General features: G+C 40.9%; 1 protein-coding gene across 1 annotated transcript; it reads left to right on the forward strand.

Moving 5' to 3' along the window:
* Window positions 1-45,486: 45,486 nt before the first annotated feature.
* On the forward strand, window positions 45,487-121,548 carry fam20ca (FAM20C golgi associated secretory pathway kinase a). The gene is made up of 10 exons (XM_074697531.1): window positions 45,487-46,853; window positions 47,417-47,601; window positions 54,376-54,454; window positions 102,847-102,939; window positions 112,959-113,074; window positions 113,442-113,622; window positions 113,706-113,815; window positions 116,636-116,717; window positions 116,819-116,878; window positions 119,854-121,548. The coding sequence occupies exons 1-10, from the start codon at window positions 46,306-46,308 to the stop codon at window positions 120,110-120,112; spliced, it is 1,713 nt and encodes a 570-aa protein (XP_074553632.1). The 5' UTR covers window positions 45,487-46,305; the 3' UTR covers window positions 120,113-121,548.
* The last annotated feature ends 348 nt before the right edge of the window (window positions 121,549-121,896 follow it).

Below are 121,896 nucleotides of genomic sequence, written 5' to 3' on the forward strand. Positions count from 1 at the left end.
GCTACCGTCAAATGTGCAAGAGATCCTCCAAGCAGCAGAATGGAAGTCGGACATGAGAGAGTTAACCAAGACAAAGCCGAGTGTGGGGGAGTGAAGCAGCACAGGAGCCAGATAGAGTCAAACAGAAAGCAGCCTCAGAGAGTTAAGACAGACTGAGCAGTGGAGGAGAGCAGATGGTGGGGTAATACCGCTCTGCTCTCATTACTTCTCCTTCCCCGACATTATTGTTTGGGAAATGGATATTACAGTGGACATAATAGCCTTTATCGTCAATTTCCCCCTGTTTATAATTCCCTTGGTTCTGCTCCTCAGAAGGCAGATGAAGCGCTTACTGGATGAGGGGAGAATCAGCACTATGGAGCAGAGACCTACTTCACTGGCGTGGACAGAGTGTAGTTCATTCCAGCCGGCTTCGGTGCAAAGCATACAGAATCAATAGAGTGGTTTAAAAATCCATGAGGGGTAAAACGCTTCCAATAAGCTCCCATCTGGCTGTATTCTTTACCCGGCTGTTTGGGCCCATAAATATAAATCCTGCAGTGCTTCAGTTGCCATCAGTCACTGGACTGTTTTTGTCTGAGAAACAATATCTTTCAGAAAACTTTCACCAAACTGCATAATGATTACCTGAAAGCTTTATCTCTGCATATGCATATGATAATTGAGCAAAGTGACCACCTATTGTGCAACTTTTCAAACATCTTTTTCTAAACAATAATCAAACAATGGATATTTTCTGTTTCATACTTCTGCAAAAACAACCAGAGCCCGTCTTCAAACAGTCTGATGAATATGTATATTGTCCAAGTGCATTGAGTTTCTGAGGGGAGGCTGATAGGCTTGGTAAGTTCTTTCATCAGCAGATTGGTAGGACCAGAACAGCGCTGCAGGCCTAATTGGAATAATTTAACTTGGTACTTTGAAGTGTAAAATAGGTGTGCTGGAGAAGAGGTTTGTGAAAGGTCAGTGCTCGAGGCGAAACATGTCGCCGCTTTGAGCTGCAGATTGGCACAGAGATGATATCATTATTTGGACGGCTCTTTGATTACACATGCAGCTGCAATTCTTTGCATTTTCGACCTTGGGTGGTAATATTTGTGTTACAAATACGCAATTATAGTCTGAGGTGCATAAATGAACCAGCATCAAGATTTAAACCTTTGATGTTTGGATGCCTTCTCCTTTAGGTGTCATGATGTTACCTTTTCAATATAAACCTAATCGTGTCTGTTCTGCTTTATGGAATTAAATCAACACTCCATCTGAACTTTACAAATCTGAACACACACATAAAGATGCAAATATAGATTGCAAATGCAAACTCAGATGTGCAAATGGGATCAGAGAAATGTAAACTCAAGGCGCTGGTTCATTTTGATCATCGCCGGCCCTGTAGTGGCTGCAGTGTTGTTGACTCTCTTCAATACGTCTTTTCTGCACAACATAAATAAACAGGACAGCAAGAAGAGACCAAAGAATGCTGGAACCTTCGCCTGGTAGGGGGTTAGGTCTGAGGCTCCATATTTGCACATCACAGTGAAGTATATGCAGTCGTTTCAAAACACGAGTAGACCACCGCTGGTGTAAACACCAAAGAAAACAGCCTACCACTTTTTAATATCTTCATCTCAATTAATTCAGTATATAGCTCGTGCTTTTATCTTAGTGTGGACTACATGCTACAATCTCCTCATATCGTCAGATGTGAAGCCAAAACACCCCTCATGGATGCTGGCGTATGAAGCTGAACACGCAGAGTGTGTGAGTTGACAGATGATGCCAGATACACACAAGATCTGTGTCCAGTGTGCTGACTGCGCTCTCTCATCCATCAACTATCACCGGCAGTGTGTTCAGTCCGGCACAAAGCAGAACAGCCAGACAGCCAAAGTCAAAAGATGAAGGAGTTCCTGCTTCCCCCGCTAACGATGAACTGCTCCTCATTCATGTTGGGCTGTAAAACTTCAACTCTGTTGACTCCTGGCCTGGCTCCGCTCATTATGTTGTTTTGTTGTTGAAGTCAAGCTTAATATGATCTGATGTCAACACTGTTTGTTTTATTTTATATCTCACCAGATGTTTTGATGTAGTTTCAGTCCATGACTTTCTGTCCTGCTTGATGTACTTCGTACAAATTGACGGACTGTTGCTCCCACAACTTGCAAGAAAGAGCACACAGTCAAAACGCAGTGGTGTAGAGACGGAGCGAAAATATATCTATTATGAGTCTGATGTAAGGAGCAACAGTTTTCTCTTGAAAAAAAGATAAATAAAGCACAAGGCATTCCATGTTCACTGATTAAGGAACTTTACCTTAAAGTGATACTCCGGGATGGAACAAGTTGGGTCCTATCACAAGGTTTACGGCAGAAATTACCCCTACAGCAGTGTTTTTGTGCAGCAGAAGCCCAGGGCGCACGCACCAAACACCCCCTCCCTGCTCCTCTGCAGGTTTCCTCTGCACTCAGACGGGGCCATATTTTACTTGTCCAAAAACACAAATAAATGGACTCCCACTGAAAAATATGATATCGGTCTGCATTCATGCTTTATTTAGAGAATTTTCAGTGCGTTACTTTCACACAAAAACACAGTTAAAGAAGGATCTAGTTCTCATCGTGTCCCTCGTCCTGGCAGACTACCTGCATTTGTTTATATCTGGCACGCCGCGCGCACGGACTGATACACTAAGCGGTGAGCGCCTCGTAGCCAGCTGTGGCTCTGCAGCAGAGGTAGCGCCGTTTTATGACACGATGAGAACTAGAGCCTTATTTAGCGGTGTTTTTGTGTAAAAGTAACGCGCTGAAAATTCTCTAAATAAAGCATGAATGCAGACCGATATTAGATTTTTTCGGTGGGAGTCCGTTTATTTGTGTTTTTGGTCAAGTAAAAAATGGCCCCGTCTGAGTGCAGAGGAAACCAGCAGAGGAGCAGGGAGGGGGTGTTTGGTGCGAGCGCCCTGGGCTTCTGCTGCACAAAAACACTGCTGTAGGGGTAATTTCGGCCCTAAACCTTGTGATAGGACCCAACTTGTTCCATCCCAGAGGATCACTTTAAAGGTAGGGTCTGTAGGATTTTCCTAAAAAAATAAAATGTGAACTTTTACAGGAAAAATCCTGCTCAATCGTCTCCTTTGGGCCTCTATACATGTGTCAGTGTCTGTGTCTGCCTCAACCCCCTCCACTGCTTGTATGTTGATGTTTTGGCTCTATCAGGGCGTTTCTGGGCAAAGACTAAGCGTGGTTACATCAACCACCCACAGCACATCCTATGCACAAGTGACTTTGCGTGTTGATGATAGGGAGTGGAAGAAGCTAATCTGAGCTGCTAGAATAAAGCATGTAGAACTGAGGAAGAAAAATCACAACCAAAGCGAAACAAAACACAAAACAGATAAAGCTTAAATGAGTGTGAAGATTTTCACTCGCTTTCAAGAACTTGGAGAGCAGCTCGGGACGAAGAGTGACACAAGTTGGCTGTCTGCTAACCAGGTATGTGTCAAATACCTGTGATTAGCTTGTGGTAACATGCCAAGTCATGTGCACGGCTCTTGAGTATCTCCCACATAGAAACACAATGCTGCAGAAGGTTGCTGGGCTACTGAGTGTGTTCACGTAGATAATACACATAACTTTATCACAATCACAGAAAAATACCTAAAAACATTTTGAATCTAAGCTCAATCTTTGTAACATTCAATGACTCCTGTTTTTCTCCACAAAGACTGTGTGAAAATCTTAAATACAAATAAAAATGCACTGTACAGACTGTACAAATGCGGAAGTCAATCTTGCAGTTTTACAAATCCCCATGTCTGCTACTGAAAAGTCCTCTTTCCTCTGTCCTTCAGGTAGCATTGAAATGCCGGTCACACCGCCGAGCAGATCCTCTGAATATTCTGTTGCCCCACTTCTTCTGCACTGTTTGTCAGCCTGAGTGCCATTCCTTCCAATATGACCCATTAATTTATGTAAATCATGTTTTATGAAGTGATTGTTGCACAGATGTTTGGATCTTCCTTAATATCTGCGTTCTGAGGCTGTGCCCTCTAAATGCTGCTGTAAGCTCCTGTGTGGACATCACTGAAGGTGTTCAGGCTGAGGCCATGTTTGTTTCTGTGCGTGTGTCCTGATTGGGTTGTACAGCGAGGGAAATACAGCAGGGGTTCTGACTCACAGACTGCCTCATCTAAAAATACTTTTTGTGTTGATGACGTTCATGTATATTCATGTCTATAGTCAGTGTGTGATTTATGACAGCAAACAAAGGGTGGAGGAGTTTGGAACATTTTTATTCATGAACCAAATCTGCCCTATCATAAAATGATGAGCTTGAATAAAGTTAGAAACAAAGTTTTTTTCCCCCTTGGCAGCAATATCAAGATCCATTAAAAACTGAACTTTCCAAGAACAATATTTTCACTTTCTTTCCTGAAGTGGACACAAAGGACCTGGAAACTAACAATTAAAACTATGAGTACATTATGATTTATCTTAAAACAAAAGAATAAGGCACATTAACAGCAATAACACAAGGTGTATCAGAACCTTTAATGTTCATTTAGATTGTCACTTCCACAGATGGTAATCATAAGGTATTATGTCAAAGGCCCAATTGTGTAGAGAGACTACTACACAAAAACGGTACAATACAGTTGATATGAACATAGAAGGGCAACAGTGTGGGCCTACCACTTAGGAAACAGTGAATGATGTAAGCTAAGATGAAGGCTGAGTCTGATTCCTTTGCCTACATCATCTATTATCATCTATGGTAAAGGTAATTCATAATTATTTAAAAAATGAGTCAGTGAAATATTATCATGAACTATAAAATGAAGGCTTTTACTTAAAAGGTCCCATATTATGCTCCTTTTCTGCAGTTTAATATGGATCATAGATGTCCCCATGAAATGGTAGTAACATGTTTTGGTCCAAAAAGCCAATAAATGGAGCACAGCAGCATTGTTTCCAGGCTCTCATAGGCCCTCTGTTCAGAATTGTCTGATTTAGTGGGCGTGGCCTTCATATGTAAATGAGCCACCGGTGATACCACCCCCACTTTTCCGCATCACTAAGAGCGGGGTCATGTAACCATGACTACCAAACTCTGAGTGCACAATGTTTAGAAAACAGCGAAGCTCATTTATCGTAACATAACAGGCTAACCGCAGCTAAAGTTAGCATCCTGAAGCTAACACAGAGACAGGTTCAGGTTCAGACAGGATAAAGCTATTTAATTTAGGGTGTGTTCACACCTGCCTTACTCTGAAGGCAGGGGAGTTTCCTTATCTTCATTCATTCATTCATTCAGGTTCTTAATCACTTTCCACTGGGAGGAACAACAGTCATGGAGTTTCAGCATCAGCAGCACATGTGAAGCTATTTTATGGTTACAGCATTCATCTGGCTAATGTACCAGTGTTCGCTACATCATCAAAACATGCATTTTTTCAAGAGTTCCTCTTCAACTCGTTCTTGTTGTTGTGACTGAACGGTTGGCACCCAGGCACTGTACTGCCCCCACTACTACAGTGTGAACCACAGTTATGAGTCAGCTGTCCCCGTTGCTGAGGTGATTGTGTTCTCACTGCAAAGGAACCGCAACAGGGCTCAAATAGAAGTCATCTCAACCTGCTTCTTTTTAATCCTGCGTCTAAGTGCGATTGCTGTGTTCATATATGCCCAAACGAACCAGACTTTTGGGGGAGCTCACTGTCTAAGAACAACTGTCCCAAATGATGCAGGTGTAAATACACCCTCAGACATGCATCTGTATGGGGCACAGATGGCCTCGCAGTCTAAGTTGTACCCTATGAAGTTTGCCCTCGAGTGGGTGTCCCGGGTTTGATTCCAGCCTGTGGACTCTTTCCTGAATATCATTCCTCCACTCTTGCCCTTTTTCCTACTCCATACACTGTCCTCTCCTAAGACAAAGCCCCAAAAAATAACTGAAAAAAAGAAGAAGTGTGTTTGTACGTGCATAATTTTGTTATGCCCATAAGGAGAGGCTGTACTTCCTGCCTGGGTTGCATTGTCATGGTAAAAAGATGTGTGAGAAATCAAGTTAAAGAAAAGCTTTTGCCTTCACTCACTGCTCACCTGAGAGTCTGCTCTCCTCTCTTCCAGAATTTGGAAATTTCTGTTTCTTTTGCTTTGTCTGACCCTCAGTACATTCAAGACTCTCAAGGTTATAGAGCGCTCTGTCCACTGACTGTACTGTGTGCTCTGTAGTTTGAAGTTCTTTAAAGAGGGGGTATCATGCTTCCCCATATTTTAAACATGGATATTAACTGAGAATGCAGGATTTTTTCTCCTGAATGTGAGCAAATTATCACACCACTACGTGTTCATATGTTATAGAAATCCCTGAATCTGTCCGTGAAATGCTCAGAATGGTCTGTTTGAAAAAATAGTGCATGGCTTTCATGAGACCCACTGAAACAAGGAAGTCTTAGTATGAGGATCTCCTAACTAGCTCATGTTAACTTGGAGAACCAAGGTCTGCCCATAGCTCTGCCCCCAACATGCCTCTAGAAGGCTGGCCAATCAGATGGAAGGGGGAAGCCTTAAAGAGACAGCAGCCCTAAAATAAAGTGCTTTAGACGGAGGATGGAAGAAGGGTTTTCTAAAATGCTAGTGTAAGGAAAAATATGGTTCTTTTGAGGTGAAAACATGGAAAACCACTACAGGGGCCCCAGAGGGACAATATAAAGCTTACAAAAAAAGCACTATACCCCCTCTTTAAAGCCTCCAACAACAACATGTGTCAGCTGCTGACCATAATATCTCCGTCTGTTTCAGCTGGATCCAAAGCTGAATTTTTTTACATTGCATTCTTCATACACAAGCAGTAGAAAGAATTTAACACCAACCAGGAAAGAATGATCGGATCAAGTATTTACTAATCAAATATCAAAGAGCAAACACCACCATCTCAATCTGATGACAAATCTTTCTGTGTGGATGATTAGACCAGTTTCTCCTTCTGATCTGGACATTCTCATTATGATGAAGCTTGTATCTAATGACATTTAGAATAGAATAGAATAGAATAGAAAATACTTTATTTATCCCCGAGGGGAAATTCAGGAGTCACCGCAGCATTTAAGAAAACAAAAGTAAGAAAGAGTATAGAAAGTGCAAAAATGTCCATAAGAAATCAGATGACGACATCCCGTCCACCACTCGTCCACCACTCTCCAGCCCAGCCAGTCTCCACCTCCACAGGGTCCAGGACTGAGCCTCCCCAGCAGTCTGTTCAGTCTCTGTCTCCTGGATCCTGTCTGCTCACAGCAGGCGAAGCTCCTCCGATGTGTCGCGGCGTCCAATGTCAGCTCCGTCAGCCACGTCCGTGAACAGCACGATGCCGCTGGGTTAGCACAGCTAGCTCATCCATCCCCCGGGGCTAGATCCCACGTTCCCAACAACGATGGACATAAGGACAGGTCCACGTCGTCACCTCCCAGCTCACATCCGAGAACCAGCACGTCGTCCTCACCTCCTTCTCCTCAGCTCGAGGGAAATCATCAAGCCCTACACTAGTTAGCATTTACATGCTACAGGCTGCTAACAGCTAATTTCGCATGTAAACAATGCAGCCATGGTTACATGTAGGATCTCCAGACAAACACAGGAGAAAAGTAGTAAAAAATATCGCTGAAGCCACAAAAAGTTTGGTGTCCATGACCAACAATGAACCATACAAAGTAATGATCCACTCCAAATACAAAGATGACGAAAAAGAGACGAAAAAATTACAAGAAACGGACAAAGACGAGAGAGCTGCTGCAACAGGCAGCTACTTGGGCAGCGCCTAGCACTATTTCTTATATATTTGAACTTTATTTAACTCCACCAAAGTTCCTTTCTTGAAATAAATTACTTCTGCGCCGAAAAAGAAATAAAGTTGTGTTAAAAGTGTTCCACTTTTTCCTCCCAGCATTAGCCTCTATTTTGTTGTCAACCAGAAGTTAAACCTTTGATTTAGGTTCCAAATGATCTCATAAATTTCCTTTTTTCTGCACTTTAAACACTCTCTAGGTAATTCTGAAGTCTTCTCCCAAAGACACTGTAAAGAGTATCAGTTGGCATCATCTTGTTTTGTATTCATAAAACATTATCAGCCCAGCCTTGAGGTGTTGGGAAACTTTATGTAGAGATGGTGGAACAATACAGAGTGATGACTGGAATTAGAATCACTTTTTAAACTCCACACCAGAACAAAAACAAACAACCTGCACGAGAAGTTCACTGCTTTATAAATATGTAATGTAGGACGCTTATTCAGCTGCACATGAACTGCTGACGAAAAACCCAAGACTTTGTTTTAAATAGAGACATAAAAAGAGAGAAATATGTGGAACTGTCACAGAGGTTTTGTGTTTCACAGTAACAGAGGAATGTCTTTATGAGTGTGTGTGTCTTTCAGTTACAGTGGGGTGAAGATACAGGCTGTTCTGACATCTGATTTAAAGCTGGTCATAAAAGCTATAAGGTATGTCTGAGTGTTAGAAAACACACAGACAAACCGTAAAGGGCTGCGCCAGAAAGGACAACACACACACATACACACAAGCGCAGAGTCATAAAATCTCTCCTCCTATCACATCCCAGCATTTCTCTGATCACACTGTCTGTCAGACAGCTCCTTGGATGGCAGATGTTTTATCTGTCTGACATTTGCAATGACTTTTTAGCCGCAAATATTCTGTGATCCTTAATGGCTGACAAATCTGTTCACTGAAAGCCTGGATGAGTTCAGTTTACTTAAACATTTTGAGGAAACCAGTTGCCCTTAAAAAAGAATTAAGTATTGTTTAATGAAAACTTGAGTGAATAAAACTGAGGTATTTATTTACAGCAAACTAAATGCCAAGTTCATTTAACGTAAAATCTTTTGCAAAGGCAATTTCTTTGCATAATTTTTAAACTTAGAATTTTAAGTCCATTGCACTAAATTACAAGTTGATTTAACTAAAATATTTCAAGATGCACTGAGGAGGATCTGTTTTCATTGGACTGCCTTGCCCCCTTTAGAGTCTCATGCACACTGTTGTACAATTGTGACTTTTAACCAGGCATGTGGAACATTTTATTTATTTATTTATTTATTTTTGTTCAAGTCAACTTTTTACCAGATACAACGCAAAGAGGTAATGTATTTATCAATACAGCTACATACATATAGCTCTATAGCACTGTTGTTTGAAACATGACAACAAGCAAATTTGTAAGTTTGTACCGTACATCAGTAGCTGACTATATGGAATGCTAATAGCAGCCTGGTGCAATAACCTATAGCCTACATAGGCTAGCATGAAAACAAGTTAAGTGTAAATTGGTACAGTAGTTTAGTTGCTGTTCACGCTGGCAGCCCGATGCAGTGAGACATGTCTGTAATGTGTAACATCAGTGAATCCTGGTTATGTCCTGCCTGTCATCTACCAATCAGAGCTAACGTAACCTCACTCTTAGCTCTCTTAGCACTCTCTCACTTTAGCCCATGTTTTAGCCACTCTCTCATGTTTAAGCCTTTAGCTCCTGTGCTAAAATTTAGCTTGTGCTCTATCTCTCTCCTGTTTATCTTTCTCTTTCTCTTTCTCCCTAAAAAATCAGTCAGACAGCTGCAGCTGGTTCAGAACGCTGCAGCTCGAGTCCTCACGAAGACCAAGAAAGTGGATCACATCAGTCCAGTTCTGAGGTCTTTACACTGGCTTCCTGTTTGTAAGAGGATAGAGTTAAAAACACTCATGTTGGTTTACAAAGCTCTGAATGGACTAGGGCCAAAATACATCAATGATCTTTTGATCCCGTATGAACCACCAAGACCACTTAGGTCTTCTGGATCAGGTCTGCTTTCAGTCCCCAGAGTCAGAACCAAACATGGAGAGGCAGCATTCAGCTTCTATGCTCTGAATATCTGGAACAAGCTGCCAGAAAATATCAGGTCTGCTGAAACTCTGAGCTCATTTAAATCCAGGTTGAAGACCCACCTTTTTACAGCTGCCTTTTATTACAGCATTTTAACAAATCATTTTAATATCTTCTCTTGAACTCTGCACTGCCACTCTTAACTTAAAATCTGTTTAAAAATCTGTTTTAAAATCTATTTTAATTTTTTTATTGTTTTATTGTATCTTTTTAATTAATCTCCTTTTTAATTGAATTTTGATTGTTTTCTATAATTTGTTCTGCCTGTAAAGCACTTTGAATTGCCATGCTGAAATGTGCTAAATAAATATACTTGACTTGCCTTGCCTTTCTTCTGCTCTTCTGTCCTTTTTCTGTCTTACAGTTAGGTTCCAGTGTCCACCATCACTATAAAATTAATCAGAGAAATCATTTTCAGCAGGGAAAAACACAGATCTCTCTCTTCTCTCGACTAAACTTCCTCAGCCACCGTGGTGTTGTCATGGAGACTTGTGCTGTAAATCAATCCAGTCTTGCTCGACCTGATTAGGAAGCTAATAAGTAGCATTTTGAAATAATTTACATTGGCACTGATAATGTAATTTTAAAGTGTGGATTCCAATGGGATATCTATTACAAAAAGATTCTGTTTCACTGTGGAAACAAATTGTTATTTGGGCTCTTTTTATGTAATATACTAAGGAAAAACAGTTTTTTTAAATAAATCTTTTTATTGTAAAAAAAAAAAAAAAAAAAAAAACTATGTTCATATATAAAAATTCTCTGGAAAAAAACTTACTTTTTTATTTTTTTTTACAGGGAATTGAAACAAAAAATATATATATTATTTTTTAACGTTGATCCAAAACTCCCCCTAGTGCCTGTTCAAATGTTGAACATGTGTGTTGTTTCTTTAACTCAAAAAAATTATAAATTATAATAAATAATAAAAATAATAGTAAAGAAAAATATTTTTTTTAAAACAAGGTTTTGCTTTGCGTGTTTGAAAAGTAATGTAAGCCTGACAGGTGAGGCGACACAGCATGATGTCGAAAATGACAAACAGGAAAAGCAGACAGTCTCATTTCAGTTTAGCCTTTATAGGCTGCAGACCGTGAATTGGGACATAGCTGTAGTCTGCAAATAAGTAGAGTTTACTTAGCATTTTAAAATAATGCAAAAAACTTAAATAGTTTAAGTTAAATCTTAAATCTTTTAATTAGATACAAAGTCTTGGTTTACACTGTTTGCGAGCAGAAATAAGCTCATCTGGAAATTATTTACCATTTGAGGAGAAGCTTTGTATTCAAAGAACAGCAGAGTTTGTACCTTTCATTCTGTTTTATGACTCAGATCATCTCCAAAAAGCAGAAAAACTCAGCTTACTGGTCTAAACTGTCAAGGAACAGGCATTGCAGGAGATTGAAAGTTATGAAGGTAAGATTTCGTACCTGATGCAATAACTTCTGGAGCTTTGGAAATGGAGCAATTTCAGAAATTTTGTTGAACCCACCAAAGCCCTTGTAGCCATTTTGGTTGTCAGTATTTTTTCAGTATCAACCCTTCACATAAAGTTATCTTTGGCATCAATCAACTTCACTATACCAATTTTTGTTCTTTCTTCCTCTTCTGTTTCTTTCCCCTCCGGTTTCATCAGCCAGCCTGTCAGTCATGCAACCGTTCAATAATTCAGAACTATATTTCTTTTTCTTTATCTGATAGAGAAACCACGGAAAGACCGGAGACCTGGCCGTGAAATTGGAGCGGCAGGCAGGCATTAACCTGGCTGGGTATGTACATATTAATATGCTCATTATCTGCAGCGTGGAGGGGGTTTGAGGCACACCGGTGACATTCAGAAGGGACACAATGCAAAGGCATGTCTGTTTGCTCTGGGAGATGTGTACGTGAATGTGGGCACAAAGCAAACCCTGACCCAGTCCACTCACACACACTCACACACAGACACACACACACACCTGTGCTCATTTTTACCACTTTTCTGTTAATTCCCTCAACAGAAGGTGTAGGACAGCATTATTAATCATGTGAAGCTGCCGACACAAACAGCAGCCAAACAACCCCGGGAAACAAACTGTAACTTGTTTACGCAGAAAATTAATTCTCTGTCATGCACATCTTGTTTAAGAATTAAAGAAATTAGCCCGGGGTGAAGACATATCCTGGGTGCGTGTTCGACCTTGTTCTCCGTGTTAGCTGCGCGAGGTGGGGAGAGAAGCTTGTTAGGTTGTGACAAACCAAAGCCTAAATGAATGTGCTGTATCACCAAAGGGTGGTAATTGTTGGAGGGACACAGTGGAGTGTGAATTAAGGTAACAGCAGAGAAGAAAACAAACAACAATCGAACACTCATTTATTAGTCATCTCACATTTCTTATACTGTGTTTATGCTGCGTGTTTTGTTCCCAAGCACAAGCCACGAGGGTTATCATCAATATAGATTAGTTTGTTTTAGAGTAGCACATTAACTTATAATTGCAGCCTGAGGTACATTTTTGATCAAATTTTAATTTTCGAACATGTTTTTCTCTTATAAGCTGCCCTTTCATCTCAGCGTTTAATGATTAGCTCTCTCCTCCTGCATGGCCGTACCTGGGCTCTGCTTGACCACCTGTTGTTTCCAGTCCAGCAGCAAAGACTTGTTGAGGTTTGGTCTGATTGAGGACGTGGTCATACTGGCCAATCGTGCCGTGCCTAAGCACGCTTCAGCCGTAAAGCACGCTTGGAATGGCCAGTGTGACCGCAACTGTACCGTGCTCAAGCATGATTCCCTTCCGTGCTTCGGCACGCTTCGAAGAGGTGGGCTTCGGCACGGTTTACTTCATGCACGAGCATAAGCATGCGGACAGTGTGTGCGATCCATTACGTATAATCACCGCGAGCGCATCTTTCGACAATCATTTTAAACAAAGGGGGGGTGTTAGAGGGCTGTGTCGGTCGAAAAAGACTTAATATAAGTCCAAAAGTCTCTAAAGTTGTAGCAGTGCTCTCTGTGTCTCATTGTGCTGACTCTGATGAGATCGTGCTTCATGTAAACAGACGCTTCACGATGACGTAGGCGGGCTGTGCGCGTGTCTGATACCTGCTAAAGTCTGGTTCATATTGGGGTAGTGTGACCGCCGGCCGTACTCTCCAGCTGGGGAGCAGCGCTGCAGGGGGGCAATCATGCTCAAGCACGGCACGTTTTGGATGGCCAGTGTGACCGCGTCCTAAGATGGACTTTCTCACTTGTTTACACCTAATATCTGCAACTTAAGGGCTGAGAAATGAGGCAAAACTCATCTGCCCAAAACTGCAATTCTTCTTGTGGCCACTCGGGCCTGCTCCAAAAATGAATCACAGCGTATTAGACTGCTGTATTGAAATGCCTGATTTTACAACACAATTAAAGAATTAATAGTCTTTCCTAAAAAGCAGCTGTGATCTTCAGAACTTAGTTTGTCATGACCAAATTTTTGTGCTTAATGCCACTTATTTCTAGGACTAAGCCTGCTTTGAGTGACAGATTGAAGTGGCCAGTTTGTCCCTTGGCTGATTGGCCTATGGCTAAGCCACGCCCCCTCCACTCACTCAAAAAATATTTAAAATTCAGCGACAGGCGATATGGCAGTTATCACAGAAGGAGACGTTTCTCAGGAGGCTTTTGATGTTTTTTGGAGACAGAAAGAAGACATATCATCTAGACGTCACAAATAGGGTCTAAACCGGGGGCCCGCAACCTGTGGCTTTGGAGCCTCTTTGACTTCTTTGCAGTGGTTCCTTGTAGCTTTGTGGTACAGCCACACGGGACACAAATTGGCGTCGAGATTACATACAAAGTCAATGCAAAGACGCGTTTGGACGCAGATTCGCCTCAGACGGCGCATTGGATGGATGTAGCGTCTGCGCATTTGGGGCTTCTCTACGCTCAAGTTGAAAATACTGAACTTTCTAAAATTTGTGTGAGGCTGTGCCGTGGCAGCCAATCAGCAGTGACTTTCCCCCCTGACGTCATTGATTTCTACATTCTTCATGTGGTATGTGCAAATTACAACACAGGGCATGCTAACAGCTAACAATGGCTAACTACAGGTAATAGTCATAGACTGTATATAGAGTGGAGAGTGTGGCTCCACCATTTATCATTGTACGGTTTTGAAGCCAAAATACCACCATCACAGGTGCAGCCATTGTAGCAGTTGTGCATCCAGAGTCTGCGCAGTAGAGACTGTGAGGGATTCTGGGAGAATCTGGGAGTGGAGCTGGGTGAGAAAAATAATATATATATTTTTTTCTTTCGAGAGTCTAATGACTACTTGACTCTACCTCCCGACATATTTTACAATTTCTGAAAAAAATACACGAGAACGGCAGCTGTCAATCATTGTTGAACTTTACGTAAAGTCTTGTTTTTAACCTCGTATAACTAATGAAAACAAAACTTTTCATGAAAAAGAGGACTTGAATACAAGACAGCCAAATGATATCTTCAAATCACCACAACAATCGGACGTGAGAAACATTTCTACAAGGAGTATTCATTTTTTAAAATTTGACCACGGCCCATCTGGAATGGCTGGAAAGCTGGATTTTTTAACCTATACTGCAGCCAGCCACCAGGGGGAGCAGTTTTTGTGGAGACCTCACTTCGAGCTGAGCAAGATGACATCCATTTTTTTTACAGTCTATGGTAATAGTGTAGTAGCTCAGCACCAGATGTGTTGTTGTAATTTCTTTACCGACTTGGCAACTGTAGCCCTTACAACTCAAAGATGACATCATTCCCTCTCTCCTCTTCCCAGCTCTGTTATAAATGGAATGCACCATTATTCATGGTAAAGAGATGCCTGTGTTTGAGCATAAGGACATGTGACCTGAGTCAGTGATAGCCATAAATGTATCTCAGCCAGGACCACTCTCACCAAAAGAATTCATTTTATGCAGAAAGTTAAATGTGTTGCTATGGGAGTTTCCTGCCCTCCTACATGCCTCTGTGGGATTTCTGAGGTGGGGATAGCACACTCTGAAGTTGGGGAATTGTTTTGTGAAATTGTTTTGAACCAGTGCAGTGTTAACTGGCTAAGATGTCCTCAATAGTTTTAGACAAAAGTTTGGCTTCCATGCCCCTCCTGCATACTGCACAGTAAACAACGTCTGCTCAAGCTAATATTTAGCCCCACCCCAAAAACAATCATGCACCACAAACATCTTTCATCCACACAGTGTATTCCCAGTTTAGAGGTTAGGTTTGGTTTTTCCTCTGTGATAAAAACAGCTGGACAAAGTGGTGGAACCAGTTATCAGTTATTTAAGCTGAACTGTTGTTCTCCACGAAGGGAACAAGTTCACCACTTTCCATTAGCCTCGTTAGCTTGTTTTGTCCATGTTTGCTAGCTTCTCAAATACAAACTCCAGTGGGAAACACATTGGTTAACCAGCTCTTGAACTAGTCTCAGTCAGCCTCTATAATTTGGCCTTTACCAACCTCTAAGTGTCACCAAGACTGTGGCACAAATGTAGTCACTTGTTTCTACCAAGCTGGTGGTAAAAATGCCAAACTCAAAGCTTCAGACAAACCAATGGGTGATGTCACAGCAGCCAACGCAGTCTCGGCTTGACTCCAGTATCATGACACACCTCTCATTGTGTGGCAGGGTTTTATAAATACACATTGAAGACACTCAGATTAGTTTAATAACCAGCTGCAGACTCTAAAAGCTGTAATTCAGTCCCTCAGTGAATCTAAAATGAAGATACTGTTTAAAAACACATCTTAAGGTCCCTTTCCCTCTGTGTTGGTGCAGACTGAGCTGAATGAATGAGGCCACACATTTTAAACTGGATACTTTTTATTAAGACCATGACTCTGCAGACTGTCCGTGGGATACTTTTCTAAAAATGTGAATCCATTAAAGATCTGTTTCTATTCTCAGAGTGGGCATAAACACATTTTGGCAAAGATTTACCCCTCGTCCAGTCTATCAGGTTCGCTCCCAGCGGACAGCAGAAACATTCACACAGCTCACTCAGCTTTGTGCCAGAGGCGACAGGACAGCAGGGATGAGACACGGAGCATAAGGACAGCCTGCGGCGCTGGTGAATAAAGGAAGTCAGGGCTACACTTATGTAGGACAACCTGGAGGCTGGTTGTTGGTTCAGGCTTTTTCCCACTTTGTCAGCAAGTTGCATAAAGATGTTTCAGAGAATCCACATTATACTGCCTAACTGAATGTGCACAATGAAATATGTATGATACGCAGTAATGTATGAAATATTAAACATGCTCATTATGAATAGCCTATATATCATGTCACAATAATACAGTGCTGCGGGTGATCACATAGTTTACTGCACTGCTGGCTCTCAGCCATTGGTGAGATCATTATTTGACCTTTACAGTTAACAAACCACAAAATGATTAACACACACACACACACACACACAGCATATATAACAACAGAAATCAGGACACATAACAATAGAATGTAACAAGTAAACCATAAAAGATTTCGTCAACATAAAACTGCACTTAAAGAACTTCATATGATCGCACGTTCAGATGATGTAAACAGACTGTGGATGATTTAAAGTTCTCCCACATGATTACATGTGTGGCTGTAATCACTCTTGAGAACAACATGATTTTGGTATCATAATGGTCTATTCATTGTATAATAATAATTGTTTTTCATAATTGTTATATATATATATATATATATATATATATATATATATATATATATATATATATATATATATATATATTATGAGATAAACCATGAGCTGCAGCCAGAGCTGGGCACAGCTTCGTAATTGTTATTTTTATCAGCATTACTTGTTTTATTATGAACTGAACATGGACATTGATTCTAAAAACAATATCAAAACCTTGCAACAACATTAATTTTAGTTTTCTAAAATGTAGTAATATCAGGTGAACTGACCTCACTGCCAGGAAAGCAGCACTGTGGCAGCAGACGGGAGAAGCCAATGTGTCGGTCATAAAAAATGTAGCTCCAAGAGCTGAGAGTGAAGGTTCTTGCACAAAAAAAGACGTTTGAACCCACATGTTTTTGAAGGGATTGGTACTGAATCAGTTACTTTTATAAATCTGTCTTTAGTACCGAGTAGAGCCCGACCAATTAATCAGTCAGGCCGATTAATCAGGCCGATTATAGCCTGTCACCGATAAAACAACATCAGCCAAAATGTAGCCGATTATAAAATTTTTTGCTCCGCACAGATTCTGTTGCTCCTGCTCCTGTGTGTCTGTGTGTTGGGCTGCATGCTGCCCGTGTGCCCGGTCCCTCCCCCTCACACACAGTCCATGCTCAGCAGCCCCTCCTGCACCTCACACTCAGGGGCCGTTTACACAACAACGGTTTTAGGGTAAAATGCAAAAGTTTTGTTGCCTTCCAGCTTCACGTCTACATGGAAATGGCGTTTCAGCCGACCTAAACGCAAACTTTTGAAAACGGCCTCCAGAGTGGGATTTTTCTGAAACACTCCCAACACCGTTGGCGTGTAAACACTAAGCCGGCGTTTTCAGTGGAAACGCTGACGTCACACTCTGCCAAGCGCGCGCGCATACAACAGGACAACAGTACCGTTGTTACAATAGTCGTGAACTAAAATGTTGTGCTTGTGCTGCTGAATCTGCTGAATCTGCTGACTGTCTTTCAACAAAATGTGCATCTTTTGCTCCACTTATTAACTAAGTATTCCCCAATACACCAGATGATCTGCTCAACTCTACTTAGGTAGAGCTCTCCCAAAAGCGGCTTCTGGACGAGACAGTTATAGCACCATCTACAGACCTGGCATGCTTACTACAGCATTTTCAGTCCATCAGTGTTTCCGTGTAAACACAGATTTTTTTTCACTGCATTTACACTACGTTTTAGTGTTTTCAGATGAAACGTTGTCGTATAAACAGGGCCTCAGTCGGCTACAGAAGAGGACGGCAACAATTTAAATTACTCCATCGTCAGCTGTGACTTTGCAAAACAATGTAACTCTACACTTAAGTGCTCATGACAAAAACACACTGTTAAGACATGCCAAGGAGAGCATTCGAGGTTTTTTCACGTAAGTTTTAAAGAGTGTGTAACAATGTTTATTGTCGTGTAAGTTTCACCTTTGTGAAATAAACAAAGATGTATGTAACAGTAAATTCACACGTCCACCATTATCTAATGTAAGACTATAGAACGACGTTTTAATGTTGCGAAAGTTGCTTTTTTGTGAGATAAACAGAGATAAATGCTCCTATTAATTCACGGATATCAGTCGATATATCGGATATCAGCTTTTTTTCGCCCCCAGTATCGGCATCGGCATCAGCCCCAAAAATCCCATATTGGTCCGGCTCTAGTACTGAGTACCAATCCACATGAAATCCAACAGTACAATGTTCTGGTACCTAAACACATCCTTGTGACTGTGGGGGAGTGGAAGAGTGGGCAATTTTCCATGCAGGACATGAACACAGCAATACAAATTTACATTTGAGAATAAATATGTTCAATTTAAAAACTTTGAGATTTCATTATTACACAAATTAATATTTATTTCCACATAAACACAAAAAAGAACCATAGACTGTATAAAACATGGACGTAGTCTCACCAACGCCACCCGTCTGTTTCTGAAACGGAAAATGTAGCACATCGGCTTTAGCGGCCATATTGGTAGTGGCAAGGGCTTCGCCTACAGCCATAGGGCGCCTGTCGGCTGTCATGTGACCCTCAGCTGTGCCTGTTATTGGGGGAGCTTGTGATCTTAATATCCTCTGAAAGGCCGAGTTAGAAAAAAATTCAAGTACAGTGGGTGCCGGTAGTAAAATTAGCGACTCAGACAGGAGACGTTTTTGAACCAGGCTGTAAATAGGTTAATTTCTGCTTTGAAAATGGCTTTTTTTGGCTTGGTGTGTATGTGACTTCCTGTACTCCTGGAGCCAGCCTCAAGCGACAACACGAGAAACAGCAGATTTTAGCACTTCGGCATTGTCTCATATTCTATCAGAGGTTGCCGCTTCAAAAAAAAAAAAAAAATTGGTACTGTTGTGTACCAATATTGATTGCCAGGTACCCGGAATCAGCACCCTGTTGTTTTTCAAACGTGGAAAGGTACCCATCCCAACGTTTTTGCCATCCAAGAGGGCAGTCTATCATATTTTGACGTGCCAAAGAAGCATCAGGCAACCAGGAGGGCACTTTAGCGCTAATTTTGAACCCCTAACAGCAACATTTTGGCTCACAAAAAGGCACTTTTGCGCATTTTGGCTCCAAAGAGAACATTTCAACAACTGCGCCACGAGGGGGAGCAAAGCCCCCCTCTGCCACCCTTTTGTGCACACCACTGAAACAGAGCCCAAATTCTCAGCAATGGGAGCACCTATAATGAGGTTGTTAATCTGAGAAGGAGGATCTAAACGTTGATCGTTACACTGTGGATTTCAGGCAACTTGAGCAAAAGCATGCAGCTTTTGTAGATTTAAAGTGACTCAATCTGAAATCGAAAAACTCCCCTGCCCTCGACATTTTCAGACTCTGCTTCTTATTGTCAGAAAATGAATAGTCGACAAATTCAGGGTTGCTACTTGACTTTTATTCCAGCCTTTCTGTAAGTTTAGAGGAACTTTTTCTTGTTGTAACTACAGTTCAGGGTACATTTCTAAAGCTGTATTCAAACTCTGAAAATAAAGTTCATGGCACCAAACAGGAGAGACCAGGAACTATTGTCTGTAAAGCACATTTTGTTTCAAAGGTTTGAAAAGGAGTTTGTTCTTGATCATTTTTACTTTTTTCTGCAAATATTTTGTCTTGCATTATAACTTTAATCATTCCAATATAATAAATTACTTATTTTCAGTAAATGAGAACATCTTTCTTGCTAAAATTGTTCAATGTTGTTCTAAAGACTGCTTCTTTGTTTTGAGAGAAAAACTTAAGAAAATGAAGTTTTATAATTTTCTTTCTTTTAACATTGTGAGACAATATTTTTTGTTGGCCTTTTTGGTACATTAACAGATAAGAAACACAAATGCTCAAACTCTTTCAGCCTCATCATTGCAAAAAACATAATAAAAAAGCCCAAAAACTATTTTCAGACTGTCTCCAGGACAAATTTTCGGAGGTTATTGCACCAGATGTCACAGTGACAAAAAATAAACAGAGATGTCACAGAGTGTGTGCTCCATTGGTAAAACCACACCAAGGCGACTCAGTTCATCAGGGCTGCATACAACGCTGTGACTCATCACTTACTATCATGGCTGACACGTAGCATTAGGAGTGTATCATGGGGTGAAATGTTCCTCTAAGAGCCAGGCACGTGTCATCGTTCCTGTCAGGTTTTTTTTACAAACAGATTGACATAATCTGAGATGATTACATTTGTTTGAGGACACCCATTATGCAAATCAGCCATCACACTGTAATTCCTGATGCTGGCAGTGTCATGCTTAAGCTGATTATATCAAAACCACTCTGTCTGTTTGCATTGAATGTTAATTTGGAGAGACCAAGCTCATTTTGTCCGTCCACCATTGTAACGTAGAAGCATGAATGTGCATGAAGGACGGTATGATACAGTAATTTCTTCTGACGGTATACTAAAGCCTGTCAGTGACTAAGAACTGATATTGATGAGATGCGTGTAAACAGCCCTCCCACCCCCAGCACATAAAGGCCTAAAGATTACATTCAGAAGTAAATATTTCACCCAAACACAGAATGCTAACATTCCTCCTCAGCTGACATATGAATCAACCCACATTCTGTAACAGAGCTGCAGGAGACAGCGAGCTACGGGCACATTGAAACTTTTTAAACTTCTTGGCACATGTAAAAACACACACATGCATACCAGTGCAAACACACGCCCTTGTATTGGCTGCTGTGAACCGCCCCTTGGACGTAAAACCACTTGTTTACTCAGCGATCTAGAGCTGGCTTCCAGACCACAATGACCTGGGAGCAGGGCAACTTTCTGTGGCCTTGCCTGCCCCATAGCCACTGTCCCTGGCTGTAGATCAAGGCTGTCTGGGTTTGCATAAAACACAAGCAGCCAGAGAGGAGGGAGGAAAGACTGCAGGAGAGAAAGGGAGGGACAAGAGATGCTCCTGACAGCAGAAGAAATAAGACACACCATGAAAACACATCTGCAGCTGTGCTTTAAAAGGTCCCTGCTCCATTATTTCTGATGAATTATACACTTGTTTTACCTTCCACTGAACTATACTGTCCTTTCCCCAGAGATATGTGTGTTTTATTGTTTTCTTCCCGCTGTGCTCCATTGTTATAATGAACACAGGGTGCTGTACCAGCAGTGATTCAGGTGTACTCTGTAAAACTGATTTGGACTTGGGTGATAAATATCATCAGCAACAGCAACATCAGCAGAACACACACTAGCCAATCGTACAAGTTAGCATAAGGTTTTGTTTGTATTCCTCAAGAGGAAGGTGAAAGATCGATGGACTGATGGTGCGAGGGCAGCTGCAGAGCCAGTCCTGACATTGCAGGCTCAAATACTTATTGACAGTCCCTCGAGGAGGCCAAGAGGTCACGAGGAGAAGTATTGATTACTTTGAAACTTGTGCCTAATGGTTTAGTAGTGGAAAATCTGGGGGAAGTTGGGCTGCATGGAGAACAACAGAGCAGTGTCATAGGGATAGCAGATTCTATAAACATTGAGTATTGACATGCACAGGGCTCCGGTTTCACTTACCACCAATGATACACAGGAAACCTCGAGGTCTGATAGGATCTTGAGGAAAACCATCTTCAGTTCAGTTCAAAAGTTAGGCTTTTGTAGCCTTCCCACTGCTCTATTTAGCTAAGATGTGAACAACTTCATTACTAGAATGATGAGGAGGTTGGGTTAAGTTTGGTTCAAAGTTTGCTTAAAGGTTTCAGGTTTTCGGGGCTTTCCGACTGTCCCCCATTCTTTCTTTTTTATTGTCATCCCTCTAACCAATCAGTTCGATTTGATCTGCCCATCCCTACTGACCCTTCATAAAACAAATTAACATGTCCACTCTTGCAGCACTTTTTGTTACTTTACATCTTTACACAAAATGCTTAAAGATGCTGTGAGGAGGATCTGTTTTAATTGGACTGCATTGCCACCTTCTGGACTGGAGGCTCACACACACACAGTTGTAAAAATATGACTTTTAACCAGGCGTGTGTTCGTTTTGGAACAAATTTTCTGTGCTCAAGTCAACTTTTTACAGGATAAAACAAGCAAACGTAAGTTTGTCCCATACATCAGTAGCCTTGCTTATGTAGTGCTAGCAGCCTGGTGCTATGACATATCAGAAGGCTAATATGATAACAAGTAAACTGTCAGTTCGTACAGTAGTTTAGCTGCCATCCATACCAGTGGTGATTGCTCTAAGTCTGCAAGAGAAGCTGAGCTTCCCCTAAAGTGTCCCCAAAAAGTAGTGATATGTTCTGCTGTGTGTACATTTCATTGACAAAATCTGCGCTAGAATTCTTCCATCTTTTGTTCAGAATCAGCTACCTATCACAGGTAACTGGCTCCACCTCCTTCTCATTCATCCCCGCAGCTCTTTAACACAGTCGGACGCTGAGCGTCTTCTGACTTCAGCGGGGAAGCGTAGAGTGGGTTGTTCTACTGTGGAAACTGGACGGTCATTGGATAAACGCTGGGCTTTGACTCGCTCATTCGGTGCTCAGCGTCTCTGGGGGTCTATGAGGCAGTGGGCTGGCCTGGACGCTGGGCTTCTGCATGATGATTGGATGATCTGTCTGAGGCCGAATCCCTTTTTGATTGACGGTGAAATGAGCCAGTCAGCGATCTTGAAGTATAACCCTTCACCAGAGCATCTTCTGAGTTGTTCTGGACTGATCTGAAGGCTTTATCGATCCCCAGCAAATTTACTGTCCTTAAAAACGACGAGCGTTGAGAGAATACTGGTAGAATCCCTGGAATAAAACACCTGACAGGGTCACAGATCATTTTCTTGAAAGAGAACGGAGGGTAGATTTTATGTTTACATAAATAAAGAAAGTTATGATGTAGGCTGGAAAAAATGAGTTTCCCCTCCTTGACTGACCAGCTGGCTCAACTGGTCCGTACGTAGTGCTGACAGCCTGATGCTGTGAGACGTGTCTGTAATGCGTCATGTTAGTACTAACATGAGCACTAGCAGAATATGACTGAATCCTGGTCATGTGGGTTGGAATGAACAATGTCACAAACAGTTCAGCCCTTTTAGCCTTTAGCTTTTGCTCTATCACTCTCTTGTTTGGCTTTCTTCTGCTCTTCTTCTGTCTGACAGTTAAGCGCCAGTGTCCACCATCACTACAAAATTAATCACAGAACTCATTTTCAGCAGAGAAAAACACGGATCTCTCTTTTCACCACTAGACTTTGTCAGCTGGCATGGTGTTGTAAATCATCTGGTCCCATTTGACCTGATTGTCAAGCCACAGAGCAGCATTTTGAAATAACCTACGCAGATGATCTCATTTTAAAGTGTGGGTTAGGATTAGGCACATATCTAGAAGGAAGACCTTTTCAAGATCACCTAGAAACTCCTCACTGACCCTTGAAAATACATTTGTTTTATGATAATTTCTCCTTCTACTTTTAGTTAATGACTTTTATTCACTTCCTTTCTTTTTTCTCCATTTCTTTTTTTTTTAAAATATGTTATTTAGACATCAGTTAAAATGTTACATGCGTGCTGCTTTTGTCAAGGACAGCCCTTTTTAACCTCAGAGACCTGCACCTGTACCACCTGTACATGGTGAAATAGGCAACTGAGGGAGTCATATATCCTCGTATTTTTGATAAGTATCTAGAACTGAGGTCTTGTGGTGTGGTGCAATTACTGTCTTGGCGGCAGCAGAGCAGGATGGTTGACATACAGCTGCTAATGGATTTTTACCAGCTGAGCTTTTCACTTAGGCCCTGTTTACATATTGTCAGTAAATTATGAACAGCTGTTGTGTTTGTTGTTAAATCAAACAGAAACTGTGTTTTTGGGGTTTGAAAACAAACTTCAGAAAACTGGTCTCGGTGGAATTTTTTTGGAGCTGTACCCCTTCCTTCCTTGTATAAACGAGTGATTATCTCTAGTCAAATAGCCATGCACAAGACAGAGAACAATAACAAATGCAGACTACTGGGCCATGTTTGTGATGATGACTTGACTGAGTTAATAACACTTCTAGAGTAGTTAACAGTCTTTGCTTTCACTCACTGTATTCCCCAATCTGTCAAAGAAAGGCTTCATGTGCAGGCCTTACATGTTTGATTTATGGGACCATTCTATGAAGACAAGGCTTGAATTTTTGTGGTCTTAATCATGTCTCATCTTTAAAGGTGCTGTGAGGAGTTTTTAAGTGATCTTGAAAAAGTGTCTAGATATATGCCAGATCGTAATCCACATTTAAAACTGAGATTATTAGCACTAATATAGGTTATTCCTAAATGCTACCTCTTAGCCCCCCTCTCAGGTCAATCAGGACTAGACTGATTTGTGGCTAAGCCTAAGTCTCTCCGACAACACCCCAGTGGTCAGACAAAGTTTAGTAACGAGAAGAGTTAAAAACACAGAGATCTGTGTTTTTGTCCGCTGAAAGTGATTTCTGTGATTAATGTTGTAGTGATGGTGGACACTGGAGCCTGACTGTCAGACAGAAAAGAGACAGAAGAGCAGAAGAAAGCTAAACAGGAGAGTGATTGAGCACAAGCTAAAGGCTAAAACCCGGGCTAAGCTGTTTGTGCTAACGTTCATTCCAACCCACAGTCAGCAGATATTCTGCAGTGGTCTGTCAAACTTGAGAGTCTATCAATAAAATGAAGAGTGAGGTTGCGTTAGCTCTGATTGGTAGATGACTGGCAGGACATAACCAGGATTAACTAACGTTACACATTACAGACATGTCTCAGTAGTGCTTTGAGTGGTCCGAGAGACCAGAAAAGCTCAATATAAGTACTGGTCCATTTACCACTTGCCCTTCCATTACCACCAGGCTGCCATTAGCTCTAAATATAGCCGACTACTACGCTACAGTACAAAATTGGTCTGCTTTTTGTTACATTTCAAGCAGCAGCACTGTGTAACTGTTGATAAATACCTTACATTGTCATATTGTATCCAGTTAAAAGTTGTCTTGAATAATTAAAACAAGATCCGATCTCCACGCATTGCCAAAACAAACTAATGCCCTGTTAAGAGCCACATTTTTACAACAGTGAGTGTGAGACTCCAGGCCAGAAGGTGTCACTGCAGTGTGATTAAAACAGATCCTCCTCGCAGCATCTTGAGTAGTTCAATGTTCATCTGATTAGTCATGATTCTTCTCTGTTATAACCATCAAAAAGCAGAAGGGGTGGGACTTAATAAAAAAGTTGCTCAGGTCCAAACAGAGGAGAAATTGACCACACATTCCCAGAGCTGCTGCTGCTATAAAGCGCATGATTGTCATTGGCTATTCATAAATTTTCTCTGTAAATTGAGACTGCATTGAAGTAAATGTATGGCATACTGAGCATTTTAAACAGACTAAACAATCACAACTAAGAGAGATTCCCAACAAGACAACTTTAGCAACTCTTTAACTGCATGTGTTGGCGGGAAACACTTAAAAATGGAGTTGCTAGAAACAAAAAGAGCTGTGATACCCCTTTTTCACCAAGCTGGTTCCAGGGCTGGTGCTCGTGCTGGTGCTAGAGCCAGTTCGCTGTTGGTTCAAGTGCGAACCAGTTAAGAACCATTTGCTTTTCCACAAACGGCCGGCTTATTAACTTATGTTCTTCCTCTGTTGTTTCACTTTCCCCAAACTCATCTATTTAAAAAGACATGATTTTACTTTGCTTTGGTTGGTCAGTAATCCCGCCCCCACCCCTGACGAAAGCCCATAGCCCCCGACATAACGTGGTTCTTCCTGCAGGCCCAGCAAAGAGTTGGTGTTTGCCAAGCACCAGTTTTGAGAGCCAGCAACTGGTGCTTAGTCTGTAGAAAACCAAAGAACTGGTGCTAAGTCTGGCTCTAGCTCCCAACCAGCCCTGGAACCACACAGGCCCTACATTTGGCGTTTGATTGAGTTTCATCCATATAATTATTTTGTTTTTGAGCCCATTTTGTCACGTTGTCATTCTTTAAACCAGGTTTTATTTTGGGTTTGTTGATCGTCATATCTTGTAAATTCATTGATTTATTTTGGAAATCTCTATGTACTAGTTTATTGGTCAATATGCTTTTGAATTGTGGTCTGAGTTATTACCTACTTATTCATATAAAGTTAGAATTTGGGGGTCTTAGTCTACCTGTGTCAAGTGTTTCCTCTCAATAGAGTGACCCATGACTTACAAATCACATAAGGTTATTAAAAGAGGTTACTTAGTAAAAAACATGTTGTGTTGCTTTTAGCTCTACACATACTGTGTTACACAAGTTAAAGGCCGAGTAATTTACTAAGAAAGCAATTTGGTGGAAAAACATTGGGCTGGATGAACACTCCTCTGGAAATGCTAAGCAACATAGAGATAATAGTAGCCAATCAGGTTTCAGACCTGACACACTGCGGCCTCATCATCAGCAACATGCCTCACCTCCCTCATCAATAGACAATTATTCTAATGCAATTAAACATGCCTCTTCTCCCCCTCTTCAAATCGATACCGATCATTTCCTGTAATCACAGGAAATGTGTCATCAAGGTCCAGCGGGGGTGTCACTGGTGTAATTAGGCCTCGGCATTCCTTGCTGTGGCAAACAAGCTGCCTGCTCCCCCTCTTTAACCTCATCCTTCCTGTGCCGTCTAATTATGGGCATCCAAGATGAGAAGTCAGGACCAAACACAAGAAGTAGGAGAGCCACTGTGTCTCACACACACTAAAATGCACACAAGCAAGGTAATGGAAAGAGAAAAGTCTACCTTTTGCTCACTTGATTGGCTAAGATGTGTGTGTTTGTATGCCTGTGTGTGTGTGTGTCATGTCTTTTAACATCTGAACGTTTGGAAGCTCAGCCAACGCCCTGCTATGACCTATGTGTCAACAAGCGAGTGGGAGCAGAACGGTAACAGGATGTGGCCCATGAGGGATGCAGTAGCAGAACTCGGCCTCGCCAAACTGTTGTGTAACAGCCGGCCAGTTAAATCAGCCAGAGCCAAGAGCAGGAAGTACGGCCCGGCGGCTGCCCTTTGCAGACAGATCCTGCTCACACAGTAAAATCAATGGAGAGGATTGCCACATCATCATACTGGCTGACTCTTGGACTGACTGTCCACTGACCTGAAAACGTGTCACGCTAACCTGGCACTGTGGGTGAAACCAGATCATCTCATCCCAACGGGAGACAGAGTGCACTGTACACATGAACCTCAAAGACAAACTGTGTAACCTGGTTGTATTTATTGATTTCTGCAATAACATGCAGTGTTTGACATCTGAGCAGCTAGTTTACAGTTTGGTCCTTCCATTTTCAAACCTTATTTTCAGGCCATTTTTTTTTTAAAGAACAAGCAAGTAAACCCAGTTCGGGGTCAATGGTCAAAAACAGTTCATACCAAAGGTAGCTGACACAGTTGCAGCAGATGGTTGTTCATCATGGGTGTAGTTGGGTTCCTGCTGAACGCTGCAATCGGCTTTACTCATGATGGATTAAAACATGAAGCCCTATTGAGTAATCATACCATCCCAAATATTAGTCTGAGGTGTTCCTTGAAGTATATCTAAAAAAGTGTGATCAGTTTATCCTTTTTATTATATGTAATATCTTTGGTGTCACAGTTAAGATCTGGTATTCTTCCTCATATTTTAGGCCTTAACCACACGTTTATGGATATATTCCTAAACGCACATTTTTCTGTCCAATTGGGTCTCTCAACCACAGGAACACGGCGATTTCACCCACATAAACGGAGATTTTTATTTTTGTTAAACGGAGCTGGTGTTGACACGATGATGTCAAGTGCATCCGCGTCGACTACTTCTTTTACCTGTGTTTGACTGCGCATGCTCATAGCGTTTTTTTTCTATGGTTTTCACATTTTGCTAACCTGCTACTTATCGGCCGGGCATGGCATTGCAGGCTTCAGAGGCGATCGTTTTCAGTTTGGCCTCTTCGTATGGACAGAGATATTTCTGTGGTGTGGACGGAGATTTTTTTTTAAACGAGGACAAAGATATCCGATCAAAAAATATCCATATACGTGTGATTCAGGCCTTAGAGTCTGGTTGATAGACAAGTATTCCAGAAGGAAAAAGACTTAGAAAGTCATGTGATCCGGGGGGGGGAGAAGACTGAGTCCCTGTACCCTTTGCACTATACAGCCTATGATGACATTAAAGAGTTATTGTTTCATGAAATCGCTTGTCAAATACCTGAAAAATTGTAGCCGGATGAGCAAAGACTACATTGTCTTGCTTCAAGTCATCAAATAAGTCATAAAACTATATCTATGACCCGACACTGAAATATACTCAAGGATTGGATGGCTCTTATTATGACTGAGCCGTGCGTCCAACCAATAAGTGCAGCGCCACAGAGATGAAAGTTGGAGAGACATGTTAACAGGGATGAAGTAGTTTAAGAGTAGAACAAGTTAACCAACAATTGAGCCAAAGTTATGATGCAGATTTTAAGGATCAGTGCTGCAGAGACAGTTGTCAAGCAGCCAAGAAAAGCCATGTCAGAGAGTGGAAATTCTGAAGATGTTTGACCCGAGAGATGCTCGTAGTCAGAGAAAATTTTGAATGGGATGAAGTTTCTCCTGAGTTTTCCAGCAGCTTAAAATTAATACTTATACAGTTTTAATGGTAAATACTGGCACAACAAGAGCCTCATTTACACAATTAAATGTTTCAATTTAGCTGAAATTTTTACTTCGATCTTGAAGTTGCTTACATACAATTTCAATTATAAAGACTGTGAGGAGTTTCGAAGTGATCTTGCAAAAGTCTCCTAAATATATGCCTGATCGTAATCCACACTTTAAAATGACATTAACAGCACTACAATAGGTTATTCCTAAATATTACTTCTTAGCTGCCAGATTGGGTCAAGCAGGACCGGACTGATCTACAACATTTCGTTGTCTCTATTTCTCACTTGTCCACCAAGCAGTCCGGTTCAGATCAGTACAGTTTAGTAAGGGTTGAATCTGTTAAGCCTGATCCTGTTTGAATTCCTTCAGCCAACCATGCCCCCTTGTGGTGGGTAAGCCAGATGCTGATAGCCATGTCAGTTACATAATAACGTGATGCCATAGTAGCGCAACACAGTGTATCCAATCAATAGATGCAACGAAGAAAAATAACGCGTCACAGTAAACAAAGAGCAATGATGGAAGACATCCAGCAATTTGTCTTCTCTGTGATTGGCATGTTGCTCTTTTTTACAAAGAGCAATCAAGCTTTGTTTCAGAGAAGGCTGTGTGCCTCAAGGAGACAGTGACAGAAGTGACAATTCTTTTGACCATTCAACTATTTGCAGTGTTGTAGCTCTATCTTCTGGGAATGGATCAGTTTAGTTTGGCACCCCAACAGGAGGGTCCCAAAAACTAAGATGACCTGTCTCAGTTATTTGGGGATCTGTCCCAGAATTAGTCAGTGAAAATGCCACAAAATGTTGCCTTACCAAGATGAACTGAACTGAACCACCTGGTGGAAACAGGGCTTAAGACAACACCACAACGGCTGATGAAGTTTAGCGGTGACAGAAGAGTAGAAGAAAGAGGAGAGTGATGGTGATAGTGCTAGAGCCCAAGCTACAGGCTAAAAGGGCTAAACTGTTTGTCCTAATGTTGATTCCAACCCACATGCAGCAGTTATTCTGCAGTGGTCTGTTCAAACTTGAGAGTCTATCAATAAAATGAAGAGTGAGGTTACGTTAGCTCTGCTAGGTAGATGACGGGCAGGACATGACCAGGATTCACTAACATCACTAGTTATGGTGACGTCTCAAAGCACTGGGCTTCCAGTAGTGCTGAACACAAGCTGACATATGGTGGGTTTACAAAGTTTGCTTGTTGTCATGTTGTCAACCCTAGCGCTGCGTAACTTTTGATAAATAAACTACCTCATCGCACTCTATTGGGTAAAAAGTTGTTTTGAACAAAGAAAAGTAGAGTTAGAGAGATGATCTGATCTTCATTCATTTTCAAGACAAACACATGCCTTGTTAAGAGTCACATCATTAGAGAGTGAGCTCAACTCTGACCAAAGAAGAATGTTTTTCAACAAAACTAGATCTTCATTATCATTGTCCTTATCCCAGATCATGCTTACACACCCTGAACAGATACTAATGTAGCACAGATTCTGTGTAATGACACTGTGAACAACTTTGCCTTTTTCCCCTGTGTACTGGATTTTATTTCCCCTGCATCCAAAGCCCAGGCAGAAAAGGCTAAAGACAGTATCCAGAGAATGCATTATTGGAAGTGACACCTCGCTAACAATATCATCATTATTCACTCATGCGCATTACTTTTGTTTGGTTGAGCAGAGTTCCAGCTTCAGCCTTGCTGGAGGAGATACAGACCATGATCTCCCTCTGAGGCATCACAATCTGACAGCCAGCGAGCTAATATGACAGCATATTACCGCTGCAACACAGCTAACCAATAACCTTGCTGAAATGTAAGACCCCGCTCTGCTACAGTGAGTGGTCGCAGGCCTGTCCTCGCTCAATGTTTGGCTGTTGTCGTTATGGTTGTGGACAAGGTGTTAATTTAACCTTCTGAGCCAGTGAATGTCGTTCCCAGCGATTGTTGTTTTCATGTTAACACTGCGCTCTGTGACTGAGGAGCAGGGAGTGCAGCAGCAATAAATCACTTTCTCCTTAGTCCTCAGGTTCAAAGTCATTAACACAGGTTCTGGTGATAAGCGTAATGAGTCATAAGTCAAATACAAATTAAAAACATATTCTTTTTTGCAAGCTGCTTAATTGAGGGCATAGGTTGTCTGCTCATAAACTCACCTCACTTTCCTTGTTTGGCTCTGGTTTTACACAGAATCTGTGTTTTTAGAAACTTACACATGTCACATGTTTGTGTTTTGTGAAGCTAACATGCTAAGTGTGTTTATTGAAGGCTGTAGAACAAGGGTCTGCAACCTTTTCTTTTGACATTTTGCCTCAGTTCACCTGGATTAAAGTCTTTCCAGAGCCACGAAATCTACTTTATCTTCATAAGACATAAAAAGTGTTAATAATTGTTGACATTTAAAGTTTTCTAAATAAGAAGTTTTTTTGTGGTCATGAAATTATAAATGCGATGTCTTAGTTTTTTTGTTTTTTTATAATAAGTTTGCAATCTTTTAAGAGAAAACATAATTTTTTTATAACAATAAAAAACTGCAAAATTTGAAATTCCAAACATTTGCCAAATTTTCTTAAATTTGACTAAAAAGAACTGAAGGTTCAGAATTTTGCCAAATTTTTAAACTGACAAAAATTGCAATTTAAAAAACATGGAATTTAAATAATTTGCAAAAATTTGCAGAAATAAAAAAAGAAAATAAATTGGCATGAATTAAAAAAAAAAAAGTTTCAAAATCTTCAAAAAAAATTGAATTTTTCCTAAATTTGAAAAAAATGTCAGAAAAATGAAATTCAATAAAAATGCTTAAGTTTTTATTTATTTATTTTTCAAAATCAGAATATATATTCAAATATATTCATATATATATATTATTTGCAAAAAGGTTTGCAAACTTTGTTTAACCAAATGTTGACACATGATTTTATGTATGGGCAGTGCCTTTAACCATCGATTTAATTGAAGAGTATCCCAAATTCTTCTTTCAACATTATTTCTAAAGCTATAAGGAGCTACTGCAAAGAAGTCAAAGAGCTGCATGAGGCTCCAGAGCCAGCAGGTAGCAGACTCTGGCTGTTGAACATTCATTTAGTATTTCCATTTATAGGCCTTCTTCAGTTTTCAGTGACATAAATGGCACCTTCATGCTGCTATTGTATTTCTTCAGTCAGAACTCTGTCTTCTAAGTATTATACTCCAATGCTGCTTAAAAAGTGACTGATTCATACCAGCATAGGCTCTGATTCCATGGGTGGTTTGGGGCCTGAGCACCCATGAAGAGTGCTGAGCACCGTGTGCCAATCGTGCCAATGCAGTGGTCATTACTTTTCTAGCGTGTGTCACTGTAAAAGCTAAACAGAACAGACAGATTGATTAGAATTAGTGAAAGCCATTGCAGATGCCGACAACCGACTGACTGGCACATCTTAATTTACAGCATTAACTTTCAGAACAGCATACAGCTCTTTTATGGCCTAAAGTACAGTTGTTAAAATATAAAGTCTCTGGGAGGTGGATTTTAGATTTGTAAAGCCTTTACTGCAGTCTTTCTGTCCACTACAGCCTGATGCATTGATTTAATAGCATTTGTAAGAACAAAAAATGTTGGTTTGTGAGATTACATGGTTGTATCCATTTGTAAATTTTTGTTGGTTGCTGCTGTATTGTCTGTGCGCTTGTGATGCTTTTGAATAACATAATGTGCTTAAACACCCAATGTAACTGCTTTATTGAAGTGGCAGCACAAACATAAATTGGTGCCCATGCATACAGGCGCCTCAGTTCTCAACCTGATTCTACATCCTCTTTAGGTATGTTAGCATCTAATACAGTAAATGCCTTTAGTCAGTGGGAAGACAATCTGTCAAACCCTCCAAACAACACTGAACAAGAGTCAGTGGCAGAGTTTGCTGCTTTGTATGAGAGAAGATTTTGCTAATTTTTCATGGGTTTAACCATAGGCTGTATAAAGAGTGGACAGCGTGGCTCTGCCTTTTATAACTGTATGGTTTTGAGGCCAGATTACCCCTGTTGCAGGCACTGCCATAGTGTAGTCAGAGTCTGCACAGTAGAAACTATGAGGGACTGAGAGAATCTGAGTGGAGTTTGGTGTCCATGACCAACAATAATCCATACAAAGAAATTATCCACTCCAAATACAAAGATGGCGAAAAAGAGACGAAAAAAATTACAAGAAACAGACAAAGACCTCAAGATACTGTCTCTTTTCAGGCTCAGCAGCTGGTTGTTTGTTTGGTTTTGTTGTTTATCACCTTGTTCTGGTTAAGGAGTAATCTTAAAAACTTGGCAATATACAGGTGGGAAATTTATTATATATATATATATATATATATATATATATATATATATATATATATATATATATATATATATATATATATATATATATATATATATCAAAAACACTAATAAAGAGTATAATTTAAAACTCAAGGGGAGCCATATACACTTACGTCTCCCTTTGGAAAAGTAAATGTGTTCTGCACAATATGGCAGCCAGACCATAATTCTGTTGTTGTGACGCTGGACAGGACAAGGTTAAAGAAAAAAAAAAAATAAGAAAAAAAAGTTTAGTACAGGGCCATGAGGTGGAGTTGAGGTGGGACACTAGCAGCTGCAGCACGCCCACCTGTCAGTCATATCAGCTGTGCCTCTAATTATGCAGCTTTATATACAACTTCTTTACAAACAACTCTTGGTTTGGATTCTCAATCTTTTTCCTTGAACTTAAAAACCAACAGAGAACGTGACATCTCGGAGAAAGAGCATACACAAAGTTGAGTAACCTGAGATCATCTTGTGTACCTTAGGATTTGTACTGCTTTAGGAAATGTTAGCTAAAGAGTAAGATTTAAAACATCTCTCAGAAAAGAAGTAATCTTTGGATCTGCACATGGGTTTTTTTTTTTTTTTGGTATCTTTCAGTTTGAGGCATTCTCTCAGCAGAGTCTGTAAACACAAGTGCACTCTGTGCTGCTCACCGATGTCAGCTTGCACCTTTTCCAGCCAAGTTCATTTCCACCATTTGTGGAGCAGAGGCAGTGGGGGATTGAAGCGCATCCTAGTAAGTCCTAGGTCACAGCGTAAGCCAACACTGATTCTGTTTCTTTGGAAACAGAATTTTTTTTCTCACAAATTCGACAACTTTTATGAGATTTTACCAATTAAATCACAATTTCTCATGCTCGAAGACGTTTATGTACACCAATGATGTTCAGACTCACAGTTAATCTTGGTTCATATTCTTCAGACTGTGGGAGGAAGAAAATCAACCATGAATCAAATACCATGCAGGACATCTGGACTGTACAGTATGCTTTTGCATGTAAAATGACAACATTTTCATCATCCATCATCCTTGAAACAGACCTCTGTGGTTTTGATGTGGAGTCTTGGTAAAAGGAAAGGCCAACATCTATCATCTGGCTTTTGATCGTGGTCTAAGTGGATCCTTGGGTGACAACGTGGTGTCAACTACACTGTCAGCAGATGATGGACAGCTGAGGGCTCATCCTGCGATGATAGATGCGCAGGCAGCAGCTCTGACACTGACATATGTGTTATAAGAGTAGTCCACTCATTCACACACATCAAATCACACAGAGCAAATATTGTCATCCTTTCTAGTCCCTAACTTCCAAGGTCACTGCCGACCATCCACTAATTTAAAATGACTCTTTGAGTCTTTGAGATGAAGAGATCATCACAGCGGGGACACTGTAGTGCTGAGCGCGACGCTGGCAGTCTCATTACTCTAATACTGTGTCATGCTGGGATTGGCACAGGGTCCAAATTAAAGACTAATATCATCTATAAGGCGGAACCATGCTTTACTTTGAAATTCATGTTGGACATAAAGAAACTGACACTGAAAAAATGAGATGATGTCAATAGAATAAAGCGGCTACACAGCTTGTTTTTCACGATGACCTGTGAATTCAAGAAGTGAGTTCAAAGTCAAGAAACATTGTCATTATTTCTGGTTAGAATTGCATCATCAAAAATCATTTAAACTCATAATTATAGTGTTGAGAGTATTAGTATTCAAGAGGCAACATCAAACATGTGTATATCCTAGTTCGTAAGTGGTAATGTGTATGTAGATGTGTCTCTGCTAGAATGCAAAGAGCCAGCCTCAGCTCCTCCTCAGGCTCCATCATCTTAAGGCTTCAAAACTTCTCTCAAGGAGCCAATCAGAATCAGAATCAGAATACTTTATTAATCCCTGAGGGGGAATTTAATTTTAGTTACATCCTTTTCAAGACATATAAGAAAACAAACATGGGAAAACACAGAAATGGGATGAACCTAGGCGCTCACCAGCTACCCAGCACCCCTTTGCAATAGATATGAAATAATAACATTGGGAGAAGAGAGGGGAAAAAAGTCAATTCCAGACTATTCCCACGGGGGGTGAAGTATGAGATCAAGAAAAAAACACCTCAGCATATAAGCTCATGATAGCAACAGCCAAAAACTCGAAGACTTGCACAAATGTGTGTGTGTGTATGTGTAAGCCCATGGACTACATCCCCGCCCAGACTCGACAATGTTTGTGCCATCTGATGGTGATAAGGCCACGGCTATTGCTGTTGAGACGACCTCAAAGAGTTCCGATCTAGACACAAGTTCACAGGACAAAGGTGCGGGATGGAAGGGGGGCAGGGCATCGGTCTGCATACCATCCAGGAGAGTAGAATGCTAATCAGCCTACCAAGGCAGACACACCAAGATTTTTCCGTCTGCCTTCAAGTCCAAACTGGTCAACTCTGTGGCGTGCCAATGACCTAATTCAATGGCCCATTACAGCCCGGCCTAACTGACAACTATCCTACTATGTTAGACAGTCTATAGTCCACACAGTAGGATGCTAATGCCTTGCCATTTGTAGCTGTAGTTGATTTACATGCATTGCATGCATACCCCTGAAACTTTCCCCTGCATTTGGGTTACAGAGTGTATAAAATCATGGACAGAGCAACAGCTATTCAGCATGAAGACAGAATTTTTAGAGCTCCCCCTGGTGAATACAACATGTGTCCAAATGGAACTTGGGTAAAATTAGAAAATTATACTTGTAAGAATTAAAGGTGCATAAGTCTTCTTCTTTCTTTCTACCTTTTTATCTATTTATTTATTTATTTATTATTTCTATTTATTGTTTTTATTTATTGTTTTTTTTATTTATATAGCAAAGTTTAGTTTCAGTTAGTTATTTGATATTCCAAAAAACGCCACATTTTCCCATCTGGGTAAGCAGACTGAAAATATTATTTTTGTGTTATATATTTGCTTTAATGCAGTGTTAAGCTTCTGTACTTTTTTTTTTTTTTTGCTATTTTTTTTCTACAATTTTTTTTTAAATGAGAAAGATTATTTCATGTTTTACATTTTACTTGTCTTTTTTTTTTATTGCCATCCAGTTTTGTATATGCCTTTGACTTTTTGTAGAGCTGACTCAAGTACAAACACACAAAAATTCCAATGCACCTGTACTGCCCCATACCGGTACAAATGGAAATAAATGTCTATTCTATTCTATTCTATTGTCATCAAACTTCAATAACTGTGAGTTTTAGCCTGAAATCATCACACAGACCTGTTCTGCTAGAAACTGTACTGCAGAAAATCCTGAATCAGAGGTTTCTTGGGAATCTGTTATCATCTGCTATGCTAAGGTCCAGCTGCTTTGGTGTGATGAGAATAATTGACCATGAAAGCATCAAGCATTAAAGATGATGATGACGATGGACTGAACCATTTCCAGGAACAGGAACTGGTTCTGATTCCAGTCCCTACATTAACCACAGTAAATGTTGACCTCAGTGAATCTTTTCACTGCTATATATTATGAATGTAACACTGAAACAACTGAGGAAATGAAATCGGTCATGGTCGTGTCATCAAACTGAGGAGCCCAACAATTCACTGTGTGTTACTGATGATGTGTATTTTATACGCTTTCTTTCTTCTATGTAACAGGATTAAGGAATCAGGTCAGCCAAGGTGATCAAAACACAAAACTAGAAGTGTCTAACCAACGTAACTTTGAAGGGAACTTAAATTTCAAATTTCTTTTCTTTTTCTTCATATCCGTCACTTCCTTCTGATGGTGGAGGAGTGCTTTCAAGAGAGTCATTTGTGCTTTGTAAAATACAATAAAAACTGTTTCCAGCTCAGACACTTACAGTTAGTGGTTGCTTCTTTTCATCCAGTATATGAAACATGTCTTCTACGAAGTCCATAATTCTACTTATCATCAGGCAAGTGAGCAACTGTGTCATTAAGACATTTTTTCTTTCTCTCCTTTACGTCTTCTGGCTCGTTCCTCTTCGCTCTACCACTTCCTTCTTTTTCCAACTGAAACATTAGTGCACGATGACAAGTCATTTGTCAAAATAACACTTTTATTGCTATTACTAAACCATATTATTCTCCAATTATAACTTCTATACTTGTGACATTTGCACTGCCATTTATCCTTCAGCTTGAAATTAGCTGTTAACAAATCAGCGGGCTCATAAAACTGCCTAACTGGGCTTGATGTGACTGAGCTTACGGCTTTTTATGTGACACAGCCATAAAAATGGATGTATATTTCTTATTGCTCCCCAGAGAGATGTTGCAAACATTTGATTGATTGGCTCCAGAAATACATTTTTGTCTTACTCTGCTGCTGTCTGCATTGTTATATAACCTGGCTTCTTACAGACAAGTTTGACATTGGTGAGGTCTGAGAGCTCGGGTTGAACTTTTTCAAAGTGCGCTGCCTACCTGAGGAACAGACGAGCCCTCGGGTCAGACACTCAGACACACAGACAGACACTAAAATATTCCTGAGTGGATTCCAATGGGCCGAGCAAGGCCAGAATCCAGAGTGTGCTTCGATTTTTTTCATGCAGTGGTTTAGTTCGTGTGTTTTTCCTCTATTCCCATCCCATCTTATTTTAAACACAGGGTGAGCCATCCTCTTTTTCCCAGGGCTAATGAAAATGGCATGAGACCAGCTCTAGCTCTGAAACGTTGAATGACTTTTGATCCTCAGGTCACTGTACTGCACCATCTCACCTCACTTATCCTTCTTTAGGCCAAAGGTTACTAAACTCTAGCTCCACTGAAGACCATCAGAGGGAAATTTGATGCAATGCAATTCCTCGGGGATTGGTGCTCTTGAACTAAGAATGCACGTAAAGCATTGTTCGATCTTTGTTCTCTTTAGTTAAAATGAATTCAACCACAAAACAAGATTTAAAGCTAAAAGAGCATTTTTGATCAATTATTTGTACAATGACTAACACCACTACAACCTTGTATTATGTTGAAAAAAATTATGTTGGTTATGCTGCAGGTCATTTTGACCTGCACTGTGTGAATCCACTTGAAACAGTCAAAGAACAGGTAAAACCAATTACACCTTTGTTTTAGATTACATTAACATTTAGAAAAGAGACAAACCAAACATTTTCAATCTCTAAACTATATTTAATAACTTTTTAACTTAAGTTTTCCCTCTTCAAAAACAAATTGTTTTTCATTTAGCTCACCCCGTTTACTTAAATTCTCCTTGTTCAACATTTTCAATGTTCTCCACATGTTAGATAAAATGTCCCTATGTTCTTTCTGTAATTTTATCATAGAATAGAATAGAATAGAATAGAATAGAATAGAATAGAATAGAAAATACTTTATTTATCCCCAAGGGGAAATTCAGGAGTCACAGCAGCATTTAAGAAAACAAAAGTAAGAAAGTGTATAGAAAGTGCAAAAAGGACCACAAGAAAATAGATGACGACAGCCCGTTCACCGCTCTCCAGCCCAGACAGTCTCCACCTCCACAGGGTCCAGGACTGAGCCTCCCCAGCAGTCTGTTCAGTCTCTGTCTCCTGGATCCTGTCTGCTCACAGCAGGCGAAGCTCCTCCAATGTGGCACCGGCATCTGATGTCAGCTCCATCAGCCACGTCCGTGAACAGCACAATGCCACTCTGCCCTCCGGCAGCCCCTCTACCGCTGGGCGAGCATGGCTAGCTCGTCCATCCCACCGGAGATAGATCCCACGTTCCCAACAACGATGGATGGAAGGACAGGTCCACGTCGTCACCTTCCAGCTCACACCAGAGAACCAGCACGTCGTCCTCACCTCCTCCTCCTCACCTCGAGGGAAATCATCAAGCCCTACACCAGTTAGCATTGACATGCTACAGGCTGCTAACAGCTAATTTCACATGTAAACAATGCATCCATGGTTACATGGAGGATCTCCAGACAAACACAGGAGAAAAGTAGTAAAAATATCGCTGAAGCCACAAAAAGTTTGGTGTCCATGACCAAAAATGAGCCATACAAAGTGATGATCCACTTTAAATACAAAGATTACAAAAAAGAGACTAAAAAGATACACGAAATGGACAAAGAAGAGAGAGCTGCTGCAACAGGCAGCTACTTGAGCAGCGCCTAGCAACGACAAAAAAAAATAAAAAAATTGTCAAGCCGTGTTTCCACCAGGCAGTCTGGTTCAGTTCAGTACGGTTAGGCAAGGTTTTTTACAGTCAAGACTGATCCTGTTTGCATTTCCACAGCAAACTGTGCCCTCTCGTGATAGGTGGTGTGTAAGCCGGATGCAAAAAGCCGCAGCTGTTAAAAAATAGCCTGACGCCATAGCAGCGCGACACAGTTTAGCCCACTAATAAATCCAACGAAGAAGAAAAATGCGACACAGTAAACAAAGAGAAATGATGGAAGACATGTAGCACTTAGTCCTCTTTGTGATTGGCATGTAGCACTTTCATACAAAGTGCAATCAAGCTTTATTTCAGAGAAGTCTGTGTGCCACCAGGAGAAATACAGCAACTGTATAGGTACGTGACGATTCTTTTGACCAACAAACGGTCTGCAGTGTGTTGCTCCACCTTCCGAGAGCGGATCTGTTAAGTCTGGCGCCCATACGAAAGGGTCCCAAAAAGTGGGACAGCTCGTCTCGGTTGTTTGGGGATCTGTATGAGGATAAGTCAGTGGAAACGCCACAAAATGTGCCCCTTACCGAGACTAACCGAATCGGTCTGCTTGGTGGTAACGCGACTTTACTGTCCTCTTGGAAAGGACAAACCAGGCAAAACACACTCTAAAGTGTTTTCTGTGGAGCCAAAACACACACTAAATGCTAGCTTTAGAACCAAAACATACACTAAAGTGCTTATTTTGGAGCCAAAACCTGTACTAAAATGCCCTCATGGTTTGTTAACACACAAAATTGCTCCCTTGGCTGGCAAAAACACAATAAACTGTCCTACTGCTGTGGACAAAAAATGTGTACTGAAGTACTCTCTCTTTTCTTTTTTTCTTTCTGGTCGTTTTTCATTTTGGGCCCTTCTCATCCAAAAGTCAGAGCACACCACTGGTGATGTTGACCATTTTATATTATCATCTTTCGATGCCCATGTCCTTCTAATGGGGAGACAATGGCAGAATTGTCCTCTGACTCCTCTTCCCTGTAGAAAAATTTACCATCTTGATCATTAATAACATTGTCCTCTGTTTCTGAACTCTTTCCTCTGCAATACTCTCCCAGTTCAAAATCTGTGGTGAAGCGTCTTCAGCTGGAAGCATACCTGAGCTAATTTTCCTAAATTACCGACCTGAACCGTGCCACTTTATGGTACCCTGGATGTCTGCCATCATTGCTTTTTCTTTACTTCTTCTTTACTTTACGTCTTTATTGTGTCGCATTTTTCTTCTTATTTGGTTTTATTAGCAGGCTTCACTGTGTCGCACTGCTATGGCATCGGGCTATAATCTAAATGAAGTGGCTATCATCATCTGGCTTACATGCCACCTGCCAAAAGGGAGCACAGTTGGCTGTGGAAACACAAACCGGATCAGGCTTTACCGATCCAACCCGTAACAACCTGTACTGATCCAGACTGGACTGCTTGCTGGAAACGGGGTTAATATTCCCTCTTTAAATGACATTTATAAAGACTCTGTGATGTCACCTGCAGCTCCAGCATGGTTTGGATACATGGATGGATGTTGTTTTACCTTGACTTGCTAATCCTCATGGATTTAAAGGAATTTGACCTGATTTATTTTTTTTTAGTTTTCCTTAGTTGCCTAAGACATTATGCTGTTTCATCTTCGCTAACAGATCTGTTTCTGAGCAGCTTTTTTTGCTATCATTGATAACGTTAAGTACACTCTACTGGAGATGCATTTTCCTCCCATTTATTGTAGACTGTGTGAATAGATCAGTGGTTTTGAGAGCAGACAGCTGCAGTTGCTTCTAGCAGACAATCACAAACATGTCTCATCAGCTGATAGAGGTTGTGTTTGGGTTCACTGCCAATGCACAGAGAGGGTTTTGTGCCAAAAGCAAGTATAGCATGCTAACAGGCTCAGACTGCTCCAACAAAATATGATTTATCTATTTATGTCGTACGCTATGGGCTGAAGAAAATTATATAATTCATATGTGGTATCAGTGGATTCTGACATGACTGCATGTGCCAATTTGTTTTGTACAGAGCATGCAATGAAATGGGACAGCAGGCTCGCCTTCGGGAGGACAATTTATGTGCTTGTTAGCTTTCAAATCCTGTTTTATTTAGATGCACAAATCTGGCAAAAGCATGAACTCAAACACAGAGCCTCTGGGAGGACGGGCCGGCGCCAAGTGAAACACTTCCAATCAGCTCTCCTGATGAGCCTTGCAAAACAAACACAAGACAAAAGCGTATGTGTAATTCACTTTTTGATTCCATTACTTGCTTTTGATTTGATAGCGTCCCTGACTGCTATGTGATGAAATGGTTAAATAGATTTTCTGAGCTGGTTTTGTATTTTTCATCTGCACGCGGCAGCTTGAATGAACTCAGCGGCACTTGAAATGTTTATATGCATTTCATTTGTGGAGTCTCAAAGAGAGCAAGGCCTGTTGTAAGTATCAGATGCAGTAATTGCTCCTGTGTTTTGTCCCCCCTGCAATTTAAATGAAAGGTGCATTTAACTTTATCAGTGAATAGAAAAAAAACAGCTTCAGAGCAGAGAGGCAGGTATGTATGGACTCCAAGATGTACCCAGAATAGGTTTTATTTATGTGAACGATAAAGAAATTGAAAAGAAACCCTTTGATTAAAAAATGAATCAGCTTCTGTGAATTGTAAATATCTCACTTCAGGTTCAAGGCTCAACAAAGCGTTAGCCAAGATGCCTGTATAAAAACATGCTTGGAACAAAAGATGGAAAGAATGCCACATTAGATAAATCACATACACGAGTGACGCACATAATGAGCCCTGCAGACACTCATCAACCCTGAAAATGAACCTGCAGACGGGCAAACAAGCACAGGCAAGCAAACTATAGTTTATATGTCTGCTCTGGAGAACATTAATCACTTACTTACAGGTGGGTACACACAACACCTCAAAAACTGAAACCTTACCAGGTGTTTTTGTCTTATTTTCAGTAGAAAATATCTTTTTAGATCTAATCTGAGCCCATTCATCTGACCAGTCCAGAAACATGTTTTGTTTCATGTTAATCAAAGACAAAAATGAGCTCTGAATTGCTAACTAAAAAAAAAACCGGCCAATGCAACAAGAGCAAGGTCACTTGTATTAAGACATTGTTTGAGTTTTTGTCTTTAAATAACTTGGAACAAGACAGTTTTCTGGACTGATCCGTTGAATGTGGCTCATTTCAATAACAGTAAGATATTTTTACTCAAAACCAGAAAAAACACTTGATAAGATTTCAGTTCTAGGGGCTAATTTTTGACCTGATCTCCTCTCTACGATCAAAGCCAGCAAAAGCCCAATTTTCTGATATTTGTAAGTGACATTGTGTCTGATTTTTCTATGGTGTGGGGTAGGTTAGGAGTGATTTTGTCTGGTCCAATCTGTTCAGACGGCCTCAGAAGGAGAGGTCAGTGATAATGAACATGATTAATTTTTGAGACTACAAATCCTATGGTGTGTGGGGTGCTCTGAGAGGAGCCAAGCAGTGTGTAATATGATGTGTACCAGAACAAGGGCCAATCAAGATGTTAGCTACTCTGATGGAATAAGTAAGAAAGGCAGGAAGCCTTGCTCTCAAGCTATCTGTAAAACCTGTGTCAGTTTAACTCACTTCCAACTTACACTATACTGCATACCAAACAATTGTTCAAGTCCCTCTGACCCGAGTGTCAAAAGAGTAGCAAGTCATTTAGTCCCGACTCAACCAAATCTCAAGTTTTTTCGGTTGTGGGCAAGTCAAGTCCAGTTGAGTCACAAGGTTTCAATTCAAGTAAACTCAAGTCACAAGGTTTTAAATTCAAGTCAACTCAAGTCATGGGTTTTTATTCAAATCGACTCAAGTTACAAGGTTGTCAATTCAAGTCAACTCAAGTTACAAAGTTTCAATTCAAGTCAACTCAAGTCATAAGTTCCAAATCAAGTTGACTCTAGTTACATGGTTTTGAGTCAAGTCGACTCAAGTCACAAGGTTTTAATTTAAGTCCACTTAAGTCACAAGGTTGTTGAGTCGAGTCAATGGTTATGGCTCAGGTTTATATCTTGAAGAGAGAAACCTCATCTTCTTTCAACAACATATCACCAACACACGCACATGCACACGCTCACACAATTCTAATAGCGTCAGCTCAGTTTCATTTCCTTAGCTCCGTGTGTAGTCTTTAAATGGCTGATTAAGTTGATTGTCCTTCCCTCTTTTTTCTTTATTTTAGTGTTTCATGTCTTGCATTGCGCGTTCCTCCTTTTTCCATTTGAGTGGAAGTTTTTAAATACAAACTGCTCTACTTTGGGAGCAGCAGAACTGGCTACAGGCTCTGGGACAGTCGCCATTATTAGTTAACAACCGTGCTGTGTGCCCATTGGCTGCTTGCATGCTTGTAATCTCGCTACACACCTGTCTTCAATCCACCCATCAGTAAAAGAACCTATAGTGTGTGTGGTGTGCTCTGTAGTGCTCACCAGAATAAGATTTTCTCTGAAGATGTGATGCCTTCTCAGCTGTACATCACACATCACTTTCCTCTTCTTCTTTGACTTCCTGCTCATTTTATCAACACTGAATACAACACATCCACAGTTCCCGAGCTGGAACCAACTTTTTAGGTCCCAAACCATTTTTTTTGGTTTGACTACGCTGGCTGGTTCAAAGTTAAACTAAGGGACCAGAAATTGCATGGAGCCATGCAGGTGTGAAAGTCCTTCACAGAAACCAAAGCCAGTTTCTGGATCAGTCACAAACATCCTTTTCATTTCGCTAAGTCTCTAAAATGTTCAAGAGAATATTTTAAAATCCATCCCTTTAAAGTGATACTCCGGGATGCAACAAGTTGGGTCCTATCACAAGGTTTAGGGCAGAAATTACCCCTACAGCAGTGTTTTTGTGCAGCAGAAGCCCAGGGCGCACGCACCAAACACCCCCTCCCTGCTCCTCTGCCGGTTTCCTCTGCACTCAGACGGGGCCATATTTTACTTGACCAAAAACACAAATAAACGGACTCCCACCCAAAAAATCTGATATCTGTCTGCATTCATGCTTTATTTAGAGAATTTTCAGCATGTTACTTTCACACAAAAACACTGCTAAATGAGGCTCTTTTACGACACGATGAGAACTAGAGCCTTATTTAGCGGTGTTTTTGTGTGAAAGTAACGCACTGAAAATTCTCTAAATAAATCGTGAATGCAGACCAATATCAGATTTTTTCGGTGGGAGTCCGTTAATTTGTGTTTTTGGTCAAGTAAAATATGGCCCAGTCTGAGTGCAGAGGAAACCGGCAGAGGAGCATGGAGGGGGTGTTTGGTGTGTGCGCCCTGGGCTTCTGCTGCACAAAAACACTGCTGTAGGGGTAATTTCTGCCCTAAACCTTGTGATAGGACCCAACTTGTTCCATCCCGGAGGATCACTTTGAGTTGGCTCCTTTAAGCTTAATTTTGTTCATGGTTTAGTTCTACATCTTTGCTCTGTTGTGCATTATTTTCATGTGTGAATCCAAATGGTTCATCTCATATTTCCAAAAATGTGTTTGTAAGTTTTAGTTTTTTATGTCAGAATTTTTTATTTTTTTTTTCGCAGAAGAACAAATTGAAATTTTCATGTGAGACCGGAAGGGAAGTTTGATGTTTCACTGAATTTCATACAGCATTCATTCATCTATATGTTAGTTTGATTAGTGTCTGAGACAGTAACATTAACAGTATCACTCATTATGTTAAATTTTGTGCACACACTGAAACTTTAAAGTCAGCAAATGATAAAATGTCGACAGTACATCATTATTTTTAATATAAAATGCAATGAAAGATCAGAATGGTTAAAAGAAACACCTGGTGAAATAACTAAACATTTCTCTCTTGTTTTAATTTTATAAATAAGGACAGATTTTGTGAAGAATCTTGCTGATCGTGAGCAGTAAATGCGATCTTTAATAATTTAACAATTTTACTTCACAAATTTGATCTGTTGGAGCTGTTTTCTGATAAAATTGACTGCACCCTGAAAAATGCTCTAGCGGTTGTTTTATCTCCTAACTCCTCCTCAAGGACCAATCAGATCCTCCAAAGTCCCCTCTAAGACCCTTACGCTTGCACTTGGAGGAGAGACGCACATTTGCTGTACACTGTCCTTCAGATCCTGTACACATGCAGCAGCACAGAGTATCTTAACAGGCTGTGCAGACGCCCTCTAGCTGCACACTGAGGGGATAACACCCTCGCTGGGTCTCAGTCCTCGCTGTAGCTCGCCTTTCATGTCACTAGTGCTGCTTGTATGTGCAGACGCAGCCAATCTCTTCCTCATGACGCCACCGAGGCTGGGCTCAGCGGGCTTCCATCATAATATTTAACACACACCCACCCTGGATGAGCACTTGGAAGGAAGACAAGGCAGCGTGAAGGGGGAAACAAATGACAACCGGGATCCCTGCACCTGCCGGCCAGTCTCTCATTTGACTCAACGAGGCTCGAAGCGGGACAGACAGCATCCGAGCATCTCTGCGGATCACCTGTTATTTTCACGGGATTTCCACCTCCCTCTTCAGCCATCGGTTCATATTAAACACTCAGAAGGCTGTGTGTGGACTACATCCATCTCTCCTGTTACTTTTTGCCCTGAAGATGGCTCATATGACATCTCACTCCGTGCGTGTTTAAGTAGGTCTGAGGAAGAATATACGCGCTTTTAAACACGACCACCCTCATCCTCCCTCCTTCCTGTTAACGATTTATTTAGTGCTCCGTCCTCCTGACACTGTATCCTATTCAACAAGGCAATGAATGAATGAAGAGAACAGCTTGAGCCGCTGCCAGGGAAGTGTCCACAATGTGTCGGTCCGTCCACCTGCCGGGGAACAAGGAACCGGGACCGTTTTAGAGAAAGATAACAACAGATCACCATGGAGTTTTTAACCTAAGCTGATACACATATCGTGCGCGATGATCACAGTAAATCTTCTAACTAACATCACTGCTTTGTCATCACATAACACTGCTGGACATCAATGTCGGTGGCGTAAGGTGCGCTGCGCTTAAAGCTAACTGTGTCACTGAGAAAAGAGATGATAAAGATGATACTGTTTCGTAAATTCCGGGTCTTGATACTCATGGTGTTCCTGGTGGCGTGCACCATGCACATCATGATAGACTTGTTACCGAAGCTGGAGAAGCGGGCAGCAGGAGCGGAGAGCGGGGACGGCGGCTGCCAGTGCGCTCACCACCCGGGCGGGGAGGCGCAGGGCTGGGGGAAGCAGCGCGCCAGGTCGGCGGCTGAAGCGGGCTGGCCTAACAAGCACACGCTGAGGATCCTGCAGGATTTCAGCAACGAGCCCAGCTCTAATCTCACATCACATTCTCTGGAGAAGAACACAGCAGCGGAGACGCTCCGGCGGGCTGGACTGCTGGCGGGGAAGGCGGGGGATCACAAGCCGCTCATCGGAGACGCGAGCGGGAGCAGGACCGTCCCAGCCCACGGTGTCTCCAGACTCTCTGCTCTGTTTGAGCATCCTTTGTACAAGGTTGATCTCCCTCCTCTTACGGATGATGACACTTTATTTAACGTCAACACAGACATCAGGTTTTATCCCAGAGCAACAGGGAACCAAGGATGGTAAGCTGCTGCAGATTTGTTCAACTTAAAGGGGGACAATTTGAAACATATTCCACTGTTCACAAGTTGCTATTAAGTAGATAAAATAGGTGTTAATACATGTTTTCACCTCTGGAACATGAAAGTGATGAATGTGTCATTTATTCAGAGAATTAATGGAAGTTATAAATAAATCCTGTTAATGTCTAATAATGATTTTCCAGTTTGCCACCAGCTCCTTCTGCCTTTCGTCCATGCATGCCAACAAATCATCCATGGATCTGTCTGTGTGTTTGTCTGTCTTTCTACTGGTCTGTCCATCTTGCATTCCTCCCCAGCTTTATGCATCTGCAGCGTCCCCACTTTCCATGCCACCTCACTTTTTAAGCTCCCAACACCTGTGATCATACCCCTGCTGGATTTCAAAAACAGATTGTCATTTTTAGATTCAGTCTTAATGGGTGGCAACACTGTAAATGATAACTAACAGACACTTCAGCAGTCTTTACAGGAATCTGCATGTTGCAAAACTTCTTTCCATTCCTCATCCACTCTCTTTTTCTTCCTCTCTTTCTCATTTTCAGGCACAATGAAGAAGGGAATGAAGAGGAGGAGGAGTTCACTCCAACCGGAGAGGTGACAGCAGAAGCTTACCCCAACTGGTTACGCTTCCACATCGGCATCAACCGCTATGAGCTGTACTCCAGACACAGTGCTGTGCTGGATGCGTTACTGAAGGACCTGATCACTCAGCGGATCACCAGTGTGGGTGAGTGTGCCACACATACGTCTCTATCCTTTGAAAGCCGACTCCAGTGCAACTCTTGAACACATGTTCCCAGCACTGAGGATGCATTTGCTATTGGAGCTCATGCATGAGACACCAAAGTTTGCAGAGAAAGGGTTGTGAGCGTGGAAGTGAGGTCTAAATCTGGAGATTTCCAAAGATCTCCATCCTGCTTGTTCTGACTTAATGCAAAACACATTTTGCTGTTCCACAAGCCAGCTAACTTCTAATGCAAATGCAGGTAATGTGACTCCTAAGATGTTAATTCAAAGAAATTAGGGTTTTATATTCCACTTTAAAGCAAGATCACTTAACTTCAGGTGAAAAGTAGCGATCAAAAACATGATAATCAGATGACATCCTGTCACTCCTGTTCGCTTCGACAGATCTGAAGGACTGCCTCGCAGTTGGGGCAAATAGTTTGAAGCCAAGCTTGGTAATTTGCTTAAATATATTAAAGCATTTGCGTATATTTAAAGCAAGTCTATGCTGGAAATGTCTGAACATATCTTGAGGACCCCAATACAGCTGTTCCTGCAGACAGTCATTGCACCTCAGAGTGATATGTATGCTTTACTTGTGTGCATTAACAAATGCATGTAATCAAGTTGGCCACTATCACACATTCTCCTCCCAACGTCTGCATTTCTGCTTGTGTGTGCAGCTTTATAAACCCATGTTCACCCAGCTCTCCTCATGGGAGCTCGATATAAACTGAAACAATCCATGTTTCTTAAATGATGCAGCTGTTTCAGCATGTGAGAGAGCTCATTTGTCTGTGGTGAATTGTTTAAGATGTGTGTTGTCTTAATGGATTTAATTAGATTAACAAGTCCTCGACAGTGCATAATGTGCAGCACTTCTTTTATTTAAACAGTCAACCTTTGATTCAGTTCATGCGCTAAGTGTTGGTAACTGTGCTGAAAAGAAGGGAAAGATGACAAAGAGAAGGGTGGAAAAGAAAGAAAACATACCTAAAAACCCAAACTGCTCTGTCACAAATTATTGTAAATTTACAAAGAAATTTCAATGGTAAAATCCTGTTGTTTTTAAATACAGCACTGTAAAAATACTGCCTGTATTTTACGGTTATTTTACAGCAAAGTAAGTTTTGTTGTGATGCCATTTTGTGACCGTGGGTGAGGAGATAATACAGTAGATATGATACCCTGCAGTACATTGATATGAACCTCTACAGGGGACACAAGCTATCTCTGCTACACATGGCTTGGACCGGCTGTCTGTGCTTCATATGAAAAGCACTTGCTGTCTGTGCTTCACTTGACATAACCCAGATGTCTGTGCTCTACTTGATACCAACCAGCTGTCTGTGCTCCACTGTGCAGAGACTTCTGTCTGTGCTCCTTGTGGCAGGAAACAGCTGTCTGTGCTCCATGTGGCAGGAAACAGCTGTCTGTGCTTCACATGGCATGTAACGACTGCCTGGGCTTCACATGACAAGCACTGGCTGTCTGTGTATCATAAGACAGGGACTGGCTATCTGTGCTTCACATTGCTTGGACCAGCCATCTGTGCTTCACATGAAAGTGACCATCTGTCTGTGCTCCACTGTGCAGAATGTCTGTCTGTGCTCCATGTGGCAGGAAACAGCTGTCTGTGCTTTACATGGCATGTAACAACTGTCTGTGCTTCACATGACAAGCACTGGCTGTCCATGCTCCACATGGCAAGGACCAGATGTGTATGCTCTCAATGATAAGCTCTGGCTGTCTGTGTATCATATGACAGGGACTGGCTATCTGTGCTCCACATGGCAGGGACCGTCTGTCTGTGCTCCACATTGCACAATGGCATAAAACAGCTGTCTGTACTTTACATGAGAAGCACCATCTATTTGTGCTCAGTGGTCTGGAATGGCTGTCTGTGTTTCACATGACAAGCACCAGTTGTCTGTGTTCATTGCGATGGATCGGGTGTTTGTGCTCCACATGGCACGGACCATCTATCTGTGCTCAATGACATGGACCGGCTGTCTGTACTCCACATGACAAGCACCAGCTGTCTCTGCTCCGCATGGCACAGAGCAGCTGTCTGTGATTCCCATGACAGGGACTGGCTGTCTCTGCTCCACATGGCATGGACCGGTTGTCTTTTTATAATGTAAAAATAAATTACATGTGTGAGTCGTCTGCATATACGTTGATTTCACATGAGTGGATACTTTCTGCACTGATGCTCTGATGCAGTGCTCTAAGAGATACCTTAAATGTGCCCTGTGGTGGTTAAAACATCTTCTTTTCATTCATGAAACAGATGCCATGTCAACAGTCTTAACCACAATTTAAAGAGTGATCATGTTTGCTTACATGGCTTCAAACAACTGCATTTGAAAGCCTTCCTAACCATGTCATATCTCTGGCTCTTTGTTCAAAGAAGAGCCACTGCGTCTCTTATTGACACTGTCTCCACTGTCTCATTGTTATTAGGCCCTCCATCTCTCACAATCATTCACTCAGCCGATGCTGGAGTACTTTCTGTGTTCCCGTCCCCTGTGTTTATAAGACATAAAGCATCAATCTGAGCCCAGACACACCTATAAAAACACAGTCTGTCTGCTGAAAAGAAATCCCATTTCAATGTGTGTGTGTGGCTCTAGAAGCATGCATTAAAGCTTCCGTGCCCTGTAATTGTTGCGCACACCTACCTCTTATCTGTCTCACTGAAATGACAAAACAAAGACAGCATTAGAAAGTTTCCCTGTTCAGCGTTTTCTTCACGGTAGCTCTCGTCTCTGTTTGCGTTTCCCTCTCTCTGCCGGAGCGGGCGGCATGCAGCCTCTTTTGTTCAGTCCTCAGCTGGACTCATAAATCATATGCACAGCACGGCGCTGTAGCACAGGTGAGAGCTGGGTGGATTAATCATCACAGCAGGGGACAGGAGGAGCAATCTGATGGCAGTGGGTGCGGCCTGGAGCTCTCTCTGAGACCGGGGAACACGAGGGTTTAGAAAGAGACGACACATGAATCGATTCATTTGTACACGCTTGGAGAAACGAAACACAAGATGTATTACCAGAGTAGAGAAATGAATTTCACTCACATGTACTGAGACAGATGGCCTTGAGGAGAAGAAAACAAATGTCTCCGTGAAGTCCGGTGTGGTTAAAGTCATGCAGATCAGCTGAGGATTATCTTTTGTAGTTTTTCAATTAAAAACAAAAATTTTATAAATGTCCAGCTGAGAATTAAGGTCAGTCCCTTTAGGATGGTGGATTATGGGTTCAAGTTCACCACATTAATACATGGTTCAGCATCAAAAACTCCCAGAGGTCTGTGTAGCCGCACCAAGTTTGAAGATTACTCCGGTGGGGGCAGCATCCACTCAACCTGGCTGCAGCAAATCTGCTTCATGAGCAGGCCCAGCGTTCTCTGTCTGTGACATCCACGTACTGTGGTACAGAAAATGCACAGAAGGAAAATTATTGTGCTGTTTCTTTTTTCTTTTCTTTTTTGCAACAGTGTAAGTCAAATACAAAAGCTTTTGAAAGTGAGTCACTGTAAATGGGGAGGCTTGCCAGCAGTGAGTAAGAAAAATGAGACAGACAGAGCATAGCAGAGATAATATGAGTAAGAGGATGACATATCCAAACAAGACAGAGGAACAAATTAAGAAGAAACAGTATGGAAGTCTGTAAACACAAAAGACAGCTCTGCTCAGAGAGGGGTGAAGTGCAGCCAGCTCCTCAGCCAGTAAGTGGGTCCACTACAGGGGGCTTATGTTGATATTGGGGTTATCCAGAAGCGCTGTGTTGTGTAATATGCTCAAGTTAATGCGCTGTAATAAATGGACAAATCCCCCAAAAGCCTGTCCATTATGACAGAAACACAAGGCATTATGACGGGCCTGGCGGTCCTTTTGTTTGATCGTGGAGCCCACAGTGAGTCTCCATCAGCCTCTGGAAGACACCGTGGACATGACGGATAGTCACATACATGTGCCCCTGGCTCTTCTCCCAGGGTGCAGGAGTATGGAGCCAGAGCAAGGTCAAAATTTGTGTGTGTGTGTAAATGCATCTACAAATGTGTTAGCAGATTTGCAAATGTGTTTAATATTTACAAATGTGAGTGCAAATGCACAAATGCACATGAAAGGATTCACAAATGTAAAAAAAAAAAAATCATTTGTCTGTTTAAGAGGCGGGGCCCCCAATTGGCTGTCTGTGTACATGTGATCTGCAACTGATCTGCAACTGTGTAGAAAAACATCGGTTGTGGGGGGGTTATGTTGCCCTGAGCTCAGGCTCTCAGGCCCAGAAGAGGCGTGTTAAATAATTATACAGCTTATGGACAGGTTCTAGTTTTGATTTCACTGCTAAGTTCATGCCGTTGTTAGTATTTCTGTATGTGCAGATGCTGCAACAGTGATTTCACTGAAATTAGTGCTGTCAGGTGATTAGCCCCTTACTGCCTGAATTAATTAACAATTATAAGAATAGATTGTTTTTATGTGGCTTTGCATTGTTACAGATGTTAAATTAAGTGGAGATTGTGCATTTGAGTATAGTTCACACAACAGTCATAACTAATCTATATTATAAATATTGACATGAGAAGCTCATCCCCTGACCAACATATTGTGACATAGAGGATCTGATATGATCTGTGGTATGTGTAGAATATGAATCAATGGGTAAAAATGAGATACAAAGGTCATTTCAGCTGCATCAAGACCTGACAGGGTATGTCGCAAATTTGCTACAACAGGCATCGAGGGGTTAAAAAAATTAATCGAATTAATTACAGGATTTGTAATTAATTACTTTAATTGATTACATTTCAATGCCATATCTGCTTAGGGTCCCCAAATAAAGAATTTGAAGTCCAGGACATTACTAAATTGTAGTGCATGACTAGGGATGGGTACCTTTCACATTTGAAACAATACGGTACCGATGCCCAGTACCTGACAATCAGTGTCAGTACTTAACGGTAACATTTTCCAGTACTTTTTTGTGTTGTGGCAAAATATATCAATTTGATAACATTTAATAATAATTTAACCTCAAATTTCTTTAATTTAACATATTTTTTTTCTTCAATATATGTTAAACTTGCAATGCTAGGTTCATGTCCAGCATGAAAAATCACCTACTCTTCCAGTCCCTGACAGTCACAAGGATGTGTTTAGGTATCTAAACATGGTACATTTTGATTTTATGTAGTTCTGTACCCGGTTCTTTTGACAGAATTTGGTTGGTACCTATAAAAGTACCTAATTTGGTACCCACCCCTTTGCTTGACTGATCAAATGACAACACAAAGGAGAAAAGGTTTCTGAATCCACATTTTTTTCAATTGGCCAATATTAAAATGTCTGTGTTCATTGTCATGATTCCATTGCAACCGTTTACTGTGTCTGTAGGGGTAAATTGTGTTTTGCAGCGGAGGGAGGCGAGGTCTGGTGGAGCTTGTCAATTGAAATTATGCTCGTAAACAACTGTGGGTGAGAGCTCAGCATGGATATGAGGAGAAGATGTGAGATAACAGAGGCATAGCGAGACGCTGCAAGTCAGAAAAGTTCAGGCAGCTCACGCCTCAACTGAGGATGTGTCGCAGTAGTTCAGAGAGAAAAAGCGACACGATCATGAGAGAAAGACAGAGATCATGGAGAGGATCAAAGGATAGAGCACCCGAGATATACACGATCCAAAAAGTACATTTTGTCTGTTATTTGATCAAAAACCGGAAGACGGACACAAAAGAAGAGAGTCCACTCTTCGTTGGTAGTTTTGGTGTTAAGATTGTTGAAGATGCTCTGAAGATGTCTGGCAGCCAGTTAGTTCATCTTGCGTTGATTTTTATAATGTGTTAATTTGCAGTGAAATTAGTTAATCTAACTAACACGTTAAAGTGACAGCCCTAATTAGAACACACCCTTGGATCTACTTGACAGTTATTGGCTGAAAAAGAGAAGGACACATCTGATTGGCTACAGACTTTCCCTGGTGGAAAAAAAAATGCATTTGTTGATCTAAGCACGTCAGGAAAATCTCAAATTTTTTTGAATTTTGCATTTGTCAATCCTTTTGTGTGCATTTGTGGATTTGTACACATTTGTAAATATTTTACACATTTGCAAACCTATTTACACATTTGTGGATGCATTTACACACACACAAATTTTGCATTTGTGAATTTCGAGACTGATCTTGATCCATACAGGAGGTCAGTGTGTGAGAGTTAGAGAAAAAGAGGGATGGGGGGGAGCCACAAGTGTACAAGCAATCAGTGAAAATGTGTACGAGCTGTGCAGCTTATAGTCAAACATCTGCTCAGAATCAGGTCTGTTGTGCAACATGTGCATACACGGATGGAACAGGACACTTTGGCTCAGCTCTTTAAAAGAGAGAAAGAGAGAACTGCAGTTTAATCTTACACTGCAGCAACTCCTCTCCTCTTCATGTGTCACATGTTTGGTGCAGAAACACCAGTCAGCAGTCGCATTGTGCAAACTTTCGTCAAACCCACGGCTAGCCCCGGTTCACAGCAGCTGCTTCTCATAATGCTTCACGCTCACCACCACACCCACCTCCTAACAGTGTCTGACAAATTGGTCAGCAGATGTGATGGCTCTATTATGCATTCACGCAAAATTGCATTCTCCAAATTGGTAAATAATAAAACATCTGTGCGCGTGTGCCTCTCCTTTGTTGTGTGTTCATGTCCATCTGTGTGCGTGTGCGTGTTTGATGATGCTTCAAACGCTGATCTAACATCTTGATTGCTTTCCTTCCAGCCATGAAATCAGGAGGCACCCAACTGAAGCTGATCATGACTTTCCAGAACTACGGACAAGCACTGTTCAAGCCTATGAAGTAAGTAACACTGCAGCTGACTGCAGAACATGCTTACATATCCTCCTTTGTGACATCTGGGTGTGTTTTTTTATCAACGTCTGAGAGCCCTGGTTGAAGCTTCTCAGCGGGGTTTCAGTGTCTCACACACATATCTGAGATTTCAGCAAATCTGCATTTTCCCCTTAAATAACCGGCATCAAAAATCTCTTTGATACACTCGGTTTGATGCGCCCACTTGGAATGCATACGTTTCAAGAGCGCTACAGAAAATCTCATCTGACTGAGCGCCAAGCACTGCCACAGCATCTTTCGGTGCGTTCAGATGCGCAGCCCTCGCCTCTGTGTGATCTTCGTTTGTCTGCTTTTTAATTAACATCAACAGGCTTATGTGTTAATTAAAATGAGCACTGAGCCATCGTGAAGACGTCTTCAGGGACGCATACATGCTGGCAAATGCGCAATGCACATGAAAAAGAAGTGCCCTCCCTTTCAGCTGCCTGAGTTTTCGCCCGATGAATTCCCACGCCGACGGGGATAAACAGTGTCCAGGCCAACTGCTGTGATCAGGAGTAATTGCTCAGGAGCTTGGTTTGATTGCTATGAAACATAGAATGGTTTTCTACTTGAAAGAGCCCATGGAGAGAATTAGATTCAGGGAAGGAAGAAGAGAGAGGGATGATGGCAGGGGGAAGGATAGGGAGGGTGAGGGACAGAGGATGTCTAACCTGAAACACGGTTAAATGTTGAGGTAAAACTCGAGGTCTGACATGATGACAACCTGCACAGGTGAAGAGTGTGATGATTCAAAGAAGAGCAAGCTTCAGAAGAGTAAGTAGAGCAGTGTACAAGCCTAAGCTACATTAGTGGTTACATAAAAGGCTCAGGCCTGTCAGGTCAAAATGAGCCTGATGTGTCTGTGAGGGTTGACTTATAGAAAAGCTGCAAAGTTTTGCCTAAAGTTTGTCTTAATGTCTGTCTTCTTTTTGACCCAAATGCTATTTTACTCTGTCTTAACATGCACAGAACAGAAGCATTCATTCAGAATTGCTCATGTTTGATTGAGTCATATTTAAATTTCTTAACTTGGGGTTTATCAGTCATATCAAGGTTAACCAGAGGCTGGATTTCAGAATAAGATGTTGGGAATTTTCTTTAAGAAGCTAGCAAGGATGGGATTCAAACAGCAGCAGCCTTCAGGCGTCACTGAACTAGTGATAACTGACGACTGAGATGAACCTGTTTGTCTGGTGTGTGTGACTGTTTTTTGATTGGACACTGGCCTAAAATCATTTGAGAAGTGTGTTTGTTTGGGAAGACGACAGCAGGATGGTAAATTTGCAGTTGGGTCCAATGTAATTGTAATACATTCTAGGTCTATAAACAAACAATTGATAAACAGAGACTGTTATTAGGAGGTTGGCCTGGAAATATCCAGAATTCTTTTATTTATTTATTTTATTTTATTTTTTATTCTTATAAAGTTATTTTTTTCTTTTTGCACATAAGTTGGAATTAATTAAAAAAATGATAAATTTCATTTTTAATTTTTAGTAGCTGCTGTACAAATTCATAAATCATGAATACAATTAAACATACAATTAAATTCTTTTCAAAATTAATAATCAATCAGAATCAACAATACTTTATTAATCATAGAGAATAGGATTAAAATAGAAAAGGGTAAATAGAGTAGGGAATGAATTGAAATAAAATGAAATGAGCAATAAATTGAGTAAAGTTTGCCATAAATACAACAATGATTGAGCAATGAAATTAGCAACAAGTACCAAGAAGGTGTATATATACAACAGGGATCTCAAATTTGTGCCGTGGAGGGCCAAGAGGCTGCAGGTTTTCTTTCCAACCAAAAACTCCACCAGCTGATTTCATTGATTAGTCCCTGCTCTCTGCTTTAAGGTGAGGTAATCAGTGAAATCAGCTGGTGGAGTTTTTGGTTGGAAAGAAAACCTGCAGCCTCTTGGCCCTCCATGGCCAAGTTTGAGATCCCTGATATACAAGGTAAAGCAATACTTGCACAATGAATGTGACAAGATGAGTTTATTTAAGATATTGCATATATATATATATATATATATATATATATATATATATATATATATATATATATATATATATATATATATATATATATATATATATATATATATATAATACAGTAGATAATACAGTAAATATAAATAAATTAAAATATATATTTAACTACACATTTTTGTTTCTATTTATTTTTATTATTTTTATATCTGACTGGGTTGGCTATTGACTGTATGATAAATTGTCGTAGTCTCCCTGATGTCACCCATCTATTTCTGACACAGAGTTTTAAAGCAAATGCTGGCGGGGTCATATTTAAAATGGGGTGGGCTTTAAGTCTTTGCACTAACAGCTGTAGGGGGCCTATCAGTCAAGTGAGCTAAACTGCACCTCTGATTGGGCTAGGGATGGGTACCAAATTAGGTACTTTCATAGGTACCGACCGATTTCTGTCATAAGTAACGGGTACCGATTCATGTAAAATGAAAAGGTACCATGTTTAAGTTCCTAAATGTATCCTTGTGACTGTGAGGGAGTGGAAGAGATTTTTGCTGGACATAAACACAGCATTGCAAAGTTACATTTTGAAGAATAAATATGTTCAATTTTTTTTTTTTTTTTCATTTTATTATTAAACAAATTGATGGGTACTAATTGCCAGGTACCGGGCATCGGAACCGTATTGTTTCAAATGTGAAAGGTACCCATCCCTAGATTGAGCTGAATACCTTCCAAAGCGCTAACAGTGAGCTGAAAGTAAAAATTAGCAATTTTTGAACCAGGCTGTGAATATGTTTATTTCTGCTTTTGAAAACTTTTTTTTTTTTTTTTTCAATTTAGCATGTGCCAACCTCAAGCAAACACTTGGGTAAAGGCAGTTTTTAGCATTACCTCATTTTCTCATGTTTTTCGACCAAAGGTTGTCACTTGGTGTATGAGCTTGTGCGCACCAAGACCTGTCCCTCAGTCTAAAGAGATAAATGTAGTCAAGTCCAGTGAGATAATGAGCCATTTGGTACCAAAAATGCTGTTCAATAGGTTACAAATGTTTCAACATAAAACACAGACTTTAACAGTTTTGTGGCTAAAATTGGCTGATAGGGATATTACAATTATATACAAGTTAATAAACTGTCTTGTCCCTAATTTTCTATTAAATATACAATGACTGAAATATCTCACTTCTTGTGTCAGAGATATAAAGATCAAGAGGGTGTCTGATCATGTTTTATTCACTCTGATTTTCATTTTAACCCCAAATTAGGTTTGAGCTTTGCAGAAACTGGATCTGTTTGTGATGTGATGTTGATTTCTTACAGTGGATTTAAGCAAAGCTGTCCTTCTCAGTAGCTGTCAGATCCTGCTCTGACAGTAATTGCATGTCACTTTCTAAATCATATGCTACAGATTCCTGCAGCTCTTTGTGTTGCCTGTCATTTTTTATTCAGACTTTCTGCTTTGACTGTCACAGTCACTTGTCTCCAGTGTTTACAGATATTATGCAAAAATCTTCCGAGCAGAGAGACAAAAATATCAGAGTTTTCTGGGAGAGGCAATGTCAAAAGGTAACCTTTGTTCCACTTTTGTTTTCCTGTCACGCCATTGATGTGTCCCACTTTTATTTTGGGAACTGTGATGCATTCTGGGTACAGTAGTTCAGAGCGGTGCCGTGTTGAGCTGTTTTTCTTCACCTGTCCCATTGTGCTGCATCAAGTGGAGCTTCAAAGAGGCTTTGATGTTACAGGCCTCCTTTGAGCTGAATGCAAATCTGTAAACTGGCATGGGCCAGGAGACTGCACAAGCTGACAGCTTGCCAGACACCTCCACTCGATGTTTTTCACTGTGGAGCTCTGGGAAAAAAAAAAAAAAAAGTTTGAAGCTTATTTCATCTGTCTGACTAACTTCATGATTGGCTTCAGTAATTTCAGTGGGCAGAAACTTGTTTTTTTATGCTGTAATTTAGTGTTTAGGGTCAATGCGGCTGGTCTCTCCCACAAAATATGATCTCCTCTTTGAGTGTGTGAGTGGTTTTTATCTTCATGTAAACAGCTAAGTGGTGGTTTCACTGTTGAACTACTTAGCAAACAAGTTTTAAACAAAATAGATAGAATTCGAGGTCATGATGTAGATCTTAAAGGGGACATATCATGCTTGTTTCTCCTTTTCACTATGCCAGACTAGGATGCCTGTAAAGCATTTCTGCCCTCAGTACAAGTCATTTAGTTCCTTCATTTCCCCACAATAGCGTTCTCAATATCCTCAGTTTAGGCCATTCTGAAGATCTCGTTCAAACGCTCCGTTTCGAGAATGACCTCCAGTAACCTTGTAACGTCACAGCCCTTTGTGCTCTGATTGGTCAGTTCTATCAGAGGGGCGAAGGGGGTAGAGGCAGGGGGCCATTTTTGCAGCATGGCATTATTTATAAAATCGCCATATTGGATGGTGCAGACTGAGCGAGTTTGCTGTTTGCCAAAACTTCACCGTAAGGCATTGATAGCACTGATAAAATGGCAGAGTGTAGGATACGTCCTTTTGTATTGGACCCCGAGTCAGACCCGGACGGTTCTGCAGCTCAGGAGGAAGAAAGTCCACCTCGACACAGATCATCTCAGGACGCTTCAGTGTGGTGAGTCAAACCGGTACTGTAACATGTATAGTTTATACATGGAAATATAGGCAGACTTCACCAATAAACTATTTCTATAACAGGGCTCCATTTTGCTCCTTCACTTTTCTCTGTCTGTTTTATCCATCATGCTGAAAGTGTAGTCTAAAGATAGCCTCTACCGTCAGTTCGTCACTATGTTATTACCGCAGCATTATTGTGGTCCAGGTTCACAGTGCATGTCAGAACAAGCATGCAAATATCACAGTCTCACAAGTATTACCACGTCTGCTAAAACTACAGTGTTTTAACTGCTAATTCACCATGTAAAGCCGAGCTGCTCAGCAGAGCAGAGTCCCTGCATCCAGCACTCAGTCAAGTTAGCCAGAGCTAGTAGGGAGCTGGATTTATACTCGGCTCTTGGTGGGTGTATCCCTCGGTGGCGGTTGTGTGACTAACTGACATCACAGAGGAGGAGCTGCTTTATCAGATTACTCCAATAAAAAGAAAGGATCCTTGTGTCGTCACGACAGTTGAAATCTTGCGGCCAACTGGCAATGATCTATTTTCAGAGGCATCAAATCTCGTTCTAGGATATCAGAAAAAATACAATATCTCATTTTTGGAAAATTAAGGGGGTGTAAGGTCTTGTTTTCAAATTTATTATATTATATTTAAGTATTAAATCAGGCATCAGCATGATATGTTCCCTTTGAGTTGCTGGTTGTTTGAGGGATAAATTAGACTGAGAAATGAGAGAGAGAGAGTTGGCGTTGGATGATGAAGGAGAAGAGATACACCAGAGGGTCGGGGAGCGCTTTCCACTGCCAGCCTGTCAAGGAACCAATTCTTCCAGCTGGAGCCAGGTTACATGCCGGGCTGAGACCCTCCATGCCAGGCCTCCATGTCTGTCTGGCGCCTATCCCTGGTGCCCATCCTACCCATCCGCTGCCAAGATCCTGGTTTATGGTGTGTACACAGAATGTTTATGTCATGCTAATTGGATTTGTCAGATGGATGGTTGGGGGATTGTGGAAAGAGGTGTAAGCCTCAGATATGCAAAGAAAGAATTAATTTCTCCATCACTCTCAGTCTGATGAGCATGTTTCCATCCCCCTTCTCTTTGATTTCGTTGATAGTCTCACAGCTCTGACTTCTTTATGCACTGAAACTATAGCAGAAATGACTTTGATGGTTTCTGTTTGATTTGCTCTTCCTGCTGTTGTGCTGTGAGCTGTTGCATCACCAGGGTTCGTTGCATGTTAAGACATGTGCTGGGGCATATATACTGTATGTATGTAGGGCACACATGCCATCCGCCATAGGAATCAGGATGCACTCTCCTCTGCATGAACCCAAATCGTTGTGACAAGCGGGGGCTCTAAGCGCTCGTAAAGCTGGTGAGGTTGACCATGGAGAGCCTTAGCTGCAACACCCAAGAGGCTGTCGGGTTTTTTCATCCACAAGCTGTTCCATCATTACAAGACTCATTATATCTGTTTGGTTTTGACTGACATTCCCAGTGGATCCCGTCTGGAGATTATAATCCTGCCAGGAATGGAAACATGTAATATCCTGCAGACAGCCTCCCTCTGCTCCGGTTATTGATCTGATCATGAAAGATTGATGACTTCATAATTGATTCCTGTGCATCATGTACGGTGCAGGAGGGGATGAAGCTGCTTGTGAACGCTCTTTGATAGCTCGTGGTCTTCGTGGAGCTTACCTGCTGACTACAGACATTTCCTCTGAGCGGAGGCTGCCATTTAATCTTCTTCAACCACAGAGATTTTCAATCCATACAACAAGATTGCAATCCTGTAAACTCACCAGCAGATAACAAGCATCTGCGGACCACATGACAACAAAAGCTGCTTCGCAGATTGAGTCGTCTGTCACGTCTTTCACTGAAGCAATCATGAATACAAACCCAGTGAAAGCCAAATAGTATCAGATTACAGAAAAAAAGCTAGATCACATGAAGCATCTGCAGATCCTTCCTGATCCAAACAGGCGTCTTTCCAAAGAACCTTAATATTCTTATTTCATGGATAAAGATAAAGATTACGTGCATGTGCGTAAACCCAGTGCAAACTACATGGGCATGCAAAGGCAGGCAAACACACCAAATCCCCTCCTGGATTTGTCTTTGCAGCTGAATTGACATCTTTTCATTGCCTCAACCCTTTCAACTCTGCAGCACAGATCAGTCCACCAGTGTCTACATCGGCATTTTCAGTCAATTTGTAGCAATAAGCAACTTGTAGATGCTTCCATTTGGTCTGCTGTTGTCCGGATTGCGGGACAACCACTTTCTTCTATTGAAGATTGTTAGCATCCAGTAGCCCCTCAGGCTGCTCTCACTGCTGTTCCAGATAACTTTCAATATTTCCCTATCCTCAAGACCTTCCTGAGAGGAAAAATAATATTTTGGTCAACATGATTGATTTGATATGAAAAGTGTAATCAGGTTGTCTCTGGTGTAACTTTAGCTATTGAGAAGTAGCAACAGTTGTGTTAAAGTCTGACCAATCAGGATCAAGTATGTAGCACAGCCAGGTAATAATAAAGAGTGACTTTAGCTATAACCAGGTTTTATATCCGTGCCTGATATTTATAAAGGGATGGGTATTGATTAGGGGTGTAACGGTACATGTATCCGTGCCGAACCACTGCATAAGGCCGTTCAGTTCGGTACAGTGCTGTATTCGAACGAGTACAGTAAGGTTACCTTAGCCGCTGCACGTGGCTCTTTAATATTCATGCGAGTACTTGTCTATGATTGGCTGAGCAGAGAAGGTGTTTTAATATTCATGAGGAAAGTGGTCTGTGATTGGTGCTTTGCAATCATGTGCATATCATGTGGACGTGACGTCTCACGGTGAGCCAATCAGAAACTGAATATCAAAGAGCTTCCGTAGCCACAGGAGCTTGTGTCTGAATTGTGCATCATGGCTGCTGCTAACGACCAACCAGAGCTTGAAGAGCCTCCCCCCTCGCTGTATAATGGCAAGTTTTTGGTTTAATAAACATGCCAAACAAGCAAATGGTTTTGCGTTGTTCCATACTGTACCAAAAATGTACCGAACTGTGACCCTAAAACCAAGGTATGTACCGGACCGCGATTTTTGTGTACCGTTACACCCCTAGTATTGATAAGATTATAATGATACCAATGCCCTCATCACTTTTGCTTATTGACCTGATTCTTTATCGATTCCTCCTCTGAATTTTCTCTGTAGGGAAGGTAGCTTTACAGATTTTCTGGGTCAACATTTTTTTAAGTTTATAAGTAAATACAAATGAACTTGGTCACTGGATCTGGATATCTCTGGACGTAAATAAATGAAAATAAGTTAACATTGTGCGTTGCTTGATGATGTTCTGTTTTATTATGTTAATGGCTAAATAGGCCATCTAGTGTCTCAAAGTGTTTATAGCAATATAGCTTTGAGTTAAGAACATCAAGCTTGCTGTAGTTACATTGAAATCTGAAAACTTTTCTTTTATCTTTCCTGTTAGTATTTGAACATTTAGAGTTTTCAGTATTGTTTACAAAGAGTAACTGTGATGTGTTTCTGTGATGAAAGTTGAAATTCTGTTGTAAAACTGAAGTTATACTGATGTATGCTGATGGCTACCATATCAATGCAATCCCCCCTATAAATTAGCATCAAGCTAACACTACTTTTCTATATCATTTTTGGTCCATTAGTAGATGTGTGACATGTTGAATGTATTGAATAGGAATCTGGTGTCAGAGAGTAATGAGCATTTCTTTGTGAGTTTAGTTTTTTAGTACAACTTCAAGCAGAAAATCCTGAATCAGAGTTTTCTTAGGAAACTGTTGTCATCTGCTAAGCTGAGATCAGGGCTTTCAAGTGGCATGCATTGAGCGTGACAGTCACTCTTTCGGGTCTTTTGTCAGGCACTCCTGCCACACATTGTATTTCTCACACAGAGAGACTTGACTTGGACTGGTGAACAATCATTATAATCTCTCTTTTCTTGGCATGTAAACATTAGGGAAATCATGAAATGCCTGATTAGCTATGACGCATCATAGATATGACGCGCGTCTGGCGATCCTGCACATTAGTTCATCTGATGCCACCATGATCTGCTCTGTGGACTACAGGCTCGATATCTTCCATTTAAAGTGTGGCTGTTACTGTTGTCTGACAGTAATGTCACTTAACAGTGCAGCCGATGTACGTGTGAATATCTGACCTAAATACCTCCTGAAACGCTCAGCGTCTTTGGCCGCGCGCCCTGTGCTGGTTAGAGTAAAGACGCAAACAGAAAACCCTATCTCCGAGCTGCTGTTTTTAGTGACTCACTGAAATGATAAATTCAACCTCAGGTATCCCGCATCATGTATTGTTTATAATACATGAATAAATGTGACGTTCACAATACGAGAAGGCAGCTTTATATTTAGCGTTCGCCTTTTTTCTGTGAAAGTTGTGAGAGGATGTCCAGGACATATCAGAGGTGATTTCTTGTCTATAAATTAAAAAAAAAGACAAAGCTACTGAAATTCCAAGTTGAAAAAAATTTGAGTAATGTGCCACTCTAGTCTGCATTAAAAACTTTGAGAGCCCTGTGAGATAGTTGAAGGGAATAGTCAATGTAAGGTCTGGCTGCTCTGACGTAATGTAAAGAATGGTTAAGGGAATCACTGCACATAGAAGCTAATGATGTTGATGGATTGAACTATTTCTTATCAGCTCTCAACAGGAACTGGTTTTTGATACCCATCCCTTTATTTATTAGGGTCCTGAGCTGAGGACACCTTCTAGCAAAGCAAGAAAGTGTCCTTGGCCACAGACCCCCGACATCCCATAATATGCTCAATAGCCCCACCTAGGCACACGCTAAGGGCCCTAGCTCGGGCTAGGAATGTCGTAGAGAGATAAAACCAACACCAAAATCATCGTCTCATGGAGACGCAAAAATCATATGCTGATACCCCTGACCTATCTCCAACAGAAAACCAGCAATTTCCCTATCAAAATAAGACTTTTTTTTTTTTTACCCTTTCTCCAAAAATCATCTCCTCCGAAACCAAAAATGTGACCGACTTGAAAATTGGCTCACATGACAGACCAGACCTTGCTCTACACAAGTTGTTCTGGAAGTTGCTATTTCGGGCCCGGTTTTCGAATGGCGAGCGCTCAAAGTTGCCAACCACTTTTGGCCGCTTTTGGATTTCTCCATGTTAGCAGATGAGGAGAACAGATTTCATCTCCAAGCACGCACCTCCCTAGTGCCGCATTTGGGCCTCTAGACAAAAAACTAAAGGTCATACAGCTTTAAAAAATTACATGGTTGGATTCCTGACAAAATTTCCTACAACCATATGATATTTTTACACGGATTAAGCCAACATTCTGGCCCATAGGACAAGTAGTTCAGACATTTCTCTAAAGTAAATCATTGATTTCCCACACTTTTCACGAGGTTTTGTGACACATTAGGGCTTCTAGAGAAAAAAGTATAACTCCTACAGCTTTAAAAATGCCAAAAATGGATTCCTGACAAAATTTCCTGTAATCAGATGATATTTTTACACAGACTGGGGTAAAATTATGGACTCTGTGAGGACTTCTTTACATTGGATGGCTGATAAACTCTCCCTCCACACTCTACTGGGGGTTTGTGTCACGCTAATTAGGAGTTCCAAGCATGCAGCAGCTGGTGATGTCATCCTGCACAGCAGAGGATACGTTACCATGGTATCAACTGACTCCCTGACATCCCATAATATTCTCTCAGAGCCGTTAGGCTCACTTCCACTCCATGCACACCAAAACAGCCCTAACTGAGGCTAGGAATGTCGTAGAGAGATGAAACCAACGCCAAAATGTTCGTCTCATTTTGTTGGACACATTGGAGGGAAAACAGGCAGGAGCCCGAGGACCCGTCTAACGCTGCTTGCAGCTTTAATATTTTTCTTATTTTCTGGAATACATGGAAATGCCTTAATTTGAAAATATCTACAACCTTGTTGTGATTAATGTAAGCTGTGCTAGTTGTCATTAAGTTTATATGTTGTTTCATAAAAGTACACATTAAGTAATTTCATGCAGGATTACAGACTGAACTGTGACAGATCAGGATCTATGACTGCTGGACACATCCTTTTTTTCCTTATTTCACAAAGGGGAATACCTAACTAAATAGAAGCTAGTGTAGAACATGATGTCAAGCCAATCATCTTGCTATCAGCTGCAAAGATAACAAAGTATAGTTTCTATTTTGTTTTTGATTTAAGATGGATTAAAAGGAATCAAAGTTACACAACAGCCACCCTTTGTTCTTCTGAACGTTCAGGAGAAGATTTTCTTGACTTCACATCAATTTTTGTTCTCTTTCATTGCCTTCAATTGTTTTCTTAACAAGCTCCCACTGGGGCCATAAGTACACCGCTGGCTCGGATAAGTCGGACACACTTTAGCGAGGTGCCGTCTGAGCTCATCTCTGGGTGTGTGCACACATGAAACATGTCACTGTGGACAGCTGTTCACACAGCTGCTGCTCATGCACACACAAGCTGCAAAAAGAAGGAAGCTGTGGGGGTAACAGAGTTTGTGCACCCTCCATCACCCGGGGCCAGTGCTGTAAAAATTTGCAAGTAGGGCGCCAAGACGCAGCTGCAGACACTTAGTCAGAATCGAGTGTATTACACTCGAGATGATGTATCACATGTTGCTGCAAAAACAAAAGAAAAGTGGCAAATAAATTATGTTCGCAAATGTTTTCTTCCACAATATCTCAAAAATTATTCATACACAGGATTAGAATTAGAATAAAATCACTCCTACAGCCTGTCCTCGTCCCGGAGCCCAAGATCAACTTGTCTGTGACCTTAATCTTACATCTTTTGAGAAGCTTCAGCTGTCTTATCTGTCTTTCCTCTCACTGACTGGTTGTGTAAACTTTGGCTGCTCGACTTTATGAGTCTGCAGAGCAGCGCTTGGCAGGGGGAGTCTCCTCAGGTTTTCAGCAGCCCCCTCGCTGTGCCGTCCTGGCATCAGAGCAGCCTCGCAGTTGTCCCATTGAGTCCGCTCATGTCACGGCACAGCAGACCAATCAGCTGGCAGCGGACAGGGCGGCTCAGGGTGCCAAGTAATTTGTCAGACCTGGCTGCTGAAATCAATGACAATTTGTATAGAGCAGGTGTGGTTTGTTCACAGGCGGGCAAGGACAGAGGAGGCTTAAAATCTGAAGGCAGGTGTGTGTATGTGTGTGTGTGTGCCTCCAGGATGTATGCTCCTTTAAAAGTCTTTTCTTCACCTGAAGTTTTTGACAGGTTTCCTGTTTTTGGTTTCATGTGTAGAGGGAAAGAGGAGAAAGGGGTAGCAGAGGGATGGCATTAGTCGTGTGACGATGTTTGCCCTGTGTTTGATGGATAACATCTGAGAAACAATCGCAGTATGCCAAACAGTTTTTTTCAGAGAAGCAACATATGGCTGAAGTAGTAGGTATTTGTAATATTTGGAAATGTTACAGCTCCTTTTAAGAGCATTGAATAAAAAGCTTGCAGGAAGAATTGAAAGATCTTGATTCAGATTGCTGGATCACTTAAAGTGGGGTATTTCTTAAAGGTTTTTTTTAATGTCCCCATGAGACCCTCACAGTACTTTCACATGATTTAAGTAAAAAAAAAAAGTGCCTTTTTTCTCACACTGGTATTTTAGAAAACATTTATTTAAGCCTCTGTGTGAAACACTTATTTTCAGCTTCTGTCTCTTTAAGGCTCTCTGAACTACAAACCCCCTTTCCTCTGATTGGCTAGCCCTTTGGAAGCTGGTTGAGATACAACAATTTACAGATTTAGGGATTTTGACTATATATGATTATGTAGAGCTTTGTTAATCTAAGTGTTTAGTATGACCACCCACCCAGCATTCTTACTTTACACCCATGTTTAAAAATGGGGAAGCGTTATACCCCCTCTTTAAACACCCACTACCTCCTGTTTCATTCATAGCAACATTATCAAGCAGAACCACCAGCACAGACAAAAACTTCATGGTCTCTGCTAACAATTTGTTTACCAGTAGACCTGACAGTTTGGTATTTAGCTGTCTCAGCTAAATCATGCTTTGTGTTGACTGTTTTCTAAATGTTGTCAATAAGTATGTCCCTACTATCATCACTACCAGATCGTCTGACGCTTCACTTTTCTTGAATCAGCCAGTGTTCCCATGAGGTTTTGACCAATCAGAATCAAGTATTTATCAACAGAGGGTAATTGGTTAGAACACAGGATAAAAATAGAGGCTCAGTTTTTGATTTCTGCTAGCATCTCATTATTACTCTAGTGTAAAGAAGGGTGTCTTCAATCTAGTATATCAGAATCAAGAAGAATCTAATAATTCCAAGCTCACATCTCCTGTTATCCTCCCTGTCTCTCTCTTTCACACTTTCTGACACACACACACACACACACACACACACACACACACACACACACACACACACACACACACACACACACACACACACACACACACACACACACACACTCACACACACACAGTCATAGTAAGAGTGATCTTGTGTCATAACATCTGTTCCTCATGTAGATCCGTTTTTGCAGCGGGCAGCCCCGGCAGCTTGTCTTTAAACTCAGGGCACGACCGACTCCTCTCTGCAGCTCGATGAGATAAATTTGGTATTTAGGTTGCTCTACTGTGGCTCAGGATTGCCCATCTTACACGGCCCCTCCCTCCTCTTTTGGCCTGTACTAACCCCCTCTTCCTCTCTCCCTTGAGTCAGAGAGATTTTATGTCATCCAGCTTCTGGCACTACACGTCTTATTGTCTGAATACTACACTAATAGATGAGAACTGATAAGATTTGTCCATACCACTAACATGAACACTGCTGTGATGAAGAAGCACTACTTAGCTGGTGTTTTAGTTTAAATAGTGATCTGGTTAACTGGTGACTTTCACCCAAATTCTTTACTGCACTGTATTTTTTTTCTTTGATTGAAATAAACTTTAGTTTTTACAAGGACTTATTTATTTACAAGGACTTAGATATAGAAGTGTATGCTAACAACCACTGACGTATTGGCCCAAAAAGCGGTAAAAAACAGGGTCACTCTTTAAACCATAACACCGTCAGCACAATGCAGTCCTGCTGTTTAACTACTTGCTGCATAACAGGCCTGCATGAATCTGGCACAATGTGAATCACAATTTTTTGCTTTGAATTGAAATCATGATTCTTCAGCACATTTTATTTTCAAAAAGATGTTTAATGCATTGATGAACTTTAAGGACACAAAAAATAACATTCAAGTGGTCATTTATAGGGATGAGTACTAATGAGATTTTATTGATACCAATGCCCTTTTTGATTCTGCACATCGATCTGACTCTTTACAGAGTCTCTTATCAATTCCTTCTGTGAATTTTATTTGTACGTAAATTCTGCTTCAGGTTTTCTGTGTCAACAACATTGAGTTTAGCAGTAAATAAATATGAAATTTGTCAATTAATCTAGAGATCTCAGAAAGTACCTAAATTAGGAAAAAGTGAAAATCGCAAGTCACATGACTTTGTTGTATTGTTTTGTTGTATGTTATTGAATGAAATAGGCCGTCTATTGTCTCGAAGTAGTGATAGCAATGCTAAACGAACTGCATGGAACCTGAAGTCAGTCATGAGCCTGCAGTAATTTTTCTTCTATCTTCCTGTCTGAAAAACATTTACCTGTTAGTATTTTGACATTTGGGGCTCTAATTTCGTAGACCAGGCGCAAGCCCAGGCACACCTGCCCTGTGCCGGCCTTCGCCGTGCAAACAGGGCGTGACCGGCGCACTTTGCAAGTTTCCTGCAGTGCCAAGAGAGGCGCAGTCAAGGCGTAGTGGAGCGCACAGGTGCGCGTCCACGCCTCCCTCTGCGCAAATGGCAGAGGGAGGAGAAAAGCCGTGAGTGGGTTTAACACAGCCGAGCGCTGTTTTCACCAATCAAATGAGCGCCTCTCCTCGCCTTAAAATGCGCTGTGGCCGAGGCGCAGCATCTGATTGGTCTGACTGGTTCCCAGCACTTTTGTCATTAACAGGAGTACAAAATGAAGAGACAGTTACACAGCTGGCTTATCCATTCAGAATACTTTTGATCCACCTGCACTCCTGGTTTGTCATCACCAAATAGCAGAACCTTTGGTGATACACTGTATACTCTCCCAGTGTCTCCGCCTCATCCTCCTTACAATAATGTACTCCATCTTTTTAGATCACGTTAAAAATAAAGACTAAAACAGAGAAATATGGGAAATCATGGGTAGATCCTGAGTGACATACATTTATTTTGTCTCTTTTTACTTCATCTTTTCTCTCCCTCTTTTCTTTGAATTAAATATAATGAGAGAACCAGATATATACTCAGTATCAGATGTTAAGGCTGTTTATTGTTTAATTGTAAGATGTGCATCAAACTTCCAGCTGCCGTCAGGTTAACTTTCCATTATGACAAATGGTTTAATCACACATCAGATGTGACAGGACAGTTAATATAGATATAAATGTATATGCTGGTTCAGACAGTTACATTAAATAGTGATTGCTGTGATTGTTTATTGCATTAAAATGTGCCTGACACTCTGGAAACCTGCCTCTGAGGCTTTGTTGACATGTGAGCACATGTGCACCTGTCACCAAATTGCAGCTGCGGAGGGTGCACTCCGCTTTGCGATGAGATTAGACCAGGTTGGAGCTGGCGAGCTTTCAGCGCACTTTCTGCACTGTTTTTGGCACAAAATTCTCACTGTGCCAACATGAATCTGCTGACACCCCTCCTGGCTCATAGTTACACCCATCTCTGCACAGACGGTCTACCAAATTGGCAAATTGGCAGCGCACGGCGGTGCGCCGCACGAAATTAGTACTGCGCAGGGTGTGCCAGGCTTGCGCCCCCGAAATTAGAGCCCTTGGAGTTTTCACTATTTTTTACACAGACTAAATGGGACATGTTTCTGTGACATAAGTTGAAAATCTGCTTTATACTGAAGTTATATTAGTGTATGCTAACTGCTAGCATATCAATGCAATTTTCTACATAGGTTAGCAAGCTAGCGCTAAGTTCTAATACTGAATCGAATAGAAAGCGTAAAGTTTGGCTGCTTTTAAGTCATTCAAGTAGAGTAAGGGGCCGGCAGCAGCAGGCTAACGTGTTCCCAAGACAGTTGAGGGTGATGGAGGTGATTCTGCATTAGTTTGTTGTACATTTGTTCTCTATTGTTTCTATTGATTAATCATGCAGCCCTACTAGATTGACAAATGTTCAAGCATATTTCCAGTATACCCACTTTGGCTTGAAACCACAAAGCCATGGACATTGCATGTAGCGCTGTTAGCATCATTTTGTGTTAAAATTAACCACACTGAATTACTTACTGATGTTATTGTGTGAGAGGCGACAAAGTTGATAACAAATTTTGACTTTCCACAATGTAATGAAGTTTCTTCCTGCTCTCATTTTAAAGCATCCATGTAAAACTAACCCACTTCATCTCTCACACTGAGCTGTTGCTGGGGAAATGATTTGGTCTTGTTTGCGTGTTTCAGAGCTCCAAGAGTTAATAGCTGGGTAACCATGCATGTACTTGAATGTGTATGTGTGTGTGTGAGTGTGTGTGATTTTACGTCCAGTGGTGTCAGTGTGTGGGCGCTGTGATGTGTTGACCTCTCATAAGCTGTGAGATGAGCCGGTTAATTAGTGTGATGCTTTGACAGTCGTGTAACCAGCTGCATTCAGTGGTCTGTCACATCCGCCTTGTCACACACACACACACACACACACACACACACACACACACACACACACACACACACACACACACATCTGAGTATGAGTTGAGCATTGGAGTTACTATGGTGAAGTCTGACATCGACAGCAGAGTCTTATAACATGTTGTTCTAATTGAAATGTCAATCATGTGTTCCACTCGTTGTTTTGATACGTTTTGAGGAACAGGTGCGTGTTCAGGTTCCTGCAGCCACATTCCTCAGTTATCACAATTAGCAGCTTCATTTTAAGGATGTTCCCCAAAGAATCCTTCCCATGTTCCTCTTCCTCTCAGCTTCTCACTCCTGTGTGCTTCTTCGCTGTCTCCGTTTGTCGTCTATTCCTGTTTCCATTGATTTGACACACAAGCACAAACAGAAGACTGTCTTATTTTAGACTCCCAAGCCTTAAACTCCCTGCACACCTGCCACACACTCCCATAAAGACATCTCTCATGAATGTTTTACTAGGTCAGCTCCTGAGGAAGTGCCGTCTCCCATCACCACCACTCCTTTCCTCCATCTCTCTTCTTCCTCTCTCTGTCTCCACCTCTCGTTCATGCTTTTTTTTTCCTTCTGGACTTGTTTGTTTGACTCGCTGAGGCAGCACTAATCCTCGGCTTGTCCCTCTCCTTCTCCTTCAGAGCCTGTCGCTCCGTATTTTTAGATCCCCTCCGTTTTCTCTCTTTCTCTCTGTCTAACAAGTGTTGATGCTCTCACAGAGTAATGTGGCAGAGCCGTGAGTTCCCTAATCTTAATGTGATTATAGGCCAACTCAGTTGCTGGAGATGATACTGTGAGTGATGTGTGTGTGAATGTGTGTGTCTCTGTGGTTAGAGCTGAATTAGCTCATAAACAAACACCAAATGACAAACATGCAAGACTGAAAATCCAATTTATTACAAATCTGGGGCCTTTATTTTAGTTATGTAGAATTGATGAAAATGTTGACTTGATACCATTTGAAACACTTTAAGTGAGAAACATGGAGTCTATAAGGTTGGAAACAAGAGGCAGGGGGCAGTCTATTTTTCGGATATTAGTATGAGGACTAGGGATGGGTATCGAAAACGAGTTCCTGTTAAGAATCGTTTAGAAAAGGTTCAATCCATGAACATCATTAGCCTTTATGCTTATCCATTCCCTTATTAATTCTTTACATTACCCCAGAGCTGCCTGACCTTATGGCGTAAGCTATGTTGTAAGCTATATAAGTTTAGCAGATGATAACAGTTTTCCAAGAAAACTCTGATTAAGGATTTTCTGCTTGAAGTTTTACTTCAGAACTGAACACACAAAGAGATGTTTATTACTCTCTCACATGAGATTTCTGTTCAATACATTCAAAGTGGTATACATCACCTAATAAACCATAAACAATTTAGAAAAAATAGTGCTAGCTTGGTGCTAACATATATGGTAAATTGCATTTATAAGCTAGCAGTTAGCATACACAAATATAACTTCAATTTTACAGAATTTCAACTTTCATTCCAGAAACACATCTCAAGATAATCAACCTGAGGAAGGACTATTTTTGTTATTTAGTTATCTGTTATTAAGTGATTTTAATGTCTGACATCACTGTTGGGGGCTAGGCACCACACTTCATCATGATTTATTGCAGCCTGCTAAACCATAGACTGTATAAAACATGGACGTAGTCTTGCTGACGTCACCTGTCTGTTTCTGAAACGGAAAATGAAGCACATCGGCTATAGTAGCCATATTGGTAGTGGCAAGGGCTTTGCATACAGCTATAGGGCGCCTGTTGGTCACGTGACCCTGAGCTTTTCCTCTTATTGGGGGAGCTTGTGATCTTAATATCCTCTGAACGGCTGAGTCAGAAAAAATTCACCCCCGTACAGTGGATGTTTTTAGCGACTCAGGCAGTAGACTATTTTTGGACTGGGATGTAAATGGGTTAATTTCTGCTTTGAAAACAGCTTTTTTTGGCTTGGTGTGCATGTGATTTCCCGTACCTCTGGAGCCAGTCTCAAGCGGACACCCAAGAAACAGCAGATTTAAGCACTTCCGCATTGTCTCATATTCGTAGACCGGAGGTTGCTGCTTCTCAGTGAGTAACACATTTGGCTGAGATTTTTCATTAAAAAATGCTAATTTCACATTTTTAGAACAAAAAGGGCAAAGAATGCATTGTCCACAGGGGGCGCAGAAATCAAAATTTCCTCACACGTTTTCACTTTAAGTAAAAATTCATATCCAGATTAAGGGATATGTATTAAAAACTGGTTTCCTTTTAGAATTGATAAGAAATACTCTAATCCATCAACATCATTTGCTTTGATGCTTAATGATTCCCTTATTGATTCTTTACATTAAATGTTAAGATATATACATTACTATCTCACAAAAGATTCCTGTTCAATACATTCACCATTGGCCAAAAAACATGTAGAAAAAATAGTACTAGCTTGATGCTAACTTGTATGGGAGATTGCATTGATATGCCAGCAGTTAGAATACATAGGTATAAGTTTGGTTTACAGCAGAATTTCAACTTTCATCACAGAAACATATCAAATTTACTCTTTGTAAAACTGAGAAACTTAAATGTCAAAATATGAAGAGGCAAATGTTTTCCAAACAGGAAGATGAAAAAAAAAGGCAAGTGCGGGCTCATGGCTGACTTCAGCATAGCTACGGCAAGCTCAATGTTCTCAACTCAAAGCTTTGCTATAACTACTTTGAGACACAAGATGGCCTATTTCAGTCAATAACAGATAACAAAACAGTACATAAATTTCACATGACATGCCATTTTTACTTACTTTCATGTATATATGTGCAGAGAAATCTAGATCCAGTGACCAACTCCATATTTATTTACTTAGAAACTCAATATTTTGTTGACACAGAAACTCTTTGTACAGAGGAAATTCAGAAAAGGAATTGATAAGGGAATTGATAAAGAATCAGATTGATAAGCAGAATCGAGAAGGGCATTGGTATCAATTAAATCTTATCAATACCCATCCCTAAACTGAGGACTTGTGAGGCAAGCTTCATGTGATCCTCCACCTGTAAACTTTTTGCCTTGAGTATCAGCTGCTGGTATCGGCCGATACTCGATACCTGATATCTGATACTAGTATTCTCCCATCCCTAATTAGTTCACTAACATGTTTGATTGGATTTTTTTCTCTTGCCTCTACTGGAAACTTGAGGAACTGTGTTTTGTGCTTCTTTTACATCAGTGGTCACGGCTAAAGTCTGAGTGTTTAATCATTTCATAGTCACATCCAGAAGTCCATTAATCCTTACAGGGCTGATTTTTACATTTGAAGCATGGAGGTGTGTGTGTGTGTGTGTGTGTGTGTGTGTGTGTGTGTGTGTGTGTGTGTGTGTGTGTGTGTGTGTGTGTGTGTGTGTGTGTGTGTATCCTCTGAAGGTTACAGGGTGCATTGCTACTAATCAGACCGGGTGTGCTCCTCTTCTTTATGCCACATCCAAGTGGATCCCATTTTTGCTATTGTGCCTGCTGATTGTGGTAACTGGCTCTGTTCTGTCGCTTCTTTGAATGGTTTTGTCGCCCAGCCAACCAAACGTATCATTACAGTTTTAAAAAACTGGATGAGGGGAATTCCTAAGCCTCCCACGAGGAATGTTGCTGCCACATTTGTCTGGAATGCTAAAAACTTGCCTCCCTCCAGGAGGTGAATTCTAGACATCTCAAGTGCACATTTCTTATAATAAGGCGGCTGAAGCATGCCAAAGCTGACTTGTGTTTGGAATAGTTGGTGAACTTTTAGCTGCAGAGCTGAAACTCTGGACACGATGGAGGATGGGTGTCTTATTAAAGCAGTCAGGGACTTAGCGTTTAATTGAGAGGAGTTTTTGCAGGCTAAGGGCTTTGGTGAACACACCACCTGTGATAAAGGCAGCAATTTATCCTGATAGGTGAGACATCAACTTGCTATATGACATAAAGTCTTGCTAATGGCCCTTGTGTTTTCCATTTCTAGTCTCTCCCAGAAGCTATAATGAGGATAATTGATGGGGTTTAGCCAGATAAGAATTGGAAAATGACAGAGCACACATACTCTGTTGTTACTTTGTCATTAAATCAGTTTTCTGCAACAACAGGACCACACGCACTGCACCATCACTTTCGACTGAACTCAGTCATTAGATAATGGCCTTTCCCAGGTAGATCCATCACAGTCCACCTGAGTGTCCCCCAAGGCCGAATGAATGAAACAACAGTTTTTGGACCAGGAGAAAGAGAGAGAACATTGTTGCTGTGTAACTTTGTCCTTTGTCATGGTATGATCAGGGGTTAATACACCCATTGTGCACCCCTTCTGCGCTTGTCTAAGCCCGTCCTGTGCAAGGTGGCAATTAGGGTGTGTGTGACTCCCCTATTCCCCTGACAGAGTCCAGTGGAATGGGAGGAGAATGCAATCATTGTCTGCCAATCAAAGCACAGGAGCGCTCTCCCTGGCTTTGCTCATTGTCAGGCCAGGATGTGGGAGGGGCTGCGGGCAGCCAGGTCTGATATCAGTGGGCCTGGGGAGTAGGAACCTGATCCAGTTGCTTGCCTGGGTCACCCCTTCCCCATTTCCACCCATCTTTTAGCAGCTCCAGGTGGCAGTTACGCAAACAGAAGAACCTCTGTGCTGGAGGTGCAAGGAGACTCTTTGTCAGTGTTCTTCTGCTGGGAAGACTTCTCACAAAACGGAGACGGCAGTGTCATGCAGTGAGCTATAAAAAGCACAGATGTGAGTCTGCATGTTATCTCCTCTTGACACAACAGAATATTTTAGCTGTAACAAGGGACCATGTAGTCTTTAATTTGCACTTTCTGAATGTGGGATGTGTAGTTTATGGTTATGTCTGATGAAATCTGCTTCCACAACAGCTGTAGACTTTCCCTTTCTTCATTAACTCTTTAGGATCCGGACAGAGCTGCAGCTGAGAAGGGGTGCAATGGATTGCCAATGCGATCAACAAAACAGATAACACTTACCTCCACCTGCAGGTCTAAAGGAGAGCAGACACACACACACACACACAGTGGACAGTATAGGGGGCAGCTGCAGACAGACAAAGTTGTGTCCTGGCTGTAAACAGTTCTGACTGTCCATAAGAGTAAATGCTGTCGAATAATCAAAAACATCTCATTTCTTACCTTTACCTTGTGTTTTTCATCAGTACCAATGGACTTTTTAAATGTCCCTTTATTGGATCCAACTTTTGCTGCTTTGCTTCTCTTGCTCAGGGGAGCTTAAAGAGGGGGTATGATGCTATTTTCCTCCTTTTTTTCATTCTTTTTTTTTATTTATAGGGTTTATACTGTTCCTCTGATACCCATTAAGTATCTTTGCAAGATTTACAGCTCAAAAAAACCCTATCTGCACTCTCACTCTATGTTTTAGAAACCCCTTATCTCAGCCTTGGTCTGAAATACTATGTTTCAGGTGCTGTCTCTTGAAGACACTCTACTCCACAAACCCCATCCCTTCTGATTGGCCAGCCCCTCAGAAGGCCAACTTTGGTGTTTGAGGCCCACCCTTTCAACATGTCATGAACAAATTAGGAAATATGTATGTAGTGACATCACTTCAGAAAGTCTCATGAAGATCTTGTGCTAGTTTTAGAACAGACCATTTTGAACAGTTAACTGACATGTGCAAGGTGGAGCGTGCAGAAGTTGTCGGCATTTGGCTGAATAGAAATGACAGACATGAGATTCAATGGCCATGTTTGTCTACGGCAGATTTTGGGGGTCAGAAAGAGCAAAACATCGTTTTCAAAATGAGCCTGGCCGCAGATTCTAAAATCTACCTGGAAGTCCGGAGGAGAAGAAGAGAGGGGATGGTCGGTGTTTTTACAGTAGAAGAAAAAGACAGCAGTTGTTGTTGTTTTTAAAGAAGAAGACAGTAAATTTTGGATGTTTTGTATGAAAGAAGTGGTATAGAGAGTATTTTCTGATGGACAATCACAAACATGCATCACATGAGTGTAAATCTTCAGATTTTGGTCCAAAAAGATCAGGAAGAAATGAAGAGAAACTGGGACAAATGACTAAAAGGAGAGTAAACATGGGTGTAGAGTTTCCAAGCTGGGAGTCATCAATGAAAAAGTTGGGTCTGAAGGACGACGCTGAAGTTGGCTGTTTTCTGCTCCACAGGTAAAGGTGACACATTCCGTTGGATAACATTTCCATAGCAACGTTTATTGGTTGTAAAGGTCATTGTTTAATGTTTATGGTACAGTCTAACAAACGCCATTGGCTGTTATGGAGCTTTCTGCCTGTTGTTTCTCCGGCTGTGAGACATGTCCCTCAGCATCAACGCCATCAACATGATGATCAGAATAAATGAGGCCATCTTCAGGATCCCCGTTGATCTGCAAATGCTGAGAGTCACTCAAGTCCAGTTTCCACCAAGCAGACCAGTTCGGTTCGTCTCGGTACGGCGCACATTTTGTGTCATTTCCACTGACTTATCCAGGGACAGATCCCCAAATAACCGAGACGAGCTGTCCCACTTTTTGGGACCCTTTTGTATGGGCGCCAGGCTAAACCAATCCACTCTTGGAAGGTGGAGCAACAACACTGCAGACCGTTGATTGGTCGGTAGACTCGTCACTTACCGTGCGACAGTGGCTGCATTTCTCCTGGTGGCACACAGACTTCTCTGAAACAAAGCTTGATTGCACTTTGTATCAAAGAGCAACATGCCAATCATAGAGAGGACAAAATGTTGCATGTCTTCTATCTATGCTCTTTGTTTACTGTGTCTTTACTTAATAGCAAGGTACACTGTGTCGCTTACACACCACCTACCACGAGAGGGTACAGTTTGCTGTAGAAACGCAGGTGGCATCAAGGTTAACTGAACCAAACCATGTCAAACCGGACTGAACCGACTACTTGGTGGAAACGCGACTTAAGTGACGGGATGTTTTGGGAACAGCTGGACTCATTCTGAAATCTGAACGCTCGATGTCACTTAAACTCTGATTTCTACGAACTGCACCTTTATAGGGAAAAGCATTATACCCCTCTTTAAAGTTGAAAGACTTAGGCTGTGTCCGAAATGGCATACTAACGTACTACTCGTACTAAGTGTGACGTCAAAAATAGTATGTAGTGCGTTCACATTAAATAGTTTGAAAAGATTGTGTGCGCGAGAAATAACCGGATGTATACTATATCGGTAAAAATTTTAAGTATGGGAGGTGGGCATGCTAGTCGCACTGACACGCCCCATAATGCATTGCGAGCCCCGTATTTATAAACGTAAATACAGAATGAGATGACAAGATGAGAAGTAACTAAAATGGACTTAGCTCTACAGGGAAACCTAAACCTAAGTACAAAGAAATAAAGTGCCTGGGGCGACGGACGGATCGTCTTCGGTGTCTGCGAGCAGTAAACATTTTTTAATTTTTTGAAGAGATATGAATTCCTCTTGAGACCGGTGTTAGCTAAAAATCATCCACTAGCGAACTTCTCGTTTTCAAAATAAAAGCACCCGTTTATCTCCTTTAAGTTCTCTTACGCTTTTGTAAATTGGGCTCTTGTTTTGGAGCGGACCGGAAGTTTCTTCGATAGCATATTGGCGCTCTTAACAGAATGTCCGAAATGTCGAAATTAAATTTGTATCCGTGCGTTTTGTGGCCCAAATGACCACGTTTTGGTATTCTACGTGATGACTTTCTCGCCTAAAATGTTCTTAAAACTTTCATTTATGGCGAATCAACTGAGATATTTGATAGCCTGGTGTGCTTCCATAGACTTTTATGTGCTTCCAATTTTTGTCGTCGGAGGTTTTGAAATGCATCATGGGAAACCGAGTAGTATACTACAGTGTAAACGGTTGGCACTCTAATCGTACTTATAGTATGTAGTATACAGTATATACACAACGACCATGTAGTATGTAGTATGTTAGTATGCCATTTCGGACACAGCCTTAGTCTGTTGGCCAAACAGAAACATCTAGAGATGCAGAGGTCACCATAACAGGAACAGTAGCCATTTAATACACACTACTGTCATAAAACAACACAATCCAGTGGATCCTCTGCTCTAGGAAGTTTGAAAGTCTGTGCCAAGTTTCATGGCATTTTATAGTTTCCAGATTTTTCAGTCAGGACCAAAGTGGTGCACTGTGCAACCGACAGCCGGATATTACTGTCTCCAGAGGCGTGTTGCTACTGTGGCTACAGACATTGTGCCACCCAGTCATTATGCACTGAAGCGCAGCAGGTTTCTCAAGCATACGAAGGGTCACAGAGGTCTTCATTCAACTGACTGTGTTTTTGTGATGTTGTGTTTTGAATTACCCAACACTGTTAGAAATTGTTCCCTGCTTTTTTAAGTATAAATAAGAAGCTTCAGTGAATCAACCACTCATCATCATAACAAGGTGATGTACTGAGTTGCAGTCTCAGCGATATTAAAGGTCAAATCACAGAGAATGGCCGTCACAAGTGATGCATGGTCCGTGCCTCGTAACCTGTGACGGTTATTAGTGGAAAGAACGATGACGGATCTGTTGTTTCGTTTGCTTTTTCATCCTGAGCGTCACTTTGTAAATCTATCTTTGGAGCACTGAATGTACAGAAGTTTGTCAGAAGTGTACCCTTGGCTCTTGTGCAAAGACATCTGTGACATGAACAAGTCCCTGCTTGTTCATGTCACACACAAATTAACTCTATTCATGCTCAAGTGCGCTGGATTCATGCCACGCCACTCAGCTCTAACACGGGGACAAATCCGACCATTGGAACTGTTTTTGCAGTGGTCTCACCACTTCCTCCTTCGCCACCGTCACCCACTCATGACCACAATGACATCTCTCAGCCCACCACTTAGCCTCTGATAGATGGTTTCTATTTAGGAAACGGCATCTGACCACAAACCACCGAGCACAACAAGACTGTTGACAGGTCGAAATAGAAAAGTTAAGCTGTGGGAGAAAACAGAGCACAAACAGCCAGGCCTTGATTTTGGGGCTTCGTCTGCAGAAACGCTCTCTGGAAAGCCTCTTATGATTGCTTTCTTTGGTTGAGGAATATGTTTTGAGTTTTTTTTTGTAGTTAGATTTCACTCAATCGTGTGCAATCCATTTTGGCAGTAAGGAAAAGCGACAGCATTGAAAATAATCGACAGCCAGCTAAAAAATTGAGCGTTCTCTCAGACTTGAAAGGTTTGATGGATGAACTGCAGGAGCTTGTAACTTTCAGCACGAAACATAACAGGTTGTTGCGACAACCCCAAAGCTTCTTGGGTAATTAATAAACACCTTCATTAGAAGGCAGCGCCGATAAATCAAATGCTATTTGGTCATCAGTCATGCGCCGCTGGAGTGTGGCATTTCTACAAGCTCCACGACGGGCTAATGAAGGGGAAATGAAACCGATTCTTTCAACATTATTGGCATCTTCACAGACAGTCAAAAATAAACACTCCCATTTCTGAGGAGCTGAGGCTGCATGTGTGTGTGTGTGTGTGTGTGTGTTTGCATTCGACAGTCTGCGTCTCCTCTTTTGGTGTGTCCACGTTCAGTCTAAGTAAACACAGTCGGGTAGGGGAGTGACTGGCCCGCAGCCAAAGTGTCCTTCAGGAAAATAGAAATCAAACAGTGAGAGGGAGAGGGAAGAGGGGAGAAAGTGATTGAAGCTGCGGAGACATGGCTGACATGTTTATTGCTCGGGCACCTTAAGGTGGCAGGGTCATCAACAGTGGGTATTCCCCGAGGAGGAGCACAGGGAGACATGAGAGGATCATTATTTGGAGAGGCAGAGATCTGTTACAGCTGCAGCGGGTAAACAGAGTGTGAGGGGGAAAGACAGGGGGACTGTGTGTGTGTGTGTGTGTGTGTGTATTTTTCTTATCTCCAGGTTAAGTTAATGAGATTGCTTTTGATGAGACACCTCGAGATATTCACCTCCACAGATGGCCATGATAATTGAAGTCCATAATGCTTACTCACAATCCAATTAACTTATCCTGACTCCAACCTTACAGACACAGTGCAGAGTGCTGCGTAAGAGTGTGTATGAGTGTGTGTTTGTGTTTGCCCGCGTGGGGCAGTTGGTCCGGAAAATTTATGCTTCCCAGGATTTAACATAATTTGCTCTAATTGGTGTTTGCTGTTCAGCAACTACTTAGTGATAATCAAATAAATTCTTAATGGTGTGTACCGCGGGCTAGTTTGGAGGATGGATCTGTATACAGAGGCCTTAATAAAGAACCTCCTTTTAAAAAGGGATGATTTATTGAGTTTTGGCAGGTGTTTGGAGTCTCTTCTTGCTCAGCACTCATCCTCGAGTTATCGGCCAATTTTCACTCAAGGAACATGCTTTGAATTTTATCTCCAGAGGAAAACATGATTGTGTTTTAGCCTTGGTCAGAGATATCCTATTGCCTTTTATGGCCTCAAATCGATTTTGTGATTGTGAAGAAAGGAGCCCGCTGCCATCTGAGAAAAGTATTACTCTTATTTTGAAGACTGCTGTAGTTAGATTATGTGTGGTGTGATGCCAAAATCTGCAGTTTCTTGGGAGGCCACTTTAGAGTCCAGTCCTTTAAAGTGATACTCCGGGATGGAACAAGTTGGGTCCTATCACAAGGTTTAGGGCAGAAATTACCCCTACAGCAGTGTTTTTGTGCAGCAGAAGCCCAGAGCGCACGCACCAAACACCCCCTCCCTGCTCCTCTGCCCGTTTCCTCTGCACTCAGACGGGGCCATATTTTACTTGACCAAAAACACAAATAAACGGACGAAAATCTTATGTTGATCTGCATTCACGCTTTATTTAGAGAATTTTCAGCGCGTTACTTTCACACAAAAATGCCGCTAAATAAGGCTCTAGTCCTGGCAGACTACCTGTGTTTGTTTATATCTGGTACGCTGCGCGAGCAGACTGATACACCAAGCGGTGAGCGCCTCATATCCAGCTGTGGCTCTGCACAGATGAGACACGATGAGAACTAGAGCCTTATTTAGCAGTGTTTTTGTGTGAAAGTAATGCACTCAAAATTCTCTAAATAAAGCGTGAATGCAGACCGATATCAGATTTTTTCGGTGGGAGTCCGTTTATTTGTGTTTTTGGTCAAGTAAAATATGGCCCCGTCTGAGCGCAGAGGAAATGGGCAGAGGAGCAGGGAGGGGGTGTTTAGTGCGTGCACCCTGGGCTTCTGCTGCACAAAAACACTGCTGTAGGGGTAATTTCTGCCCTAAACCTTGTGATAGGACCCAACTTGTTCCATCCCGGAGTATCACTTTAAGCCCCTGTATTAAAACCAATTTATTAAAAAAGGAGGAGAAAAAAGTTTACTGGTGCAAGACAAGATGTGAGTTTAACTCCATTATTGTTTGTTAATATTATTTAATGTCTGACCTTTTGGTTTTTAGAGTTTGTGGTACATTTCTTTGCGTAATGTCAGATGTATGAGGCAAAGAGGTGACTGGTTTCTTATGATTCATGTAAATAGTTTTGTAATATTCTCATAAAAATTCCATTAGGGCTATAAGATGTGAATATGTTTTTCAAAAGTTGTAGAATATAAGAAAACTATTATTAAAATTAAAGTGTGTTTTACAAGCTATTATTTGGGTCTTTTTGGAAAGAAAAAAAGAACTTTTAAGAGGGGGTATTATGCTTTCCCCCATTTTAAAAGTAGCATCTGCCAGAGTTTTCACCACTTTTAGTAAACACAACATTCAAACTTGGCTCCTCCTCTTTGGCTCAGTGCAAGCAGCAGCGCACACCCACAGCCTCTGTTACTATGGGAACACACTCACTAGCTCAGCATCCACCTGTAGCTTTGTGTTTCTACGTGGGAGAGACTCCAGAGCTGTGCACCTGACTTTGCATGTTAGCACAAGCTAATCACAGGTATTTGACACATTCCTGGTCAGCAGAAAGCTAACTCAGTTTCACCCTCGTTTAGGAAAAAGCTTTATCTGTTTGCCGTTTTGTTTCACTTTGGCTGTTTTTCTTCCTCTGGGCTACGTGCAGTATGGTAGCCGCTCAGATTAGCTTCTTTAACTCGCTGTCATCGACACACAAAGTCACTTGCGCACTGGGTGCGCTGTGGTTGGCTGATGCAGCCACACTTATTCTCCACCCAGAAACATCACGACACAACCAAAAAATCAACATATAGGGAGAGGAGGGGGTTGAGACAGACACAGACACTGACACACGTTTAGAGGCCCATAGTGAATGATTGAGCAGGATTATTCCTGTAAAAGTTGACTTTTTTTTTTTTAGGAAACTCCTGCAGATCCTACCTTTAAACACATATATGAAATAAAAATGCTAGATGCCTCTCTTAAATGTGTGTACATTGTGACACCTCAACATATACAAATGTTATGGAGTTGTAGAGTTAAAGTAGAGGGGTGGCCAATCAGAGGGAAGGGGGGTTTTAGCGTGAGAAGCCTTAAAGAGACAGCAGCCAAAACAACGGGTCGGATGGAAGCTGCAATAAGGGTTTTCTTAACACCAGTATGAGGACAATAGGCATTTTTTTGAGTCATAAATAGGAGTGCACCTATCACAGTTTTCTGGCCGATCACCCATTTTTAAAAAGCCCGGTCTGCCAATTACGATTTGGGCCGATTTTTACTTTTATTTTTTATAACTGACAGCATATACCTTCAATGTTCCGATCTTATTTTATTGAAAATCATTTAACAATACCTGTGAAACAATAAAATCTTTATGTTTAAACTTAAACAACCAATAAAGTGTTGTGAGTTTTAAGTTTTAGAGAAAAAAGCTACAAAGGCTGGCTATGAGATCAGTTTCAAAGGGAAGGATGGGCCGATCTCTGATCTCTGATCTCTGATCACCAATCACCAATCACCCAAGATTAAGGAAATCTAGTTATAAATCATAGAAAGCTACTATAAGGGTACCAGTGGGACAGTGTAACAACTTAAAGAACACACAATACCTCCTCTTTAAGTTGCTCTCACTTTCAGATAACAGAAAGTTGTGTAACTGTAACTGAGTACAATTTTTTAAGTCACACAGTTTGCTCCCCAGGTTCATGTCTGTTTCTGTTTAGTTTCCATATGTCCATGAGAGACATATGTATGCCAAGTAGGGATGGGTACCAAATTAGGTACTTTTATTGGTACCGACCGGATTCAGTCAAAAGTACCGGGTACCGATTCATGTAAAATCAAAAGGTACCATGTTTAGGTACCTAAGTGCATCCTTGTGACTGTAAGGGAGTGGAAGAGTAGGTGATTATCTGACGTGTCTTTCCTAGAGTGAGGTTCACTCCTGGTCTCCTTGATCTGACTGCGTTATAAATTTGTGGGCCACTTCCTTAATACTGGCATGAAGAAGAGACGGAGTTCAATGAAGTTCAATGAAGAAGAGGAGATTCAGTCCAACATCTTTATTTGAAGTTGACACAACGATGGCACACAGACAACAAACCCTCCTCTCCTCTCTCCTAAACCTGATGTCCTAGCTCCCTTTATACTGCTGGGGCGTCCCTATATGCATGCAACGAACCATTTATGGTAAACAGACTCTGTGTCTGTAGCTTGTTTTTCTGTAACATGTAGTTGCTGGGCAGGCCTTGGTCAAGACACCTTGGTCAAAACAGCTGTGGGTACTAAATCTTTCAATCCTGGTGAAATGAAGAGTCATCTCAAGTACACGGCTAAACTTGTCAAAGGGTCAAAGGTTGGCTCCTGCAGGCCCCTGGACCTCTGCAGGCTGCTCTACAGCTCACTCTAAATGAATCCACTCAGAATGAATCCTCAACATATCCATGCTGGACATGAACACAACATTACGGGGTTATATATTGAAGAATAAATATGTAAAATAAAAAAGAACCTGCATTTTATTATTAAACAAATTGATATTTTTTCCATCTACACACACAAAAGTACCTAAAATTGGTACCGTTTAGTACCGATACCGATTGCCAGGTACCGGGAATTGGTACCGTATCGTTTCAAATGTTAAAGTACCCATCCCTAATGCCGAGACCAGCAGCTAGTTTGCAAATTTGTTGTTCACAAAACATTGCAATTTCATTTAGTAGACCGTTTTGTCTGAAGCAGTGTAAACCTGAGACTGGGTACAGCACCGGCAAAGATAGAAGATGAACAAGGTGACTTGTTTTTATAGGTTAAAGCTACACAGTTTTTTTTTCTTCATCAACCACTTTGTCTGCCATCAGAGACTCAGGTGAGCAACACTCGAGTCTTCTACAAGCTTTTTAAGCCTCCTATCATGATGAACTAAAGACTCAACTTCCAGCATCTCTATTAGATTCTCCTTCTCTTAGAAACATGATACTTTACTCACTCAGGAGCCAGTTAGTGTTTCAGGGACAGGCACAGGATGTATAGCTTTAAGAACTCAAGGTTTGCCAACACACCCACGCCTCTCCAGCTCTGTAATCCTGTCCAACAACGGTCACTCCTGGCTCCAGAAAACAAACAAGGAAACAGCAAATATCTGCAACGGGAAGCTTCAAAGACAGAGAGGGGAGAGAGTTGACAAACCAATCGGCGAGGATGACAAGGAATTCAGACAGAGACAAGACACCCTCAAGTGTAGCTCCTCTCGGTACGGTTCTCCTAATCCCCCTTCAGAGAGTGAGGGACTACTTTTCGCCTGCCTTGCACTTTCTGCAGTTTACTGACACGCTCAGTCTGGGATTTTTCCCCCTCCTCTCATCATCTTCAGCTTTCATGTCATGCTGAACACCAGCGCTTGTTACCCGGTCCTGTGAGATGAAGGCTCGTGGTAATGCCCATTGAATCAGGGAGCAGGCAGAAACAAAAAAAACATGTACTGACACACATACACAGGTAAAGCTCTTTAAACCCCCACTGATCTCAGCAGGGGGGGGGCTACCCAGTTTGTTTTTCATTATGGAAGTAATGCCTGCCTTTTTGATCCCTCATTGCTTCAGTAAGATCAGAAGTACCACAGTGGATGCTGTCTCTTCCTTTTTCCCACGTTATTTGACTGAAATCTTTTGATGCCCCGGTCCCTCCCCCCTGTGGAGCTCTGGATCTGTGAAGGATAGAAACAACTGTTTGAGGCTTTCTGGAAGAATTTCCTGCTGGACAGGACTGTAGAAGGATTTTTCCCCACTGCTGATGTGTATCAGTGCCTTCCTCTGCTCTCAGCGGTTAGGTGTAATGTTGTGGTTGTGGGTAGAAAATAATCCGCAGCACTTTCTGCATTCCCAGGGAATCTTTACATGCCTCATTATATGGTGGATTGCCAGGGTAGGATGTTCGGTTCGTTCTAGCTGTCTGAGTTTTGGAGATATTTTCAGAACAGGTGGTTGGCCTTGGAAAAAAACCACTCAGAGACACAACATGACTTTTTTATGCAGGAAGATATGCTGCAGAAGAAAATTAGATCCTGTCAGTATGCAGCATCACCACAGTCTGCCGCATTTTGAGGCTTATTGTTCCAAACATCCCCAAGCTTGTGCTTTTTGACATCTAATCGCTGTTGACCCAGGAATACCCTTGATGTTTGTGTTTGTTCTGCATAATTCATGGTTCAAATTCTGTGCAAAGCTTGTCATGAATCATGCACCCAGAGAAGGATTGTCTCAGATTCCTGCTATAGAAAACGTTAATCCTCTGTGGATGGATATGTAAATATGACCGAATGCCGCTCTGTGTTGTTGGAACGCTTCTGATTGTTGTGGATAAACCCGATCTGTGTTGTGTTTGTTGTGGGTGATGGTGTGAAAGAGAGGAAGAGAGACCAAAGGAAAGGAAGCTTAAAGTGTAAAGACCTGTCCTTCAAGACAACAGAGTATAATCCCTTCAATATTAATATATTCCTATGAACACCATTATTATTCCACTGTATGAACCAAGAGTACATGCAAATCACATGCATCTTTTCACTGCTCCTTTTCACCTCACATCATGCTTCAGGGTTTTAATAATGGAGAACATGTATGGACATGATGTCTGTTCATGTGGGTGTAACCAGCACAGCCTTGACCTGTGGCAGCAGGCGGTGCTAGCTCTGCCAACCTTAACCTCTCCCTTCTTGACATTATTTATCCACAGACTCCGGGATCCTGTGTTTAGTCGTATTTCATTGTGTTCAATGACTGTTCTCTTTGTGCATTCTTACCTTTAAACTATTAACATGCAGTTCGAGTGAGCATGGGTATTGATAAGATTTTATTGATACCAATGTCTTTAACAATTCTGCTAATAGATCTGATTCTTTATCAATTCCCTTATTAATTCCTCCTGTAAATTTTCCAAGCAAAAATGTGAGACAACACTTAAGTGCTAAAATCTGCTGTTTTTCAAGTGTTCGCTTGAGGCTGGCTCCTGTAGCCCACCAGAAATCACAAACACATGAAGCCAATAACAGCAGTTTTTTCACAGCAGAAATAAACCTATTCACATCCTGGTTCAAAAAACGTCTCCTGTCTTAATCACTAATTTCACTATCGGCACCCACTGCTCAGGAAGTGAATTTTTTCTAACTCTGCAGTTTAGAGGATATTATTTTCACAAGCACGCCCAATCAGAGGCACAGCACAGCTCATGTGACCAACGGGTGCTCTACAGCTGGGCTCGAAGCCCCCATCACTTCCAATATGACCACCATAGCTGATTTGCTTCGAAAATCAATAACATTAGTTATACAGTTCATGGAATTTCCTCTGTACAAAAAGTAGCTTTGCAGGTTTTCTGTGTTAACAACTGTTAATTGAGTTTATTGAGTAAATAAACATGCATTGGTCACTGGATCTGGATATCTCTGGACGTAAATTTGAAAAAATTAGAAAAAATTGTATGTCATGTGAGGTTATTGTTTTGATATATGTAACTGACTGATATGGGGCATGTAGGGTCTCGAAGTGATTAAAGCAACCCCACAGTTGCTGAAGTCAGCCATGAGCCTGCACATACCTTTTATTCTGTCTTTCCTGTTATTATTTCGACATTCAGAGTTTTCTGAATTGTTAACAAAGATTGACTGATATGTTTCTGTGATGAAAGTTTAAATTCTGTTGTAAAACCAAAGTTATACCAATGTATGCTAACTAGGGATGCACGATATTGGATTTTTGCCGATATCCGATATGCCGATATATCGAAACCCCTTTTGGCCGATACCGATAATCACAAGTTTGTTTGTTTTTTTCACTGTAAAGAAAGCTAAGTCTATCCTGTACTGGAATTTATATGTTACTCTTATTTGTTTAAGAAACACACATAAAACAAGACAAAAAAATATTTGATATTACCATAAATAAGAAATGTATAATTTTTTCAAACTCAAGACATTCAGTATTGAAATACAGAAAAATAATTTCTTTAGATCACATGAACTTTAAATGTACAATGCATTTTTAAACATAACCAAGTTGCATTTGATTATTTTAGAGCTACTGTAACAACCTGGTGACAGACACAGAGCTCTGAAGTGCAAATAAATGAAGTGCTACATTTTATTTAAGGAGCTTATTTTTCAGATGGAAAATAATAATAATCCTATCTGAATAGCACCTTATCGGCTGTGCCTGTCGGCAGAAATTATCATATCTGCCGATACTGATTAACGTGTTTTTAAGCTTTTATCAGCCGATATCGATATTGTGCCGATAATATTGTGCATCCCTAATGCTAACCACCCACATATCAATGCATTTTCCCATATATGTAAGCATCAAGCTAGTGCTACTTTTTCTGTATGGTTTTTGGTCTATTGTGAGATGCACAACATGTTGAATGTATTGAAAAGGAATCTGGTTTGAGCGGGTAATGTACATTCCTTTGTGTTCAGTGCTTCTTAAGTAAAACTGTTATCCATCTGCTAAGCTAAGATAGCCAGGGAGGGTGATTGTAAAGTCAAGCAGCTCTGCTGTAATGTAAAAAATAAATAAGGGAATTGTTGAGCATAAAGCCTAATGATGTAAATGGATTGAACCTTTTCTTATCAATTCTCAACAGGAACTAGTTTTTGAGACCCATCCCTAAGTCTGAATATGTATTTTTACTTTAATTGAAAACATGAAATTTTGGTGCATGTTGATTTTGGCGGCCCCTGTGGACAGTGTGGTCTTTGCTTTTTATTTTTTAAATATGTAGTTAGTGTCTTTTAATAAAAAGGGTTAAGGCTAGGTATATAGTGTCTCTTAAGGTTGATGATCTTGTTTACTTTTTGAGGTCCTAAAGAGGCATCAATTTTAAATTCAGTCTGTTACATGACCAACTAAAATGGAGTCACAGGAGTTTCAAACAACAGACATTTGTGGCCTCTTGTTTCCAAAGGGTCCAAAAATCAGCCAAGAGCAAAAAGAAAGGCAACATAAAAGCTCTTCAGCTCTCACCAGCTACACTATTGCATGAAAAAATTCTGTTGTGAACACAGCATCATGAATCGGTTTGTTTCATAAGTTGTAATCTCTGTAATGTAAGAAAAGCATGTCAGATTTCCAAACAGATTCAAAATCTTTACTTTTTCTCTTTGATATCTAGAACTGAAAAAGACAATTTAAGCTCCACTGTTAAGCTGTTGTAACATCAAAATAAATGATGAAGGGTTTATTTTCTTATTATTTCTTGTGAATGAAAAGCAACTGAAAAGCATTTGAGTCATCAAACGTTTTGGCTGCTCACATCAGAAAGCTGCCATTCATTCGCACGTCTCACTGAAAGCCACCGGTGAATAAGCTCACGGAGTGAACGACACGACAACACGATCTACAGTGTTGCTTTGTGAAATTGTGAAAATCAGCAGTGATGTTATTAGGATTTCACTTTTTTTCTCCCCGTCTCTTCCTCTGACATATTTTTCACATATGCTCTGACTCCATTAAGACGAGGCTGGGGAAGTGATCCCAAAGGCCCAGATATAACTCTGCAGCTTTGTGCAGGTCTTTGCAGTGATCTCAGGCTTTCAAACACGGAGCTCTGTGGAGCGATATGCCCACAGGAACACAGCTGGATATGACACACCAGTCAATTAGAGCCTGTGGAAATAAATAAATAAGATACATCTCACACACATTTCAGAAATAGCTTTTAGGGTGATGTCGAGTACACAGACAAAGGGAGAGGGAATCAGGCTACATACCTCAGCAGTATAGATCGAGCAAATGTGTCCTGATACTGGCGACATTTGGCACTTCTGGACCATGTTGCTGCATCACTGTTGTATTATTTTCTTTTATTTATGGAGGAAATGAAGAAGACTTTGATTTTTTTATCGCGTAAGAGAGAACTGCCAGACATTTATATGCAATGATTAGCATTCTTCTCCCTGGAGGACAATGCTTGCAGGACCTTTCCAGACTTAAACAAGAGGAGAGAACAGAAGGGCAAATAATGCAATGAACTCATTCTCTATTTATGAAGCACTGTTCTATTAATGTGCTCAAATCCCCCTCAGGCCCTGAATGTAGGTTTCAATCACTGACAGACAAATTTCAATCCATGCTTCTATTATTCATATTTTGATTTTTGCAGTTGAGCCTCTATCTTTATCCCTGATCCCCAAACTGTCTGTAGTCTTACACACTGTAAAAAATGATTCAGCCTCACCCACCAAAGTAATCTTGTTGCTTTGACAGAGTTAATTCAAAATGTAGTGTTAAATATTTTTAACTACAAATAAAGGTCAAGTGTTTACAGCAAATACATTTTTGTTTTGATGGTGTTCTGTGATGTGTTGGTCGTGAACGGCTCTTTAAAGTGAATGACAGGAGCCGGCTACCGATTGGGAGCCTTTTTTTTTTCTGGCTCCCGGACTTTTCTTTTTTTTTTTTTTTTTTTTTTTTTTTTTAAGCCACACGGTATTGGGGACAATTTTTTTTTTTTTTTTGAAAGATTGACATAATAAGATAACAATAAGCTTGATTAATGAAATAAATAAAGACCTGAATATACAGTAAATCATTTTACACTGTTTGTGGTACTAAAGGTAATAAGGTATAACAAAAAAAAAAGAAAAGTCTGGGAGCCCAAAAAAAAACCCAGAGGATTTTTTGGGTTCCTGGCCTTTTTTATTTGTTTTTTTTTTTTTTTAAGGCCACACGTGATTGGACCCAATTATTTATTTATTTATTTATTTATTTTATTTATTTATTTCAGAAGAAATGACAGAATAAGTTAAACCATAAGCTAGAGTAATAGAATAAATAAAGACTTTAATATACAGTAAATCACTTTACACTGTTTGTGGTAATAGAGGTAATAAGGTAACTTGGGAGCTGAAAGAGCCAAACTCCCCTCACTACCCTGCGCTGAGTAGATGGGGGAGGGGCGGCAGTTACACACAAATAGGAGAACAGAAAGGAGGGGGTCAGGAAGATGAGTGAAGGAGACAACACAAATGCACTGTAAAGGTAAAGTTAAGAAAATGAGTGACAGAAGGAAAGGAGTAAATTCTGCAAGATTAAAATCTCTTATCTTAAATTTTTCAGTATACAAAAGCTAAAAGTTAAATTTTAAGTAGTTACACTTTTTTTTCTTCTTTGTAATTCTTTGCAATTATTTTTTAACACCCTGTTGAGTGATTAAATAAAGGCAACATATATAAATCTAAAAACAAAATGCATTTTTCCACATCAGTAATTAATTTTGCATACAATTTTACATTATTGTTGGTAATTAATTAATTTAAGCAATAAAAAAACTTGAAGAGCTGCTTGGGAGCCAGAAGAACCAGCTCTCTTTTAAATGAGCTGAGCCAAAGGAGCCAGCTCTCTAAAAAGAGCTGGAGTTCCCATCACTACATGAGTGAGGAGGGGACACAGTGGATATAAGACCCTGCGGTACATTGAGATGTTGCACAGAGGGTACAGGTCATCTGTGTTCTAAATGGCACAGACCAGCTGTTTATGCTCCATGGCAATGACCAGCTGTATTATCTGTCCTAATCCTAACACATCTCATTTATCAGCATAAACATCAAATGCATTGTAAAAATTATTAAGAGCATGGGCCCATGCCCTGTACACAACACAGATAACCTGTCCGTGCTGTGTGGAGCACAGATGGCCTCCACAGTGTAATATATGAATGTTCAGCAGGGTCTACACACAGTCATGGCTACAAAACATCATCCCAACAAGAACAAAATCGATTTAAACATACATAGATTTTTAAGTTGAAACATGTTTTGTGGTTGAGATGATGTCATCTTATAATTATGTGTTATCACAACAACTGCAGTAATCTTTTGTCATACTGACTTAATGTAATGTGTTACAACAACAAATGTGCAAAATCTCTTTTTACAGTGCAGTACTTGGTAGTTCATTTTCCATCCCCGTGTAGTCTGCCTTGTTAAACTGAATACACAGAGGGTAGTCAGAGAGCAGCAGGGCTTTGCAGGCCCATAAGCCATGGCTTGATCCCTGACATATACAGACAGGGACTCCCAGCCATCTGGCCAGATGAGACACTTTGATAGGCTCACTCCCTCTCCCTCTCCCTTTCTGTCTCTGACTCTTTAAAATCGTGACTCTCCCTCACACTCGCAGACACAATTTGCTGTAGTTCTGGGGCTTTTTTTTGTCATCTGTCTCAAGGGTAGCCAGAGAGCTCTGGTGGTCACAGATAGTGACCTAGCCCACGGCTTCTGAGCTTCCCTCAAAGTCGTGCATTTTGAATCCAAACTCAAGGCCTGGGCTGTAGCCTGCAGGTTTCATTATGGAGAGAAGGTCAAGACAGAGGGAGGGATGGAACGGAGGATAAGTGGAGAAGGAGGAATGTGTGAGCGTAGACTTACAGATAATTAAAGATGGAGGGAAGGAAAATGTAGCTTTGTAACATTCAGTGACACATTCACTCGCGTATGAGTGAAGTTTTTTATGTCACCCAGCTCCTGCCTTGAGAGGCTGTTCAAAGCGACACCTTGTGAAGTGTTTGACTCCTTCTTTTACTGTTAACTTCTTTGCCTGCTATAACAGCTCACACACTGAAGAACTGGAGCAATGTTACACTTATTTGTAAACTTCAAAGATAACAGAAATTCCATTGGGTGGTGACGGACTAAACTGTCAGATATCAATTCCAGCTGAAATTCCTCCACAGGCCTTTATCTTTCACCTTCTCATAGGATTTCATGCAGGTTTTCCTCATAACTGTACATAAAGATGGACGATGTGTCTCACGCTCCTTATGTTTTAGGAAATACACATTTATCCGACTGATAAAAGACAAAAACGTCACTGAGACAAGGTCCATATACAGTCTATGATTGCATACAGCATTACAGGAGCCTCATTTGCCTACATGGCGTTCAATCATGACATTTTTGTCACTTTTAAAGCATCGATTTAAATTAAATTCATAAATCAGTGCCCTTAAAATTATTCATAATGCCAGGATGAGTAACTTTAGTGCACCACGTTATAGTCCAGGCACTAGTTGCTAATTCAGATCCCATTGTCTTCCATTCTCTTCACCCACCTTTCAAAAAATTTGAAATAGAATACTCAACTAATACTTTTAATTAAAAAAACACAGTTGCAATGCTAGAGAGATATTTATTTATCATGAAAAGTTGGATAAAATATTGATTGAGTGTGCATTGCAATATTTTACCCACCTGATTTAATATTGATTCTGCGAATCCTCTGAATCAATTCACCTCCTGGTCAGTGGGGGGCGCTAATGGCAAACTAAAGCCAAGCAGCAGCAGTGTAAAGCCAGCTCCTTTAACTTTTAAGTCTGACATTTGGGTTTTATTTTGTTGCTCAAAAATGTGAAATGATAGACCAAATAAGTTCACATGGTCGTGAATATAAACGTTCTGAAATTGTGAACAGAAACTCTTTTTCTACTTCTTACTAAATCAACATCGAGGCTTTTCAACCAATATTTATTTGAATCAATGTCAAATCAAATCACAACTTAAAGAATCAAAATCAAAGCCTGAATGCAGTGGTTCCCAACCTTTGCTAACTCAGGGCCCACTTTTAAGTCTCAAAAATTTTCGCGGCCCACCCCGGACCCCATAAATATGGAGGCAATGTAATGCGTTCTCAGAGAACTTTTTTTTTTTACTGCAGATCCAACATATAGGGCCAAACTGAATACTGAAATGTGGTCCTGTTGCAAAGTCATCCGACCAATAAAAATAAAAGTTCCTATTTCTCATTTACTTATTACATGTCTAAAACTTGAAGGAAAAAAAAATAATAATAATATTTGAACATTTTTTAATGTTGTTTTGCTGGTAACTGAGGTTCAACATTCAACATTTTTATTATTATTAGTATTATTTTATTTCTTTAAAATTACACCCCCACAAAAATCAGATTATTTTGAAAGTGATTTTGGGCCCACTTGGAATACCTCTGTGGCTTTTCAGGGGGCCACGGCCCACAGGTTGGGAATCACTGCCCTGATGTATTCCAAATTTATAGTTTGCAGAAGCAGCAACCCCCCCGCTTAAAAGTATAAGGCCTGTACAGAAGTGTTTAAAGCTGCAGTTCTGTTGGTGTCCACTTGAGGCTGGCTGTGTAGAAACCACATACACATTAATTACATAAAGAAGATCACAGTAAACTTGACCATCTGTTAGAGGTGTCCCAGTCCGATATTGATATCAGATATCGTTCCGATATCAGCAAAAAAACAAGTATCGGTATCGAATCGGAAGGCATCTAAAATCTCCGATATAAGCAGTTTCTGTTGCACGATGTAGGAGTCATGGCAGCTGGGCACCATTATTTATTTTTGTCGTAGCATTAAATAAATAATTAAAGAAATAATTTAAACTCTTTTTAATGGGGGTTAACAGTTTTAATATTCAAATGTTGAATTTTTGTTACATAGTAATGACTGCTATTCATTATTTCGTGACTATACTTGACTTTAAAATAATATTATTGTCATTTTTATATTGTTACTCAATGTTATTCTCCCCACTGTTTTTAATGTGAAAGATCCGTGTTAACAGTAGCCTATTTTATTAAGCCTGACACCTTATATGTGGCTTATATTTGGGAACTACTGACCATACCCAGTCAGTAGGGGGTGCTCCAAATGTTATGGCTGAGCTGTCACATATTGTTTATTACTTTTCTGATTCAGGCTCTCTTTTCCAAAATAAATCTTAACTCCACATTCAACTTTTTTTCATCATTAGTTTTTTTGTGGATTGTAGCGTTTTGACAATCAGGGCCACCAGAGGGGGTCAACTTCCTGTTTCTCTACCATTATTGAATCCTTTCTTCTCTCAGCTCTTCACTTCAGGCAGATCTGTTTTGTAAACCTTCAAACAAGCACATCTGTTCCAGTAAATTGTGCATGTACCTTAAGGAAACCTTCAGTAAATCAATCAGATCTGTAATTTCTCACTCGTCATGGCGCTAATTTTCTCATCTCCTCGGAATAAAATCCTTCAAACATACGATGAATTCCCCTGTTCATGGGTACAGATGTAATGTGTGTGAATCATGCTGAAACCTGAATGAATCATGTTTTTATGCAGATCATCAATGAGAAATACATGACTACCCCCCCCCCCCACACACACACACACACACACACACACACACACTCCTACAAGAGATCATATAGTAGATATCTGCACCTCCACACACCCACACACTGTACGCTTGCAGCAGCTCTGAGCCGATCACTGATAGTCTTACTCAGTCTTCATATTAATTCCAACTCTCTTCGACCTTATGAGTATCTAATAACTTTGAAATTGAAGCACTGACTCGAGCCCTCATCCATCTTCTTCGAGTCACGTCTTTTTCCCAGCATTCTTATGTTAATGTTGCCCATACTGCTTCCCACACAGGCAGATAACTTGCCTTTCCCCTCCCGGCGATGCCTCACCCTGTGTGTTGAAAATAGCTGAGGCAAGAACACAACTTGTGTAACATTGATTTGAAATTCAATCTAGACGGCTACCTTGGGGCCCTGGGCCAATTCTTAGATCCCTTTTTCCGATACCGATGCTAGGGGGAGTGAAAAAAAAAAACAGCATGCATGGAGGGAAATAAGGAGGAATAAACAGACACAGAGAATATACACATCCAGTTGGATGCTGTTTGCTGAGGTAATGTCAGCATTCACACACACATGTTCCTTTACCTGAAACTTCAGTTTGAAGCGGCGCTGTCAGTGGAGGGTCCTCTGAAACAAATCACCAGGCTGAAGAGGTTTTATCTCACAATCTTTTATCCCGGCCTCCATCCTTCCACCTGCCCGTCACCTTGAGAGATGTGTGAGCGCTCGACAAGGTGCCACTTACACACAAGTGTTCTGAATGGATCGCACTTATCACTTGCTTTTCTACCAAAACCCTCATTCACACGCGACTCCCAGCAGACTATTCCCCCGTAGATGAGTCATTCTGTGGTGAGACTCCTTTGAAAACATGTCAAGGGGGCTGGAAAATGACATAGTCTTTGGTAAAGTTGGTTCGGTTGAGAGCCAATCTGTTGTCCATTTTGCTGTAATTAGATAAGAATGGAGGAGGAGGCGATGAAAGGAGATTGGTGGGAAAAAATGGGAGTGAATAAACTCACAAAAAGCAAAATCTGGGACTGAATGCAAACATCAACATGGGTGTGGAAGAGGGATAAGTTAAAAAAGAGAGGAGGAAGCTGCAGGATGCTTGATAATTGGTGTTAAGTGAGGTCAGGCTGGTGAAAGGGAATTCCACTCTGCTGCTCTGTGACCAAACAGACGTGGTCAATCAAAGACAGGAAAACTAAATAAGCAGGATCTCATTGTCTTGAATTCTATTATCTTGAACTTTTAAAATCGTAGTTTCAGTAAGCTCTGCTCCAAAATAAGTGTGTATGTTTAGATCTTGCTGCAAACCTCTCCCTACGTCCTGGTCGATACACACACACACACACAGCAAGGGGCGAGATGGAGACAAAAAGCTTGTCGGTGGGGGGCTGTAATCTGGTGTGGATTACTAATAGATGACAGATCTCCCATGCAACCTCATTCTCGCTCATTGTCTACAGTGACTCAGCAGGATGCCATCACAGTATTAGATCAGATGGAGTATACGCCAGAGCTCTTTGACTATAGATAATTTCCATTTGCAGTATGACTTTTAAGTGCTCACAGGAAGAAATGACTGCAGACAGAACACTTTAAAAAATGTCACTGTAAAAAAAAAACATTGGAATACTGGCAGCAGAAATGTCCAATAATTTCCAGTTATTTCACAGTGCATGTACAGTGATCTATTGTTACAGTGTAATACTGTATATTGGATTACAGTATATAAAATGTAAAATAAGGGTAAAACCCTGCTGCCAGTATTTTACCATTATTTTAACAGCAAAGTATTTTTTTATGATGGCATTCTGCAACCGTGAGTGAGGAGAGCACACAGTGGATATAACACCCTGATGTACATTGAAAAGTTGCACAGAGGACACAGGCTGTCTGTGCTCCAATTAAACTACTACTCCAGTAGTGGTGTTTTAAAGTTATGACCACTACTCAAACCGTTTTAAAGTACCATCAATTACTTATCTGGAGAGGATATTTAACACATATGTAGGTATTTAAAACTAATATTGGACGCAGGCCAGAGGACTAAAGGGCTTGAGTTTACAGGGTCACTCTTTAAACTGTAACACCGGGAGCTGACAGAGGCTGATAACCGATATTTGAAGCCGATATTAATTTGCTGTCATAGTGAAAAAAAATTTGAACAGTACAAACTAGGGCTGAACAATTAATGGATTTGAAACCGACATCGCAATATAATAGAATGCAATTGTCAAACTGCAAAGGCTACAATTAGCAGCAGAATGATGGTGGCTGGTAGGGCCTAACCCCTCATTAACTTGACTCTGTATGGTTTGTTACTCTTACTGACAACTGGAGGTCAGTAAAATTTCACAGTGGTCCTTTTTCTTTTTCAATTAAAAAAGTAATGGAAAGACTTTTTTAAATGTTAACAGTACCCCATGTTGTGTTGGTCATACTATAGAATGACTTATAGCTTGTGTAACCCATGCGTGTGTGTGTGTGTGTCCTCTGCGTTGTGTTCTGGGTTATTATCGATAGACCACTCAGGAGACGGGACGTGGGTTCTTGCCTTTTACTTTTGCTCAGCCACAGCTGTATTCATAGACAAAAATACAAAAATCCACGATTCAGTGCAGTGTTTCTCTTCCAAACATAAAATGCAAAACATAAATGTGCATATTTTAGCCAAAGTATCAACAAAGATACCAAATTATCTATAATGCCAAGCAAAACCCTTTTTTGTGAATTTCCTTAAACATAGGATTCATATTTTAACTCATATACATTAAAGCTAACATTTCAGAATACATGCAAACACATTATAAAGCTCAGCGGCTTCAACATTAAACTCATCAAAACAGAAAATTATTTAAACAAAGAAGAAATGTCTCCATACCTGTATTCATAGACAAAAATACAAAAGTCCACGATGCAGTGCAGTGTTTCTCGTCTGCAGCACACGCTTCCCTCTGAAAAAAAAATACACACATGCATCAAAACGGGAGACCTAGCTTAAATGCTGCTGCACCTCCGATCATGCCTCAGTCGGCTCTGATAAGGGTGCGCAGCGCGCGTGCGTGTAATGCGCGCACACTGACATCACACACTGAATCTCTACAGGCAGGAGAGAAACCATAACTAGGAGTAAAAACACAAAATAGGGCCAGAAATTTGTGTTTTGGTGAAATTCACAAGCTGCAACTTTATCATCTGCTACACTTGCATGCTAAATTGCAATCGCAATATTGATCCAAAAAACTTGCAATTAGATTATTTTCCAAAATGGTTCAGCCCTAGTACTAACTCCAACACTTAGCTGAAATCAAATGCCTTCAAGCATATGTTTATTGAAAAGCTCCAAGGCTTAGCAGCATGTTTTATTTTTAAAATTATTTAAAAAAAAATAGCTAAAGTTTTCTACAGTAAATAAAGTTTTCCAAAATTTCAAAGTAACTGCAATAAAACTGGACAGAATTGAGTTTGTGCTGCCTTTTACAGGCATGTAATGCAGTTGAATTAATTTTCTGTTTGGTTTTACATGATGTTAAGTGACCATCTAGGGCTTCCATAGTGTAGACAGGGAGAAATTCTGTGCAGAGAAGCATCAGAGCCACAACAACACAGTTTTGAATGGGTTTCATATCGGCTGTGAGATTTTAAAAAAAGGCAGATGCCGATATGCCCCAAAATGCCAAATGTTGGCCCCGATAATCAGTCTATCCCTGGTTAAAAAGCACAAAGTTCCCAAAGAGGGTCTAAAGTCCCCAGTTCAAAGTTCCCAGGACTATAGCTCCCCCTTTGCCTTATCTTAAAAAAAGCTAGTTTGAGTTCAGCTTTTCAAACATGGCTACAGCCAATGATGTGTTTCAAAACTCTGTTTCAGAAACAAATGGGTGATGTCACAGACATTATATTCATACATTCTACAGTCTGTGTAAATCGTGTGCCTCACATTGGGTCTGAGTCATACTGAAATCTTTCCTGATCAATAATACTTTGTAAACACTGCCAAACTTGCTTCTCTTTGCGTCTTCTCATCCTGCTTTCCTCTAACTTAAAAACAGTTGAAACGTTTCTGATTAAAACTTGTTTTAGTGTCACATCATCCAAAGGGATCAGAACATGTTCTGATTAGTTGAAAGAGCAGGACTTCAGCTCCAAGTGACGCCACAAACATGAGAAATCAGCACCTTTTGGCCTGTTTTGGCTTCCCTTTTGACCAACAAGAGAAGGTAGCCTCATACCATCCATTTTTATGGCCCTAAGATGTGGATTTTCCTTAACCAGGCTTGTCTTTGCTGCCCTCTTTCTGTCGTAAACATGTCCTATTCATTTGCCTGTGTCATAGCATGTGTGTGTGAGAGAGAGAGGAGTGTGTCTGCCGAGTCTGGGCCACAGCTGTTGTCGTGTTCACCCCCTTCCCCCTCCCACATCTCTAATATAACCCTCCACTGTGCAGGTCTTAGCTCATGAAAGAGCATTAAAAGTGCCAAGTCAGCACAAACAGAGTCCACAGAGGGAAGCAGTTCAGCTTCATCACTCTACACGCACACACACTCATACACACACTCTACAAGATTCTGCTGAACCACAGTTATGTTTGCAGCGACCTGATCACACTCCACTTCAGATAAAGGGCCTTTTATTATCAAGGACACCCGATCACATGAAGAGTGTGTGTGTACATGCCTGTGAGAGGACTTATTTTGGAGTGTGTGTGTGGTCATATTTGTGTGTTTTGTTGCACTGCAGCTCTGCACATCACAAACCTGCTGCTGCCTGCATCCAAAACTCTAAGGAGCTTGATCCCTAACAGGAAATTGCATTTTAAATTGCATGCCTGTCAGTCAGGTTTACGTTACACTTTATGCACAGTGTAAAGGGAAATATGGGAGGGAGGCAAGGAGGGGGTCAAGGTGAAAAAACTCTGTTTGTTGGAGCGACTGGCAGTAAACAGCTTTTCTCTGAGATTCTCCTGAGATGAACAACCTTCAACTTTTGACTCTGCATTTTCTCTTTCCCACTAATTTTCAATGCTGTGTGTCCTATTAGAGAGAAAGCTTTTATGCACAGCTCATTCAAAAACACAAATAAAAACCTCCTTTCATGATGGCTTCGGTTTGGAAGGGATAGACCGATTATCAGCATTTTGAGTCATATCGGCATCAACCTTTTTTTTATCCGACGCTCATGTGACGCTCCTTTTCTGCAGTTTAATATGGATCATTGATGTCTTCATGAAATGGTAGTAACATGTTTTGGTCCAAAAACCCAATACATCAAGCACAGCAGCATTGTTTCCAGGCTCTCATAGCCCCTCTGTTTAGAACGCTCTGATTTAGTGGGCGTGGCCTTCATATGTAAATGAGCCACAGTTGATACCGCCCTGCTCTTCTGTGTCACTGAGAGCGGCGCCACGAGGTGCTCAATGTTCCGAAAACGGCATAGCTTGTTTACTGTAACGTTACAGGCTAAAACAACAGGCTAACTGCAGCTAAAGTTAGCATCCTGAAGCTAACACAGAGACAGGGGGGACACTGAGGAAAAGCTCTTACATCTGCTCCACAGCACACAGCATTTACAATACTCACATTTCCAGGGTCCCAGGTTTGTTGGTGGATGGTTGGTAATGCGCCTGGATTCAGGACCAGTCTATTCACTAGCCCTCTGTTGTACTGTCCAAAGTTGGAAAAGCAGTCGGCTGTGAAGTGACTAGCACACACATGCACAGTTTTACTGAGTGTAGCTGGCACATTTCCTTGATAAATGAACTCTAGCCACTTAGTCTTGTCTTCCTCCTAGATGGGAAGCTTGTGCATGGAACTATGTGGCTGTTTACAGCCAAAAACAGAGCAGTGATGGCTCTTCAACTTTGGCATTCTCCTCCCTGCTGCTGGAGAGATTTTTCTCCAGCAGCGGGGAGAGGAGTGGACGGGGAGGGGGTTCGGGGGTATCTACTCCAGTGGACCAATCAGGTCAGACTTGCTCCTGATTAGTCAAAAAAGGGAATCGCTGATGTCAGCAAATCCCTAAAATCCAAACAGCTCGTTTTAGGTCAGGATTTTAAATTCACAAGCACTACTAAGTACTGGTTTTGTCATTAGATATCACATTTTGTGGGCTGGGAGGAAAGCCAAAGACCCAAAAGTTTCATTAAATGACTTGATAAAGAGATTTTTGCATAATATGGGACCTTTATGGGACCTGGGAGCTGGTTAATTAACATGTACTGAAAGGCAAAAACTAAATCAAGTGTTGGAGTTGGTATTATTCAAAATTTGGCGCTAATATTTTCACCTTTACTGCAAATGAATATCTGCTCTGGATATCAGTTATTGGCCTCCTTGACTGCTAATGGGCCTTGAAAAAAAAGCACTAATCTACCTCTTCTCTTTGGCTGTGAATCTTGCCTCAGTAACAGCGTATTTGACCTATAGTTTGAGGTTATTTTTGTTGATCAATTCAGCGTTTTGAGGGAGAAGGAGGCATGAAATATTAAGCAGCGCTCCACCTTGATGTCCAATTCACACTTGAAGGAGAGTGCAAGCAGGTGCAGCAAGTGGCAGCATGTGTGTGTGTGTGTGTGTGAGAGAGAGGAGCAGCTGCAGCAGGTTGATGCCAGGTGTATCTGCATGAGGAAGAGGAAGAGGAAGCAAGTGTGGAGGGATCATATCAGACACAGAGACAGGAACGACACACAGACAGACACAACGAGGCTTCTAGCAGTTTCTGACTCAGATCCATGGCTCGGCTGGCAGGGATTCACATCTTGGATATGTGTGTGTGTGTGTGTGTGTGTGTGTGTGTGTGTGTGTGTGTGTGTGTGTGTGTGTGTGTGTGTCTGTCTGTCTGTCTGTGTGTATATGCTGGGAGGAAACTACAGCATGTGAGCAAGAATCTCATCCAGCTTCCCCTCAGCAGCTTTGTCCACACAGGCTTTGGTCTCGTGCGTCAGCCGCTGTCCCAGAAAGGGATGCAGACGCTGAGATGAGTTTCACCCTGCAGGAGATGAAAAAAAAAAAAAAGAAAAACTGATGAAAGCTGAGGAGATTTGCACAGACAGAAGCAGAAATGTCTGGAATCACTTGGCCTGCTCAAGAGCAGATTGTGATTCAGAGAAAAACTGCCAGAGATACTGTTCTCAGCTCATATCTTCATTAGGATATTGCATTTATCATCCATTTTCAGTGGTTTGAGGAGATCTTTTATTTCCGTTTTGATAAACATCCTTAAGAGTAAAAGGTCTGTATGTTGTAGTTTTAATGTTGCACCAACTGTATGGCACTTTTAAATTTCGTTGTGCATTTTACATGTCACAATGACAATAAATTCTATCTATCTATCTATCTATTCTTCAGCTTTGTTCTTGTTTTGCCTCTTTTATCTAACAGTTTGTAGCAAAGACATCACATTAGAAAAGCTCATTGGTCTTGATGTTTCCTGTACTTCTTTCTTACAGGCAGACCCGAGAGCAGGAAACTCCTCCAGACTTCTTCTACTTCTCTGACTTTGAGAGACACAACGCTGAGATCGCTGCTTTTCACTTGGACAGGTGAGGTTGCACCGTGACTCCTCCGCTTCTCTTCAGGTCAGTTTGGGTTAGAAACACAGGGTCACATGGCTTCACTCTGACAGACAGCTGAAACTTTTCTGAACCATTGGTGCAACAATAAGCTGTCAAAAGATGGATGAGATTGAGTCAATGAGGGATTACATAACGCTCATCTTTACTTGCTGCTGAGTTTAATGATTCCCGTGTGATCTTTTTACTCTGCAGCGTTCAGCAGACAAGGGGGAAACACATTCCCAGCAGAGGAACACTCAGAGGAGTCAAATCTGACAGTTTAGGGTGATTAATGGTGTGGAGGTCGTCTGGGGCTGGAAGTAGACAAATTTAGTCGCTGTGGTCGTGATGGAGGTTTAGCCCAGATTATTTATACAGAAGTTTAAATCTGGATGTTTACATCATTACTAGGGGTGGGTACCTTTCACATTTAAAACAATATGGTACCAATGCCCGGTACCTTGTAATCAGTACCGGTACTCAACGGTACCACATTTTGGTACTTTTTTTGGCTGTATGTGGTAAAAAATATCAATTTGTTTAATACTGAAATATATATTTTTTCAGTTTAACATATTTCTACAATATATAACCTTGCAATGCTGTGTTTATGTCCAGTATGGAAAATTGCCCACTCTTCCACTCTCTTACAGTCACAAGGATGCATTTAGGTACCTAAACATGGTACCTTTTGATTTCATGTGAATACCCAATACTTTTGACAGAATTTGGTCAGTACCTTTAAAAGTACCTAATTTGGTTCCCATCCCTAATCCTGATGGTAAAGGTTGGACTTCAATAGCCAATAAGAAAGAAAATCAGGGAGAGAGAGTCAAGACTTGTTCCTCAGGCTTATGCCAAAGATGCTACAAGGAGGATCTGTTTTAATTGGACTGCCTCATCACCGTCTGGCCTAGAGTCACACACACTGTGTAAATTACTTTTAGCGAGGTATGTGTTTGTTTTGGAATAAAATGGAAATCAGACAGATATAATTTTTTTTTGTTCGAGAAAACTTTTTACTGGATACAACGCGCCAAGGTAAGGTATTTATCAGTACAGTTACATAGCGATATGGTTTGAAACTCGGCAAATGTTGTAGTAGCCGGCTATATGTAGTGCTATCGGCAGCCCGGTGCTCTGATGTATCTGTAGGCCAACGTGACAACAAGTAAACACTGTCAGTTTGTATGTAGTTGAGTAGCCATTAATATTTAGCTCAGCTGACAGCTCAGTGCCAGACATGTCTTTAATGTGTAACATTAGTAAATCCTGGTTATGTCCTGCCAGTCATCTACCAATCAGAGCTAACGTAATCTCACTCTTCATTTTACTGATAGACTCTCAAGTTTGAACAGACCACTGCAGAATAACTGCTGACTGTGGGCTGGAATCAACATTATTACAAAAAGTTTAGCCCCTGTGTTAGCCTTTAGCTTGGGCTGTATCACTCTCCTGTTTAGATTTCTTCTGTTCTTCTGCCCTTTTTCTGTCTGACAGTTAGGCTCCAGTGTCCACCATCACTATAAAATTAACCACAGAAATCGTTTTCAGCAGAGGAAAACATAGATCTCTCTTCTCACATCTAAACCTCATCAGCTGGCGTGGTGTTGTCTTGAGCTGTGTTTCCACCAAGCAGACCAGTACAGCGCGCATTTTGTGGCGTTTCCACTGACTTACCCAGAGACAGATCCTCATTTCCCTTGGTGGAAATGCAGCTATAGAGATTTCAACGTACCACAGATCAAGCCGGTCTTACTCAACCTGATTGGGAAGTGCTGATAATCTCATTTTAAAGTGTAGATTATAAACAGGGGCTGCACCATGGTGCAACGGTAAGTGCTGCAGCCTCACAAAAAGAAGATCACCGGTCTGATTCCCAGCTTGGCCGGTGGGCCTTGCTGTGTAGAGTTTGCATGTTCTCCCCGTGCATGCATGGCATCTCTCTGGCTTCCTCCCACAGACATCAGATTAACTGAACACTCTAAATTGCCTGTAAGTATGAGTGTGTGCCCCTGCCTCTTGCCCAATGACAGCTGGGATAGGGTCCAGGCACACGTGACCCTGAACAGGATAAGCGGTTCAGAAAATGAATGAATGATTATAAACAGGCATATATCTATAACAGGGGTCTGCAACCTGTGGCTCTAGAGCCGCGAGTGGCTCTTTAGCCTCCTTGTAGGGGCTCCCTCTGTCCTTAACAAAGAAAATCATTAGGGATTAAAGTTTTTCTTGATCCAATTCTTTATTTATGCATTGATTTTTTTATTTTCTTGCCCAGTTTCTTTTCCTTTTTGTCAGCAAATTAAAATAGTTTAAAAAAATCTGCCAAAGAAAATATGCATATATGTGGCGAGAAGTTAGCAAACAACACAAAAAAAATGTACAGTTGAAATCACATTTTCAGAACAAGAACAAAGCATTTTCTGAAAATAACCAAATTAAAGTGGAACAAAAGTGATTGATTTCACAACTATTATGAAAAATTGAGATCAAAGTCACAACTTACAGCCATAATTATCAGCCATAGTCATAAAAATTCCTTTTGCTAAGCAGGCTTATTTGGGATATTTTTTATTTTATTAGTTTTACTCAAATATGGAAAAAAAAACGTAATATCTTAAAATTGAATTCATTTCAAAGTAGTATTGTTGTAACACAAATAAATAGACAAAGAATAAAACTTATAAAACTTTGTTATGTTTTGCGGCTCCAGAATACTCGTCTTTGGTGAAACAGGGGGAAAAATGGCTCTTTTGATAGTAAAGGTTGCAGACCCCTGGTCTAGAAGGGAGACTTTTGCAAGATCACTTAGAAACTCCTCGCAGCCTCTTCGTGTAGCATATGACTGCTAACAGTAAGCTAACAGGCGGCCTCACCTCCAGTTCTTACAGATGATGAGTCACTTTGATGCTCTCTTGACACTGGCAGAGAAACGATGTTTTTTTACCCCTCCATACTGAAGTGGGACGACTCATAGCAGGTGCTGGAAAATTTCCCTGAATTTCAAATCCAAAACTTGGCAGGTATGCCTCCTGCAGGCCTAAACCTCCACCATCAGGCCTAATATAAGAAAATAAGATGGATAACTTCAAAATGAAATTACTTTCCCATCACGGTCTAAAAAATCTCTGTTATAAATTTGCGCTGGTCTGGTGCTTTTTTTTTCAGAGTAGCAGCAGTGTATTTGAAAACAAAGTCAGAAAGTCACTTCTAGTTTAGCGTTAAGGTAATTAATGATAATGCACTGAATACTTTAATTTACATCAATCATAATCAATTTTCATCATTTATTTGAAGCATATTTAGATTAACAATAGCACATTAACATGGTGTTTTAAACTTTTTTACACAGTAGTCACCTACATTTTTTCTCTTTGTGTAATGAAATGTTACTGTTTCTTATTCAAATGTAATAAATTACAATATTTTGGTGGTGGACAGCAGAGGTTGAGGTCAGCAGAATAAGGGCCTGAGAGTTGAGATCTGCAGCCAGCCCCTTCTCCTGGTTTCCCACGTGTATCACTGCTGCCCCAGCAGGTTGTACTCAGGCTCTGTTCTGTTTACATCTGCCTCTGTGGGATTACATTAGGTCATGTAAGATCACGACGCAGAGGATAATCTGTCGTTATCCTGCAGTGATTGAAGACCCGTAATTTTCCATTCGTGTGTGTGCACGTTAAGAGATGAGAGGGGATTATCAATAAACTCTTGTCTTTTGAGTGTCACGCAAATGACGGTAGAGCTGTTGAGTCACCAAACTTTGGATCGAGTCCAGTCCAGTCCAGTCCTCTGGATCGAGTCCAGTCCTCATCATTGTAGTCTCAAAGGAGTCGATGCAATTATTTATTGTAACAAAGAAAAACAGAGACCTATTTTCTTATTCCAGAGAGCACATTTATTTTATTAACGATGAGTTCTGACTGGTACTGTCAGCATATGAGATTCAAATTATCAGATAAATATTAAAGGACAGTGTGTTGATACAAACAGTGATCTGTAAACACAGAGGTCTGAGTAACTTCAGCATCTCACTGATTCTTCTGGTAAAGTTTGAGCTTGTCCCTGTCTGTTCATTGATGTTTTGGCTTTGTATTGATGCAATGGACCTACAGTTTCAACATAATCATCAATGCTAAGCTGCAGACTGTGTCTGTGTCTCTTTGTCTATGGGTGTGTGTGTCTCTCTTTCTTTGGCTCCATCCCTCTCCTCTCCTCTCCTCTCCTCTTCTCTCCTCTCCTCTCCTCTCCTCTCCTCTCCTCTCCTCTCCTCTCCTCTCCTCTCCTCTCCTCTCCTCTCCTCTCCTCTCATCTCCATCTCTTTAGTCTCCTCAGATGTCTGTCTAACATGAGTCTGGTTCTGCCCAAGCTTTCTTCCCGATAAAGGGAAGTTGTTCCTCTCCATTGTAACTTGCTCAATTCTGCAAACATCTGTACTCGTGGTGGGCTAAGATTAGAGATAGACCGATATGGATTTTTTGGGGTCGATACCTATACCGATTATTAGTAATTGAGGAGGCCGATAACCCATATTTGCAGCCTATATTAATTTGCAGTCAAAGTAAAAATATTGGCGTAAAATGTTTGAATAATACAAACTCCAACCCTTAACTTCATTCAAATGCTTTCAAGCATATGTTTATTACCGCACTTAGCAGCATGTTTTAATAAGTTAAATGAAAACTTAAAAAAATAAATAGTCAAAGTTTTCCACAGTGAATAAAGTAAACCAGAATTTCAATGTAACTGCAATAAAACTGGACAGTTTTGAGTTTGTGCTTCCTTCTACAGGCATGTAATACAGTTGAATTAATTTTCTTTTTCGTTTCCACATGACTGATTTTAAATGTTTTGACCATCTAGGGATTCTATAGTGTAGATATGGAGAAACTCTGCAGAGAAGCATCAACAAGCAGCTCTTGAATGTCTGCAATTTAAATCATTTATTACCCTTTTTTTAAGAGGCAGGGAAATATAAACCTGTAGGTAATGACAAGAGGAGTGATTTTTGTGTCTGTGAAAGTTAGGATAAGCTCATAGTATGTCTCTTATCGGCTGTCAGATTTTAAAAAAAGCTGATGCTGATATGCCCCCAAATGCCAAATATCGGCCCCAATAATGGGCCTGGCCGATAATTGGTCTTTCCCTAGTTAAGATAAAATCAGACTCCTTATCGTGATGTCAGGTTTCTGCTATTAAAATGAAATGTTGTAAAGACAACAGGTCTAGACCCGTTCATGTTTTTGGAAACTGTTTAATTTAACATACTGTTTAATTGAGGGTTCTTTAACAAACTACATAGATCTGCTCTTGCTTGCTTTTGTTGTAAACCTTTTATGTGAAAAGGCACCATGCAAAGTAGAGGTGGGGGATATTTTGAATATATTCCATATACCCCAGGTTGCTGCACGTGAAATGTATAAAAAATAGATCAAGAGCATCAAGTACAAATTGTCACATAAATGTTTTAAGATGTGAGTATGTAATTCGCTTTTGAGTTTCACTTCTGCTGGTGCTCCAGTCACAGCAACGGCTCATCCCCCCTCCCTCCTAGGTGTGGCACAGGTGTGTTTTTGTGTTAGGAAAAGAGGAAATAACAGTTGCTTATCTCATCAGTCATGGGTTTGAAGTAGGGATGGGTACCGAATTAGGTACTTTTATAGGTACCGACCGAATTCTGTCAAAAGTACCAGGTATCGATTCATGTAAAATTAAAAGGTACCATGTTTAGGTACCTAAACATGGTACCTTTTAATTTTACATGAATCGATACCTGGCACTTGTGACTGTGAGGGAGTGAAAGAGTAGGAGATTTTCCATACTGGACATGAACACAGCATTGCAAGGTTATATTTTGAAGAATGAATATGTTAAATATTGAATAAATTGAGATTTTATTATTAAACAAATTGATATTTTTTACCACATAAACACAAAAAAATACCAAAAATTGGTACCATTGAGTACCGGTACAAATTGCCAGGTACCGGGAATCAGTACCGTATTGTTTCAAATGTGAAAGGAACCCATCCTTAGTTTGAAGTTTTCTAATGCAAATTTTTCAAAGTCCAACTGAAGGGTCTGCTTGGATCGTTATGCTGGTGTCATTTTATGCATCAAAGGGTTGAATCTGAAATATATATAGTGAATTAGAGGAAAAATCAGTAAACTGAGATGTATATCATGTATTGTGATAAGGCTTGAATGTATAGAGGTTGATTTTTGGCCATATTGTGTAGCCCTAATGCAAAGCACCCCTTGATGCTTCCTGTTGCTGAAGAAGACTGCATGTGAACATACAGCCAGGACGACACACGTGCCAGCCCTTACTCTAAAATAAAACATCATAAGAGCCCAAGTTAAATGTCAAAATCTGTCAGAATGTCTGTATCATTAGAAGTCCTCTTCTCAATTTCTGAGTTCAAGTCTGAGTCATCAGCGCTTTACTGTCCGAGTCAGGAGGGTGAACTCCTTCAGCCTGAGCTCGGCCTGTCTGGTCACTTTAGACGTCCTCAGAAAAACCCTCTCAGTTTCTGTTCGATGACCTCAGATGCACGTGTTAGCGGAGGCGGTAGGAAAGAGCCAAACAGGAAATCACAGGCACATCATTACCGCTGGAACAAGTTTTGAGAGCAGGGAATTACAGTCATTTCCTCACCAGCAGCCTCTTGATAACAGACGGATTTATATTTGCTTTGGACTGCGGAGCAAGAGGATGTTTTCAAGTAAAGGTTTCTTTTGATTTGAGACACAAGTCTGGATAAAAGTGTTGTAAAGAAAACCAAAATATCTTTAAAGTCGAGAATCAGCGCCACAGTTGTCTCAGGAGTTGTTTTTGTTCCCTGCTTGTACAAACTCTCACCTGAGTCATGAGTGTGTTTGTAGGGGAACACACAAACAGGCTCACATTGGCGTATCGGCAGATGCTAACGCACACAGGTGCTCCTTTGTCACCGTGGCCAGACGTGACGTTGCACTTTCCTGATCCTGAATGCTCTCCTCTGTAGGCTAGAGTTTCACCAAACTCTGTGTGCGTCTGCTCCCAGGAGGCTTAGTTTTAGTTTCCATGTTCTGGGTCGTTGGGATGGCAAATATACAGAGAGGGAGGCTAAAGAGAGGAGAGGTGGGTGCAGTGTTTGGACGTAGGGTGAAAGAATGAGCCAGGCAGACAGGTGGAGGAAGAATGGGAGCAAGAGTGAAGTGAACACACACCGTCCAAACATGAGGGGTTAGAAAAGGAAAAGAAAGGGGTGGATCCTTTTGTGCTTGTGTGTGTGTTTAAATAGTGTGTGTAAGTAATAGCTCTGATCACAAAAGCTGCTTGGAAACAACGTAGAGATGATCAATTAATGGGTTTTAAGTATTGTACACATGCACCACATTACACTTAGCTGCACTAATCACTAGGGATGGGTACCTTTCACATTTGAAATGATACGGTACCGATGCCCGGTACCTGGTAATCGGTACCGGTACTCAGCAGTACCAATTTTCAGTACTTTTTTGTGATTCTGTGGTAAAAAATAACAATTTGTTTAGTCATAAAATACATGTGTTTTTTTTGATTACACATATTTATTCTTCATTAAATAACCTTGCAATGCTGTGTTCATGTCCAGCATGGAAAATTGGCTACCCTTCCACTCCCTTACAGTCACAAGGATGCATTTAGGTACCTAAACATGGTATGTTTTGATTTTACATGAACCGGTACCCGGTACTTTTGACAGAATTCAGTGGGTACCTAAAAGTACCTAATTCGGTACCCATCCTGTCAGGCGCAGAGGAAGGAAACCAACGCAGGGACAGTCAAAATGTTCACAAGTCTTTAATCAAGGGAAAACTCAGTACACGTGAAGACAAACAGCAAGGCTAAGCAAAAATCCGACAGACAAAAAATCAGGAAACCAGGTTAGGGCAAAGGGTCAGAAACACGAAGATCAAATAGCAAAAGCAGGCTGGATGTATCGACTAGTGAATAGTGATAATCTGGCAGAGAAGTGAGGGAACCCCAGAGCTAAAGAAGGAAAGGGGAGTGAACTAAACAAGACACAGGTGCAACACATTAGGGAGGGGCCAGGTGATCACCGGTGAGGAAAAGCAGGTAGACAGGAACTGAAAAAGATGAGAAACAAGGATAAGCAACATGCAAAAACAAAAAACATGAATAAATCTAAATAAACTTGACAGATACTGACACATCCCCACTGATCACGGTGTGGGGATAATGTAGCTTGTCTGGGAGCAAGTTGCAGAATAGTGAGGGGGGGTTGGTGGTATAGAGTTTTTCACTGGCATAGGCTTGGTGCAGCTGTGGAGGTTGGGCCTCACTGGTTATGACGGCTGGGCTACGGTGGCTGCGGGTTAGGGTCTGGCGCGGGCCCTGGGGGGCTGGTGGGCCCTGCTGGGTCATGTATTTCTTTGGTGGGCTGTGGTACGTGATCCTTTGGCCTGTTGCTCACTGGGGGCCTCGGCATGGTGGGCTCCCTGTGAGGTGCTGTCCTGTGCATGTTGCCAGGGGGGGCCTCTCCTGTTGCTTTGGGCAGCGGTCTTCATCGATATTCTGGGGGGCGGGCCGTGACCTCCATCCCACCACTATATGCCCACATCTTGCCCCACCTGGCATGGCCGTGGTTCGGGGCCTCCCCTCTGGGGAGGGGTCTGGTCCTGGGGGAACTGGCTCTCGGGTGGCTTGGGGCCTCCGGCCTGCCGCAGGGGGAATGGGGGTGACTTGGGGCTGGGTGGACGGGTGGTCTGGGAGGGCGGGCAATATCTGCAGGGGTGGCCACTGCTCTGGGCCCTGGTTGCTGTCTTTGGTATCGGCGGGGAGGCATGTCTGTGCCCCCTTGAATCCTGGGGCTTTCCCTTGGCCTCATAGTTTGGGGAGCGTGTGAGGGGGTTCCGATGCCCTGGTGGCCCGGGGGGCGCCCGTGGCTAGGGATGGGTACCGAATTAGGTACTTTTACAGGTACCGACCGAATTCTGTCAAAACTACCGGGTATCGATTCATGTAAAATCAGAAGGTACCATGTTTAGGTACCAGAACGCATCCTTGTGACTGTGAGGGCGTGGAAGAGTAGGAGATTTTCCATGCTGGACATGAACACAGCATTGCAAGGTTATTTAATGAAGAATAAACATGTTAAATTGAAAACAAATCTATACTTAATTATTGAACAAATGATACTTTTTACCACATAAAACCAAAAAAGTACCGAAAATTGGTACCGTTGAGTACAGATACCGATTGCCAGGTACCGGGCATCGGTACCGTATCGTTTCAAATGTGAAAGGTACCCATCCCTACCCGTGGCTGTGTTTTACTTACTTGGGTATTCGGTGACCACCTCACACGCATGCAGATACTCAAACTTCTGTCGAGACTAACTAAGAGATATGATAGATCCCGTCAGAACACGCTGAGTCGGGTACTATTACACATCTTCTCACATCCTGTGATGTATGCCACTTCAACTCCTATCCACGTAGGCCCACACTCCCCACACTATCAAGACCCCACATTTCTGGTGTCCCTGGTTTTGTACAGCCTTTACTTCCTGTATTGACTTGAATTAGCCCAGCACTTGAACTGCTATCTCAAATCAACAACAGTAGACGTTTGTCCTCCCTTCTGTTTGTCTTGTCTCGTCCTGTCTGTCATTATTTCCCCTTCTTTCACACTGTGGTGTGGCACGGCCCTCCCCTTCAGCTCACATCAGGGGTTAAATAAAGTTTAGATGGAGTAGCCTACAGGGAGGGCTGATGATGGTCACTATAGCAGTTAATCATATTCACATCTCTCTGACTGCTAGAAAAAAAATGCATTGGTCTTTTCAACGCTGTCATCTGACACAGTGCTCAGCAGAAAAGATAAAGAGAGAAGAAAAAAAAGTTTTTTACACGTGCAGTGATGTCATTTCAAGTCTGCAAACTTTAGAAAAGTGCAAGTTCCTGGATTCTTTGCTGACTCTCACTACCTTTGTCTTTATCTCTTCCTTCCTCCATAGGATCCTCGACTTCCGCAGGGTGCCCCCGGTGGCGGGACGGCTTGTCAACATGACGAGGGAGATCAGAGACGTGACACGCGATAAGAAGCTGTGGAGGACCTTCTTTATCTCACCAGGTAGAGACTCTGCCAGGCTCTGCAGCTTGGCACAGCGATACAGCGCTTTGGCTGCATCACTCATCCTGTTTGGAGGCAGAACAAAACAAAGCGCATATCGCTGGCTTCAGCTTAAAGTGAAGTGAGCAGGGCGTGAAGTAGGTTACGTGTCTGCAGTTTGGGGATAGGTGGAGTTTGTTTGTATCTGTTTGTTCTTTGAGGCAGGAATTTACAGTAGCCTGATTAATGAAGCCATGAGTTCTGAGTGAAAGCAAACACCAGGTGGCACTAACGGTCAGCTGATGTTTGCGTCATCTTTAATCATGTTGGTGAAGTTTATGATAGAAAATTAGGACAACTCTCCAAAATCCTTCTTTTCTCTCTTCAGCCAACAATGTCTGCTTCTACGGCGAGTGCTCTTACTACTGCTCCACCGAGCACGCACTCTGCGGCAAACCAGACCAGATCGAAGGCTCCCTCGCAGCCTTCCTGCCAGACCTAAACCTCGCCAAACGCAAGACGTGGAGAAACCCCTGGAGGCGCTCCTACCACAAACGCAAAAAAGCAGAGTAAGAGAACACTATCTGTGCACTCCTGAATCCTGAAACCACGCTGTGACTGTGGGCTGATGTTTTTTCACCTGAATCCTCAGATGGGAGGTGGATCAGGATTACTGTGACGAGGTGAAGCAGACTCCTCCGTACGACCGGGGCACTCGGCTGCTGGACGTCATGGATATGACCGTCTTTGACTTCTTAATGGGTAAGAGAGAAAAACAAATGGCTCATGTGTATGGGGTGCCTGTAGTGAAGTTGCATACACTACAAATAACAACAACATTTCTTCACATTTAGCTCTAAAACATCACTTTTTATGCAGATTTAGAGAAATATTTTATGTTAAATGTTTAATATTGTATCTAAATGTTAAAATGTAACATAAATGTTATGAAGAAATGTGCTGATTCTAAATATTTAACTAAAATTTATAAGTCTTGAGCAAAGATTTCTAAATCTGTGCTTCTGGTGGGCGGGAGTGTGAATTTACATTTTAGCTAAATATTTAGGAATCATACCTCAAGATTTAGAAAACTTGACTGAATATCTAGAATTCTTTGTGATTTAAAAATTAATAAATATTTAGAATTAAAACTAAATGTTTAGAAATTGACACTGTAAACCCAGATAAGTTAAATTTACTTGAAACCAGTTATCTTAAAAAAACTAAGTAATGAAAAAAGTTAATTTAACTTAAAATCTTAAGTCAATCAATCAATCAATCAATCAATCTTTATTTATATAACTATAAGTAGTTACGATTATTATAGAAATCTATTCTACTAAATGTCTTAAATCGAATAAACCTGATGCCTATTTGTTACAAATTAAAATATTAAGTAATGTCAAAGAAAATGTTGCATATCACTGTAAAACATAATAAGTTGACCTTACTTAAAACTGAAAGATGTGATATCAATAAGTTTGCCTTAAGAATTAAGTAAATGTAATAATAAAAAAATTGAAGCAGATCTGAACATATAAATTAAACACGATTTACAGGTACAGCTGGGTCTCATATCTACAGCGTTCCCTCCTCACTCATGGTTGCAAACCCCGTCACAACAAAAATCAGCTCTAATTTCACAACTTTGGTAACCGTGAGTGAGGAGGGAAGGCAGTAAATATGAGACCCAGCTGTACATTGAAATATTGTTCTTCAGGGGGCACAGGTTGTCTGAGTCCTATGGCAATGACTGGTAGTCTGTGCTCCATGGCACAGAGTCTTGTACCTGTTGACTTTTGCAGTGTGCCTAATGGTTAATGGGGTGAGCCTGTGAGCTAGTTCAGGCAGTCAACTCGTGCAGCACTGCTATGCACATACCATGTGTCTCACACGTCATAACCATCTTGCTATCACACTCTGCCTCTCAATTGGGCGGTCTATTTAAACCAGGAGTCTCCCATTCCTTTGTCCCTTCCTGCCTGTCAATGCCCTGGCTGCCCTGTGTTTGTAATGCTGCATGTTTCCTTTGCCCCCACCACCACCCCAGCAACCACCTGCAGGCTCCGGGGGGGATCATGTTCAGTATGTTTTGCTTATCACTCCTCAATGTCACCATGTAAACTTATTGTGAGGGGTGATGAGGCCGGAGCCTGGATGCCAAACATAAAATATATTTGCTGCTAAATAAACAATTCAAACGTGAGTTGTCAGACTGAAATATATTGGTAAATTAAATGTTTGGCTGGGCTATCATGCTGTTTAGGCAAATTATGAAATTAAGTGTAAAAAGATACATTTATGTGTTTATTTTTGACATGGTCAGTCCACACCACGTAGAGCATGGACAGCTGATTGATGCCACAAGGAGCACAGACAGCTGGTCCATGCTGTGACGCACAGACAAACAGTCTGTGTCATGTGGAGCACAGACAACCTGTGCTACTGCTGCACGTCAAGAAGTACAGCAGTCTCTTCTCGACTGCGGTCCTCAGTCACGGTTACCAAACACATTCACAGAAACCAATGACTTTAAGTTGTGCTTACTTAAACAGTAACAAAAGTTAGATTTACTCAGAAATCATCAGTTTCAACACTGACAACTCAGACATTTGAGTTAATTTAACTCACTAACAAATTTTATTTTTTCATGGCTTAATCCATTGGAGTGATTTGAACTTTGGGGTTTACAGTGTAGCCAAATATTTAGAATCAGCACATTTATTTATAATATTGATACATAGCATTCAAAATTTAGATAACATTCCAAATCTATATATAATATTTGGGCAAACATATTTCACAAACATTCCTCTACATTTGTAGAAAAAGTTATGTTCTGCTTCAATTTTTTGTTATTACATTTACTTAATTCATGAGGAAAATGTATTGATATCGCATCTTTCAGTTTGGAGTAAGGTCCACATTTTATGTTTTACAGTGATATGCAAGGTTTTTTTTTTTTACATTACTTAATATCTTAATTTGTAACAAATAAACATCAGATTTATTGGACTAAAGACAATAGTAGAATGATTTTCCATAATAATCATAACTACTTAAGATATTCAGTTAAATTAACTTATTTACAATGTAAATTCCTAAACATGTTGTTTTAATTCTGAATATTTATACAATTTAAAATCATAAACAAAGATTTCTAAATATTCAGTCAAGGTATCTTAATCTTGAGGTATGATTTCTAAATATTTCACTAAATATTATAAATAAAGCACAGATTTAGAAATCTTCGCTCAAGACTTAGAAATCTTAGTTAAATATTTAGAATGAAAACTAAATGTTCAGAAACGTAGCTAAATATTTAGCATCAGCACATTTCTTTACAGTATTCATACGTAAAATTTAACATTTACATTAAACATTCAACATTTAAATATATTTTTTTTTCTCTGAATCTGCATAAAAAGCGATGTTTTAGAGCTAAATATGAAGAAATGTTGTTGTAACTTGCAATGTGTGCAACTTTGCAATCAGCGCCCCATACATGTGCTTCTGTGTTTACAAGCAAATCAAATAACTAAATCATTAATTTTCACAACCCTTCACTGACTCCTCATATAGGTAACATGGATCGACATCATTATGAGACTTTCGAGAAGTTTGGGAATGACACCTTCATCATTCACCTGGACAATGGAAGAGGGTAAAGTTATTGAAATGACCGTACAACAAAAAACAAGCACTAAAAGTTTGATCTCAGTGTGTGTTAAGTGTGAATTCAGCTTCATTTTCTGGTCTTCGCAGGTTTGGAAAACACTCCCACGATGAGCTGTCCATCCTGGTTCCTCTCAGCCAGTGCTGCAGGTCAGACTTCTGGTTTGTTGCAGGGTTAAAAGTGTCTTTGTACTGACAGCTCTAAAGCCTGAGGGATGCTGGTTTGTTTTAAAGTCCAGTGAAATCCACTTTATTTCTATAACACATTTAAAGAAGCAGTAAAGTTTGCCAAAGTGCTGCACGATAAAATAAAATGAGATAAAAACATGCAGAGAACATAAAAACACTTCAGAAAGGGTAAAAAAACACATACAGCACTTTAAACATGCATAAAAATACACGCAGACACGCTGTAAAACTGAAAATAAAAGCAAATAAAAAGACAAAGACAGAGATCAGACGACTAACAGGCTGGGTTAGAATTGAAGGGATAAAAGTAAGTTTGAGGACAAAGCAGCAGACCTTAAAGACTGAGTGGAAGTGGACGTTCAGGAGGTCAGAGATGTGCTGTGGAGAAACTCCAGTTTAGGATTCATTACAAAATTATATTAGTTTTAAAGGTGCAATGTGTAGGAGTTATAATTTTAGCACGTAGCGTTCGGATTTCAAAATGAGTCCATCTGTTCCTAGAACATCCCATCACTCAGTGACTCTCAGCCTTTACAGATCAAAGGGGATCCTGAAGATGGCCTCATTTATTCTGATCATCATGTTGATGGTGTTAATGCTGAGGGACATGTCTCATAGCTGGAGAAACAACAGGCAGAAAGCTCCATGACAGCCACATCAGCCTCTGATAGCTCATGTTCTGTTTGACAGAGCTAGCCTTCACCAATGAAGCACCAATCCACCTCTGACTGTCAGAGAGAAAAGAAAACTCTCAGACAGAGAAACAGCAACGTTTGTTAGACTGTACCATAAACAATAAACAATGACCTTTACAACCAATAAACGTTGCTACATAAACGTTCTCCAACCTTTACCTGTGGCGCAGAAAACAGCCAACTTCATCTTCGTCCTTCAGACCAAACTTTTTCATTAATGACTCCCAGCTTGGAAACTCTACACCCATGTTTACTCTCCTTTTAGTCGTTGTCTGTCCTGGTTTCTCTTCATTTCTTCCTGATCTTTCTGGAGCAAAATCTGATGATTTACACTCATGTGATGCATGTTTGAGATTCTCCATCAGAAAACACTCTTTATACAAATTATTCCTTGCAAAACAAGAATATACTCTCTCCTCTTCTTTTTCTTCAACAACAACAACAACAATCTCTGTCTTCTTCTTCTTCTACTGTTAAGACAACAACCGCCTCCTCTCTTCTCTTCTGACTGACTTACTGGTAGATTTCGCTCTTTCTGTCCCCCAAAATAGGCCGTAGACAAACATGCAGACAATTGTAGGAGTCCCTCCGATCTGAGTCCCAAGCAAATCTCAAGTTATTTGGTCCAAGTCTCAAACAAGTCTCAAGTTTTTCTGCTGTGGGCAAGTCAAGTCAAGTCAAGTCAAGTCACAAGGTTGTCGAGTCAAGTCTTAGGTTTATATCTTGAAGAGAGAAACCTTACCTTCCTAAAGTAAATGTCAAAAAATATGCGGATTATTCTTCAACTCTGCGTGGATTAAACCAACATGAATTTTAAAGATATATATTTATCCGTTACATGTTTGATTGTTTAGACCCAGGTAGATGGCAATGGTTAGTCTACATTCCAGTAAAGAAATTGCATGTTTGACACAAAAATAGTTTTTTTTTTAACATTTGCCATCTTTATAGTGCAATCTTTTTTGTAAGGTAGCTACTTTTACAAAGGCAAAAACAGAAGAACAAGAAAGGTTTTACAATTGTGGTATTTCTGTGTACTGGAAATAACTGCATGCATGCACAGCACTTACATACCATTAATGGCCGTTGATTATGTCTGTTTCTGTGAACAGGACCTGCAGTAATGTGAATATAAAAAGCTTTTTTCTAACTTAACAAAAAGAAAATTTTCATGGGGATTATTGTTTACTTATTTTATGATACTTCACAAACATATATAAACACTGCACCTTTAAAAAAAATACATTTTAAACACCTCAAACACTTCAGACTAGGGGATTATTGTCAGCCACAAGGTTATAATAGTTTTGGATTTGTCATTATAATTTAGTTTTAGTTAGTTTTGACATTTTTTTTTCATTACAGTTTAGTTTTAATTAGTTTTAGAGTGGGCATTCTAGTTTTTATTTAGTTTTGATTTTTGCAATAAGGCTTATTTTTAGTTTAGTTTTAGTTTAGTTTTAGTTTAGTTTTAGTTTTTCATACCTTGAGGGTAAAGGTCAGAGTAAATATTTTGTCACACTGTTTATTTTCCAGTCCAACATAGTGCTCACTACTCAGTCAATGCTGATACCAAAATGTTGGCTGCTGCCTTAAACACATGAAAATAATATAAACTCAGTATAAAAAAATATAAGCATCAATTATATAAAAGAATGTTGACATAAATTACATAAGAATAAAATAATATTGACATAAATTATAAAAAAAATAAATATAATCTGAGCTTTAATAAATAAAAACTTGGACTCTGTAACAATTCAACTATTACAGATGCTCTAATTCATTGCTCCACTACGTTTTGTCGCAGCACAGCCAGCCAGTGCAGTAAACAAGCTCGTCCCTATAATTGCCAATTGACAACTGCCTAAAACTGTCTAAAATTGGTTGGGAAAATGTGTCGGATTAATTCAAATCCTAAAGGCTATTAATATTGTCAAGAACTATAACTAAGGACATTTTGTCTATCATTTTTGTTAGTTTTAGTTAGTTTTATGAACACAAGATACAGTTTTAGTTTACTTATTGTTTTTGTTTTCTTTCCTAGTGTTTATTAGTTTGAGTTAACTGCAATGTATTTTAAATTTTAGTTTTCGTTTTTAGTTTCGTTTTAGTTAACTATTATAACCTTGGTCAGCCAGCTTACAGATTTTTCTGTATAGTACACCGTCATTTCAATCAAGGTGGAGCTGGAAACAATATGTTAACACAGTCAAAGATGATAATTCTTCTTGTTTTCAGAGTGAGGAAATCCACTTACATGCGCCTCCAGCTGTTGGCCAAAGAGGAGTACAAGCTGAGCTCGCTGATGGAGGAATCTCTGCTTCGAGACAAACTGACCCCCATCCTCATCCAACCTCACCTTGAGGCCATGGACCGCAGGCTCCGGCTGGTTCTGCAGGTTCTGGCCGGCTGCATAGAGAAAGAAGGCTACATTAATGTGGTGGAGGAGGATCTAGTTGGAGACACGGCCACCCACAGGAGCCCAGGCCACAGGTAGTGGGGGAGTCACCCCAAGCAGACACTAATACGAGAAAAATAGACGTCTGTGGTTGTTTAAGCAACGGGAAAGAACAGTCCCACCTCTGCTATCAAGCTGAATTCAGTGAATTCCAAGACTTGCCGATATTGCCTCTATGGAACCTGCTTCAAGGCGTGTTTGTAAAGAAGAAACTGTCCACAGACACCACCAGAGACGGTGCTGCACAGAGGCTTACGTAGAAACAGATGTGTTTTCTTCTTTTCACGTTATGTAAGACATAAAGGAGCCAGTCCTGTTTGTTCTGAACACAGAGGGAACCAGTTTGTTTTATGTGTTTTATCATGTGAGAACATAACCAAATGAAACTTACACTGACTGGGCAGCACATGGTCAGACAATAAGCTTTATTATCAGCCGTCACAATGTACGACGAGGTTGAAAAGCTGCGTGGAAGACGTTTTCTTTTCATGTCACTCCCTCAGCTTTCAACGTCTACAATCAGCAAAAATAATCTACAGCCAGGAGAGATACAAAACAGAGGGTTCTGTTGATCTTATAAGCTTTTTTTTTGTTAGTTTCAGCACAGATCTATAACGGACCGACTGAAATGTTACCATAAACTTCTGAGCAGCGTAACTCTCAGTATATTCATTGTTAAACTTCAAACAGCACCTTCACTTTGCCTTATTCTTTGTTTTTATTTACATCTCTCTTTGCAAGTCTGGCTTGCTTTACATGCAGTACAACAACTCGACGTTCAGATCAGTTCTCAAACCAAAAATACTTCAGTTGCAAATCCTGGAGACCAGCATGCTGATTAGTGTTCATTAAACACTTTGAATGCACTATCACGCTAACATTTACAGCTGTCTATTTATACAACTCAGTCACAGTTTGTATATTGAGTCATATTTTGTTTTATGTCCAAATGACTATTTATTGGGAGTGTTTTAAAGCTTTTGGGTTCTGTTTTGCTTCTTTCGTTGGGGAATATTCACCCTGGGTATCTATTTAAATTGACATTCTTCCGGGTACGTCATGTTTGGGTGATAAAACTTCTGGACATCAAGTTGTGGACGAGGTGCCATGCAGATTTTCCTCCTGAGAGTCCTGAGCACTGGCTAACCCGGTACCTGTGCAATGACAGAAAACAGTACTTGAATGTTTTTGGGTTTGCAGTGCGAACAGGATTCATGAAGCTACACACAGCGTACAGCTACAGAGGCTGGGTTCAAGTCTGAGAAGTGCTTTTAGGGTGATAGAGAGGTTCGGATGCCTCGTGTCCCTCCAGGGATCCCCTCCGGCACTGTTTTCATAATGTCAGTGTAAATACTTATAAATATGTTGAAGACCTAACAAGCTTCACTGCACAGTGATTTGCTCCTGTTTTCTGCTTCTTGCATTGTTACTGTGAAGATCTGTTTACTACATGATTAAAGTGTGCAATAAAAACAAAAGTGAGCACAGTCTCATCACAATGTTTGTGGCTGCAGACATTCGACTCTTCTCCTCCTTCTCTGTGCAGTGAGCAAAAGGTGAGTGTCTTTTTTTTTTTTATAAACATATATTTATTGAAGTTTTTGCAATAGAGTGCACAAATACAAAAAGAACATCAACATTAGGGATGAGTACCGAATTAGGTACTTTTAAAGGTACCGACCGAATTCTGTCAAAAGTACCGGGAACCGGTTCACGTAGAATCAAAAGGTACCATGTTTAGGTACCTAGATGCATCCTTGTGACTGTGAGAGATTGGAAGAGTAGGCAATTTTCCATGCTGGACATGAACACAGCATTGCAAG

This window comes from Halichoeres trimaculatus, unplaced genomic scaffold (assembly GCF_033239565.1).
Source record: "Halichoeres trimaculatus isolate MK-OKI-2021-1 unplaced genomic scaffold, fHalTri1.1 fHalTri1_scaffold_20, whole genome shotgun sequence".
Classification (NCBI taxonomy): Eukaryota; Metazoa; Chordata; class Actinopteri; order Labriformes; family Labridae; genus Halichoeres; species Halichoeres trimaculatus.

Bases quoted from the DNA above. Each gene is read 5' to 3' on its own strand.
- fam20ca (XM_074697531.1), top strand. From the start codon at position 46,306: ATGATAAAGATGATACTGTTTCGTAAATTCCGGGTCTTGATACTCATG. The intron at 113,075-113,441 runs GTAGAGACTCTG...TTCTCTCTTCAG, and splicing joins GACCTTCTTTATCTCACCAG to CCAACAATGTCTGCTTCTAC. The intron at 116,879-119,853 runs GTCAGACTTCTG...TCTTGTTTTCAG, and splicing joins CCTCTCAGCCAGTGCTGCAG to AGTGAGGAAATCCACTTACA.